Below are 144,179 nucleotides of genomic sequence, written 5' to 3' on the forward strand. Positions count from 1 at the left end.
GTGATGGTAGAGTTCGCCCAATACTAAGCCCTATACGGCGTGTGAAAATTCACACATCAGGGTAGGGGGGCCAGTTCCTTTCCCTGTGCTGGTTATGGTTTCCCAGGAAGACCTGGTACCCGAAAAATCACTTTAGCTTGGGTGGAGCTGCAGGTGCCCAGAGTGCCTTGCCCGGGAATCGAACCCGGGACCCTCCGGTCAGCAGTCCAACGCTCTACCCACTGGACTACCGCGACCCACCTTTAGACAACATAATCTAAAATTGCAAATGTTGTTTTTCTTCCCCGCAGAAATTTCTCCACATATAAGAAATCTCAGATTCGCCATTTTATCTAATTTCACTGGGTATCAGTGCAGTTATGGCCTACTCACACTGTAACTCACTTGTACAACCTAACTTAACAGCATGCCTGTACTCAGAGTTGCATAGTTACTTCCAGTCATCTCTCAAAATTACTTTGCTGGGGTAAAATAATTCCATTTTTGACCTCTTTTATTCTCCCAGAGTGGACACCAGAACTTAATGAGACTTGGAGGTACTGAGTTCAGGGTGAGTTCTATCCAACTATCAAACCCAACCTATAGGTTAATCAGTAATGATGGGGGAGATGGAAGGTATTAGCAAGTAGAAGCGATCAAGGAGAAGTATTCACTCCAGGTGAGACAAGTCATAAGTCAGCTCGTATGAATGAATGATAAGTATGAAGTGTGTACTCAATGATATATAATAAGTGAATTCTAATGAAGGAGCCAGGTTTTATTTTACTTCCAAAGTAAAATTTTTGGGGAATAGTAGAATATGGGTCAAGTCCAGAATCCATGCCTAGAATAGATGTGTTAAATAATAATAATAAAAGCTGAGATGAGAGACCATGAAGATGTGGAAATTAAGAAATTGGTGCCAAGAAAAATTACAGGAATGTAGAATAAAATGATTAATTACCCAGCAAATTATTCCTATACATGAAGTAATCATGACCCTAACCGCATTAATTTTAATGAAATTGACCGACACAAGAACTGATATTTTCATCTCCGAATCCATGTCAGGCTACTCTTAAGTGAACCCTCAGGGGCATTCCTCCCAAAATTAGAACAAGTTTGACTTTTTTATATAAAAAACTAAAAATGAAAAAAAATTAGAGAGCATTCCCCTGAATGAATTCTTCAACAGATCGAAAAAGTTTTTCAGTGACAAAAACATTAAGATGGAATAGCAATTTACTTTACTACCAAGTTGGTAGGTATTACAAATCCTTGCCCAATCTAAATACTGAAAGTCCACCTTGTACCTAAAACATGAAGCCAAACCAAGAATTTTGAAAAAATACAATATTTTATTAAGCAAAATTTAATTATATGCAGAATGGTGAAGACAAAATGCAACATAAAGATGCTAATAAGTTTTACCAATTTTTTACATTAGAGGTTTTTTTAAGATTTCCGGATTGCTGACTCGTTATTAAGATACCATGGTAAACAGTATACTTTATGACAAACTGTAACTAGCAGATACTGATATTCACAGAGGTAGACACCCTAAAAAATCACAGTTGAGGGGCTGTTACCATTTATTTCAATTATATATATACATGCAAAAATTGCAGCTGCTTTATTTGTTTTCAGAGTACTACCAAATGCTTGCCAATAGTAGTTCATATATTTATGGTGAATTAAAAATGAATAAATTCACTGAAAGGTTTTCAGATGCTTTCCAGTAAGCTTACTATCATAACTTTAAAAAAATGTTCATTGTTGTAGGCAAGTTAATGACAGGGATGTGGACTACGGATGTTAAGAAAAGTACAGTGAAAACGTTGTTGAAACAAGATGATACGTTTGACTTTTGTGATGTGGGCATGGAGAAGGATGGAGAAGGTAAACCTGATGGGAAGGACAGCCAAGGAAGAAGTACTAGACATGGTGGAGAATGGGAGGGTATTGTTGGGAGAACAAAAGAGGTACGAGGGTCATCCGGAAAGTAGTACCCGTTCGTGAAATAAAGACACAAAAGTAAATATTAACAAACATAAAAAAATTTATTTGAAAGAGGATACTTTAAACTACTTCTCAACATAATCTCCAAGCAAATTAAGGCATTTGTCATAACGTGTGACAAGTTTCTGTATTCCTGCTGCATAGTCCTTCGCCGCCAGCTCATTGAGATACGCGAGGGACCCATCTTGCACAAATTTTTGCATAATGCAGATGGTGTTTAACAATTTCATGAACAATTGTTCGAGAAACATTGGGAAAATGCTCACAGATGTCATCAATTGTGACGCGCCGATCGTTCCTCACGAATTCGTCAACTGAGCTCACCAGTTGGTCTGTAATGACAGACGGTCTCCCCGAACGCTCATCGTCGTGTGTGTTCCCCCTCCCCATGTTGAAGTTGCGACACCACCGCCGAACAGACGACTCGTCCATTACATTGTCTCCATACACCTCCTTTAATTGGCGATGAATATCACATGGGCGAACGTTTCTTGCATTGAGGAATTTAATCACTGCCCTCACTTCACAACTGGCGGCGTTCTCAATTTTTTTAAACATTGTAAACAATCACAGAAACAACACAGGCAATGCTAGCGTCACGCAACTTGGCTCAGAGAAGGCAGACAAGCCACTGAAGCTATCTGACCTCGTCCAGCGGCTACTCACATCGTCAGCACTTCATGCGGCACGAACGGGTACTACTTTCCGGATGACCCTCGTATAAAGGTAGATACCGAGCATTTGGATTGGCGATGGAATGCTGTAGTGTATGCGAAGGAGAGGGTATTAGGCAGGCAAAGAGGAGATACGAAAAGGATAGTAATGCTGAATAGAATGAAGGGAGGTAGTATGCAAAATGGAAGAACAGTTTACTGCACTGTAAGGTATCAGGTTGTCTTGTTAGGCACGGCTAATAAATGTAGCTGTTGCCTGTGTCACTTACAAACTTACCTTAAATGATAGACTAACAAATAAAAAAACAATCTTATAGATAAATGTATCAATGGTTTTTCAAGTAATAGCATTTATCGTTAGAAATTATTTTAAAAAGTGCTACTAAATCACTATCTATCTACGATACATTTTTCAGTTGTGAATAACTTTTGCATTAGGCTAAGTAATTTGGGCATGAAGAAAAGAGTGGTGTGATATTTTTTCGGTAATTTTAGTTGAGGAATTCATTGATCTAACAACTAAAATCAGTTTCAATCTATGCTTTCAAAAAAAAACAATTAGTATCAATCAACATGATGCATGCAGAGATTTCCCCTAACTATGCCATGATTCATTTTAATTTATTAAATATTTTAAAGGAGTAAGGTAGTCCAGTGGGTAGAATACTGGAATGCTAACAAAAGGGCCCTGATTTGATTCTGGGTGGTGCCTCTGGACTTTACCCAAGGTGTGCTATATTTTGGGCACCAGATATCCCTGGCGAACAACAGGCGGCAGGGCCAAAACAACAGGCCTTCCTGCCCTCATGCATAAATTTTACATTCCACTAAGTTTAGAATTAGCTCTGACCTAAACTAAGAATCAAACAAACCTTTGGGTTTGTTATTCCAGTTGCTTGCATTTAAAATTAAATAGGAAAAATGAAAAAAATTAGGTTAAAAAAATTAAAATGAATAATAGTCATTAATGGAAGCAGTTAACAAGCATAAGAAATCGACCTGCGACTAATTGTGAGTAAAAAAATGTGGACAATAGAGGGAAAGGTAAGCAACACAATCAATATGTGGCTTTGAAAAATCCTCTTGAATAAGGATGGTGATGGGTAGGAATGAATTAACATAGGTCCGAGGAAAGCTTCAAAGAGTTGCAAAAAGCACATTAGAAGGGGAGAATTGATACATATTGTGAGGAGGAATCATACCTATCGTGATACATGATTAAAGGATGCAAGAGAATAAAGAGCATTATGCAATTGAGGAAAATAAATTTCTTTTTCAATATTAGTAGAAGATAGGAAGATTCGAGTTATGTTCATTTTGGTTTCTGCAGTTCATACCAGATTTTTTCCCTTTTTCTGAAGGCACTGGCAAAGTAAGCAGCTTGAAATCTAACGCAATTTTTTTCAAGAAGAAATAAGTTCCTGAGGAATGAACTGAGAGGTATGAGAAATGAAATAATTAAGCCGAACAGCTTCACCTGGCAAAACTCATTTTTTCTTCACTACATAACAAGCTTTCAAACCAGTTAGGTTTGATCAGAACTATATGAGGATATCAAGTGGAAATTCAAGTATACATTGAATGGCTACCCGTACCTTGGCAAGGATAGCAGGCATCCTAAGACAATGAGAGCATTTCTGACAAAGTAGTTATGCTTCTCATTGAGCTGTACCTGAAGAAATGTAGAAGCATCAACATGAGTACCTAGTTTACAAGTGTAATCATAGCCAAGAAACTGAGAAATATGGTTACAACCACAATGAATAAGGGATGACAATAATTTTCTTCTTCCACGCAAAATGCAAACAAGGAGAAAGAGCTTACTTAACTTTTCATTGGATTAAAATATGACTTTTAGAATGCGCCTTCAAAATGAGGCATTGATTGCTTGGCTCCATATACAAATTTTTTCACTGAATATGGTGAAAAGATCTCAGGGAAATGAGATCCTTTGTAACAACAAAAAGTATGGAGTGGCATAATTGATCAATTGTCCTGGCAGAATTTAGCTATCAGAGGTTATGATGATGGCCAGTGAATTCCTTTATACATTCTTCACTTGGTTGGAACAAATTCCCAAAAAATATATACGGATATGACACGGAACAAATTTTAATAAGATTATTGACAGTTCTTGGTAAACATGATAAATATAAATTTTGTTTCCAGCCTGTACATACTAATCCTGTAAGCCATTGGCAAGTCATTGCTTGCCATAAGGAGATTCCTTTCCAGGGTTCAACAGGCATCACCAAGGTCAAAGTAAACCATATAAATTTTAAAATATTGGTTGGTATAGTTCATTTAAGATTTGCAAAAATACATTTATTCATGATCAAATACAACTTCAGTTTAACAAATTGTAATTGTACTAAATATGTATCATATAAAACCCAGATACCATCATGTTAAAACATTTTTTTTCAAGGATTTAAATCCTCATAATTTATTAACTGTTTTGGATAAAATACAAGCATTAGGTACTATTTAGGAACTTCATATGTTTGAACCTGTTCCAAAATTTGCAGAGAGCAGAGCAACAATGTGATGAACAAGGTAATTTAAAGTATTGGCTCAGCAAAGATATACTATTGCCAATACCAGCTGTTTTTCTGATTCATATCAAGGTTTATCAAAGTTACAAGTACAAAGACTCACGGTAAGAGTAAGTCTGTTTAATTTTGCCAGTACTTCAAAACTTCATTTTAAGTACGCTTTTAAATAAAATAAAAATATCATATCATTAGTAAGTACTACAATACCAATTTTCACTTTGGGATGAAGTTGTACTGAAAAATATTTAACATAATGAATGAAGTACAACAGCCAAACAAAATTACACTAAATGTGCTTCAGAAATACATAACTGATAATGAAAATGAATAAATAAATATCCAATATGAACATGGATATGAGAATGAAATTCATGGGCACTGCAATGAATGACCCAAGTGATGATAATATACTCTGTAAGTACAGGAAACAGAAGGGCAGTATCTCAAACACCACTGGGTAGTTAAGTGTTTGAGCATGAATTGGCTAAGTAACTGGTTCGTTTATGCACAACTTTGTCAGCATGACTTTCTAAATAATAATGATATATACATGAACTAAAACAGGCAAGCTGCATAATTCAATTACTTGATGTATAAAATATTCTTTGAGGTGACTAAAGAGTCACCACATTTTTAGAACAATGATTAATGAATAGTGAGTATTAAAACTAAAAGCTTGTTAACCTTATAATTTATATACTTAATAAAGATTCTTTCTGGTGTGCAAACTCAACATACAGTCTATTTTACTCCAAAAATATACAAGATTTACTTTCACAAAACTTAACAGTCTTATTCAAAATTAAAATACACTGCACTAAGTAATCCATCACTTCACTGTTGTAACTCAATAGAATATGTAAATAACACTAAAATAGAGTCCAACACTTTGGATTTAAATGATCACCTTCTCTAATGAGCGGATATAAATGAGACAAATCTAAGTACTTGGCTGACAATTAAAAATGGTTGTCATAATGTTAATTTGATAATCAAATAATTATTTCTTATATCATGTCGCCATTTTGTTTAGTTCAAGCACCACTGGCTTAAGCATATCAGTAAAAAATATCAAAATGAAGTACAGGAAAGATATTTATCTCAGTCAAAACAAAGTAACCAATCATTTTTGTGGCAGTGAGAGCAGATTATTTTGTAAAAATGCCAAAAATTGCACAACCTTACATTGATGAAAAATTTACATACTGATTTTTATTAAGTAATATGCACTTTAGCAGAGTTTAAGTACCAAAAAAATTGGCCCACTCTCACTTCAAGGCAATAAAGTCAGTGGCACAGACCCTTTTTTTCAAGAATGCTATTTCAATACATATGTAGTACCCTTAGAACACAGGAAGGACCACGTGAGGCCATGGTAGCATAGTTATAAAATGGAAGGTATGAAATTTTCAAACAAGTCCAGCGTCTTTTGCCATTCCATAGAATACTGATGATCTGGTTTCCAGTAACTTTGATGGAGAATCAAATTCAACTATTTTCCCTTTGTCAAGAACAATGACCCTGAAAAACAATAGACAAATCTTGTAAAGTTTATAGTTCCAATAAAAGATGCAAAAAATTCTATAAGATCTCTAGTGAGAATTTTATGAGAAATTGGAGTGATCAATTTATTTAATTCAAATCTTTTGTCAGAGGGGATAAGCGTACGCCAGATGAGCCTGAGCCCATAGCTAACCAAAACATTTTATTCTGCTCGGGCCTGAATGTACACGGGCACTTGAGGTTTCTCATGTTGAAAATATGATATTGCAATTAGGTAGAGTTTCTTTGACAAAGATTGCATAAGAGGTTTTAGCTCTCGATACTAACCAATATATTCCAAATACTCTACTGCAACTACTAATAATAGAGTTAAAATTAAGTAAGCAAAGATAATCCATGAAGAATACCTGTCACTATCCATTATAGTGTTCAGTCTATGAGCAATTGTAAGAATGGTGCATTCTTTGAACTCAGTCCGGATGGTCGTCTAAAAAAGAATATTGCATTAATTTATTGAGTTTACAAATTAATACAACTTCTATTTAAAATAGAAAGAAAAACATTATAATATTCAGATATCAATACTTAAAAAAATAAATGAATTACATTTCACGTATCATTACCTGAATTAACTCATCAGTTTCTAAATCCACAGCAGCTGTTGCTTCATCGAGAATCAGAACTTTGGTTTTCCTTAAGAGTGCCCTCGCAAGGCATATTAACTGCCTTTGACCAACACTGTAAATATAAAATTACACTAGCATGAAAACCCACCAATGTAATGGCAAAGAGAAAAACCTGAACACATTAATGAAAGGCACAATTTATGTCCTGTTTTACATTAAATTCAAGTTGTCAAAAACAAAAATGTAACTGCATATGATATCATTTCCGGATGAATGACTCAGGGTTTTATCTTAATTATGCAACTTAAGAATTTGTGCTACACAATACAGGGCATAAATAACCTTCATTGTATAAATATTTAAATAATTTCAAGAAGGGAGAAGGCTACATCAAATGGTTAAAATATGAGGGTAAAAACTAGAGCACATGGATCAGTTTATATAGTATACCTTGGAAGTGCTTTGGACCCAGATGGTTAAGGTAGTAGGGACACCAGGAGATTTCTGTTAGGCAAAGAAACTGGGAGGGAGTTGATGACTGGGACACTAAGTTAGAATATTAGGAAGAGATTGATGAAAAATTTTACATTGAGCTTAATTTTATACAGTGCAGCCACTTTTTTATTTCAATCAAAACAAAAACAAAAGAAAACAAACAAAGTGAGCTAGGCATAGTAGGGGAGGAGAGAAAATTGTTGGGAGGAATCACAAGAAGGCAAAGCAGGTGGATGTAAACCATTTGGATAGGCAATTGAATGTTGAGAACTACATGGTCCATTGTGCAAATAATGCGCATGATTTTATTGTGATACATCTAATCATGGCAGCATGGTAAAACCAGTCGGGATATGTGGTGGGGGAACCAAAACCTACCTCAAACACATTAGACTACTAAATAATAGCATTACATAATATTTCCTCATCAAACAATATTTAATCTAAAAATCACTTCACCACAGCACTTACTTTTTAACTAACAATTGCATGAACACAAAAAGTAAATGAAAAATACTTACATAGTACATATTCAACTTGTTGAAATATAGCCTGTATGCCTTTTCTATAATACCAGATAAACTAGAATGGTACATAAAATTTTTAACAGCACATGCACTTATAACTCTTGTGAATTCAACCTCGTGCTTTACGGTATGTTTCTTTGAGTTTAAAAAATATTTCTTAAATGCCAATGTTAGTTGTCAAATTAAATATTTCACCTATATACATCTTTAACCTGACAAATAAAAACTATGGATGGAGCTTTTAAGGTAAATGATAGATTAATGACATGAAGGGTTAGTGAATACACCACTCTTTGGCAGGCATCCAAAACTTAACATTCCATTATATGTTAATTTGTCAAGGAAAAGAGAATTTACAGTGATAATAACACCCAAAAGGATCATGATATAACTCAATGTAAACATTCCTAAGCAATGTTTCAAAATTCACAAGTAAGAGCTTTTACATCTATTCCAGTTCATGTCATTCCTTTCATTAATTTTTGTTCATATTTTAATGAGAGAGAGTAAACATTCAGTAACTGTGACATGGAGTGTGAAAGATGCAGCATGGTTTCAGGACTTTCAATCTTAGTTGTATTAAGAATATGAGAGTATACATGTGCAATATGATACAGACATTGAATTTTCATTCATGACACACAAATATCAACATGATAAGAACTTTCATATTATGCGCTATTTGCCGAGTAATCCAAAATTACATATCATGGCATACATTGTGCTTTTAAATATGGTGCCCATTAAATCTTCAGCTATTGAGGATTTAGAAAAAAATCAGCATTTACAAAATAACTACATAATTAAAAAATATTTTGAATTGACTGAAAACAAGGGACTCATTAGCCAAAATGTGCCCTCTTGTTGATACTGTTTGTACATTTCATGCATACAAATGTGCCCAGTTATATGAAAAATAAAGCCTTTTTATTGGGTGAAGAGATACCTTATGCATAAAACGTAACTATGCAAATGATACAGGAGCAAGTTAATGGGAATTTCTGCTGTATAAAACACAGCCTAAGAGAATTACATGATAACAGCAATCATTATGTCCATTAGCTATAGTATAATATACATTTATTTATTAGTAAGTTTTTACTCAACCTTAGATTTTCTCCTCCTTCTGAAACCTCATGCTGGAGTCCAGCTGACAGAGATTTGACAAAATGACTCAGATGGGCATGCTGCAGGGCTCTCCATATGTCAGCATCTGAATGCTTTTCAAAGGGATCCAGATTCATTCGTAGGGTGCCAGAAAACAAGACTGGGTCCTGTGTTTTTTGAGATAAAACAGACCTAATCAACAGATGTTTTTCCATGAAAATCAATTAGCTACCTATATGAACAAAATCAAGCTATTGTAAGCGCAATCAGTTTTCAAGACACCATTTCCCACATCAGTGATTAAGTGGACAAGGCAAAGGAGGAAATTTGCACGATGGAATTTTATGGCCCAGTCACATATTTAAAGGTCACTGTGATAGTATCCATTCAAATTTAATTTTAAAAAAGGTATATATGGGAACCTCAATAATCCTGATGATCAAGGCTGAGGAGATTGTAAAATATGCATATGAATAGCCTTGCTTCAGTGACCACATTTCCGTGCCATACATAGCTACGCTCCATATCAAAGATTTGATGAGTTTTTTCTTAACATGCTTACTCAACGTCTCTATTATTAACTCCCTCCTCCTCGTGAAAGCATCATTGCCTAGCGCAATTCTTCTCCTTACGTCCCTACTACTTTGACCGTGTTGCTCCAAAACACTACCGAGATACGTAAACTGTTCTACCTACTCTATTTTTGCCCTCCTATTTTATGTTAAGCTTAGCCTTTTTCTTTCTAGAAAATCGCATAACCTTTGTTTTATTAATATTGATTTTCATCCCATACCTGTCGCACTGAATTTCCAATTCACTCAGCAATGCTTGCAAACCCTTGGCTGACTGACAAACTAAAGCTTGGTCATCAGCAAACCTAACTGATTTTATGAGTTCCCCGCCCACTTTCATTCCTACCTCGAGTTCTTCCCATGCCTCTTTAATCATTTCCTCTGCATACAGGTTGAACAGCAACGGTGATAATGGGCAACCCTGCCTTACACCCCTTCCTAACACTGCCCATCCTGACTCCCCGTTCCCCACTCGCACCTGAGCAGTCTGAGACATGTACAGGTTGCGGATTAGCCTCCTTTCCCTCCAATCTATTCCTATTTTCTGCAATATACTCATTAGTTTTTCCCAATTCACTCTATCAAACGCTTTTTCGAAATCTACGAAACAGGCAAATACCTCCTGGTTGTGTTCTATATTCCTCTCGATTAATAATCTCATTACTGCAATGGCATCACGCGTACCTCTCCCCTTCCTAAACCCAAACTGATCATCCCCCAAGTAATCATTTGCCCTACTCTCTATCCTTTTGTTTATGATCCTTAGAACAACTTAAGCTGCGTGGGATATCAAACTTATTGTCCTGTAGTCCTCACATGATGTAGCCTTTACCTTTTTCGGAATAGAAACTAAAACTGATCTCACCAAGTCTTCTGGTCAGATTCCTTCCTCATAGATACAATGAATCAGCCCATATAGCCTCTTCCTCCCACCTTTTTCTAAACATTTCAATAGTTCCGGAGGAATGTTATCCATCTCTATGGTCTTATTTATTTTTATATCCCTTAATGCCCTCTCTATCTCATATTTGAGTATACCTGGACCTAAGCTATCTTCCGCTACGTCATGTTCCTTTTCTACGTCTAACTTTGTTGGTCTAAGTTCTTCACTATACAGATCTTCTATATATTCCTTCCATCTCTCTTGGATCTTTCCTGAGTCAACTATTATCTTACCCACCTTATCTCTACCTTTAAGCATAGATCTTCCTTTCTTACTTCCCGATAAAGATTTAATTTTGCTGTACAGCGCACCAATTTCACCCTTCCTCAGCAAACTTTCCATATCCTCGCAGTGCATTTTCCACCATGCTTCTTTGGCTTTCTTCGTTACCCGTCTCAATTTATTATTTAACTCTTTGTACTCCCTTTTGCCTAACTCTGTGTTAACACTCTTCCATTTTCTTCTCCATCTATCTTTTTAATCATCTCATCTGTGATCCATGGTTTCCTCGTCCTTTCCCCATTAACAGTTTCTCTAAGTTTCTTTTGCAGCTTTTGATATCCCTTTCTTGATACATTCCCATTTTCCTTTGATGGTACTCAGCTCTTTACTGTCATCCATGATTTTCTCTACAGCCTGCTGGTACTTTTTCCTTGTCAATCCATCTAATGACATTCCATTTCCTAACCCCCCGCCCCATCTTTTTGAAATGGACACTACCCTTCATAGCAACAAATTGTAGTCAGAGACCACATCCGTTCCCAGGCAGCTGTATGGATTGATCACACTGTTCCTGAATCTGTGCCTAATATAATAATATAATCTAACTGATACCTTTCTGAGTCACCTGGCATTTTCCATGTATACCTACACCTTTTGCGGTGTCTAAACCAAGTATTGGTGATAACTAACCCCAGTCTGATGATAGTTGGAACACCAGTAATTCCTGCTATGCTTCCATCTCACCTCGCATAAACCTAAAATATCTATATTTCCTCTTTCCATCTCTCACTTAATATTCTCTATTTTTCTGTCCCCAACATTGTCCTAACATTCCAAGTTCCTATTCTAACTAAATTGGTCTTCTTCTTCTGCATCTTCTGTCCTGCTGCTGTCAGTCACCTTTTGCAAGGGTTTCGTGAGATGATGACCGCGGAAGCCTCGCCTCTCCCGCTGCCGGGCAGGACACATGGCCAATTGGGCTGAGTCCCGTAGTTGCCATGACTCATATTCATTATATTGTCAATCAGTTTGTTCTTGGGAAAATAATTGAGGTGGTTTCCCATAACCTTACTCAATAGTGTTTTTGATGAGAAACCATCACTCAACCTGCCCCACTGGGGTCAGATGCCTTTGCAGCTGCCTCACTGAGGAACAGACGCTGCATGGACTACCTTTCGTCAGGCTCCTAACCTTCGATCTATCTGACGTGGGTGACCGTACCTTGAGCAATTATCATTGCTCCTGCCAGCACAGTTCTACGAGTCATCAGAATGCCCAAGCCCTTCCACCATGTCAAGGTTGTAGCCCATGGGAGGGACAAACATGTTTCATAAATGATTTATTAAACTGTCAATATCATACCTGGGGAATGATTGTTAGACGCCCTCTTAGTGCATGAAGACCCATCTTTGATATGTCCAAGTCATCAATGAGAATATTACCCCCAGCGGACTCAATTATACGGAAAAGAGCCAGAGTTAATGATGACTTTCCTGCTCCTGTCCGACCAACGATGCCCACCTGTCAAAATTTAAGTGATTACATAACAATATCATAATAGTATAGACAAGTATCACATACACATAGACATTCAATTGCAAGTGCTTATTGTTTATATCTTAAGTCCAAAGATGCAAGATTCGTAATGAGCTGATTTGTTTTGACATAAAATGAAAGATGGCAACAAAAAATTCATTAAATATTATCATGATGAGAATTTTTAATCATTTCCTTTATGGAGGTTGCAGGAACTAATACATTGGTATCATCAGCATATAGCATTGGTTTTATTATTTGTTATATTTGAATTATTTATTATATCAAGAAAGTTCATTAGTTTGCCCAGTAGATCTTTCACTATCTGAAGAACTTTGTTTTGTTTACACTCCATATTTTAATGGCATCACATGGGGCAAACCAACACTTTTCCCATTGATAGAATAAATGTGAGCTATTAGCTATGGTATTCACCACTGATTTCGTTAAACCAACACAACCATGATGGTAAAATGACTTACAGCCAAAATCACATTCCAACACTATCTGGTTTTCAGCTATATTTATGGAGCAAATATTATCAGTAGTTGCCATCATGACTTGATTTAAAGATGACGAACACTGGGTATGAATGCATAATTTCCTTTCAATTGATACTAATGACCATACATACATATTTGGATACTCAATAATCATATATATTCAGACTGAGAATACTCAAGGCACAAATTCAAATATGAATCATTGACTTTCCAGTCAGTGGCTGAGTGCTTTGCTGATTGCACAGTCATGCCATTCCCTTACACTATTATTACCTCTTCAAAATACAGCAATGCTATTACCTAAAATGACAAATACATTCATGAATGCGGGGATGAAGTTGTAAAAGGCAATTTCATAAGATGATAATCATGCCTTTTAAAGAGAAAAATGGTAAATGAGAATATAAGAGTGTAAAATCTCTTCAACAGACTCTCGGTAAATGATGATGCTACATGGTATTTTTTGCAATGATTTGCCATCATAACCAACAATTCCATCAAAGCTCTAAATGATGTAAATATTTAAATTTTAAAGATAACATTAATAATTACCTTTTCACCTCCATTCACAGTGCAGTTAATGCCCTTGAGTACCAAATCAAGACCTTCTCTATACCGTACTTGGAAGTTTCTGAACTCCACCTTTCCCTCTGAAGGCCATTCTGGGGGAGGTTCAGTGGATTGGATCTCCCATGGTGCTTCCTGTTCCCAAGAGTAACATTATAGCAATTTAGAATCACAAAATTTACTTAAAACCAGGACAAAGAATGATATAAACCAGTGAGATGAACATCATGCCATTTTAAAATATCCTTTTCCATGTGTATTGAATCAAAACTCTACACATACTATATGAAGGTACGAAGTATCAAGGCACCTTCCAAGTATGTGAACACCTATTTGGACCCTTTCTAAATAAAACAGCAAGAAGAGGAGAGGACAAAGTAGTCATCTCCCTGATTATACCAAGGAGCATAGGCCCAATGTCAACAAACAAGTAGTTGTGGAATGGGTAAGTGGTTCAGGGTATAAATTACATTCAAACTTGCAGATGGCAGGCCAATTTGGCACTAATAATACTTATAGATGTGGAACAAAAGAAATTTTGGGTTCTTCAGAGACCATACTGACAAGAATCCCAATATCTCAACCTTGATTGGCCATTTACATAAATATCACATGGATAGACTATGGTTCTGTTGCATGAAGTTGCATAGACTCGCTATAGTGAAGATGAAGAAAATTTGTCGTCTCAGGCATAACTTTATGGAATTTGCATAACATATTGAAATGAAATAATTTTTTTTCATTTCAATATGATGAAAATTGTGTCAGAGAGCACATAGGGGCAGGACTGGTGGGTCAGTACTGCACCTCTGAGGCATTAGTTTGGGTGAAAAGGGGCCTTTTACCATTTCCGGTCATTGTTTCGACTAGAAAGTATGTCATCTAACGTGTTAAAAATGAAAAAACATTAAAAATAACCAAGATAATTTGACTTGTACCCATAGATTATAAAGTAAGGGAAATAAATATTTTGGTAGAACGAAGAAACGGAATAAAAACAAATCCACAATAAATAATAAATGAAAGAAAAAAATGAGGAAAGTGGAAATTGATGAACACAGTAGGTGTAATATACATTGCTGCATGAAAAAGTAAAGTCCAGATGTCGAGTACATATTGCCAAGTGCAGTAAATACTGACTTTTTTTTAGTACAGACAGCTGAAGATATTTATAACGTTATGGTTTTCTTAAGTATGATTACCATATGATTAAAATGTGAAAGATGTAATAATAATGAAGGCGGCTTTTTCATTTTCAATAAATATACTAAATATAAAAAACTGACACCTATAAGAGAGGGACAAACCAAAAAAATTGTCTTCAACAGGTTTGAAAGTTTTTGTTCAATATAGAAGAAGAGCTCTCATTAAACATCATGTTTTTGAAAAATTTATCACTCCATAATGAAACAGATTTACAAGTGGAGACAAGACAAAAATAAGAACAAATGAAACCAACTCAAAAGATGAGCAAGATTGGAATCACTACATTTTCAGAGTCACAAACAATGTTAGAATAAGTAATTTTACAATAAAATGAACTAACCTTCTCTGTTTCTCCATACTCTTTTATTCTTTCAACAGCCACAATATTTGTTTCCACATCAGATGTCATTCTCACCAACCAGTTTAGGGTCTGAGTGATCTTGAATAAATATACACTTTGATGTAATATCTCACAGTATGATTTATCATGAGGCAAATCCAAATATACAATTGACTATGAAGTTAATGCTCAAATTAAGCAAAATTATAACACAAATTTATCCTTTGCTCAAAAAAGTTGGTGGAGTTTGTAGGCATTGAAAAATAGACACCCCATATAAATGACTAAAATTTGATTTACAGCATCTAGGACATGAAATTTCGTGCAACATACCTGGAGAGCATAACTGACTGAAAGCCCAACTATACCAGCATTTACAGTTTCACGACCAATTACAGCAAAGAGAGAAGCAAACAAGATGATCAAATTTCCAACCATCTCCAACCGAACAGCCAACCACCTATGAAAAAAATCTAGTATTATCACACGTTCAAGATACAACCTACGAAGGGAAACTTTCACCTTAGTTCTCTATGTTAACCTCCAGAAAGTTCCTGGACTTAAGCTATGTACACCTGTGAGTTTGATTGGGAATTAACAGTGATATTTCTGATGCAAAAGTTCTCATTTATTTGGATTGCACAATTATTACACAATTCCATCCATGACTTACCTATTGGCAATTATACTTGGGTAATAGCATACTTGATTAAAATCAACAGTATTTTCATTTTCTTCAATGAATCTTTCCTGAACACCATATGCCCTTATTGTTGGAGCACCTAAAAATAAAATAAGTACCTCTTGTAAAAGTTAGCACAAGATAGTAGTCATGTTTGCAGATTTCAAAGGACTAAATCACTATAAATAGTTAGGGCCAAGGTAAATGCTGTATTATTCAGAAAACAATTAAAATTCATTAAACAAACTTTCACATTTTTAACCGCAAATGTCAGATGACATCTCCATTATTCCTCATATCATGCTCAGAAAATGACACCAATCAGTTGCACTTGTTTATACTAATAAAGCTACTGTTTATGATATCATACAGATTCTAAATAAACAAATATAATTGTCATCTTGAATTCTAAATATTTGTATGTAGTTTATCAAGTAAAAAAAACTTTAATCATAAACATGATTAAAAATATCCCCTAGTGTGCCACATAATTTTTGTTGTCATAGAATTAATCCTATTGTACTGAACAAATATATATATATATTACCCACCAGTAACACTTTCCCCGAAGTGAGAGTAGATGGGTGACCGTGACACAGATTCAAGTCTTTTCAGCTGCCTTGATGTGGCAACATAAAATCTCTGCTCATGCAATGAAAAAGTACATTACATTTGGCATGAACTCTAAGGCATCAATGACTAAATTATCTTCAAGGAGGACATATTTTAAATAAAATATATTCATAATTACACTACTCAATTCTCTGTTGCATAAATACCTGAACAAAATAATATACAACTCCTATTGGAAGTATGACAGCTATAAATATTGGGGTGCTGTAACTGATCACAAATAATGTTGCCAAAACCTGAAAACGTAAATTAAGATCCATTAATATAGTGAAAAACTGGGGTAAAAATAACTTCAAAATCTAATCTACATGCAAAATTTATTGCAGCTTGGCATTTCAAGATTTTTTTATTTACCAATATAGATTACTTTTACCATACATATAATTTATAGCATAGTGATAAAAAAGCACAATATTTTATAATAAATAACAGGACCAATGCTGTAACTCACATGATACAGATACTCATCCACACAAAAGCAAATAACACACAAAAGGCAACGATATCAGTACATGTGACAAATAATTTTTAGTATTAAGTGATCACAACAACAAAGTCTGGGCACAAAAATAAATAATTTTCCTGGACAAACACAAAATTTTTGTAAAGCTCCTGTAGCGTAACAAAGGCAACAATTAATTCTCTAAAATTTGAAAATGCTCAGCCGGTCAGTTTCAATCAGTCTGAATTATTCTTCTCTTAAAATCATGGGGAGAAATGGATTGCCAAAATCTTATGCAGTAAAGGAAATTGATGGTAATAATGCATAACACACTAGTTTGATAATGTTCTTGGAACAGAAAAAGTACCATTGCATGACTTAGTGATAACAAGGCCAAGATAAGGTTGAAGATAAAATATAATTTACATGCATACCAAAGTCATCAAATATGGCATGAGAGGGATAGCAAACACTAATGGAAAAAGGTTTATTGAGAGTGGGGATCATTTGCTACTCATGACAAGCTCTTGAAACCAATAATTGATGGGGAAAAAGGAGTCCACACACCTGCAAATTAAATTTCACAATTATATGTTGAATACCAGTTGGGGATGTAAATTGATGGCATTTATGGAATAATATGCCTAATCTTTTTATTCAATGATTTCTATTAGGCATATCTTTTTAAACCTAATTGTTTAGATTCCAAGTGTGAAAGCATTAGAGTAATTATGAACATTTTTAAGAGAGAGTTATCACGAACATTTTTAATTAACTAGGCTATGGCGATGAACTTCCTAGATTTTACAAATAAAACTTTTCTCAGTACGTTCCCATATCATGGTGGTGCTCAATATGGAATCTGACAATAGCAAAATATTGTTCCCTAACCTTAAAATTACTTCTAGCAAAAATAACTCCATTGAATTTTTAACAATAATTACCGTAAGACTCCATCAAATCAATTGCTTCGACTAGAAAACCTTCATAATAGAGAAATTATTTAAATTCAATCATAGCAATCACTCCTGACAATATTTCAAGATATTATTAAAATCCTTGGGCAATGTGACATGTTATTCTCAACAAATTATTTGATTCTGCATCCCTGAATCCCATTCATCTATGAAAATCAACTTCCGTAGTTTTTGAAATAATTCAAGTTGTTTACCTGCACTAAAAATTAGAGTTCTAATGGCTCTTCCATGAGATACATCCCGATAACACACAAATATCATAATACATGATAGCATGGAGAAGTATTTTCTTCTCTTTTCCCAAAATTTAAGATAAGAAATTCCAAATTAATCAAGAAATTGAGATCATACATAAGAGTTTGAAGTCTCTGTAAAACATTAATGAAAATTTGTTTCTTTAAACATATGTAGAGACCTTCCAGTCTCTGGGATCCTGATTGGTTTTTCTTAAGGTTTATCGAAGGTCAAAAACACCCAAGTTTACGTAATAATTATGTATTCTTTCTTGCTATAACCCAAACTAAAATATGTTGTGCATCTCAATATTAATGCCCCAAAAGAAGGTCACACAAAGCAAAATCAGTTCATGGTAATCATCAGGATTAACATAAAGGGATTATTTTGGGAGGCATGAAATGGCCGAGGTTATTTTGAAATCTTGTTTATCAATCAATGAGATATGTCATACGTAAGACACATTTTTTTACCTTCAAAACACATGAAACTAAAATGGCAATCAGTATGGTTAACAAAGGAATAAAAGTAAATTCAAAGCACTTAAGAGGTGAATAATGCTACATGTGATCGCCTTAAGATAAGCCATAGATGCTTAAGTAATTCACAAATTTTTTTATTTGAAAGTTTGCACCCTGTGATGTAAAGAGAAACAAATATATTCAGTAGCCTGAAGAAGGAGCGGACATACTTATGGCAACATGAAAATATTGTCAGCCATATCACTTTCACAGTCAATCAGAACCTCGAGTGTTCATTGATCCAAGGAAATTTTCAGAACTAATTTAAATGATCAACATCACCCAGAGAAGAAGGCCTTAGTGCTGTAAATTTAAAAATGCTTCACATAATCAACCTGAAACTGAGGTAGCCAAGGTCTGCATACCATCTTCGCAAAAATCTGACATTTAAAGTGCACTGGAGTTCATCCATGAACATGTTAAAGGTTTTGTTCAAAGCTATCAAGCAATTAATTAAACTTTGATTTAGAATAACGGAGTAAACCTCCATAATGAAATGGTAAAGGAGTAATGTATCTCAAACTGGTGCCCCAGGGATGTAACAAGCAGAATTGGGGAGTTAACTGCAGGAGGAAATTCAGTTACTTTCAAAAAGATTAAAAGTTGTTCTTTCCTCAAAGAAATAAATGTATCACTACACACATTGGCTAACTGGTGAATTTCTCTAAATACTGAAGAAGTGTGAATTCAGTTTTTCTTATAAAACACAAGACAAAAAGTTAACAAAAAACTGGTTTTAAAACACAAAGAAATTAACTTTTTGACTTAACAAATCACCATAAAATGTTACCAGCCACAACAATAAATTTCTTCTTGAAAACTTTTCTACATCATAGGAAATCTAGTGTAAATACCTGTCACTTTGACAAAAAAATATATTCTCTCAATTTGAATTTAACTATTCCAACATAATCAGTTCATGTTTAAAGCCCTTTGATGGCAATAATTTGGCACTAAATTATTTTATTTCTGTTATATGGGAGATCTAAGGATGAGCAAAAGTGGCGCAAGTTGCTAAGCACCTAAATGAGACATTGTGCAATGACAGCGTTGCCCCCTTCATATAAGTCCTAATTACCCTAAAGTAAAGATGGCCATTTGATCCAAGAAAAGGAGAGGTTGAGACAAGAATGGCCTAAGGTGAGCAACATATTAAAAAGAGAGAAGAAAGAAAGTGGAGGAGAAGAAGTTTGAGGTTTTGGAAAAACATAAAAAGAGAATAAAACTTTGGTAAATTTTCTACTGTAACAAAAAAAGATGGAATTCTCTAATCATTATAACCGATGACTTGGATGTAGTTACACATATTTTGAAAAAAAAAAGTTTTAGCTAAAAACACAATGAAGATGCTTACAATAGAAGAGATTTGCGACCGATGTGAGACCCTGAGGCTGGACAAGAAAAGAGAAAAAGTTGGATTTTGTTTTACAGCTGATGAGTATTAAGAAATACAATTTTCACTGCAGCAAGGAAACGTACCATTTCCTCTCTCTTTTCCTTAATACATATCTTACTGAGAATACAAGTTAGTCAGGAGTTATTTTTCTGGCCTCACCCAAGCAACAACCAACATAAAAAATTAATCTAAAGCCTTGAAAATAAGTGTGATTTAACCTCTATCAGAAAATACATAAGAAAGTATTAAAAATAAATCCTAAGCTACATATTCATACATCACTATAACCTTTTTCTTTATCTGTGACTTTCAAATTATGTCCAAAGACAATGAATTAATTTCATTTTACCTGCAACTGAATTTCTAAATACGAGGGTCATCCGGAAAGTAGTACCCGTTCGTGCCGCATGAAGTGCTGACGACGCGAGTAGCCGCTGGACGAGGTCAGATAGCTTCAGTGGCTTGTCTGCCTTCTCTGAGCCAAGTTGCGTGACGCTAGCATTGCCTGTGTTGTTTCTGTGATTGTTTACAATGTTTAAAAAAATTGAGAACGCCGCCAGTTGTGAAGTGAGGGCAGTGATTAAATTCCTCAATGCAAGAAACGTTCGCCCATGTGATATTCATCGCCAATTAAAGGAGGTGTATGGAGACAATGTAATGGACGAGTCGTCTGTTCGGCGGTGGTGTCGCAACTTCAACATGGGGAGGGGGAACACACACGACGATGAGCGTTCGGGGAGACCGTCTGTCATTACAGACCAACTGGTGAGCTCAGTTGACGAATTCGTGAGGAACGATCGGCGCGTCACAATTGATGACATCTGTGAGCATTTTCCCAATGTTTCTCGAACAATTGTTCATGAAATTGTTAAACACCATCTGCATTATGCAAAAATTTGTGCAAGATGGGTCCCTCGCGTATCTCAATGAGCTGGCGGCGAAGGACTATGCAGCAGGAATACAGAAACTTGTCACACGTTATGACAAATGCCTTAATTTGCTTGGAGATTATGTTGAGAAGTAGTTTAAAGTATCCTCTTTCAAATAAAATTTTTTATGTTTGTTAATATTTACTTTTGTGTCTTTATTTCACGAACGGGTACTACTTTCCGGATGACCCTCGTATGTATGTATGTATGTATGTATATATATATATATATATGTGGTGATGAGTTGTGGCTGATTTGGGGTATAAGGAAATGAAAGAATTCCAGCATTTTAAGATATTTCCAAATTAGCATTAGCACTACTTTCCACAATATGCCGCACAATGTGCACTAAGCATTAAAGAATTACATATTATTGATGGTCCTAAAAATACAAATCTTCTATAGTTAACTACTCAATATGTTTTGTGATTCCATTCATGAAATTACATTCTACTACCATTGCTAATGCACCCTTCAAACAGTCAATAACGTGCTATGTTATTTATCAACAATAACATTTGGGTAACAACATGACAGTAGAACACTAAGGCCTTCTTATCCAAGAGTTTCTAACATGATCATGCAAACTAATTGTCATTGAATCAACTAGTAATTCCATAAATTAAAATTTTGAATCCACAAAATCTTTTGAAAAACTTAGAAAGAATATTCAAGTTCTTAAATTTCCGAGTGCTATATGCACCAGTAATTAGTGTTTTGCAATTAAAAACACAAGAACATACTACAAACTCAAATGGGTATCACAACATCCTGTTGCACAAGTAGTAGTGAAATACTTGGCTGACAGTATTTTGCCTGCTGGTTATAGATAATTAATTGTAACCATATCCGAACACTGGCTGAGGCAAGATCTGTGCCCACTCTAATCGTTGTTCATTGGATTTTGAATCATTTCTTCTCAACCTTCAATACAACTACCTCATTCTAGGCTGTGTAAGAGTAAAATTAAATAATACAGGTGCTGGGAGTACATGAATAAAACAAGCAGAAATTATCTAATGCATACATTCAACAAGCTAATAACTAGCCAAATATTTATGGAATTGTGAAAATAAAATTATAGCATGATTCGAAAGGTCTAAGAAATCAAAAGTTTTCAATTTACTAAAATGCTAAGTGCCAGCTAACTTGAAAAATGAGAATAAATTAATTCATTTATTAAAACCAAATCCATTCCCATATAAAGTAAATCAATCTCAATCTGCCGTGTAAACAACACGGGTGATATTTCACTTCAAACAAAACAAAATGCAGATCAGTTTAGCCACACTAATTACCTCAAATGCACAATATATCACACCAGACAATATTTCCGGGAGTATGCTGTCCAACACATCGATATCTTTTGAAAATCTGGAAAGGATACGACCCCCTGGTGTGGTGTCAAAGAATATCATAGGTGCTTTGAGTACACCCTCGAGCAATATGACATGCAACCTTCGTCCAGCAATGCACCCGCCCAGCAGAGGAATCAGGTCACAAAAGATAGAGGATATGGCTGCAAGGATAATTATTCCAAGAGTAATATTTTACTGTGCTTGCCATGTCAAAGAGCTTTCTTTTTCACCACGCAATCCAACTGACGAACAATTTGCAACACAGATCTCAAATGTGCTTTTACAAAACCCAACATAAATTGTCAACAGATTTCATTTAAAACTTCCGATGAGACTCAACAATCAGCATATAATTCAATTAAGATAAAAATCATACATAATAGTAACTCAACAGTTAAACTAACAACAAGCAAGAATGCGTTGAGAATTTTTTACTGAATCTGTTTCAATACTGTAGATTCTTAAAGAGAAGCAAAAAAACGCTAGAGGGAAGTACAGAAGAATCACAACATATCACGCAATGCAAGCCACAGATTGTTTAGGTTTGGGGGATAACATGCATCATGCATAATAATTCTGTTTTCTATATACATGGATGGATTGGGACTCTGGCAGGATTGAATCAAACATTCACTGATGAGAATGGGAGTAAAGCCAACAACATGAATCTCTAATATAAAATGAGGAAAAGGGTATGCATTCAAAGACACACACACTCCAAGTTTGAATGGAAATCATTCATTGGAATACAATTCTTGTTTGACACAAAGAAAATTAGCTGAATAATAAAGTAACACCCAGAAGTCATAAATAATAACGATATCTTTAAATGAATGGAGACTGATGGAAGCAAAAAGCAAAACCTGAAGAAAGAATGGTCAATAAGAGAGAAGAAGACATTAGACGTTACTACTAATGTCAAGGAGAAATTACAATGGTAAGTGATAGCTCACAGAATCTGCCAACTCTACTTCATCTACCGCCCTTCCAGCACACTTAATAACAGCTAGCTATTTATGGTAAAGATAAAGCTGAGGGGGATTGGAATGGATTAAAAAAGGGAAATAAGCAATACACAAGGAGGCTCATATTTATAAAACTAAAAGACTAAACTGATGAACAATGCCTAGGGTTTTGTGATAAATTTAGTTGCTAAACATGACGGATGATGAACAACAAAATGTGAAAATGCAATAACTATCAAGATTTGAGAGCCTGATGTAATAAGGTGAGCCTTCAACAGTTAATCCTGCTTAGCATATGAACCATAGCCCCTGCTATTCCCATAATTTCTTCTGCATGCATATCTGTCCTAGCATATGGCTAGAAGTCTGTCACTTGAAGGGATGTTTTTCCTTGTTATTTTTTGAAAGTAACCTAACACCAGAGTTTTCAATTGCAAGCTGATTACAATTTCTAAAACTCAACAGGTACTGCCATGAATTGATTCTAATTGGACCTGAGTGGATTTGTCTACAAATATTAGCAAATGGCAATCAATCAACGAAGAGAAATAGAACCTTTCAGCTACCAGGGATTAAAGAAAGCTCTCAGCAGAGAAATATTACTTGGAGCACAAGAAAAAACATAAAGAATAAATGGCAGCTTTTCGAGAATGCACAGACAGGGGAAACCAACTAGTGAATGATTTTGAAGGGAGAGTGCTTAGGATAGAGGGTTTGCGAGTTGAAATGATTGTGTGGACATATTTTGTAGGGATTGCTCAGTTTTGTACTTCCTTTAGCTAAGCTAACTTAATTTTTACACTATTTTTAGTGCCATCATTAATGGTTTTAGGAATTTATTTTTTTGGTATGAAAAGTTAGTTTTCACTTCATTTCATTATTTTGAATAGCAGCAAATTGTAGCTTTTTGTGTTTATTACTTTCAGAATTCATTTATATATTATTTTTAGCTTGGTATTTTATAGCTTCACCAATTTTTACATTCTATCAAGTTGAAATATTGTCCCCAAAACTTATCCAAATATTTGAATCGCTAAGACCGCACTGTGTTCAATTGGCTACAATTTGTGATACCTCCTTTACCCTTGATGCATTGGCCATTACAAAAATGCCAGGGTCGCCTTTAGTAATTAGAGCCTCCAATAGCAAGATTGGAGGCTCTGGAGAGATGTTATAATCTATTTTATACATTTAATTTTATCATAAAATATATTACTGATTAGTGTTCCTTCACAGTGAAATATTACATTTACGCTTGTGAGACATTAGTGCAAGAACATGTTAAAACACAAAAAATTTAAAAATGAGACAAAAAATATGTGCTGCAGCCACCCTGAATGACATTTTTACATTAACACATTGATGTAATAGACAGAATAACATAGAATTATGTCAATCATAGAGCAATTAGAGAAAAAACAAAAGCAGCTAACAGAATAAGTGAGCTAGACATAAAGAAGACAAGATATAGCTTGAATTATTAGAAAAAAGTCACCATGAATATATTCATGACACACAAAACATCAATGGAAAAGAAAAACAAAAGTATACACGCTAAGTGATACCACATATCAGTGCCAAAACTGAAGACATTGCAACAGAAAATTGCAGGTTTAGAAGGACTAATATTGAAACAAAGTACCAATATATACAAAATGAAAGGCAAAAGAGGAATTCAATTAAATGAAAGAGAAATTACTAATTAACTATAGTAATATTTTATATAGATTACTATTTTGATATACTGCTTTTCGCAGCGGTCATAAGGCACTAAAAATGTGTGTCAAAGTAATAATTCATCAATTATATTACAAATCTTCACTCAATTTTAATCAGTCCACTACATACAAGCACAATGCAAGTAATGAAAAATCAGTATCTACTGCCAGCAAGATGGTGTTAAATGATTCACAAAAAAGATGACCATTCAGGTATGTGACAAAAAACTGACTAAGTTGACATAATTATATTTCATAATATGCAACCAAATTAATTAGTCTTCAAAAATAGGTTTTTGGGCCATTAGGTGAGTATTTGGTCAGAAGCTTTCCCAAATATTTTCAGATTTTTTGCACTATTATTAAGAGTTGACTATGTTCACTCAAAGTTTTTAAACAAAACTAAAGATTTTTCATCAGGCTGAGCTTAAAAATCAATAGCAATTTAAGAAATAATGAAAAACTATGTTTCTTCTACCCAGTTTTCTAAACTGGATTTCTTAAAGTAGTAATTTTGCTTCAGCTAATTATAATTACATTTGTAGTACGGTCATATACAGAGAATATCCACAGAGGTGTAGAGATAATTTTGCTTCATACATACTTGTCATATGTAGGAGTAATTCACTCTATGGGTTCACTATCTCTGTTTGTGGCCTTCTTTTCTTTTCCCAGTCCCCCAATCCAAAAGACAATGAACTTTCGCACACTCCCTTCAATTCATTCACAACACTCAACCATGGCAGGTTTTCATAGATAGGGGTTGGGCACACCCTAAAATAAACTTCCAGGCTCATGCACTTCAGGCATTTAGGGCGATGAGGGGGAACAGGACTTTCCTTTATGCCACCATTCAGTTTTCCACAAGACTCTAGTAACAGAAAAACCACTCCTCTTGGATATATGAGGTTGAATAAAGTCAACACCTAGGATTTTAACTTGGGGCCCATGCACAAGTTATCAGACCTAACAAGCTATTACATTGCCCCATTCTCCATTAAATGCTAATTCATTAAAATGATTTTATCATGACTGTTGGTCGGGAGTTCATCTTCTAAAAGATTATAACATTAAAGAAGCTCAAGTCTACCATAGCTATGTGTATGCAATTTCAACTGATAGTTGACCTACAAAATGCTAGATAATTTCCGATGGTGATATACATAATGGGATATCACACACCCATTTACACACTTCCCTTTGAGGGCAGAGCTTTCATCAACTTTGATCTTTGAATCTCCCACTGAAAGGCAATTATCATGCCCGATGCAGCCCCTTCACTTAACTTCCCAATGACTGTCAGTTTGATCTGATTCTCTAATCAATATGAAGGTATATTGTGACACAAAAATAACATCGTGATGATGACTGATGAGTTAGTCACTTACATTAATCAGTGATGTTTTCCAATTTCTACATAGATTTTCACCCATACATTATTTTAGAGTTGATGCACTTTTACCTATTAGCTCGCATGAGGTATTTGGTTTTGCCATGGTGGAAACAAGAACAAAGAATGATATTTGATATTGGTTAAAATCAGAGTTTTTAAATGCCCAGAAATCCTGATGCAACAAAGTTTTTTCACGTCTAAAAGCACTTTGAATCACTACGCCAAATGCCGAGTTTTTACAATTGAATCCTGACAAATCAGAAGAGTAACACTGTAGGCTAAGGAAGATACAATGCTTTCGAACTTAACATAAAAAACAAAATTGCATGGATGATTGTGAGGTTGATTCAATTACTCAATGAGTGGATTACCAAGGACACAAAACAAAGAGCTATGTTGAGTGGTTGATAGTCAATGGAAAAAGTACCTAAACTTTATAAATAAAATTCCATGTAATGATTAAAATTTAATATTATGCAGCAAATGAGAACTTTACCACTAATCAATCATTAAAATGAGAATTAAGGAGTAACGGCCATCTGTACTGCAAAGCAACTGATCAATATTTAAACCTTAATTACAGCTTTTGAACTTCAGTTCAGATAACCATGTGGAAGATTCATATCTTTTTATGATTTATTAAATTAAGTCTTTTTATACTAATATTTAAACTGGAAATATTGAGGGAAGCACTCCACAAAATTCAATCTTTCAGCATCAAACTACAAATTGCTAGTGTAACATGTAGCGGTAGTTAATGAAACACCTGTAGACCGTAATAATGAAAAGCTGACTATTTTTTTATCCAAAATGGTAAAATGCACTGGTGAAAATATGAGTAATAAATAAATATATGCAGTGAATAACTTAGTAACCTCTATGGCAATGTATGATGCTAAGTGTGAGAAATAAGATAAAGAAATTAAGAAAAACTTACAGCAATGGGAATGAATTACTAGTTGTAGAGTAGAGGAGTTACAATGATGGGTAGGGTGTAAAACAATAAAATAAGGGAACAAAGGGTATTAATACTGGTGTAATAGATAACATAGAAGTAAATAAGCTACACTGTAAAGGAAACATATGGATAATGGAGCAGAATTGATGGTTATCTAAATTCTGTCACTGAATGAATAAATTGAAATATTGCTCCACAATGAAGGAGGAGAGAAAGACCGAGTAACTTGTGTTGGTGATGATGAGAAACAGGCTATGTGCCAAAGATAATTTGCTGAGAATGAATGGCAATAGAGACAAAGGCGGATGATAATATACAAGAAACACAACTTGTGGTAATTTCACTAGCCATTAAAAAAAAACATATTCATTGTCTTATATGCCTTGGACAACAAGTGTGATGAGAGGAATTCATAAAATTACATAGCGTATTGCACAAAATAACATTATTTAAATCAGAGCTGGGCAATCAGCCATTTGTTTTCCACCAGCATTACATCCATGACCCAAATGACATGAAAAGGTTTTCTATTCTGTATTCCATACATGCACATATGGCCATATTTAATTCACCTACTTGTACACTGACAAACTATTTTTTTGCATTAGTATTAAATATTCATTTAAGTTATTGGATAGGCTTAGTCAGATTTCATTGAAATTTCAGGTTAAGCATACCAGGTTAGACAGCACTTCATTCCCAAAGGTGAACAAACATAGTTCAGAAAACGATTGGTTTTTGTCCTCCATTACCGTATATAGCTAAACTTCAGGATGGGAATGTTAATATTTACAATTTCCACAAATGATATTGGAAATTTGTGATACTGCTGAACTTAAGACTAAATTTATAAACAATGAATAAAGAAAAACATTTCAACTGAACAATTTTGATGACCACTGCTAAAGAAACACAAAGGACTCCAAAGACAACTGAGGAAGTCACCCAAATGCAGATGGACAATAACATAGAGAGTGAAGTAGACCTATAGGTTAAGCATGTGGCATGACTGTCATTTTATGACTCCATGGTTGTGAAAGACTCTAAACAAACAATCATTTTACAATAGCCTATTTGGAGCCATTCCATGTCACCAACACGTAAGCCAGTCAATACTCCCAGCAACCCTAAAGAGCAAATTTGGGAGGCCAGAATTCCCAGAATAATACTACTACAGTAACATCAGATATTTCAACTCTCTCTTCCTCTAGACTCTCAACTCAAGAGCTCTTGGAGGTTCTAAAACTGGAATCCATGCATCAGATACATAAGATTAAGGTTTCCAAACAATTTTGGGGGTAAGGTGAAAGTAGGAAAGGATAACTATTGTACAGCTTTTTCCTGCCATTTCATGTCTAAATGTTTCACATTCCTCATTACTCTCAGTGGCTAGATAAACCCACTTAAATAAGCAGACATGCATAAATACAAGAGCAAAGTATCAGCTTTCATTAACACTAATGAGCAGTTGTACAGTAGCCAAGGAATAAACTTCCTCAAAGAAATATCATTATTAAAAGCATCCAATATTTTAAGATTTAGTTACCTACCCGAAAAAAGCTTGTAATGCAAGACCGAATAAGGTGAGACATGGTATTATCCAGAACATTGACATCCTTGGAAAAACGATTTAATACACGACCAACTGGGGTTGTGTCAAAGAATGACATAGGACATTTAAGAATATTTGCTGTCATTTTGTTATGCATTAAAGCAGCTGCATTGAGTAGCCCTATATTGATCATCAATACTGCAATGACACAAGACAGAGCTGAAAAAAAGAGCACAACTTCAGGAGATGCACAAATGCCTAATAAAGACTGAAAAAGTGATACTTTCATTATTACACACAGATGCATTCAATTAAGTTCCACAAACACTAAATTAAGTCAATTTCAATTTATTCATGAAATTATCACACCCACAGATAAATGAGAAATGGAAATGATATAACCATGAGCCCAATTGTGTTAAGTATCAGAGTTATATTGGTTGAAATAGAGGCATCAATGACCCTACACTCATCGATATTCCTAAGATACTCTCAAGCTAAACAGTGAATGTCAAACTATTGGCAGACTTTTACTGACCAATATTTTAAAAAACTGTGTAAATCTTTGCTACTTTAGTGGCCGCATAAAAATAAATGTAAATGATAAATAATGCAACAAAATAAATTTAGGATCAAAATTTTAAGGCTACGACAAAAAGAGGTGATGCACAGCCATGCCACTTAAACAGCATGAAAACTATTGAGCTTAATTATCACATGCAAAATTGCAAAATTTTGTATAGCCAGAGCAATGAATACTTTGAGATATCTTTGTTTTGGGAACTAACATTCTATAACTAGCACAATTAATAGTATCATGAGCTTTGGCAGACATTGGTCCCAGTTATTTTTAAAGCCAGCCATTACATACCCCGAAAAAACACCCTGTCCATCCTCTCAAAATCTGAGGCAAGCCAGTATCCATAACGTCTATATCTTTAGAAAAACGATTTAGAATTCTACCAACAGGAGTCACATCAAAAAATGACGCAGGTGTCTTCAGGACATTAGATAACATATGATGGTGAAGGCTTTGTGCTGCCCTGAGTGTTCCAATGAACAATGTTAGAGATGAAAGCAGCACTGACGTTACTGTAAAGACAACATACAAGCTTAGCTACAAATTCATTGTGAACATTCACCAAAAAAAATGGGAAGCAATAATGACATATGCAATCCCACAATATAGATTCAACCTCCCAAAATGCATACAATGCAATGGTATCTACAATAACCAATAACTACATACATGTCAGAGGATTAATTTATGAAGTGATACACACAGGCATGCCCTATTATAACTATTGCATATTGTATCGATAAGGTTTTTGTTTTGAAATCTGTAACGATGCCTCCACCAATTCCCAAGGGTTTATGTTTTCCTACTTAATTTATCAAGAACACTTGTGCATAAATCAATGTTGAATATGCATAAATATCTTTCAAATTATGTGTTAGTCATCCTGAGGAAACCTTGTGTAACATTAATAACCAATTACAACCGGTATCATGAATAGTGAATCGATATGTACTAACTAATAGAGAATATGCATTCAATGAGTAGTACTTGTAACTCGACAATAACCATCTCCTGCAATGCATACACATAAAATTACTTTACTTATTGCTTCAGCTCTACAGATTGTTAATAAAATTACATTATGCCTTCACTTAGATTTTTCTTGAAATTGCATGGTGAATACATGGAAAGTGACACCATAAATCACAGAAGCCTAATGTGAAGGCAAATAGATACCATGGGCTTTGAATGAACATAACTTATCATAAATGCCAGCTTTCCCAGTTCCTTTTAACCTGATCACTGATATGATACTGATAATAACTGATATGTTGACACAATTCAAGGGCAGCAGATACTTCTGGAGCAGGATACAGAATGTTATGAATGTAAAATTAATCAAAATTAGCAATTATTGCAGAGAATCAATTTTGACTCAAAAGGAACAGTACTATTTAAAAATTAATTTAAGTCTTTCTTGCTCTACAATTAATGTACAGAATTCAAAGTACGCCGAAGTATTTACTGTAATCAACCATCAAAAGATAGTTTCGTTAAGATAAACAATTTTGATTTGCAGGAGTTCTGGTACAGTTAAAACCAACAACAACCACCAAGCTGAATAATACCAATGCATAAACATGAAGCAATTTAACAATTGATTTTTGGCAGATACAGACATTAATTCCATGTGAGGAATGAGTTTACATTTGTTGACACCCATAGCAGCAATTTGCAAGGACTTACACCAAAAGCAGTCACACCATTACTAGAACGAACACAACATTGCTTCCATTTCTATGAGAAAGGAATGCCATACCGAGTAAACCGTTGATAGAGCACTGCGAATCAGCATGGGTAGAATGTTATCTATTACGTCAACATCTTTCCCAAAGCGGTTGATGATTCGCCCAATAGGAGTGGTGTCAAAAAACTGCATAGGATTCTTCATTATATTGGATAGCATGTACTTTTGTAGATTATCAGCAGCAACTATTGTACCCAATGCAAGACTAAGAGATCCAAAAAATATCGATACCGCTGTAATATGCAAAGCATTTATATTTCATGCAGTGTTTGTCATGGATGTCAAAACTACTTACTCATTCACTTTATAAGATATTTTATACATACATTTTTACATGACATAATCATTGTCAATTCGTTAAAAATAAAATTGAAATGATAAATTATCACACAAACAAAAATTAAAAAAAATTAAAAGGCAAAAATGGTGAATTTCATCAAAAAGTCATTTTTGATAGATTACATTGCAAAAAACCAAAACATGCCAAGATTCCTTAAAGTTTGAAATATCACACATTTTATTGATGAACAATTCCCATAGTAGTAGGCTATTATGCCATGATTTAATCAATCATTCCAAAGAGTGATCAATTAAAGCAATGGAAATAAGAAATATAATGTTCCGAAATGAGATTTACCAATTGGCAATGAGTGCCTTGAATAGGTAATCATGTAAATGTAAGACAATTGATCAACCTAAAAAATGCATGTTTTTATCATTACTACTCTGAATGACAAGCATGCTCAATGTTCATACGAGGGTTGCTATTTATATCTTGATCCTTGACTTTAGGCAATATCTGATGTTACCATCTGAAAGTTTGACCCTTTTAACACTAACTTTCTTCTGAACATTTTTTGTTGGATCATAACTTGTGTTGTTTACAGTGACTCGAGTACTTTGTCTAAGCAAAAAATGGAGCTAACTCGTGAGCACTTTCGTGCGATGATTTTTACGACTTTCAACGTGGATTATTAAGACAGGAGAGCATCAACTCAACTTATTCCCACTTTTGGCAATGAAGCCCCATCCTTTGCCACTGTGAAATGCTAGTATAACGAATTTCATCAAAGCCACCATTCTCTCAGCGGCCAAAGTCAAGAAGGTCATTCAAAATCAGTTGTTGTGCCAGAAAACATTGATACTGTGCAAGAACTAGTTACGGAAGATCGTCATGTGACTTATCGCGAGATTGAGGCAAACTTTGGGATTAGTATGATGAGCATCAATAAGATATTGCATGAACATTTAGCTGTGAAAAACATTTGATCACATTGGATCCTGCATATTATGACAAAAGCTCGAAAAGATGCTCACATTGATTGGTGCAAAGAAATGCTCAAGAAATACAATTGCAGTGTATCAAAGGCTGTGTATAACATTTACACAGGTGACAATTCTTGGATCTATGCGTATGGGCTAGAAAAAAAAACAGCAATCTACTGCATGAGTCTTCCAAGACGAGCCAAATCCAACAAAAGTGATTTGAGCACGAAGCATATCAAAGCAAGTGATTTCCTGTTTCTTCGAAATAACTGTACATGTGACAACCATACCATTAGAGCACCGTAGAACCGTGGATTTTGAATGGTACACAAACATTTGTTTGCCAGAAGTGCTGGGTGAAATATGGAAAAAAGATGCCGCAACAAAGGATCATTCCTCACCATGACAATGCAAGCTCTCACAGATTGGCAGATACAACTACCTATTTGACTGGCCAAAATGTCAAATTGATGGGTCATCTTCCATACAGCCCTGACTTAGCACCAAATGAATTCTTTCTATTCCCATTTATCAAGGAAAAATTTTGTGGCCAACGCTTTTCCGTGCTTGAAGAAGCCATTGATGCATTCAAATGCCATGTTTTGGAGTTATGCTAAACTGAGTGGAAAAAGTGTTACGAAAATTGGTACAAGCGCAAGCAAAAGTTTATTGATAATCATGGCTTGTACATCGAAATATAAGAAAGCCATTTTCAACAACAAATTACTGTTTTTTCATTATTAGGCTGAAAATATAAATAGCAACCCTTGTACGGATATGAATTTAATATGCATTCATCACAATTTTATGCTCTGGGGGATATTAATATGAGTGTTGATAAGAGTTAAGTTAAAACCAATAGCCATCATATCACTTACCAATGGTATTTTAATAACCAAATTTAGCATATTAACAACATAATCTAAGTTTACGGTCTCGGCTTTTTCGTTATCCAACCTAATCTTAATAAATCATATTTTTTCTATTGCAATGTATTGTACTTAAACAGAAATAAGTGGATGGATGGAATATAAATTTTTTGTCTCCATTGGCTCAACACCTGCTACCAGTTCATTTGCCTGTGGTGTCTAATTATAATGGAAAATACATGACATGAGAACACATTGAATCTTCATTCTGTGTCCTTTTTCTTAGAGTTAATCAAGCAAAAATGGCACTATAAAATCTAATTGGATGGGAAATTGAAGGGTGGCAGAGGGAAAAAATACTTGAAATAAGGAATGTAATTTTATTTTAAAAAAGAAGTAGTGGTTGTAGTATTTTGGATAGGTTGAACTAAGACCAGAAAGCCCTAGTTGGGCATAATATAAGAGATGAAATGAGTTCAAGACTCCCATGTTCTTTGGATCAAAACTGTGCCACACCTTAAATTAACACAGGGAAATTCAACAATTTCAAAGTGTAAACACCATTTGTCTCAAATGGGATCCCAGTCAAGGCGAATGATTATTGCAAATTGAAATAGTTGTATTCTATAGCACATTATCAGATGACTCCATAAAAAGTTACTGTAATGGCATTTTCTGCAGTTTCTTGGAATCTAACAGAGGGAGTTTACTATTAATTATGAACTAACTCTTCACCAGGTCTCATATTTCAATGAAAATCAACAATTAGATAAATGAACTTGATAAATCGACAATGAATAACCTCATCTAAGGGTTTATACAAGGGATCATTTATGAAAGGAGTCAAACAAGGAATTAAAAAGAATTAAAATTCAGCCTCAGTAACTGCCACTGAAATGGGCTCAAATTGCAAGGAGAGGTGTGTAGTAGTTGGGCTCATAATTACGTGTTCAACTGATTTCCTGGAGCATATTTTATTCTTCATTTTTCCTTTTCATATATTTTCCAAAATATTTCATTACACTATGGATATCAATTAAATTAATTCAAAAAATGTCTTGGTGATCAAATTAAATAGCTTCAGGCATGATGTGGTGGAAATTGAATATAATGAATAACTGATAGTAGCACTTTTCCACTAGATAAAATTTATTTTCCAAATATATGCAAAATAAATTTTTTCCATTGGAAAAGTACTACTATCAGTTATTCATTATGTCTTCATGAATACTATATTTTTGATCTTTCATTTTGTTATTCTCCACAGACACAAGAATCTTCCCTTCTGCTACCTTATCCCTTCAATTCATATGAACATTGTTAATCAATATTGATAAATATGAATAAAAAACTGCCGAAGGAGAACAAAAATGATATATATGCATTAGAGTGAGAGAATAGTTGGGGAAATGTGTTGTTAAGATCAATACCACAAAACCATTTTTTATCAAGGTATTCTAATTCCATTTCTAGCCCCGGCAATTAAGTTTTTCCTTCTTAAGGCCCAGGAACAGGACTTTTAGAAAACCACCAACAAATATACACATACAATTGCTCATAGCAAGGGTTCAACATTCTTCATCTGGATTTTTATGTACTCATGAAGAAATTTGAGATCTAGTACCAAATTGAAATTACTGAAAAATCTATAAATGGAAAAGTTCATGACCATTTCAAACAGTTATTTGTGGCTCAGCTAAGTACCTGTTCATGAGCCAATGAGGAAAAAATTTATAAAGCTTGCAGATGCCAGAATCAATTGATTCAAAAAAGTATTTTTCCATTACACAGCATGTGACAACAACAGATTGTGGACCCCACTCTCATTGAGGGTGCATAATTCCTATACCACATTCTTCCTTTAGATGATATGTCCCTCCCTTACTCTGGTGACTGACTGGAAAGTTACATTTGTAAATATAATTAGCAGCATACCCTTTTTTACAACAAGACTTGGCAAGTTGGAAATATGCCTTAAGTGAATATCGCTAAATAAGTTGGAAAATTCCTCAAATAGAGCTACAAATTTTCGTAAATTTCTCAATCTCTAGTACCATTGCTTATGATTCAATCCTTTTACTGCCAGGTCATTTCAGGTAACCTGTGCAAAGACTGCCACGGTTATTTTCAGGAAGTTTGCAAGACTGTAGATTATTTCTAGCACTTAATTTTATTTAATTCATCTAGTTTTTTATCCAATGCTGAAGATATATTTGGGGCTTAGAGTCACGGAAGAATTATAGAGGTTGACTTTAATTTTTAGAAAGGAAAAAAATAACAAATTAATTGCAACATGTATGAAAAAAATCAATCTTTTATCTTTACTTTGCATTATTACTGGAAAAATGTTATTTCCACGCAATGAAATAGCATATTTCCTGCAGATAAAATTTAGTTCTCTCTTTGGTGTTGCATTTTCATGATGATTCATTAATTTTTGCAAAAGATATTAATATTTTACATGACTTTAACACACACACTCTCATCAGATGATACACAAATGCTTATGGATCCATCAGCTGTGAAGGCCTTTAATGCATTTAACACAGAGTTTTTGACAAAACCAAAAGTGGCAGGATATTAAGCCCTTCTGTCAAAATAATTAACCAATTGAAAATAAAGGAGGAAGGCAAGTTATTCATAAAAAATAAGGAAAAGTTAAAAGTTAGTCGCTGGCAATGGGATTTCCTCATAAACCTAAGGAAGCACCCCCCCGTGTAAATGTCTCTTATTATTTTGAATACCTGCCTGATCACTGGCAAGGGATTAACTTTTCCCGTAAATCATCATATCATGATGATTTACGGGAAATTATTATTATTCTCATCCATTTATTATTCTCATCCGGGAAATTCAAATTATTCTCATCCATTTTTTCCATTTATAGTGGTTTAAAAAAATCTTTTAAAGCTTCAGGAAATATTATTTAATATAGCCAGCCCATAGACTTCTGTTGTTAACTTAAAAAATACGAGAACTGAAGGCCTACTGATCTGCACTGCAAGAATAAGAGCAAGCTGTTGCAAGGCGCAATGTTACTCCACAAAATGATTTAATGGGCAAAATTATTGCTCCCGTTTTTTTTACTATATCCTGATACGCACGTAATTCAAGTAAGGGTGAACTGAAGCGATCTTTTTCATTCAAAATTTTTCTCTAACATGCAAAGTAGGTAAGAATCACCAGAGCGCCAATAAAAATATATATGTTTATCAATTGAGCAGTGCATTCAACTTTGAAACAATGCAATTAAAAAATTGCTACATGCAAACCTTAATGATGACATCATAGTTGATTTGATGATAATCCTAATGTACAGCCTGCTAACAATGTCTGGCTTAAATATGCAACTTTAAACATTAAAACTAGTTTTATGATACCACATAAACTATGCATTGTTTCTGTTAGTCAAAAAATTATGAAATCCACAGGTTTGCTCCATAAAATATAATAACAGCCACTGCTATACGTGCCATAAAATGAGTTTGGAGGTGACATTGAATTATAATAATAATTAATTGGTGTTATATGGATTGCCATAATGTGAAGTGTGCCAATTATTCCATCAAAAAGCTATTTTACTGTGCCTAAAAATTGTCGCACAATATGAGAATGCAGTTCATGTTCTCTGTCATTTCATGGATTTTCCAAATCACTGGACACCTTACATTCATATCAGAATAAACTATAATGCACTACAATATCTAAGGTATTTCACTAACAACAAATTAAAAACATAACTATAGTATTCACTGGTAGAAAAAACTTAATGTATCCAATTCTAAAATTAAACTCCAGGTCTAACATTAACACTATAAATAATTATCTGTCAGATATTAGTTGGCCAGTTATCTCTGATTTAATCTAGAGCTAAGGAGAAAAACTAAAAACAATGTTCTTACCAGCCATATCAAATATCTTTTCCCATACTTACATTTTTAAAGAAGCTCAGTACACATAAACATGAATACTTTACATCTCTGAATTGATTATTTTACAATTTTCCAGTTCAGTGAACTACTAACCATCAATGAGGTGATGACTCATATTAGATGATCGTTATTTTTTAAGGTTGTACTTCATTTTTAATATGCAAAGATAGCATTTCAAAATACATTTTATAATGAAATCAATGCAACAATGGTTTTACATAGTCTCTACCACTCATGATAAATTTTCTCCCACACCAAGTCACTTTTCAAAAACCAAGTTTTTTAATTTTTAGTTAGAGGAAATTTAAAAGGATGAAACAACACTAAAAAAATGGCAATTTAAAATAGGTAGGAAGGCAATCAAAACGAGGAAATAAAAATGCACACCTAAATAAAAATCATAGAAGTACTAAATTATAATTTTTTGACTCTTGACTAAAATTATGCAGTAAACAGGAACCTGATTTTTAAATTTAGGTCTTATAATTATCTCACACAATATGTCACATATTTCTGAAAATTCATTAAATTTTCTAACTTAATTCTGCCGCCACCACCACAACTGTCATTTTCTCAGGAAACAAATACAACCCCAGGGTTAAAATATGACTAACCATTCTTACATTTATTGGAAGTTTCACATCCCTAAAAACCGTTCCCATATAGATATAAATGCCCTAACATCATGCATGCAACATTAAAAATAGTACAAATATACAGGTGACTCCTATTCATTTTCAAGAAAGGAGGTCTTTTAAAATGAAGGAAATAAAAATATTTCTCTATCGCTGCAAAGCAACCAAAAGCGTATTTACAATTTTCTCTGACAGCCAGAATATTGCTTGATCAGCATGGGGTTTTATGTAGCCACTATGTAAGCTTAAACTGATGGCTTTCATTGTAATAGTATTTTACATAAATAAGTGAAAACATATGGATCAATCACCAATACATTCTAAAACCATGAACTAAACAACTTCTATACTGCCAGAGGCAAGCAAAATTTGCATAAAAATTGTAAAAAAATTAAAATCATGCCTTTGCAGGTAACATTCAAAAGACAAAAGAATGAATGAGAAAATCTAAGTTCATACACATTAATAAGCTCATTAAATAACAGGGGATAAAAATTTTAAAGCACTTAAAACCTAATGAAAACGGAATTTTTTCCAAAGAAAAACTTCCAAGATTCCTCAACAAGCATGTTGCACAATGTTGTTGAAGTATTACTGTATTCCTTGTATTAATTGTATCCCTTGATAAAGTAGGCCTTTATATTCTTGAGCCTGATGCTAAATTGCAAGCACACCTAAACAATAATTTAACCCACGAATCTAATCCATGCCACTAATCTCCAGCATGCCATGCAATAAATTTACTAGTGCCGTCAGTGCTTTATCAAAATATGAAGAAACGTTGCCTTATTATCTTGTATCATTTAAATAAAAATTCTAAATGATGGACTGGAATTAAGATCAATATATTCTGGCAACATTTTCATTGTTCATATACATATTCATCAGTGTCAAATAATGCTGTAATTGCAATGGAAGTAATAGAAATACACTTACCTTGACCAACTCCCAAGGCACCATATACACCCAAATACATATCCCTTCTACTGCTCTGAACAGTAGTATTATCATTTGACCAAGCAGAGAGCCAGAAGTTTGAACCAATTGAAAAGCCTTGGAATATCATATTCAACACAACTGTTGCCATTGACAAAAATATCCCAATGGACATCAAGTAATGGGAGTAGACAGACCACTTAACCTATAATGGAAGAGTACTTAATTTTAAATAACCCGTACATATCAAATTTAGCCAATAAATACATACAAATGTATACATTAGAGATTTGTTTACGGAAATCACCCTAAAGCTTATTGATTGATCCCTGCCACAGGGATATGAAAAAGAATTCACACAACATTTCCAGTAAACTTATACTACCAATTCAACGTGATGTTGCCCTCATCTATTTCTCTTTTAGCTCTTACATGGGAAATTCATCGTTAATTTCATTTAGACTAGTTGGAGTTGGAAACCATTTGTAGAGTGATAAATATTTTGGAAGATGCAAAAGAACATGAAGTATCAGTATATTTTAAAAACAGTAACTTTCCTCACAAGATGCAACAATACGCAACTTATAGGACAAATTTTGCAAAAGCTCAATTTTTTCAAATTGTTAGGGTATATTTTAACTTCTCTGCACAAATAAATTTGAATGTAGTTAGCTACCTACTTTACTGGCCTGATCCTCTCATCAATGCACTTCCAAGCTATCATGATGCATCCCTGAAGCCTGAGATGCACACAACCCTGCATTTATCTACAGCTAATGCTATTAATCATTATTCCTTAACACTTGAGATTGGTGATGCGGATGGAAATGAAACAATAGCCACATGAACTGGCACAACTAAGCAATTAAACAAAGTAGCATACTATTTGCTTAATCAACGTGGCATCTTTTTCCTATTTTTGCCTCTGTATGTTTTTATCTGACCAGAGACTTCTAATGAATCATCCCTGCCTGCAGTGGAGGCACTGGTATCACTTAAATCAGTTCAATTCTCTTAAAGACTTTTCTATCTCATAATCAAGTATGCCTGGACATAAGCTATTCCAATCTATGCCATCCTCCTGAGGTCCTAACTTGTTGGCCTTATATCTTTACCATATAGTCTCTGTTAGTATTCTTTTCATCTCTCTTGAATCTTTCCTTCTTCATTTAATAATTTTCCTGATGTATCTTCGATAATGTGCATGGAATTTCTCTTTCTACGTCCTGATGGTGCTTTCACCTTCCTGTACAGTGCTCACCCTTTCACTCCTTGTCACTGTGTCTTCCACCATGCTCCTTCCTCCCTATTAGTTTCCCACCTCAGTTTACTATCTGTCTTTTTGCACTTTCTCTTACCTAATTCCATGTTTACATTATTCCATCTCCTTTTCTCATCTATCTTTTTAATCATTTTGGCTGTAATCCATGTTTTCCTTTTCCCATAATTCCCATTTTTTTCTTCTACTACACCTGTCAAATAAATAAACAAGTCCCTGGCAGTTGATGCAATTGGATAACATGCGGTAATAATAATACTGTATTTTGAAAGAGTAATATATTTCTCACTGCTGACCTGCCTTCTTTAACGAATGAAATTTGTTTTGATTTTTCATTTCCCATTCTGCAATAAGCTTTTTTAAATGATGATATTGTGAAATTTATTTATAATAATTCCAGTAGGTTCCACTCTACTTTGTCATGCAGTCAGTCATCTTGAAAGACTGAAATAATATTTTTGCATCAAGCATACAAATTTTATAATTATTTAAGTCAAGCGCAAATTACCTTAGAGAGGATTGAAATGAATTAGCATCCTTGTTTTTCTCTAACATATGTGAACAAGAAAACAGCAAAATTATGCAATTTAGATAATTAACTAGGTCAACATCAGCCCATTTTGCTGGTAATTTGTACAAAATTGGAGCAAAAAATCTTTTGATTACTAACTGGTGTAATACATATTTCTGTATTATCCCCTCTTCATTTGGCCATTATATATTCACTAATATTATTACTCAATAAGTTAAAACTTTTACACAACTTAAAACAATCAAAATAAAAAACAAACTTTTGTACATCAAAGAAAATAAAAAAATGCACAAGTATAAAACAACTTTTTCGTTCCTAAACAAAATCTAATTTTTCTGAAATATGGTGCTATAAGATGCCAATTTTTTTCTCCAATCAGCTATTTAATAACGAATTTACACAGTTAAAATGAACAAAAACTGAACTTACCCTGCCAGTTTCTGCTTTCTCTGCTTCAATTAATTTCTCCCCCAGGTTTGGCTTTTTCTTTTCACCTTCCATTGCCAACACCTGTAAACTACCCGAGCTACTTGTATCAACTGATTTCTTCCTGCTAACAAAGTCCAAAAATTAGTTCATGAGGAAGCAATGACCCAAATAATGATGAAAAATTGGGAAATAATAACTTCATGGGTTCAACACACACCTGCTTAAAGACCCAGTTGGAGACCTTTGTCTTGAATCAGAAGATTCACTTTCTGATATCCTTGACTTTTGTGTTGAAAACTGCCTCTTGAATTCCTCCGATCCCATTGTGCTCTCTAGTTGCTGCTTGATCTCATCCAGTCCTGAATAAAAAAATGAAACAAGCATTTTTACTAAAGAATACTGTTCATGATACACAGTAATGTATAGAATTCCTTCCATTTACTGCAACATTTATAAATAAACCATACAATTATCAATTTCTCTGATCCTAATCCAGCAGAGTGGTACATAGCTATCAGTGTAAGTCGCGATCATTGAATAAATGAACCAACCACATTCTACCACCTAAATAAAAGCAGATACAGGGCCCACTTTCAAGGGATAGGGATCAGACTGGAGACACTAAGAATTTAAATCTTATAATTTAGCCATTTGCATCAAAGATGAATCCATTAAATCAATGCTCAACAGAAAGCCTGAAAATTGCTCAAAGGTGCAAGAAAATCACTATTGGGGGCTGAGTAACAAAATTATAAACTTCCTCAAAATAACAGAATAATGATTGAGTTATCTTTTCAGTAATGTGAATGACTGACACTCAAACAGCATTTGAACACTATTTAAACTAGAATTTTACTTATGAACATATTACCCATCTGCAAATGAAAGTTCGGAAATACTTCTTAAAATGTGCCAGAAACTATTTTTCAAACACGTATTCTAAGTTTCTTGTGTATTGTGGTCTTTTCCAAGAAGGTGAATATCCTGAAAATAGGGAGGGCAAATGAATAACAATGCATTTATCTCTCTCACCAGAGCCGATGCTTAGAAACTTTCAGGTTTGACTTAGTGCTTGAGAACAGCATTTCATCACTAGACTTTAGATGAGAAAAAAAATACAGAGAAGCAAGAGTAAAAATACATTGCTATTTCTCAAAGGTATAACAAAACTTGGAAAGATATTAGTACATGAGATGAACTGGAAAAAAATGTAATTCGGAGAAATAACTCTTTTTTATTTCTGAAAATTCAGTAGGCATCTTCCACTTAAGGGAACATACATAAATTGAGACATCCAACAAATTATGAAGTTAGACTTAAGGTGACCAAATTGCAACAAAAATCATTCTGACCAATAGATGCCTCCATAACAGGTGGAAAAACTGTATTAAAGCCAACTTATCCATTGAAACCACTGGAGGTACTACTGGAAGAGGTAGAAGTTGGCCTTCAAAGAAAGCCTGACACTCATCTTCCTTCTAGTTTTGCGGATTGCTCAGAATAACGGTCATACCTTCTTCAGCAATGCCTTCATCTTCTTCCACCTCCTGAAGATGATGCAGAAGGAATTCTGCAAATGCTCCCTTCTTCTGAAGTAGCTCCTTATATGTGCCATGCTCACTGATTTCACCACCTTTCATGACAATTATTTGATCCACATCTTGCAAGTATGTGATTCCATGGGTGACCAAAATACGAGTCTAAAAAGTATGGTAATTCCAATAAGTTTTTCAAAATTGCAAGAGTAAAATAATTAAAACAATTGAAGGATTCAGGTTGGATGAACCCTCTATGCATGCAAATAATGTAAACTCATCCCAACCTTTTTATTTAGGACTCCTTGAGGACCAATCACATTTTCGAAAATGTGCTTTCCCACATGACTATCCACTGCACTTAAAGGATCATCTAAGAAGTACATATCAGCATCATTATAAACTGCTCTTGCCAAGCTTACTCTCTGCTTTTGACCTCCACTAAGGTTAATCCCCTGAAAGATAAGTCAAGAGGATAGTTAAAGAGAATAAAAACTTGTAAAATTCAGCATTCAATTATATTTTGTGGAATGAAGGTCATCTGAAAAGAGTATCAAAATTGTTCTAAACACAATAATGAGGAAAATTACAGGATTATGATAAATTTCTTCAAGTTTTCAAACCACTAATTTCCGTTGTGATAATGATGATAGTGATAATCAATTTATTATACTAAGTATTCCATTTACAAAATGTGTCAGTGTGACATTTTATTTCTGCTATATAATTTTAATATTGTATTCAATACAATACACCTGGCAATATTGAGAAAGCATATAATAGTGAAAAACTGAGGAAATTGAAACGTGCAGCGCATTTTTTTATGCTGACATTAATAAATCAGAGCGTTTAAAAATAATCTGCCATTTTTCATTGGGCCATTCATTTTAAGACTAATCCCCAAACCCAACCTTTTCCTCATTTTCCTACCAAACACATCACCCTTTTTCCTAATTTTTCTCCAATGACTTTGCGATTTGATCAAGCATATTTCACCTGGATCATATTTCACTGCTTCACATGCGACTTGTATTAATGAAGTCAGCCCAAAACTATAGTTTCAGTTTTAAAAAGAGCCAGAAGACACCAGGGCCTTTGGCCAATATGAACTGATCTTGAGACTAAAGTGAAAAATCAAATGACAGAGAAAACATACTTTTTCACCAAATTTATTTGGTTTGATTCAACAGATTTCACTGGGATATATTGTAAAGACTACAATCACAACAGCGACTTTGTTCCACAAGTGTTTCGTAGGGTGCCCTAAGATTTGGAATTGGATATCCTCGAACAGTTATTGATTGTAATATGTTCATTCAACTCAAGTTCAACACTCAGCAACAAATTTTTTTTCCCCACTACTCTGCACATTTGCTCCAATAAAGGACCACATTTTTCACCCTTACCTTCCGTCACCCCTCCTCTACAAATGTCTCACTATTCCACCACCTCTCATTGACCTCAACCCCCTTCTCCCCATTTTACCACCCCCCTGATTTCTAATCGTCCCCTCATCACCCGTCCCTCTGTCAGAATTACTATAGTTTTACTTCCCACTAGTCACTGGTTCCCACAAAATAACCACTTACGTTTGAGCTCCAACTCACTCCCACCCATCAAGCTGTTTATAAAGCCAATGAGATCGTGGAAAAATTTAGAGCTATCTTTCGCAAGAGAAAACCATTAAAAATACAAACCGATAAGGAAAGTGATTTCCAATTTCAGTTGAGTGCAAAACATTCTGTCGTGAGAATGTATCTTATTACAAATTTGTAACTCATGATGCTGTATCATGGTGAAATGCTCGAACCAAACCAAATAAATTCTGTGGAAAACTATGTTCTCTCCCTCATTTGATGGTTTTACAAAACTTCCAGGGTGAAGCTTCACTCATTAAGGGTTATTAAATGCAAAATTTCAACTTTGAGCCAATCAAGTATACGGTCTCGGCTATCCCGTTTTTATTGCTTCAAGACCGTAGGTACGTTAATTTTATATTTACTTCAATCAGGATTCCTGATTTTAATATCATATTCCTAATTACCAGACAAAAATATAAAGAAATTATGGACCTCTACGAGAAAAAACACATAAATACCACCCTAAACTTCAAAAAAACAGTAGTTCAAGCAAATACAAGACCAAATTCCCAAAATTACCATTCAAATTCATGATTGTGGACCGCATATTATTAACTATTTCAGGATTACAGAATTGGGTTGAGTATTAATGATAAAAATGCTGTAAAAATCAAAAAGTCATTTCATGCTATTAAATACCATAAATCCAAGTTTTAAAAATTCCTTTTTAAAGGACTAAAATTCTATTTTAGGGAAGCTAGAGTTGGTAATATTTATTTCCAAGAGCCTCCAAAGATGCTGGATTGCTTAAGATACATGTATCCAGCATAATCTTTTCATGTCATACATTGGTAAAAATTATCAGCTTTGACTGTTGCATAAACAGATATCTGATGCAGTTATTACTGTGGTAGCATATATAGTAATTAGTATTACAGATATTATTATTATAAACATGTTTTTAATTATATCTAACCTTTTCACCAATCTCTGTTTGGTCTCCAGCAGGCAGCATGTCAAAGTCTGGCTTTAAGGCACATGCACTTATAATATGCTTGTATGTTGAACTGTTAAATTCTTTGCCAAATGTTATGTTATTACGCAATGTAGCATTTTGAATCCAGGCCTGCTGAGGAACATATGCTACTGATCCCTGAAAAAGAAACACATTATTACGATTGCAAATACTAATGTAATTGGTTGACACCTTCAAGTCCATGAAATAAATATATACCTTAGTGTTTATTTTCCCTGAAACTTTTTCCATTTCACCGAGTATTGCTGATATTAATGATGATTTTCCTGACCCAACACTGCCAACAACAGCAAGTAATCCACCTTTCTTCACGCGTAGATTAATACCTTTCAAGACATGATCTTCTTCAGGGTTCCAGGTAAAAGTGCCATTTTCAACTACAATTGGATCACCTACAAGATTAAACATTTACTCTGTTACTTTTTGAGTTATAATACACCACAATCCATCATTCAATGTAAAAATAAGAATCAGAATCTTAAATAACCTCAACAAAATGTGACTTTCCAATTGACTGTTACTGTTATCATTTATGTGATAATAATAAAACCAGACAGGCAGTTTAACATAGTGTATACACTTACTAATCAATAACAAACATTACATTGGAAAAAAACACCTACCTTCAGAATTGTCATGACTAACTGAAGTTAGGTCAAGTTCCTCAGAATTCATAAATTTGTTCATTCTTTTTACTGAAACACTGGCCTGAAAAGTACACATAAAGGAACTTGAAAGCATAAGTGTCAAAAGATAACTAATTTTAACATGAACCAACGTGCAAATACACATCACCTAATTAACAGGATCTTCCACAACCATTGAATAATTAAGAAACTAACGACAATTATAAAGACTACAAAAACATATCATAAAAAGGCTTTTTCCAAAAAAGAACTGTTACCACAGAATAAGAGATTTCTGGAAATAGAAAATTACTATTAGGAGAATTATTAAACTTTAAAAAAATATGCATTTTATGCAATAGTTAACAATTTTGATGAAACTCATTTTGATAATTTAAGGGAAAATTCAAAAAGTAATGAAGATTTTAAAAATCTGGACAATATTTCCCACAAAATTGGATGAATTTTATGATTCAATTCTACCCGTGCATGGCTGGATTTTATTTTGGTTGTGAAATAAAAATCTAATAAAATGAGGTACATAAAATGTTACATATAACTAACTACTCACTATATATACATGAAAAAATCTAAGTGATTAAACAAAAGGGGTTAAAAATCCATACCAAATTGTGCAAAACCGTTACGGATGTGAAAATGGGCAGTGTCATCCCTGGCAAAGGAAAGAGAAAATCTACAACAAATGAAGGCAAGAAAGGTCTGGCAGCCTCTTTGAATCAAAATTCATGCAGTCAAGTTGAAACCAAAGCTTATGAATGGTTGACTTCGAGGTTCTGATAAACTATAAAAATTAATGCATAATATATTCTGCAATCCTTGTAAACCCTGAACGAGTGAGTACTTGTGAATTGCAAAGGTCCCTGTTTTCGAACACACCCGAGTTATTGAGTGAATTAGCAAAAGTGCACGTACATCTGCTTTACAATTTTGTATTCATCTGAGTGATTGGTGGGTCACTGACATAGGAGGAATCCTTGTAAACCCTGAATGAGTGAGTCAGTGTGATTCACAAAGGTCTAACACACCCGAGTGATGGTGAACATGAACTTGGGCCTGTTCTTTTTGATTATTTCAATTGCTTTTCATTCCTGCATGAGTACAACGGGTCCCTGGCATAGGCGATATCCTGGCAAACCCTGACTGTGTGTGTGAATACGATTCACTAGAGTGACTGTTATTCCTCAACAAACCGTAGTGATTAAAGTGATTGTAAGTTTGCTTTTTTTAATTAATTTTGCTTCTTTTTTGTGTGTGATTGAGGTATACGTGGGTCACTGTTTCCCAAACACACCCAAGTGACCTAGTGTGTATTCCCTTGCTTGTAACTTTGTTTTTGCCTCCCCCTTTACAAACCTAGTGCCAGTCAAGTTTATGGTCTCAGCTATCTCGTTTTCTTTGCTTAATGACCTTAGGTACGTTAATTGTACATTTTCCCTGAAGATAGGGGTATTCATCCTTCTCTCTCCACTCCCCTGCCTATCAATCCTGGAGGCATGACCCTAGGGACCAATGACAGTTGAATCCCGGATTTCATAATGTTGTTTTATTCGAAGAGTTTGATATGAAGTATCATTGTGCGTCAATGTTAAAAAGATTGTTAGAGGGTAAACCGTTTATGGCTTCTGTGAAATGTGGATTAGCTAGAAGAATTGATTTTAAAGGTCTTGTAATTTTTGTTTCCAATTATGACAGTTTTACTGACGAGGCTCTCCGCAACCGCGTGAAATATGTGGAGGCGACGAGTCCGTACTGGTTTGCGGAGAAGGCCATACTACCGAAGGAGGAGCGGTTACCGGAAGTATGTACCGAGGAAGTTGAAGTCATTACGCTCTCGTCGCCATCCTCGGAAACGGCTCTTTCGTCGCCCACGAAAGTTTCCCAAAATTTGTAGTATTTATTCAGCTCCTGTGATAAGGTTACGTAATAACCTGTGTACATATTTGGAAGAAGATTTTGTGTTTTACAAGAAGGATGATCATTGGGACGATTATTATTATTTGTTGAATCCTAGTACTTACTTTGCCAAGGAAGCTTGGGGTTCAGTTAAGTCTCTAGTTACCGTAAGGTGATGATAAGTAGGGTAGATCTTTATGTGAAACAGTTATATTCAGAAATTAGACAATTTACTTTTAAGGGAGTTAAAGCACAAGAAATTGCTAAAGACTTTGGTGAAACTGGTGTAATGCCTTCCGATTTAAAAGGATGTACAGTTGATTCTGTTTTAGAACCATATAAACCAAAGTTTTCCCTGTATAGGGCTAGGCATACTGTTGATGATTTAAAGGCAGGCTCGGTGTTACCTCAGTTTAAGAGAAAGGAGGACGGTTCTTTACATGCAACTCTTTTGAATAGGCTTAATACAAAATTGACTTGGTTACCGGGATGCAAAAACACCGTTGATTCTTCAAATTTGGGTTTGCAAGGCTTTCAGGATTTACCTTATATATTGAAAGCAATGGGTTCAAATAGATCGTTACCTTTGTGTTATTACTCTTGTGAAGCTCCACCGACAGCTGATACGTTGAATCCCTTTACTGTACATGTGGTTACTATGAAAGTTCAAGTTAGAATGTTCTTAACATATGTAATGTCGGGTCGTGAAATAAATGATTATTTTTGATTGCAGACTCTGTTGTGTCATTTTTGTTGGGGCGTGAGGTTGGAAGATCAGGTATTCAGGGATGGATCCAAATCCGACTGTCGGCAACCTTCCCTGGGGAGACATTAGACGAAGAGGTAACGCTCGCTTGGTCCGGCTGCTCTCTCTCCCTGAGAATGTACTCCGGCTTCTATCTACAATCCCCAATTTTAACATGGAACGATTGGTGGGATTTATGCGTTCGGAACCTGGAGCTTGTATCAGGGCAGTTTCCCGTATATCATCGGTGCCGTGTGAGCGATGCTTTAATGATTGCACCTATTGCTCATTTCATGGTTTAGTTTTTTTTAAACTTCCAAAAGCACCTTAATGCAAGTGCTTGTGATTAACCTCATTTTCCTCATTCCTTGTTGAAAGGCAATGAAACAAATTTTGACAAACCTTTTGTCTAATGGTTTGTTATCAAGAATATTATGACTTTTCTTTGTCAAAAGAAGGAAGATTTGAACACTGAATATAACATATTGATGATTTTCAAGATGACCTAATTGGATACAGCATTAGGAAGTGTAGCATGTATGATGCAGGGACAGCTGACATCAACAAATCTCGAGATTGTTTATTTATAATAATGATGCAGGATACATGCAGTACATTTGCACTATACCATCAGAACATTAAATGATTCCATGCACAGGATCCTTTTACATTTTCTAATAGTGACATTTCTCTCTCACATTTCATAAAATTAATTTCCCTTGTAATGCAACTAGACTGCATTGAGATGACTGCATATTAGATTGCATAGGAAACCTTAATGCAACAAAAGAAGAATTGAGACTTCTTTTTTCAAATTATTTAAACATTATAGCCTATGAAATTTTCTGCCAATTAGGATGATAAACTAAGATGAAAGTTGATTGTAATTCTGGATTGTACGAACAATGTTGGACTGCAAGTATTAAAGGAGCTGGATGGTGTGTTTGATTGATATGGTTGTGGAACAGGATAGTGGAAGGTGTGGAAGACTAACACTTTGTGTATGCCCTATTTTAGTAGGATTCCAATTCTGTCACCTGGATACTCTGGATGAAGGAATATAATAAACTGTATTCACTGCTTTTGTAAAGCAAAGCATTATAATAGCAAATTTTAAAGGTTTCTACGAGAGAACACCTAAGCAATGATGATCCACTGGTGCATTACAAATTAGTATTATGCAATACAGGCTTTAGGTTGAAATGCCATTGATAAAAATTCAAGGAGGAGATTAATGATTATGGAATTCAAGGAATTATGCTCCGAGGTATATTATTTTGGAGGGAACAAATACAGTTTCTTCACAATTCACTGAGGTAAGGGATAAGTTTTAATCAAACCATAAGCAAGATTCTATTACATCTTCTTCAGTTTTCCACAAGGTGAAATGTTGTGCTGTCAAGATTTTCTAGACCAACTTTGCTCTTATCCTCAGGAAATCATTTTGTATTTGGGTCATGCTTTGCCCAGCTCATATACACTCATGCTTGGGTCTTGAGCCTCATGATTGGTTGGATTGATTCAGCTCCTATATTTATTTCTCCATGAGTCACAAATAGTGTCTGCAACAACTGGCTCAAGACATCTGACATTGAAGTTTACTACATTTTTTTAACTATATTTTGATGGCTTCTTGATCAATTCCAGAATCCTTTGCAGCAACACAGTAATTATACCTTGTCAAGAGGAAAGATTACACTCATGATTGAGACTGTGTTCCATGATCATTGATTTTTCTGTCTGTCAGTTGCAAAATCTGTACTTTTTAAAACAAGCCTTAGGCTTTGGCAGTTTAGCCAATTTCCCCAATTCATACATATGCACTTTACTGCATTTGCAGGAAAATTAATAAGCTCCGGAAATCTTCAACCAAGGTTATCTTTTACTTTCATAAGGTCTATAGCTATTTCTCAGGCAGTTGTTGAATTATCTGGATATTGTGCCTGCCTAGCAATCTTGTGATTTTACCTGAGGTCATCATCACATTTGGCTAGTAAGCTTTTGCGATCAGTTTTTCCCATCCAATTACAGTCCTTTCTGGACCAAAAAGAGCGTCTCCAGAATTCTTTCTCAGGTTCAATGGTGGTGGCCGATGATCAATTAATTCTAGGACTAATTTCACAATGGTAACATTCCACATTCTAAATAGGAAGTCTGTTCAAAAAATATCACAAATTTTGGATTTTTGCGGGTTATGTATATTAGATTTTTTCGTGGCATTATGTTGGTACTTATGTTTCTCACTTATGCCAAAAAGTTGGGCCATTTTGAGTATTCAGTTAATTGTTGACAGCTGTTTTGCTTGGACGTGTTTTGGCTTGTCTATGATTTTTTCCTGTTCGAAAAAATGGATCAAAGAATCTGAATCAAATTTTGGGTGAAAAATGAAATTAAGTGTATGGATGCATTCCGAATGTTTACTGTGGCATATGAAGACGCTACCTTGGACCCAAGCAACGTTTATGGATGGTACAAAATGTTCTCAGAGGGTCGAGAAGATGTGAATAACAAAGAGCGTGCCAAACGCCCGAGCACATCAACAGACGAAAACATTGATGAAGTGAAGAAAATAGTATTGGCAAATCGTCAAATCACCGTTAGAAAAGTTGCCGAGGATCTAAACATATCGATTGGCTCGTGACATTCGATGTTTACCAATAATATATACCATGACACGGGTGGCCGCGAAATTCGTACCAAAATTACTCAATTTTGACCAAAAACAGCAACGCATTAACATTGCTAATGACTCTGTCCGCAATGACCCAGATTTGCTCCAGAGGGTCATAACTGGTGACGAATCAAGGGTTTATGGTTATGACATGGAAACTAAAGCTCAATCATCCCATTGGAAGCTGCAGCACGAGCCAAGACCGAAAAAAGTGTCCGTCGAATGTGAAAGTTTTGCTTACAGCGTCTTTGATTGCGGGGGCATGATGCACAAGAGTTCTTGCCACAGGGGGGAACGGTAAATAAGGAATACTAGTACCAGCAAGTTATGCGCAATTTGCACAAAGGAATCTGCCACAAACGCCCAGATTTGTGGAAGAAAAAAATTGGACTTTGTACCATGACAACACCCCTGCTTAAGGAATGAGCAGACAATAAACCTTGTATAATTCCAGCTCATTATACCAATTCCGATGGAATAACTTCCGGTGATGTTTGAGATCAGTCAGAAGGCTTTAATCAGCTACTACTCTCATGTAAGCATGGTAATTGTACTAGGCTGAACACTAAGAAAAATTGGCAATTGTGGAACACAGCCTCAATCATGACCATGCAATATCTTTCAACAAGACATTTACTGCGTTACCCCAATAGATGCTGGAATTGATTGATCAAGGCCATAGAAATTCAGCCAGAAGAATGTAACAACTGTTATTATGGATATGTTCAGAGCCATGGAGAACCAATAAAGGAGAAACCAAAGCTCTAATTCATAAAGAATGCAAGAAATGAACATAGAATATTTATGTAATCAGGAGACTACTGACCCAAAAGGAATTTATTTAAATGTGACAAAACTTACTCAAATGCTCAGTTTCCTGAGAAAAAAACCAGACTTGACCTTAGAAATGATAGTGAAACATCTGATTTCATGGAAAACCAATAAAGACTTCACATGCAATGTACACCAAAAAAACCCAAAAATCCTTTACAAGCAGTAATAAGTTTAAAATACATTCAATCCATTAGTAATTCTACATGAATACATTATAACTATGGGATAAATATATGTTATGTCTTTATATATGCCTATACATGTATGTACATAAATTAATTTATCATTTAAGCCTACAAAATGAATTTTAATCTGCTTTGCAAGCAAGCATAAAAAGGAATATATATACAGATTATTTTAAAATAGCTACAAGGTATGCAAACAGTGAGATAAGTTAATCTAGGCATCAATATTTACAGTGTGAGAAGTACTGATAACTAGAGTGCAATTCTTTGGGTGCAAACAGCAACTGGAAAAGGAGGCACCAAACAAAATGCTGGTTACTACATTTCTGCATGCAAGCCAGGAATCACAGCAGTCAAACAGTCCAATCATCAAATAATCACTTACCTGAACCATGTTTGAAATCATCATTGGAAGCATTGACAGTGGGAATCGCAAGATATTGAACAGGGAGAGGGACACAAACGCAGTCTGAGAATCCAACACATTTTCTTCACTGACCAACACATAAGTGGCAAATGTGACAAGAGATACCTGGAGTGTGGTAGAAACAGACATTTCCAATTATTAAAACTTATTCACTAGTCTCCGTAACTTACCTGAACGATCATGACTATTAGCTGTGGAAGGATGCTAAGTGGCATGCGGATAGCATTGAACAAAGTGAGAGAGACAAATGCCTTTGAGGCATCCAGCACATGGCTTTCATCTATTAGTAAATAAGTCGTGAAAGTCACAATTGATACCTATAAAAATAAGGCAAAATAATTTAGCATAATAAAGCATAAAAAAAAGTCCTTAGTGCAGATTTAGGGAAAATAAAAAAAAAACTCTTGATCACTTCATGAAAATTAAAGAAATAAAAAATACATAATACAGACTGAAGTAAAACATACAATGCACCTTTCCAACAATTTTTAATTGGTACTAATAGTTTTGACTTATCAGGGTCATCATTGATGGGTCAAAACTAGTAGTACCAAATAACTTGAATCCATACATTTGAGATTTTAGTTGAATTCTGATTGTGCAGGCTGCCTTGTGCTGCAACTTTGTAACAGTAATGTGATATGATGTTGGAATTTCATGTACATGAGTGAAAGGCATCACAATGCATATCATTGATAATTCATCATCCAGCCGGTTGAGAAAATAAAGTATATTAATAAACTCAGTTATGCATCATACAAGAATAATCACCTAAAATGCAGCCAACAAAAGAGAAAGTGAATGCAAATCTGTCTTATTTCAAAATTAAAAATAATGATTTAGTCTTGAAATCAACGCATTACTTACTAATTTTGAAGTAACGGGGAAAACAAATGTCTCTAGACAGCTTTGTAGTACTAATTAATTAGGTACATATCACAAATAATTAACAATTTATTTCGATCCTCTTTTTGTTTTTGTAAACCAAATTCCAATTCCAGGTTACTTCATTTTGTGATAGAAGAAAAGGTGAACATGATTCACAGTACTAAACAATTTATACATATTTTTCTTTGAATAAACCTTGTACATAATTTCTTTTTTTTTGCATGGAATGCATCATCGTATTTTACATTAATTTATATGCAAAAAGTTGTTTCACTAAACAAGTGTTTTACTTCACAAGAAAGATTGCGGAATGGATTATCCTCGTACTATGAGATTCCACTGTATTAGCTGAGTTAGAATACCAAATTTAGATATCTGAACCAGAACTTATATAAACTCTAACTCTACCTTGGAAGAGATGTCTTTTTAAATAACTCTTAAGTTTCCGCATATAATATGCTTAATTTAAATTATTTTTGCCTATTATACAATACAAAATTCTTGGTAAAACAAAAAAACTATCAATCAACTTGGAAACTCAATGCTTATCTAGGTAATTTAAAGGAAATACATGTTGCCAGCATCTAGGAGATGAGCGCAAACAGACAGCAAAGGCTCAATTGACTCTTTCTCCATTGAGGAGACTTTCAATTAGAGGCATACATTTTAGAATGGACTCACTTGTGGAAGAGCATTGTATTAAAATAGTGATAACTACTATGGAAGAATTCGGTTACGCATTACATTTATATAATTACCAGAGGAAATTTCTCTTTCCCTCTGACTTCAGGATGTGCTTTGATATAAGTTTTGCTATTTATAAGAGGAACCATCCATTTACAAAAAGGAGATTGAAAACTTATTCCATAAGTACACTCCATATTACATAATTCATTAGTTTTTTTAATTACTTCATTAAAATTTAACGGTAAACATTGAAAACGTCTGAATAACTACAAATGGATTAGGTTATAACTAATGACTTTTAATTTTTTATAATCAACTCACTTAGCTCAATGAATAAGTAGCGAATACCAATGAACAAGTAATTATTTTACTGGAACAATATCCTATAAAGTCAAATAATGATCCTGATGCTTTGGTTTTTACACTAAAACCAAATAAAATATATAACCATGCACATGGTCTCTATTTTAAGGCAATTTTAGGTAAAGTCATTAAGCACCAAGAACAAATAATTTTCAAACCTTTTCTCTAGATTGGCAACTAATATGAAATCTGCTTAATTCTCAACAAGATAGTTTGTTACAATCAAACCCTAGCTAGGCACTACATATTAGGATTTATTATTGTATATTATGTGAAATCAATTGTGGGCCATATTGGTCTTCCCAACTGTTAGGTACTGCAGGTCCAATTTACACCGTATTATTATTATTAATAAATTATGCTATCTATCACATTACAGTGATCCCATGAATTTGGGTACACTGAACTTACTCTGTACTAATTTTTATATGGTCTGTACTGTTTCTTCCATATATCTCAATTCAGAAAATACATTAAAATTATTTTAATGAACCCGGATTAGAAATATTAATGTAGTCGTATATAGAGTCATTGATTTCAATAAGGTTTTACACTAACAATATGTACATGGTATGCATATATAAATATATACATTGAAGTAACAAACAGAATATGATAGAAGTTGGTGCATCATGTACCGAGGGGGGTGAGATTCAACATAAATCCTGGGTCCAAAAACATAAATTTGAGGAAATCAAATCTTACTCAGTCCTAGATGCTTCAGATGTTCATAGAGACAAGGACTAGAAAGGGCGAGAGGGTAAAGGGAGAGTCTACTGACCGTTCTGACTAAGCTGGCTTAGGTACTGTAAGAATGAAGCCTTAGCATGTAAAATCCTGGCATGAGGGCTAAAAGGACCTTTTTTGGAGATTAACCTCCTATATTAAGCTGGTCTGGGAGCCTTTCTTTCCAGAAGAACACCCAACACTGCTGTTTTGTCTTGGCCACTTGCTTTATTATAAGCAATTCATCTATTCAATCCCTACGTTCCAACTTGCTATCACATACTTGGAGTGTTTACTATGTGTTTTTCATTTCATTTTAACATAATAAGGGCTCAAGTTAATATATTTTCCCCCAGACCAGCTGATATTAACTGCATTGAATGAAGATGAAGACAATTTCCACAGTAAAAAATATGAAAATATAAGGATTATGCAAATTCAGTAAGTAAACTCAAGCATTTTATTTTAATTATAAACAATCAGAATTCCATTTAATGTATTCATACTCTTTAGGATGAAATTCAATAAAAAAGGACAGTAGAACCTAGAATATTTACCTTTACACAGATATATTCCTGAAAATACTTACTAAACAAAATCAATTGTAGAACAATACCTTAGTCTAGTATGTTGACCTAATATTCTTTCAACATGACGCACATACTAATAAAAAAACTGTCACTTGAGATATAAAAATAAAAGCTAGAAATACTAAATAAGTCTGTGAAAGAAATGAAATCAATAATTTGTGTTCTCACTACATACCAGGAATGGGGCACATGACCATATAAAAGCTGTCCCGGCATTAAGATATGCAGCTTGTCTCAAGGTGTGTATTTCCCTGTTTCGTATAGTAAGAATTTGCTGCTCAAAGGATGGCTCCCAAGCATATAACTTAAGGACCTGGAAGGCAAGGACACATTTGTAAAAAGAAAGAATAAACCTTGAAAATGTCACCACCTACATGAGAAAAATCTGATATAAACTCATGGCATGACATATGACATTTCGCAACATGGTATTGTCTCACATGAAGCACAGTTATTGGAGATTGAAGGTGCTTCCTTCGTTTTTAATTTTTTTAAACATGTTTGCTAAATCATACTCCAAGTAAACTTACTTGACAGTAATCATTGACCTTTTACTCAAGTATATTTTTAATAAATAGAAATTATTGGGTAAAAGTTCAAATCCACTAATAACTTACTCCATGTGTTAATGTAGGCATAGGATTAATAAATTATCATTGAAAAATACTTGCGAATCCATTTTCAAAATTATTCATCATTGTGGAAAATTCCTTTGGGCACAGAGTCAAAATGTTTGGCAACTAAAACCACAATATTCCAAATAAAAAAACCCTAAAGATAATGACAGCCTTGAAAATTAAGAAGATATCCACTTCTTACGAAAATCAATTTTTTCAATAATTTCAGGCTATAGGAACTTAGTTAGAAGCTTACGGATGTTAAAAAAAAGAAAATTTTCAAGGACCAGTGAAAGGGTCTAAGGCTAATTCCTTGCTTTCCCTACCCTAGAATATCTTCTCCGCACTTCTGGGCAATAGACATCTTGAAGATACTACAACACTATTACTTTAAAAATGAAGAACAGGCAGAAAGAAACATTAAAAGAGACACACAGGAATATCAAAAGAACAAAATGCTGACAACTGTGGAATTCTGAAGCTGATGCAGATGCATTTTACAAGGAGAGAAATTACTGAGAATAGGGAATGCATACAACCCATATACAAGTAAAAACAAATACAATAATAAATATTTACAGAAATTTTTTCTAGTTTTCCTGGTTGTACATATAAATAGACTACTTTATTTATGTAATACGGCACCATTTACTAGCATACATAACTTTTAACTTCTCATCATTTTAATGAGAGATGTGATAATCTAAAGCAAAGGTGCAACTGGCAGCCTTCTAGGACTGGACTCAACCTGTGATATCTGCCCACTTGCATGTGTGATGGGTCAGGTTAGTGCATTAAGTAGTTATAAACCCATTAACGACCTTGCAGACAATGGTGACCATTCTTGAGGTTTAGTCAGTGTCAGAAAATAAAATTGATAGCAACTTTAAAAATTGGCTTTCTTAAACTTAACTAGATACTTGTACTAAAATAAAACATTCTCCCTCATGTATTTTTGGAATGAAAAAATCCTACGTATATCTTGTTTGGATTACAATGCAATAAAGCTGAACAGAATAACACTGGGCATTTACACATTTGTACCACTATTTTTAAATACATAATCAGTAACTCCCAATGCCCAGGAATATTCCTCGAATGCAGAGTGAATTTATTAATATGTTGGGTGAGGAAATTTGAGTATTAATAATATTACCTTTATCCCACTGAGAACTTCATTCATAAGTTTCACTCTTTGATCTTTGTTTTTCATCTGCTTTATCTGTAGAGTTTTTACACGGCTGGCTATGAACCCATTAACAGGGATGAGTATTATCATAACAGCTAAACCAGCAAGAACTGAAGGACCTGCAATAAAATATTGAGATACACCAATCAATACTAAAATTCAGCAGAACTAAAAGTGAGATAAAAATTACTTTCATATCAATGGAATCAGTTTCCTGATATTACATAAAAAATGACAAAAGATAAGTTCGTTTCTTGAAATAAAATATTTTCTGCCTTCACCCATATAAAATTGGTCAAGCTAAAAAAACCAGTCTTAGATACTTATTCTATGACATCCTAATAATGTTTTATACATAAATGTATATACATACATGTACATATATGTACACTTACGTATGTATATATATACATATGGGTATATTCTCTAACCACTTGAGCTACCAAGGAAACGTGATTTACACTGAGACCTGTGGAATGCAAAATATTTTTTGAACCTTTTAACTCAAAATGTGTGCATTGGTCATAGGAGGGAAAGGAGCACAAGAATTTCAAATCAATGCACCAAAATTTAAAATTACACTTCAAATGCATCTTAACTTAACAATCTTATATTATCCTCATCTAAAACTTTCCACGAGTAGCTCCAGTGCATTCCTAATGGTCTTACCTAAAGTATTCCACAGGAAATATAATGCCAGAATGATTTGAAGGGGAGCAGACCAAATCATATTTAAGTACGTAGTTAAGTCCATGAAACGCTGGGCATCTACTGACATTAGATTCACTATTTCTCCAACAGTTGACTCCCTTCTGGCAGCATTGGACATCACCAAAGCCTAAGTGATAGATAATTAATGTAAAACACACTATCCAACACTTGAAACCCAAACAGTGGTGATCATAATTATTCACTTCCATGAGTATTGATTTAACAGAAAATACCCAACGTTGTACAATTGATTAATAAGTGTTTTACTATCTACATACTAAAAAGTGAAATGGTATTCATTGTGACAGTACTTTTATTAATAATGCCCAAAATCAGCAAGTGTTTGCTGCTAGAATTTCTCCCGACATGTCACATATACATATACATAAGTATCAATTTTTCAATAAATGGAAATAGCAAAAAAAGTTCATAAACAGTGCACATATACATTATAAAACTGTCAAAAAATATATTTTTTTGAGACATCATTGTTTAAAAACAAAAACATATTTTTTTAAAATTTTTCTGACCTTCCTGTATATTGCAGCAATCAAAGCAGTCCTGATCCTCATGCCTACTAGGAACATTCTATGAAAATACTGAGCCAAAACTACAGTCTGGATAATGGATGTAAGAAACATTAAAGCTGCAAATAAGTATCCTTTCCACATTGATTCTTCTCCCTGAACAAATTCTATCAAAGCTCTGAAAAGAAAAATAAGTCATCTTAAATGCTGATTTTCTAGTGAAAGAACATTTTTCACCCACTATTAAGGTAATTTAAAAAAAATAACTTCTGTCTGTATAACCAACTATTTTGATTAAATCATACTGTAAAAATTGTTAATCAAATGTGCAAGCATGTCTTGATGATCATATTCATAAAAAACTTCAGGGCACACATAGTATACTACCTTGATCAAAAAGTTCCCGGAATAACCACCGTGTGGCGCTCCCATCGTTCCGATTTGAGTTCTGTTTTTTTTGTTAAATTGGTACATCTGTTGTTGATATTCCCTTTAAATCTTAGTGTCATAACTTGACATTTGCAAAAGTTACGTAGCCAAGAGTACATCTATCTCTGTGTGTGTTGGCGATTTTTTACAATTGCAGAAATGGATTTAAATTTGCAACAACGAACTTGTATTAAATTTTGCGTAAAAAATGGATTTAGTGGCGCACGGACGTTGGAAATGTTGGAAAAGTGTTTCGGCAACGATTCTCTAAAAAAAACGGTCGTTTACCAGTGGCACGAGCGGTTCAGAAGTGGTCGTGAGTCAATCGAAGATGATGAACGCAGTGGCAGACCATCGACATCGAAAGTCGGTGAAAAAATTGATAAAGTAAAAGAAATGTTGGTCAATAACCGCAAATTAACCATCAGAGAAATAGCGGAGGACTTGAACATTGCCTATGGATCCGCCCAAGACATTGTGGTTAATGATTTGGGTTTCCGTCGTGTAGCAGCAAAGTTGGTGCCAAAAGACCTCAATTTCATGCAAAAAAGAGACCGTGTTGACGTCGCAAAAGACATGATTTGCGAGGCTGAATCCGATCCCACATTCATCAAAAGGATCATTACTGGAGACGAGACGTGGGTTTATGAGTACGACACGCAATCCAGACATCAGGCAAGTGAATGGCGTTCACCAAATGAGCCGAGACCAAAAAAACCACGTCGTTTTCAGTCAAAAAAGAAGGCAATGCTGACGGTTTTCATGGATTACAACGGTGTAGTGCATCATGAATTTTTGCCAGAAGGCCAGACAGTAAACAAAGAGTATTATTTGGGCGTTATGAGACGTTTGCGTGAAGCAATTCGCCGAAAGAGACCAGAAATGTGGGCAGAAAACTCGTGGATTTTGCACCATGATAACGCACCGTCGCACAGTGCTATCATTATTCGTAATTTTTTGACGAAAAATGCAACAAATACCATCCAACAGCCACCGAATTCACCTGATTTGGCTCCCTGTGACTTCTTTCTGTTCAATCGAGTTAAAAAACCATTACGGGGAACGCGTTTTAGCAGCCGAGAGGAAGTAATGGAAAAATCGCAGGAAGCACTGATGGACATACCGAAAACCGAATATAAAAAATGTTTCGAGGATTGGATCAAGCGCTGGCATAAGTGTGTTGCAGTCGATGGGGATTACTTTGAAGGGGACAATATAGATTTAGATGAATAAACTTGTATTTTTAATTTTCTGAATAAATTCCGGGAAATTTTTGATCAAGGTAGTATTTGCATATCCTAGGTAGTTTTGATTCATACAATATCGACACTGAAAATATTTTAGAAGATATTTCGGTATATCTGAATACTTTTCCTACAAGATACAGTAGTAACTAAACCTTCCTGAATTTATATTTTAGCCACAGACTGTATTTAATATGTGCATACTAGATTTTAATACTTCATTACTTGCACTGACAATGATTTGAAGGCTTTACTGAAATCACTACTCACCTTAAAAGTTGTGGATTAACAAAAGTTAACAAATCATTTACTATTTTTAAGCATGAACCAAAGAAAAATGTTGGTCCAAATGCCTTGAAAATTGCAGGAAGAATTGAGGCCTGTTGCTTCTTTTTAAGCTTAGGCGACTCAAAATCAACACTGGCTGATGTTTTCTTGAATGATGCCTTAGACACTGTGGTTCTGCAAAAAAAAATGCCCGTAATTAACACACTGAACAAGTAAAGAATTGATAAATTATTGATGAAATATAGCGGTACTCTGCCTTTATCATTTAAAGTGGATTTCATTTCAATATTTAATGCCTACTTCAAATCAGGAGTTGAAGAGCAAATTTTCACCATAGTGGAGAATGAAAAAAGAATAGGAGATTTCACATTTGGAATATTTTAAAATGTACGAGGGTCATCCGGAAAGTAGTACCCGTTCGTGAAATAAAGACACAAAAGTAAATATTAACAAACATAAAAAATTTTATTTGAAAGAGGATACTTTAAACTACTTCTCAACATAATCTCCAAGCAAATTAAGGCATTTGTCATAACGTGTGACAAGTTTCTGTATTCCTGCTGCATAGTCCTTCGCCGCCAGCTCATTGAGATACGCGAGGGACCCATCTTGCACAAATTTTTGCATAATGCAGATGGTGTTTAACAATTTCATGAACAATTGTTCGAGAAACATTGGGAAAATGCTCACAGATGTCATCAATTGTGACGCGCCGATCGTTCCTCACGAATTCGTCAACTGAGCTCACCAGTTGGTCTGTAATGACAGACGGTCTCCCCGAACGCTCATCGTCGTGTGTGTTCCCCCTCCCCATGTTGAAGTTGCGACACCACCGCCGAACAGACGACTCGTCCATTACATTGTCTCCATACACCTCCTTTAATTGGCGATGAATATCACATGGGCGAACGTTTCTTGCATTGAGGAATTTAATCACTGCCCTCACTTCACAACTGGCGGCGTTCTCAATTTTTTTAAACATTGTAAACAATCACAGAAACAACACAGGCAATGCTAGCGTCACGCAACTTGGCTCAGAGAAGGCAGACAAGCCACTGAAGCTATCTGACCTCGTCCAGCGGCTACTCGCGTCGTCAGCACTTCATGCGGCACGAACGGGTACTACTTTCCGGATGACCCTCGTAACTTACTACATCACATCATGAATACAGATAATACCCTACCATTTAAATGGCAGCCTCTCAGTGATGAGTAATCTCTGTATTCGGATAACAGGCCCAAACTACAAAGATTGCCACGCAATGAAGTTCAACTTTAAAGATACCAGTCTGATTTTGTCCAATTAACTATTTAGATAGAGTACACGGTTTTAAGTATGTGGTTATCAGAAGTATCATGCATAAATTGAAACATCCAATTCTTGAAAACAAGTATTGATTAATTATAAGCTGACTTTTTACCTAACATAAGAGATTGCTGTGCTAAGAAGGCATAATTTATTTAATTAATGCCGACAGTTCATCTTTAACATGCATAAATTTGTGCATGACACCATGTGACCATATGATGTTTTAAATTAGGACAGAACTCTTCACTTTTTCACATTCATGGGGAAAAAGTGCATTCATGTGCACACAACTCCAGTCATTGATTAATATTAAACCCCCAACTGTTAATGTGTGGAACTAACATGCTGGAATTGCAAGATTAACGGATCCACTTGATAGATGTTTTAGATAACTCTTTTTAATGGCATAATTCATACATGCCAAATGGTTGCATGCATCAATCAAATTTTTTTACTTCAAATATCAAATATATGTTTGTTTCCAATACAGCTAATGTGAATTAATTACTTCCTCAGCAAGAGTATCAAATTAATAAATGAACTAGTCCTACTTACTGCGTTGTTTTCTTCAAACTGCTTTCCCAATGTTTTAGGAAATGTGGCACCACTTCTTTGGCCATATCTTCAGCATTCATACTCCAAAGATCATTCGTTTCAAGAGGTTTGCGAAAACCTTTCCATGAGAGTGAATCATACCAGGAAAAGAGTATTCGAGACAAAAATGAAGCTGCTTTCTCTGGACAAGGATTCTAATAGAAATAATGAGCATAATTACAGTGATTTTAAAATTTCAGATACAAAATAAATAATGTGTAATATTTCAATAGACAAACCTTTTCAGGAGGATAGTGTAGAAAATTTGGGGGTGCATCAGCAAAGCAGTTAAGAAACAGCATTGCAACTAACAGGGGGTAATATATCATGAATAACACAAATGAAAATGATGATGCATATGATTCCTGAAAAGAATAAAAAAAGTCACATTAAAATTTCAACTGCTCAACTTGCAGGGCAAAATAAAATATATTAACATTTTGCATTTTTATGTATCCAATCACTACTCGTTTTCGCTTTCAATGCCACTACAGTCACAGGAAACCAATCGAATCAGAAAACTACAAGTGTATTTAAGTAATTGCCAGTTATTTTGTAGGAAATTCTCTTTCACCTGATATCTTACACTTATGCGATACGTCGCAGAAAACTTTTCACACCACGAGATAATCATAGTTTGGTCCTCAACAAATTTCCACATTACTAAGGTACAAACACACTTTTGAACTACAAATATAAGCGCCACTAACTTTCTCAACTGAATAGCAATATTTTTATCCCATAAAAAAATTATAAAATACATAAGTTATAATCATTCAATAATCAAGGATGTATAGGATGAAAAAATGAAGGATTCTAACGAGTTCAAACATGATTGACCCGAATTTTGCCTTACATGGCTAGCATATGACTAGTACTGAAGACATGATAACATTTCCATTATCCCACAATAATATTTTGGTGGTTTTATAATGTGGAACTCTCATTATATATAACAGAAAGGCCTCACCAAATTTTGAAGTATACACAGAAAATTTCCAGCAACTCTATACCTAATAATGTGAATTTCGCTTTAAGTACCTACACTCCTCGAGGTACTAGAAAGTAATATTCACACTTCTTCTCGCTTAATGCACCATAATCATGTCATAAATGAATTTAAGGGTTCGCATTCATTCGCATACAATAAGTGAGAATGATAGAAATAATCAAAATTATAAGTCTCTCCCAACACCACAATCAAATTCTGCAGAGATAATTACAGAAAACTAATTTTGTGCCCTGGAAATATTCCTATGTCATTGAAACACGAGTGAACATGGTTCATTGAAACATGAATCAAACTCATTAATCATATCATATAAATAATTACTTAAGAGCATGATTGATAAGCATTACGATCCTTCTATTCAGTAAAGGAGCATGGACAAGTAAGCAGACTTTGCCGTGGTATATACCAAGTGAACTTGAGAATAATACGTGTATTAATAGTCGTATAAAACTCACATCATAGGTTGCATCCATGATTTGTGTCCGATACTGAACTGCTTCACACAAGCAGAAAAGCAGCCAAAATAAGAAGAGCAATCCAGAAGAACGTAGACCTTTCTTGAGGTTAAAGAGTAATAACACACCAGCATAGGCCTGAAATAGTAATCAATATGGTAGCCAACCATTCAGCACAATATTAAGGGTAAACAAGACTAATAATCGTCATTTCATACAAATGATATCATCCTGAGAACGGGAGCCAAGTAGTCGACAGGATACACCTCTATTGAACTGCTGGCATTGATGGAGTGTGACCAGTCGACTATTGTTACAGTTATTAAGACAGCTTTGATGAACTGCAACAAATTTTATATAACTTCAATTCAATAACACAGTAAAATTCCATCATTTATAAAATATTTTTAGAGCGGATATATTATTTCCAAGACGCAACTACAGAGGTAAAAAATATATTGTAAATTGAGGGAAAATGAATAGTAAAAAACGAGACCGTGCTTAATTCTTAAAATAAAATTTCTTACACGGAGAAAAGGTACCGAAGCTGTTGATACTAATAATCCCATTAAAAAGTCACAATATATAACCAACCCCAAAGTGAAAATTAATTTAGCTGTTGAACTCATAGTCAGTAGAGTAATATCACTCACACAATTTTATACTTAATTGGAAGAAATATACTTACAAATTTTGATAAATTTAATATCGTCCAGGGTATATTTTTATTTTTGCTTTTCAATATATAGTAAAATTCTAGAGGTGAAAAGACCCACAAAAAAATGCAGGGAATCCAAACCAATAGAGTTTTCTTGAAACATGGAGTAAACTCGGGATAATCAGTGTACCATGTAACGTTCAAGTCCTGCAAATAAAGATTTGTTACAGCGAATATATTTTAGGAAAAATTCAAAACCATACTGCAATTTCGGCATAGGCCTAATTTTTCAAATAATGGGCAGAGGCCACCGCATTATTTTAAACAAATGGGAAAGCACATATAATTACTGAAAACTACGAGAAAAACGTACCCAAAACGGGGATCCACAGAGCTTGTCTAAATTTCCAGGTTCATAAGGGAGACTACTATTAACAGTCGAGTTTTCCATTTTTCAGGTAGTTATTCACGCCGCCCACTTCGAAAATTATCTGAAAATATTTTCAGTAATATAATTTAATTATTGTTTCAATCACGGTAACTGAGCTTCATTGAAAACACCTACTTTAAACTTAAGATCCATTCACTGTTTACAAATTAAGTACAAATCCCTGCCGCAACTACCACTAAGCCGACCACACTCGCACGGGCTACCTCAGCTGAACTGCTCGATTGTGATACCGCATTACGTTAGTCAATTCATGAGACTAGCCAGCTAGCAGACGAAGTAATTAGACTCATGGCTTGTTGGATACTAGTATTTAACGTTCGGAATATCTTCCGTTTATCCTTTAATATTAAACTATACAAGGGTAAGCGAAATTAATCTGGAACTGCTACCGAGAAACAGTTTTATTTGACAAAACTGGAAATATAAGATCGTCGAATAAAGCTTTCAAAATTGTTGATTAACAGTTCAAACGATTGAAATGACACATTTCAGAGTCTAGTTATTATTCTGGATGCCTAACGTCCAGTAGATTATCCTGCGAGAAATTAAGCATTTATTTTCTTTAGAGGGATTCAATACAGGCGATTTTTAATAGAAAGGAAGAAGAATTTGATGATAATGTGAAAAAAATAAATATCAAAGAAAAATATCGTAGTCAAGTACATAAGCTATTACATTTAAGGTCATACGGTATACAATTTCATATACATCTTATATTATTTATACATATAACATTTTAATACATATACATATATACGCGCGATAACTCTCCTTTCAACGGAGCCTCTTACATAAAGCACTCGGAAGTGCCCCAAGGACGGCGACTGATGGTGAGCGCGGCTCGAGGGGAAATGAGATGAATCCTCAACCGATCTCACACAACGGACCATGTTGAAATGCTGAATTTTCGCGACTCACGATGCGTCTACTCTTTCTGACCAATAGCGTGACGTCACGGAAACCCGAATAAATGCAAATGAGTATTAATATTTGCCACTAGGGCAAATTTTATAATGATATTAGAACCTTGAAAAATATGTCCATGAGTTGCGAGAATATTCGGGGGTCCATAATATTCCTTCTCTCGGTTCTGCTGCCTATCCTATTGGCTCCTTAACTTTCTAATGGAGTAGATTTTATCTGTTTCCCCTTTGCCATCAATTCTCTATTTCCTTGAAGCCTCCATAGATGAAATTATAAACAAAAAACTTCCTGGCCAAAGCTTCAAAGAATGTATAATGAATGCTACTCTATCGATCGAATGTTGCAATCATTGTGGACAATTATTATGGAATGTTGTGCTTCACGCTACAAGAACGCTGCAAGTAATGTTTTGCGTTACCTTACGGTGAAATGGTTCCTCCGAATTTCCTCTTGGCCACACGCCTGTGGACGTCCTCGGGACGCAAGAACAACCTGAGGCGCAAGATGTCGCTTGTCTGTTTTTAGGGCGCCGCCGACTGTTGATGTATGCATTACCCATGCCTAGTGCAACAAAACTCTGCCCTTGAAACGAAGACCATTTCCGTAAAGTATACCGAGTTCTCGTAATCTGAATAAGCGAGTCATTATGGATTCCGCCACTAAAGGCGGCAAAGTGGTTTACGGATTGAAATTTTATTGTTTTCGTACACATTTTGTACATATTAAAGGAGAAAAATGTCCATTGAATATACCAGTTTGCTACGCATGCTACTCTTGGCACTTAAACACAGTCGCACGCGATATTTTTTGGCAAAAATGTTTACCAGCTCTCCCCTATTTGATTCTCCACGACCAGTTTTATAGTTTCTCCAACCTACTCTTCTTCTCCTCTCCTTACTACGTACTCCTTGAATCACGCGACTTAAGGCACTCATCGGAATTCCAGTAAAACGTACAAAGAGACGTCAGGACTAAGCATTATAGATGATTTCTTCTCGATTTTGCGCTCACAAGGAACGTGGGAAAGCACAAGTTTGGTGCGCCATTGATTTTTTCGGCGCAAAAATGGATGATAGTATCGTAATGTGTGCTCCGAGCACTCATATGTCCCCGTATGATCCAGTGCGACCGATCTACCTCAAAGGGCCATCCAAATGGATGGAACGCGAAGGAACTGCCTTACCCTACTCCAGCCTCGGACAGATTCCATTTACGTACGTGACGTACATGATTTCCTATTTAGGCCTCTTTATATGCTCAAATCAATTCAAAACTTATATTGATATTTTTTACACTTTCCATGATAATTTTCAAGAAAAGAAGCGTTTTAAATAGTTTTAACATTCATATAAATGTTTTTGAAAAAAAATGCCATATAGTATTACATAGGTATGAAGACCCACATGAATTGGATGCGCCATGAGACGCTGTGTAATGGTAGTTAGTATGGTAGTTACAGGATAAAAAGGAAAGCAGAAGCGAAACTCCAACGAGTAATATTACGACAGGACTACAGTCACCATTCTCTCGCAAAAATTACACTCCTTCACATGATAAAATCGATGAAAGATTTCCTGACGAATGGATTGCGGAAGAATCGTCGATATTTAATGATATCGTCATCGACGCCGCTGATAAGAAGCATTTTTGAAGCTCGAAGACCGCAATATTCTTGAATTTGGTAAATAAATTCATTAGATTCGAGGTATGATTCTGCATTTCAATGCAGATATCGGATTCGTGGCTTAGTAAACCTGATGTCCATTACTGAAGGATTTTCTTATTTCTTTCCGGATTCCGTATTCCCTCTTCGCCTTTAATAGATGCGTGGAAAGCACTTCAAATGCATACTGCGTCCGTTACCAACATCTACCCTTCGTTCGGAGTAAGTGAATGCTACTGCCGGATTTCTCTCCCTTCTTTCGCTCACGATTCCCGCATCTGGTACCACCTATCTTAATTGGCAAAAAAATACCCAGCAACAATGCAACATCCTCAATTGGTGGGTTTCCTGCGTCTAAGGACTTAATGGGATTAGAATAATGTGTTGCATTACTGAAACGCAGCCATTTGACGCAAGTAAAGGAATAGAAATCATTCATTACAAGCAAGCTGAATGTTTATTTTCTAGCGAATTTAAAAAGATTATTTTCTTCGCGGGCTTCCGGCGGCCATGTTGAAGACGAGTTGGGGACCGACCATCCATTGCTAAGCATTACAATTCCGTGAGTTTCCCTGCTATGATTTTTGCAAAGGATTTTACTAGAAAATAATATTTCTTCATTTCTGAATTTTTTGGAAGAATCTTCCGATGGTAGGCAATATCATTAAGGTTTGTTTTATTTAAGGAAAATTTGTTCTATGAAATTTTCACGATGATCTTTAACGCAAATTGAATAATGTATCCGAAATAAGATTGATTGGCGATGAATCTTAGATTACGATAGACGGTAAAAGGCTAGGCAAGCGAGCTACGGGGGAGGCATGCTGGACGGAATGACGGGAGGAAGGAAGCATGCGGATTTGAAGAAGGGCTTACTGTAGTGTGAGGTGTTAGATTGTGTCTTGTTAGGAGAGGTTAAGAAATGTAGGGGGATTAATGAAGTATCTCAGGTTTTCCCGGCGTATGGTATTCAAGAAGTTCTCTCGGGTTTCCCACCGGGTCAGGTTGCAGTACACCGATGTTTCGAAGGCTGACTCTGCCATCGTCTTCACCCTGAAGACGATGGCAGAGTCAGCCTTCGAAACGTCGGTGTACTGCAACCTGACCCGGTGGGAAACCCGAGAGAACTTCTTGAATAGGGGGATTAAGTTTGTGTCCATTCGAAACCTACTAAACGTCACCCTACCATAATAATAATTCTTTTATTGTGCTGTACTAACAAAAGCAATGTCTTCTGTTTCACCACTCAATTTTAATATGCCATTGAAAAAATGCTGTTATTTTAATGATATTTGAAAGGTTCTGCTCAGCAGTCGAAACGAGTTACTGTTGATTATCTGATGAGGTCTTCTAGCAACTATAAACCATAACCTTCTAAATTTTCTCGTAATCGATACCTGTCGGGGTTTTCTTTGGGCTTGCGGGTGGCACTGCGGAGCAAAGCACTGTTATTAAGCGGAGTGTTCTTCTTCATCTGAGTGAAGACGCCTTCTCGTCTGCGCTCGTACACGATGAGACAATAGCAGCAGAAGCACAAGGGCAAAGGTGTACGCTAAGTCCTCAGGCTACTTTCCAAGGGTGGGGAATGCTTGTGTTTAATATAGACAGCCATATGGTCTTCTTTAAAATTGACAACCGATTGAGTGTAGGGTTACACGATCTTGGGCATAATTATTGCGCATTTCCATGCTCATGCATAATTATCAGGTGCAATTATTGTACCTGAGGATAATGCCTAAGCATTGAAGGGGGTTGTACGAATTATATGTGGAAAATTACAACTTTATTATTTTGCAGAAGAATATGAACTTTGAGACGATAGCCTCTTATTCATGCGCATATGGCCTTCATCTCTTTTGTTTGACTTATAATTCATTCAATCTAGTAGATAAAGAATAAATAAAAAAACGAACAATAGCAATTTTCCTCTAGATAAGATAGGGTTTCGATGCATTACATCAGGTAAGACCAAGTTTCGATGCATTACATCATCTTCAAGAACCAAAATGAAGCCAAACGAAACCCGGCCGTAAAATAAATCTTATCTAGTAAAAACTGCTGCTATCCGGTCTTAATTATGCTCGAATTCCACCACATCACGCCTGAAACTACTCAATTTGCTATTAAGTTGACATAAAATATAAGGAATACAAATCACAAGAAACTGCGGGAAATGCAGCAACAGTAACTTTTAACGGAACCATCCGCTAATACGAGGGTTGCTTTTTGTATTTTCAGCCTAATAATGAAAAGAAATTAATTTTTTGTTAAAAATGGCTTTCTTATATTTTGAAGTACAAGCCGTGATCATCAATATACTTTTGCTTGCGCTCGCACCAATTGTCGTAACACTTGTCCAGTCAGTTTAGCGCACCTCCAAAACATGGCATTCGAATGCATCAATGGCTTCTTCAAGCGCCGAAAAACGTTGGCCACGCAATTTTTTCTTGATAAACGGGAATAAAAAGAAGCCATAAGGTGCTAAGTCAGGGCTGTACGGAAGATGACTAATCAATTTGACGTTTTGGCAGTCAAAAAGGTAGTTACTTCAGGCGATCTGTGAGGGCTTGCATTGTCATGATGAAGAATGATCCTTCGTTACCACTTCTTTTCTGTATTTCACCAAGAACTTCTGGAAAACAAATGCTCGTGTACCATTCAGAATTCACGGTTCTACGTTGCTCTAATGGTATGGTTGCCATATGTCCAGTTATTTCGAAGAAACAGACGAGAATTTGCTTCGATGTACTTCGTGCACGAATCATTTTTGTCGGATTAGGTTCGTCTTGGAAGACCCATACAGTAGATTGCTGTTTTTTTTTCTAGCTCATACCCATAGATCCAAGATTCGTCACCTGTGTAAATGTTATACAAAGCCTTTGATGCACCGCAATTGTATTTCTTGAGCATTTCTATGCACCAATCGACGTGAGCATCTTTTTGAGCTTTTGTCATAATATGCAGGATCCAATGTGATCAAATGTTTTTCACAGCTAAATGTTCATGCAATATCTTATTGTTGCTCATCATACTAATCCCAAAGGTTCCCTCAATCTCGCAATAAGTCACATGACGATCTTCCGTTACTAGTTCTTGCACAGTATCAATGTTTTCTGGCACAACAACTGATTTTGAACGACCTTCTTGACTTTGGTCGCTGAGGGAATGGTGGTTTTGATGAAATTCGTTATACTGGCGTTTCACAGTGGCAAAGCATGGTTCTCCATCGGCAAAAGTGGAATTAAGTTGATCAATGCACTCCTATCTTGATAGTCCACATCAAGAGTCGTAAGAAATCGTCGTACGAAAGTGTTCACGAGTAACTTCCATTTTTTTGCTAAGGCAAAATTTTAGAGTCACTGTGAACAACCCAAGTTATGGTCAAACGACAAAATATTTTGAAGAAATTTAGAGTTAAAAGCGTCAAACCTTCAGATGGAAACGTCAGATGGCACCTGAAGCACTTAGTGTGGTCAAGGCTCAAAATATAAATAGCATCCCTCGTATGGATTTCAGTCCCTCATTTTCAGTTTAAAAATCATTCGCCTTGACCGGGATCCCGGTCAAGGCGAATGATTTTTATCCTCTGAAATTGTTGCACGGATAAGAAATACAGTTTTTCAGACACAGAAAACCAATAGCTAGTAGTTTTCATCCCGAAAGAATACTATTCACCGGATATCAGAGTTTATAAGATTATCCAAGGATTAATGGCCAGCCAAACGCAAATTATTATAATTAATTTCAACACGCGCACTGGATTATCGTTGCTTAAAAAGAACGAGGAAAGGGCATTAGGTGTAATGCACTAGTTCTAAAATAAAAAATTATCAAGTGAGTATTGTGGGGGAAAAAGGGAGGAGTGGTCATGTTTTTACGGGGGAAGCGAATGAACGGGATGCGTGTACTTAATGTTTACCTGGCAAGGACGTGAACCTTTTTTCTCAAAGGCCCTTATGGGAGGAAGTGACAGCCACCTGGCGAGAGCTTAGAAAATTGTGCACTGTACTAACTCTGTATGCGTCAGAGATGTATATTATTTGGTGTTATAAATTCATTTAGTTTAGGATACCATTGAAAACCTAGGTCTGCACAATCGGCTAACCATACCACTAGTACTGGTGCGCACTTCATTTGAGTCCACAGTCAAAACCTTCTCAGGGGATCAGTGACACTGGAGAGGCAAACAGTCGGAGACATTTGTAATTTTTTTCTAGTAAAGGCCAGGTTTAAATAAATTGAAAACATTCTCAATCTTCAGTTAAGTGGAGGGAAAGTACTGGGAATGTGTTTGATGAATCAGAGAATATGATTAAAGGCTGAAGAAAAAACTACCTCTCAGCCGCGTAGGGACCGCCTAAGCGTAAAACGGGACGGGGAAAAACGAGGCAAATTTCCAAATGATTCCCAAAAATGAATTTTCGTCTATCAGAAGAGCGACTTCAGATTTCTCACCCAAGTGACACAATTATTCCATTGACGAATTAAAAATTTTTTTAAGAAAGTCAATCAAATACCCCCTCTCCTTACGCTACAAACTAGACGTGTTGGAAATGTATTGCTTGTTCCGTAGTGTAGTGGTAGTTTTTTTATGGGAGGCGACCGACAGCTAAGGTTATTTGCGTCATTAGGGATGATTGTGAAAGGAAGAGTGGAGAGAAACCCTGCGTCGGCATGGCCTACTCTTGTCGAAAGGCGCCATCGGGTCCGCAGTTTAACAACATCCCATCCGACAGACGTTGTACTCAAAGTGCTCTCCTCAAGGAGCTGAAGTAGGGATCGGGATACCACTGAAAAATACTTGTTGCCTCCAGGATTTGAACACGGGCCCTCTCGGTGGGACACCTGTACGTTAGCCACCTTACCATGCTAACCCCTTGCTTGTACCTATAATGTTCACTCGTATATGGCGCCGCATAATATTCACCAGGTTAATAAAAATTTGTCAAATTTTTAATTTTTGGGAATCCAATTTCTATAAACCGCTATTCCAGTGGTTTGCTGACCCAGTGAAATTTCTAATCAGAGATATTAGAGATTATCGTCAATTAAAAATTAAAATGTATGGACCCATTCACGTCATGTAGTAGTGTGCCGAATTCTTATTCGAAAATGGCTGTTTCAGCAATTTGAACTGCAAGTTTTTTCTCCGATTTTTTTGATCTGGCTTTCTGACTCCCCTCCTCGTGTGGGCAATCCGGTGCCTTCTCCTGGAGGCACTCGCGAATTTTGGGACCAATTGCACTCACAGGGGAAAATGCGGGGAAAGTGGGTGTAACCATCTTTGCCACTTGATGGACATTTTCTTGCCCATCCCATCGTAACTTTTCAAAAGTCGGCGTCTGCTGCCAGCGGGAAAGTTGGCTGTCAAACATCAGAAACTTTAATGGGTGCACAGGATGTGAACAGTCTTTCAAAGATAAAAAAAACAACCGAGCTACGAGATTCGTTCAAGTTCTACGGTAACCCATTTTTTCTCGTGGGGAGTATAGAGATATATGTGGTTGGGCTTAAAATACGCGGAAACTCTTTATAAATACAATGCATGGCGATGCCATACAGTACAACAGGGCTTGTATAGATGTCGCTATAAGGAGAAGTGTTTTCAATGCATATCATGGCGTCGTCATGTACAAGAATAGCGTTTAATCATCCGTTTTCTTCACTTGCATGCTTTAAAACATATCGAGGTTCATCATAAATTGAGTTGGACATACAGTAATGGCACTATGAATGTGAGAACTGTTTGTTCGTTGGTTCGGAAGTCTAAAGAAGGCCGAACTTTACTTGGCAACGGACCCAAGAAGCCGCAGCCACGGACCAGCCGGTTTTTCCAGTGGGCAAAATGGACCCCATTCAGAAGTCTCCTTTGCGGTCATGGAATGTGGCGCCATCTTTGTGAAAAACGCGCCCCTTCATAGGGGAATCGTGTTGAGAAATAACAGAAGTTTCAACTTTCTATTGTGAGTAGTTGTTCAGAAAAATATTTGGACACCTTAGAACTTGAGGCAACCTCGTGATTTCTCTTCAGCAGGTCTTTGTTGGTTGTATGAATTCAGGAATTGGACATATATAAGGAGATAATTCCATAAGGTGGAATGCAGTTTGCATTCACAATGCTGTCCTGCTACAGCTATCCAGCCCATTTTTCCCATTGGTGGTCCATCATGTTTCTTTTTCGTTCACTATAATTTATCAACTCAGCCTTCCTCTTATTCCATGAAAATTTTCTGTCAATATTTGTTAAGCCATGGAATATGTACGATGGCTTTGGAGTCTAATTTCTTGGAGGTAGTGCCATTAACATTCTCAACATATTTCTCTCCGAACTTGCTCACCAAATGAAATATTCGCTGGTGATTCGCTCTGGCACCTTCACCTTCATTATCCCCCAGAACCGCGTTTTCATTGATCCCGGGCTTTTCTTTTCTGCTGCCTTATAATTTGCACCCTCCATGCGTATAGTAAACTTGCTACAATTGTACGCTTTAATGAAAGGTGTCTCCACTTCTAAATCTTCGCAGTATCAAGATCTTTCGTTCTCTCAATCCCAATTTTGATTTGTAAGCTGCAGAGGCTTTTTTCTGCGGTGTAATGCATTTTTATGAATCTTATTTTCCCTCGTGTTTTCACGTCAAACTTCGATTTTAGATGAAAAATGCATTAAGTTCCGGACCCAGGTTCATACAAATGCATAAAGTCACAACGAAGGGGATCTCGACAAATATTTTCTCCACTAAAATTTATTAGCAGAGTTAACTGAAGTACTTGGTCTTGTGTTTTCATGCCCGGATTCGGAAAATTCTACAACACTAAAATATTCCCAAAGATTCGCCGAGATCTCACCATGTGAAATTTGCTATAATAAAAGCACATAAAAAAACTTTCAAACTAGACAAAGTCCAAGAAACTGCGGGAGATATCGCGCCAGGAACTTACTGCATAAAGCACTCGGCTGGACATCGAGGGGTCCGGGTCAGAATCCCGGTCAAGGAGAATGGTTTTTTTCCATAATATTTAACAATGCAACAATTTCAGAGTGTAAAAATCATTCAGCTTGACCGGGATTCGAATCTGGATTCCTTGATGCTAGGCCGAGTGATTTAACCAGTTAAGCTACCGAGCCATTGCGAGATTTTGGATGGACGTGTAATAGGGCGCCTCGGTAGCATAACTAGCCAAAGCACTCGGCCGGACATTGAGGGATATGGGTTCGAATCCCGGCCAAGGCGAATGATTTTTACACTCTGAAATTGTTGCATTGTAATGCAAATTTAGCGGACGACTCTGTTAAAAGTTACCGTCTATCTTCCGCAGTTTCTTTCAATCTGCAGAACATTTTTCCGTAAACTGTAACTTTTATGCACTCAATCGCGAATTTCGAGCGGCCTTTCAGCACGATTTAAGAAACTCGGCACGTGCATGCTTCCCGTGATCTCGTCCCGCCCTGCTGTGAGTTACGCCGCCATCCATGGAGTCCTTGAAGAGTTCACCGCCTCCACCTCAGCATTTTCACGGCTCGGAATTGGGTCACCACTCGCGGCGTCAACCCATTTCCTCCCTTTCCCATGCTGCGCTTCTTACGCTGATCCCAGTGCAGCCAGCGAGTCGCTCGCGCAGAGCCAAGGAGGCGAGGTGGGAAACGGGTGAAGGCGAGGCTGATGACCCCATGCCGAACGAGTATTTACTTTTCGCCCGGCTAGGTAAACATGTCCCTGAAAGTGCTTTTAGAGTCCACCCATCCCACCTTTCTCTGTGACCGATTAATCAATAGTTCGATTTGACTCCAAAGGGCTTTATTCAAAACGGCAAGTCACTAAGTATGGTGATAATTTGTTGGGATATTTGTGGTGAAAACCTAATCCTCATCACCAACCGCGAAACCATCGCACAATCGAGACTGACTCCTTCACATATAAGAACTATTTCTTCATTCAATGGCAACCATTTTGTGCTACGATCTGTCTTGAAGTAATTCTTGTAATTTCGTAATTAATTTGCTTCGGGGGCTAATCTCACTGCGCACCGTACATCCAAATCCAAGAGTGATTACAGATTGTAAATACTTCCTTCGACATAAATGATATTCATCAACGGATTGATTTAATTCGCCCAACATTGTTTTTCACTCGATTCTCATATCTGCTGAATCTTGTCCATTTCCGCCCTCAACTTTTCCATACGTCATCCGAAATAGTCTTTGCTAACGTTTCCTACTCGTCATTTGTGGGTGCTGAATAACTACGTAATTCTTTTTGGGACCTCTCCCCCATACTATGCTCGCGACATTTTCTCCGACAATTCTCCGGGCATCACGCGACTCTTCCTTCCTCTAGTTAGTTTTGGGGAACGCGGGTATATACATGCTGTGAGCCAATTTTAAGCCTAAAGAAGTAAGGGAAATGTGGTCTAGCATGACCCTTCATCTCCCACTATACAACCCGCTGAGAGTCCCTAGGACTTCTTCCCCGCCATTAAATAGAATAACGCGATTAACGGACGCTCCCGTTCCTTCCACCGATGTTTTCAGCAAGCCGCTGTGCCTCAGAGTTCCTCGTAATAAACACGAGAGTTCACTCGTCTCAGCAGACGGGTTCCATGGAATACGGGAAGTAGCAGATTTCCCGACTTAAAGGACGCAGCCAAACTTCGGGACGCAAAATTATGAGAAAAAAGAATAATATAAAAATAAGGTCTCAGCAGTTATCCAAATATAGTATGTATAAAGATGTCTTGAGGGTAGTTGAGTAGTACGTAAATCAACTTTACCACTTATGAACTGAATTTTTCTTTTGTAAAAAACGAGACACGGTAAATGTGCTTGTAATGTAAAAAATGTAAAAAAAATGTAAAAAATGTAAAAAAAGCGACAACCTACCAACTGGGGATACAGCCGGTAGGTTGTCAGCAGACTTCAGTCTCTTCAGCAACTTTCATTCTCCGGGACGATGAGAATAAGTTCGACACATTTCTAAAAAATAACAATATCCACGTCGATTAAAAATACCATTCATGTTTTGAGAGAGACCAATAAAATTACTTTTCTCTCTGTGGACCATTTCGTGACGCGTATGACGACCAGATTGAAGTACTTGGTCATACAGGTATGCAGTCCGCGGGCCGGAGTTTCTTCACCCCCGTGTTTCACCACGAAAGATCTTGATTACGCTAGGAGAATCAATTGCTAATGCTATAGATCAGACATTCTCCAGGTCATTCTTTTAATTTATTTGGATATTTTCATTCAATTCACTTGAATATTCAATCAATATTTGGCTCACTTCGAGTTGGATGTGCTGTGAGCCTGTAACACCTTGATTGTTCCTGAAATTTCAAATGAATGACGTGAATTAAAATTATCCCTCAACTGAAAATGAAGTGATGCGAAAACTCATATGAATTACGCAAGCCATAATGAGTTTCGTGAATGAAATGGTCGAAAGAGTTGAATTACCGATGACGAATCAAGAAATAAACAAGGTAATTATGATTCTACTCTGAAAAGAAGGCGTGTTGAATTTAGAATTGGAACCTTAATTAGAACTTTACTTATTGGTGTGAACCCACTCTAAAATCGGTAGGCGCGACTAGAAATTCGGTAAGCACCTATGAATACTTAGATGAATTTTTCCATTTTTATGCATTAATGTAATTAACTAAAGCGTCGTTGTTGCTGCTGTAGCAAAGAATGTATCAAACAATGCTTTCAATTTATTTTCATTGTGACACTATAAGTTTTCCTCGCGTGAAATCCGACATTGGTATCAACTGATAACATGCATTATTTACAAATGCACGTGGATATGTTTTAAATTAATCAACTCTGTCAATCTTTGAGCGAATACATTCTGGCACTTCTAATTTTCAACGTAATAGGCCACCTCTAGGTCAGGTTAACGTCTAACCCCACTTTAAAGTCGATTCGAGCTCAAAAAGAATGTTTAAGTACTTGTATTCTGCAATAAGTTTGGAGTGAGCCATAGAGTGAGTAATATCGCGTACAAAACAATGCAACACGATAAGTTTTCATGCATACGACCCCGAATGATCACCAAAATGAAGCTACCAGATATGTGCATAGAATAGGCAAGCATGTGTGTTTATGTCTGTACTTAAACTCACAGCAAACGTTATTGAAGTGGGTTGATTGATAAACTCTCTGTCACGAAATGAATGACGAATGATTTGTTTCCTCGGTGATACAATCATTTTGAACGAATCGTTCATGAGCGACCAATTACTATCCCGTCTTATCTCAAATATCTAATATTTTTTCTTTTGCTCAAAGAAAAGTATTGCTTTTAAAAGTACATCATCTAATTTTGGGCTGAATGGTCAAGAGGAAGGACTTCTCACGCGCTTCCAACGAGAATGAAACCGGCCCTGAAACCTTACAACACTAAAACTGCTCTCTCATCCAGGTTCGTCCTGCGAGTTAACCCTTGCTCGCGATCCTCTCGAGCACACATCCGCCTCGCACGCATTCGTAAACAGGCAAGCACGCTTTGGAGCGAAATTCATGTCCTCGCCGAAGATTTTTCATTCCAATTCGTTTATTTCTATCGTCAGTACGGTGCCGTAACCAGGACGTCATTTCCGGAGAATGAAGGAGAGAGGGGGGTGGGTAAGAGAGAGAGGAAGGGCTAATTCTGGCTATTCGTTGACCACTGCATCGTACCTGAAGTAGCTAGATATCCCACTCAGAAGCTTAGGGAATTAGAGCGTCGTATCTTCATTTCGTCCTTCGGGCATTATCGGTGGTACTTGGTCGAGTGAACTTGTCTTGTAGGAGTGGTATTTCGGTTTACGGCTATCTCCTTAATCAGAATACAAATCAGATAAAAAAGTTCCCCCACCCCAATAACTACTCCACTGTGCCCGTGGTTTCAATGAGCTCCTTTTTCGTCAATGCGCTTTAGTCGTAGGGTCAAGAATTGAGGAAGAATCAAGGATTGAAGAAAACAAATGTTTCATTTCTTATGCCCAATGTAAAACGCCGATGGTATTACCGGATCTTCCAGGGAAATCGCAGGGGGAACAAGAAAAGGGACCCCACCCCTTCCCCATCTCGATTTAAGAATTTCACATGAACTCTTACGAAACGAAAAGATCTACCTTCACCTCAAACGGACCTACGGGTTGAGTTCTGGGTTTTAATTATCGAAAATGCAGTAAAAAATTGGTGCAGGGACCCACCGAGCATCTTTGCATTGAAAAATCAAGTGCTTAAAAATGGTAAACGAGAAAAAACTCATCAAGATAACGATATTGAGCGGTCGAAGAAAATTGTGATGAACGACACCGTACGGGTGGCAACAATTACTTGAAATCAGTTGGCTACCTTCAAATGTGATATTGATCAAGCTTCATAAAAGGCTCGTATGTTCCCTTAAGGGTATAACCGAAAAAACCATTTGAAGGTCTCTAAGAGGCTATTATTTTAGGCATACATGGAAAATATAGTGATCACATAAGTGAGGAAAACACGCTACTCATCGTTATTATATGCCGCGAGTATTTGGAATCCTCCTAAGAGAAATTCATGAAATAATGAACAGAATACGTTTCAGTTCATGAAAAATGCTACGGAGAGAGCACATAATCACCAAGTAACCTTGAGATTCGAAAATTCTGCCTGAAAATTGCAATAATTCTAAATCGCCATTTTGACTGGGCAGCGATGGGTATAATGGTATTGGCGGCAAACTAAAACGCCGAAATACATGGATGAGCCAGAAATTATAGTGACAGCATATGTGAGAGATCGATGGTCTGGCGTCAATATCCATGGAATAGTTTTTTGCTCCTACAAATATCGACCAATTCATAAGCTGTCGGAGTTACTAATGAATGAAAACTTGTCTCTCTTTTTGTCTATTGCTTAATGCAGAGGGCCAACCCAAACAGTGGCCTGCGGGCCGCATGAAGCCCGCGACCGCTTATATTGATTTTTAATTTTTTTAATTTAACCAAGTTTGAAAAACTCGCAATTGGTTTTGTTTTTTTCGATAGGATTAATGATTATGGGTCGTGGTAGTCCAGGGGTAGACCACTGACTGGCTTGCGATCATAAGGAAGGGAAAAATTTTCCCAGTCGGTCTCCTCCGGAGAAATGACTTTTTTTGATGAAATAAAAATTTGAATTTTGAAAAGGTTTTGAAATTTCGAAACCCGGGTTCGATTCCCGGGTAAGACTCTCTGGGCATATGTAGCTCCACCCAAGCTGTGTGATTTTTCAGGTACCAGATCTTACTGGGAAACCATAACCAGCACAGGGAAAGGAACTGGCCTCTCTACCCTGATGTGTGAATTTTACACGCCACGGGCTTAGTACTGGGTGAACTCTATCGTCACCAATCAAACAGACCTTCGGGTTAATTATTTTGTTTATGGTTAATAATTAAATTGATAAATTCAACGACTAATGACCAATTTTTGTTGATCAATGTACTTGATAATGTAATAAATAGTTCGAATGCAGGAAGTAATTACTTGTAACTTTCCTATCATCATGATTTTTTTCCAATGCTGAAAACTTAAAGAAACAATTAAAGTTCACGTCTATGACGGCGAGAATAAACTGGAAAAAAAGACTCATGTTATTTGTTTTGACTCCATAACGACTTGCCGCATGCACTCACATCTGAGCTACGGGAAATTTGCAGTCCAAAGCTGCCACATGGCTGCTATTTAAGTGTTACCTCAGGTGAATGCCAAATGAATTATGCCTCCATTAATCACTGCCAAGTGCCATCGAGATGACGAACAACGGCCATTCATTTAAAAGCCCTCATAACACCCTCAACGCCAATGGCAGTTTTACGTGCTTAACCCGAGTGATGAAATACGATTCCAGTGGTGGAACTAAATACCTTATAAAGTGGGTGGGCATTTTAAAATATGAGCTAAAATAATTGTGGAACCATTTTTCTTGAAATATTGAAAATCATGTTTACTTTGAAAATAATGGCACTAATTTAGAAACCGCAATGCACTATGCCGTGGATCATTTTATGTTTAAGGGACAACCGGTAGTTAAAAATAGTGTCGGGTATATAAGTTACATTGATTTTTAAATTCATTTAGGACAAAAGTATTCCACAAGGGGACTGGGGACTACCCCCTCCCTCCGCCCCCCCAGTTCGATTCGACCCTGCACGACACACGTGAATACTTCAAAGAAATTTCTTCGGACGAATAAAATCGAGTTTAATTTATTTTCTACTTCGTCTCTGAAATGTCAACAGTCGCGATTGACATAACATTATAAAATGGTTGAAGCGCGTAGTTTCCACCCTGAAACATGTTTACCTGAAGCAGGAAGGGATCACGCTTATACAACTTACCGTATACTGGAAGAGGGTATGCCTGTGTTCGGACAACAAGACAGTTCGGCGTCAACCACGCGGATAAACACGAAATAGTAAACTGACATCAAAACCGAGTATTTAAGGGGTGTAAAGTTCAAATGATCATTTTACGTAACCTAGACTGTTAGCATATACTTAACCCGCCAATGCCATCCGACGTAGCATTACTTCGATATCAACTTTAACATACCGTCGTCCGACTTCATATTACGTAGGCTAATTCCTTTGCATTTATATATTTTTACTTCGCTATTATTGCTTGAATCGACATTCTATCAAATGCACTTAAAAGAGAAGCCTTCTAATTAATCATCTTTATACTCCTTATTTTTTGTCAAATTAACATCTGCAATAATTTTGTTTCTTACCAGTGAAAAAACAATTCAATAACCTCATCCCCCTCTATCGTAATCACTGCTTACTATTGTCTTACGTGCTGACTGAAATCCATATGGAACTCGGAGAGTACTTACGTGATCGTAATTTCCAATGAGCACTCTCCGAGGGTAATGCAGCGAGGGAGATGCGTATTAGGCATAAAACTTGATGTGTCATTCGACTACATGCCAAATCTGCCTTTCAGGGCGTCTCAGCGGAATCTTGCGGGAGCGAATGGAGGCAATAAGAAGAAGAATCTTCTTCTTATTTACTTACGCCTCTTAAAACCGAGGCGTAAGTAAAGTCTATGTTGATTGTTGGGTCACTCAGAATGAATCTTATCCCTTATCCTTAGCCTTCTCTTTCCTGCTGGTACTGCTGGTGTTTTCGGATTTCACAGCTCTGTGGCATTTGACACGCCAACTTCATTTTCGCTCAGTTTTCTTTGGAGAAATAATCAGTATGCAGACACTAAGCTTAGGCATGCGACTTTCACCGTACTGGATGAGGAATAAAGCACAATTTACTCTCTCCATCCCATGGAAGCCACAAACGGAGAAAAGACCGTTCTCGTCCGATAAGAAAGTGATGGTAGCCTTACTAGGACACGTCGTCACTTGACAGTTGGAGCGAAAATGAGACTCAAGACTGATCGAAAATGGACACGATATATGCCGGTGGTGATGAATAAGATATATTCGTGTGGGAGAACCAGAAATAATACCCTGACCGTCGTGTGAATTTCAATTGTATTTGTAAGCATTTAATAGGAGCAGAGAATTCAAGTGGCACAAAATACTTGTGAATTGTTTTTTGGTGCTGATATTTTTACAAAACAATCGTAGGTGAAACAAATGGGTGTGCTGGACAATTCATTCAGTCAAGCGGTAGAGTGGTACTTCTAAATCTAGAAAAACATCGCGGAAATCAGTGACAGAGAAAGAAATGCACATATTTTTATATTTGTTTATGCTAATGGACGCAGAAGCCCAGTATAGCTCCAGTATCAATTTTTAGCACTAGAAGATTCACATTGACACTAGGCTTTGGCAAAATTTGTTGTCTCAGGCGTAACTTTATGGAATTTGCATAACATATTGAAATGTAATGAAATAATTGACTTTGTAATTCCACACACTTTTGTGTGTGGAATTACAAAGTCAATTATTTCATTACATTTCAATAGGCTTTGGCAATGTTACAACAAGAGATGGATCCAAAATTCTTTGTATATTTCTCCATTTTACAGATAGCGGAAATGAGGATAGGTGTCAAGGAGCTTACTGCAAGTGAGTCGATGGCCGACGTGCTAGCGGCGCATAAACTCCCATCCGTCGCGGAGTTTATTCGCTCGCAAATTGCGTCTTTTAAATCCCGCCTCGCACCGTCTGGAAATTCGCTGCTACAAACCATCTGGGACTATGATCCCGGAGAGAAACAACACTTATACACTGCCCATAGATATTACTCACCTATGAGTCTTTTCTGTGTGTTTTAACTTTAAATTTTCTTGATAACAATAAGCCGCTTCACGGCCCGACGAGTCTTTTCCTCCGTCCTATATGCTATTTTGGTATCATTTTATCCGCTTCACGGTCTTGCTATCACCCTCTTCCTCTGGCTCAAGTGTAACTTCCCACTGTGGGATATGGGTGCTCCTTGCCTCCGTTTCATTTTTGTACCGCTCTATGCTCAGAGTGCACCGGTGGGCAGTTAGTGCTATTACTGACATTCAAATTGTTCTGGTTTGTAAAAAGCCGTTCCCTGTCGTTTTTCCTTTCTTTTTAGTTTAAGAATTCATATTTTATTCCTAGTTTTAAGTTTCTTCTGCTCGCAAACCACACTTCCTCAGCCATGTTTCTTTCTTCAATGTCATGCGTTTCTTATGTACAATAACCGGTAAAGGTGGGACTTCATTCACCGGCACGGCTTATACTTGCCCGTTTGGGCAGTCAATGAACACAAAATGGTGTCAAGGAGCGCCAAAGCTGCTTAAGATTGTTCCAATATTATCTCTCCTAAACAGAAAAATTCAGGAACTGTATTTACCAAACAGAGATATTTCTATTCATGAGTCTTTGACATTATGAAGGGGTCGCTTATCTTTCAAGCAGTATCTTTTACTGTAGCTATCATAAGTAAAGGCCCTCCGGGCTATAAAGGGTTAACGCTTGGTCAAGGTCTCTTGAAAATAGTTTTACACCGCTACAGTGCACCTCACCATGACTAACTAGCGCAGTGCAGATTAGATGAATAAGCAAAAATTTGGAAGGAGATTTTATCATCGTATTAAAGCGTTGCTGGAAAGAAAACTACATTATCAGTTAAAATACATCCAACCTTACATAATTATCGATCAGAATGAACAGATTCGTATGGCTTTAAATGCTATGACTAGTCTGGCTATGGCAATCAATCAATACTCTTTCCCGGAGTCGCCATTTCCACTTGAAAATTAACTTTGTTTCAAGATCAAAAATAGTTGTAGATTAGGATAATCGAGTTCTGAGGCGTTTTCAAGAAGTAATCTTCACTTTTTAGTAGCGGTTTGTCTTCATTTGGGCTTATAACAAGTCCTTGTAAGAATTATTAGGGATAAACTATTCAGTCGAAATTACTTAAACATCTTCGTGTCATACAACCATAAAAGCAATTTTATAATATGTAAATATTCACATTTTTATTTTGCCTTTTCTTAGTTGTAACCGTTTTATTTACTTTTTTAACCCAATGATGACGCTTAAGCGTTGAAACTAGTTAACAAAAACGAGGGTACCTCAATAAAATCAAGTGGACGAATACATCGTGTTCCTTATTTCATGAACATGAACTTCCAAATGGTTGAGCCGGAAACCATCGAATTAATTAAAAAAACAACATCGATTCCCAATTGATGAAGATCGTATTCCAAATTAAAACAGCAAAATTAGTAGAAAAAAACTCACCAATCTGGTGCTGGACACAAAAAATGTCCTCCAGCAAAATAGCTCGTGAAAGTGCACAGTCAGAGTGGAAACTAGTATTATTTTCCATCGATTTTTATAGATTTCTGATACACAGAGAAACAGCTGGCTTTTAATCGCCTGAACACACTGAGTGAATCCGGAACCCACCGAAAGACTTCTGAATCATCAAATCACCTAGTGTCACCATGATTTCCGAGAAGATGTTACGGAAGTGAAAATCGACCAGTGGAAAGTCAGGAAAAAGAGAAAATAATAGATGATTTGCATTCGTTACAGAGGAATTTCGAAATTTTGGATGTTAAAGTACGTACAATACATAGGGAAGGCAATCAATGCCTTCTTCTCGCTAACCTTACTTAAATCTCTACATTTCTGTGATTGTGGCTTCATGTCAGTCCATGAAATTAATTGTTTGAACGTCATTCATTTATCGCTCGCAAGTTGTTAATAGCTTTCAAAAGCACGTACTCATTTCATTTTTCACGAGCCCATTTCTTATGAGACAGCTTTAGGGTAAACCTGCATACCACGAACCTAGAGTATTTTGCCTCATCTCTTGATAAGTTATTACCACAGTCGATGAAGGGCTCTAAATGATCACGGAATATCTCGACCATACCTGTCCTTTGGAAATAAAGTTAAAACTTTCATACAGACTGATATCCATACAACTCCTAGGAGTGTACAAATAAATGGAAACTGGTATAACTCAATGCCAAGATGCAGTTTACTTTAAAAATGACAATCGGCACACGCTCCAATAATCACCGCTGCGACCTCGGATACCATTGCACCAGTAAACGAACAACGAGCTCCCAAACAAGCCTAAAATACTTTCGCATGGTCATTAGGCAATGCAAGGCTCACCCTCGTCCATTTCTTCACTCCTAACCTCACTTGTGTTCGCAGTGGAGTATAACTACGCGAAATGTCCCGAGAAAAATTCTGTTTACCTTCGGTGGATAATTATTCCAACGGTGCACAATGCCCACTCGAAAGAGTAAAAACCTTGATATGAACGTGGCGAAATGAATACTCAAATATGCACGCGGAAGTGCCAAAGTGAAGCAGGCGGGAGGACTGTTATCTCGAAATGGGCCAACACCCACCAACATACACACACTCGGTCAAAATCAATAGAATAACAAAAGGAAAGGAAGGCGGACGAACGGAAACATTCGCCTGTCCTCTTACTTAGTCAATATTTGCTTACATATGTCCAACCCAATTCACTTCCATATATATTCCCCTACGAAGCCTCGGAATAGGGAACGTGCTGGCGTAAATTACTCACGAATCGGTGTAAAATTGAGTTCCTTCAGACTCGACCTCGTCCCGATAAATATCATTATATTTCATTTTTAATTTAAACAAGTACCCAAAATTAATTAAATACTGACAAGAATTAACTCTATATAAACTATATCATATCATAGAGAAAATATCGCTCCTATTATTTTTTCCACACTCAAATTCATTTGGAAGGGAGTCCTATTTCCCTCCCAAGTGAAGAATATGACGCTATCCTCAAATATGACTGAGAGAGTGAAGTTGTTATATGCGTGCTCTTATTCTGCTGTCGATCTTTCGACAAAGGGCACTGCTATGTTATCAACCTCAGGTGGTAGATTGAATGAATGCGCGTTTCCCCCGTTCAACATTCATGTCACTTTTCTTTCATTGAAGGCTTTCATAGCGATTGGTACTTTCGCTACATACTTTAGTCGGGATTTCCTGTCGCGCGTGGTGCATATTTTGGAAAAGGCCAACGTTTCGCTCTAACTACTGCAAACCTCATCACCTGGCGACGTCAACAGTGGATAGAACTTAAATGTTGTCTTTTTTGAAAATACGATCTATATACAACAGAAAACCACTAAAAACATAAAAGATCTTAATCTATAATTTTTGAAGACTGTGAACGAGGAGGTCGTTATGCCGGCAAGGTAGGGGGAGGAAGAGAGAAAGGCATTTGGACGGAATTGAAGGGAGACAAAGTATGCGCAATTGAAGAAGGGTTTATTACAGTGCTGGGTGTCACGATGTATCGTGTTAGTGGAGACTCGGAATTGGTAGGTCAGTGTCTCAATCCATACTGACCTCAACAGGTTGACTACCACAGCAGAGAAACCCGTCAGCTGTTTGACTAGAAAATTACTTATGGGTCTAACTAAATCATGACTGCTATTATTTAAATAATTTGCTTTTGAAAAGAAAAATATTGGGGCCTTGGGTTCGATTTCGTCATGACTTATGTATGGTGCGAGGGAAGAACGAGTAGGATCTTGGTAGGCAGGTACCTGTCAGTGACGGTGTCTATCTCCTTTATTTTACCCCGCCGGTTAAATCCACCAGTGTAATTGGAGGAAGATATTATTAATTCAATAAGGGATTGAAATAAAATAACGTTTGTCCAACCGCGCCAGGACGGAAAGGTGTTTTGGGTCAAGGGTAGTCTGGTGTCTAATCACCCCCTGCCACACACCTTAGCGGCGGCTTGCGTAGCACTAAAAATTAAAAAAATAAACTAAAACAGAGGAATTTCCTCGGTGTCATAAGCCGATATTATAAGTCATTGTATAATTGTTTAATTTAGTCTCGAGTGTATTCACCTCCTGACCCACACCCTAGCGGTGGCTTGCAGGGTACTAAAATAAAAATATTAAAATATAAAAAACAATAAACTAGAAGACAACTCGATAACCTAGCATAGTTAGTTTCTGATGAATGCCAGCTAAGCAATTCGATAAAAAGGGTAAACATACGAGTACGCATTTAGCCATCGAAGCAGCAAAGGGACGAGTTATTGATCGTGGTTGGAGAGATAGCAGGTAATAATAATTAGATGTCTCAGTCGGTATCAGTATCCGCAAACTTCCATTCGATCGTGGATTTTTGATGGCACAGTCAACGTCCAAGGTCATGGGAAACTTAGCACGCGGGAGGTCCCTACGTCGGCCCATCCTTCCGAGGTGAGAGGGAGCAACTCCGGAGCAATAATGAATGGCGCTTCGGAGGGAGAGCGACTGACTCCGTCACGGAGGTCGACGACGGTTCCGTATTCTGACGGAGGTGGGGTTTGGGAGGGCGGCGGAATCGGTGTTAATACAATGGGGTGATAATAAGTTCGAAGTCGAAACGGGGAGTGATTAAAATGTTGCCACTTCTCGTCACTCGGCCGCGTTGCCTCCGAAAACAGAAGATGGTCACTTGCGCAGACTGAAAGTATTTTCGGAGTGCGCCCTTTTCGTTCGCCATACTCGACTTAGCGGGGTCGTGAGTGATGACAGGGCAAATATGGGTAAAGACTAGTCGCGATTAGTCGGTGACCAGGAAATCGTCGCGTCCGGCATTTTAGGAACACATTCTCCCCCTTTGACCGTGAGTGGGGGATGGGACAACCTTGTAGGCGAAGCGAAGAAAGGACTTGTCTCAATTCTGTGGGAATGTGTTATTAATCTTGCTTCCGTTAGAAACTCAGCGCTGACATGAAATACTACTCAGTCAAGCATTATTCACCATGATACAATGCTGGTGTGACACTTGGCAATAAGAATTAAACTTAAAATAGTGCGAAGTGATGAATTGTTGGAAAAAGAGCAATTCCCTCTCTAAGGTCTACTGCATTGGATAACCGACGTTGGATGCGTAGACTCGATTAAATACTTAAGCGTTACCCTCACTCACGGCCTCTCCTAGGTGAAACACATACGAGGAATCTGAGGACAAGTTAACAAAAAATTAGGATTTATTAGAAGAGTACTGGACAAATGTGATTTAAGCTGAAAGAGCAATTACAATGTGACAATTTCAGAGCGTTAAAACCATTCGCCTTGATTGTGATTCGAATTCGAATCTTTCGATGTCCGGCCGAGTGTTTTAGCCAATTAAGCTACGGAGGCGTCCTTTAGCGCTCCGAAATGTTGCGGGCTTTAAAGGAACAAGATGTTGTGACGAAATACCATGCATACAATGTCGTGGCGGATGACTCCGTCAAAAGTTACAGTCGCGGAATCTCCCGCAGTGTCTTGGAATTTTTCAAAGAGAAATTTTATCTTTCTATCTATGGTTAGGCTTCATTTAGAATACACAGCAAGTATATGGAATCCTCATGAAGTTGGATTGATTGGATCGCTTGCAGCGTAAAGGAGCTACATTTATAAAACATTGTTATGATTAACTTAGTGGTGTATCCAAAATATTAGAAAGCTAGGTTGGGAATCACTAACCGAGCGAAGGTCGAAATACAGATTAAATCTCTTTCATAATTTGGAAGGTCTCTTTAGCATTGATGCTGAAAATGTATGGTGTACCCCCATGGTACTTCGGCAGGAGATATCATTTCAATAAAATTAGAGAGATCAAGTTTAAAAGAGATAGATTTAAGATGCCATTTTTCACACGAACGATAAGGGATCATTATAACCGACCGAAGTAGGGTCATTTTCGGGTAAAAAATAGCCAGGTGTGTATTCACCCCCTTCCACACACCATAGGCTTGCAGGGTACATCAATATATAAAAATAAATATTCCTCAATGCCAAAATGTATTGCAAACCAGAAAGTCGTAAATAGTAATTTGGTGAAAACAAGTTCATACGGCATTTACGGCAAACAAACTATATCTGCACAATGTGCTCCACTGTTTTGCGTTTCAGGAAATCCACTACTCCAAGGAAACACGTAATGTCATTTTATTTTCCTGAATTTTAGGTTACACTTATTTCTTTTTATCGCTATCAAGACATCTACGCCAAATATATATGTATGAAATTTCTACCCATTCACTTTATTCTACATTTAATCGATACCTACATGTATGGATATTTTGCGGTAAAATAAATGGAAAGTAAAATTTTGCATGCTCTTAGAAATATGAAAGAAAACGGTTCAGAACCGGATTAATACGTAGTCCGGTGAAGTGTACACAAACAACGCGGGGAATGAAATAGAGTTACCCTAAGAGCAAATACTTTAATTAATATTCTGATTATTCGTGAAATACGAATACAAAATACATTCTGGGCTGAAAGTAACTAGTGCCTATCAAGTCCATAATGAACTAGCGTCAGTCGAAAATATTTGTGACTTTTCTCTTTACTTGCAGTAAACTTCGCACACGAAGATCAAATACACTGGGGAACCCGAAGTGAAAAAAGTGAACTGAAGGTTAAGGAACAACGAGATTAGGTTCTAAGATATTATATGACCATGGGCACTACCATAACAGATAGGCTTTTCACCGGAGTATAGGATGGATGGATGGATGGATTGGAAATATCTCCATCCAATAAAGGCGTGTTGAGTTCGTGCCAAGAAAACGCAGGTAAACACACCAGCGATTAGACGATTTCTGATTACCCTTTTCAAAGTTTTCAAGGACAAAAATAATTATTCACACAAACACGTCCATCATACATCCCATTTAATAATAATCAATGATGAAAAATATATTTTTAAATCAATCCAGGAAACTCTATCACTCACATCTCTGCCGTATACGACAAATACCATCCTTGGATTCTACTCTTGTCTTTGTCATACTCATACATTGTTTCATATATAGTATGCTCTCTCTTTCCTAAAGCATCTGATATTCTTCGTCTTATCAGTCCCTACGACTAAGCACACATTCTTGATCTATCCCTTCCTATCAAAACCTTTCACTCTTCTCTCATACACATGTTTGATGATTCGGCACGATTCTATTCTCTTAGCATGACCTAACCGGCGCAGCACTTCGCCATGCTTGCCTACAACCGGTGCATAAAATCCACAAACGATCATAACCCGCCAACTCCTCAACTTTCCTCTCGAATCTTAACCGCAAACACATCTCGGGTAGCCCACCCGTAACCACCGAGTTTTGCCAAAATAATTATTACTCTAAGCCCTCGTACTATCTGGGCAAACCAAGGTTTCACCTCAATTGGATAAGGTAGGGAGGAGTACTCTTTTATATACTGCCATCCCTTCTGTTTTAGACCCATTTTCATTTTTAAATACGCCACGTTCTCCCAGCCTCCTTCCTGCCGGCATTCGCACCCCTATTAATAATTCATCTGTCCTATCATATTTCACAATCATTCTGACTATTACCAGTCATACAAAATCATACTTGTTCAATTTTGTCGTTGTTCACCATCACTATTTAATGCTTATACGTAGGCTCCTTCATCAAGCAAAAATGTAGTCGTTTGGATTTATTTGCTCTCAATTTCTTTCTCTCTGTCATCTCCATTGAGGTAAACGTAGAGAGCTCTCATCCAGCAATACTCTAACTGCACATGGAAGAAGGGGCACATATGTACATTTCTCATTATTAAACCTACGTTACTACTGCATCTTTTTCTCACGCATATATTCATGAAATAACGTACAGACACGGTGGCATGACGCGTCTTGTACGGTTACTGGTTTAACATCATGCTTTATGTCGAACAAATTATCACTCACGGAAAGAAAAAAACACGGCTTTGTTAATAATTTAATCTTACGTAAGATTAAAAGATTAAGATATTAAGACTAAGGTTAAATTAAGACTGGAGTAAGATTTCAACATTATGTGGAATTAACAAAGCTGCATATTTCTTTCCGTAATGGATAAGTTCCACAAAGTCAAGCCTGAAATTACCAATTTTAATCATCACTTAAATCGCTTCACTATCCCACTTGTCTTATAATTTTCATAGACATTTGATTAAATAGTAGCATTCATTAACGTTCATTAATTCTCGCGATGCCTTCTTCTAATCACTACGGTGTTCACCTTCTGCTGATCAATAAATGGTGAACAGTCTTTCTTTCGCGAATTCATACATTTATCAAGTACGCGCCGAAGAGTGAAGTCCCCAGTTCGAAAATATTCGGGATTTTCGAATGGCTTTTGGAAAGAAAAAGTAGTTTTTTGGATAAGCAATCTTTTTAAACACCACCTTGTCAGAAGTAAATAATTGCTTCACTGAAGTTTCAGCAGAGCGCGGAGGGCACTCAGTTTCGTTTCGCTTCATGAAAATATCTGAAGATTGCCTTTTAACCGAAGCGTGTAGCCTAATCACGGTGCTATTATGCAATGCAGACTTGGAAAAATTCTTTCGTACATGCCATCCAGAAGCCATGGTCTAACATTATTATGTTTAAAAATCCATGCTTTTCAATCCCTTTAATTATTATACGCGATATATTAGATATTAGACATTTAAGCACTCTGTTAGCCACCGCTGGGGTGTAAGACAGGGGGTGAATACACACCAGACTAATTTTTACCCGAACATGGCCCTACCGCCGTCGGAAAATGTTATTCTGATCCCTTATCGTTCGTGGGAAAAATGGCATCTTAAATCTATCTGTTCTACCCGTAATCTCTCTAATTTTATTGAAATGATCTCTCCTACCTTAGTGCGATGGGGGTAATAATACATATTCAACATCACTGCTAAAGAGACATCCTTCCAATTTATGCAAGAGATTTTATCTGCAACTTAAGCTTCACTCCATGATATTGCTCTAGCCAATCATACATTGCCCGCTTGGTGCGGTTGAGCGCCATTATCTGCATATTTACATCAGAGGATTCCCAGAGGATTCCCAGAGGAAAGCCATCTAGTCAATGTTTTCTCAACCTTTGTTCACGATAATATTGGTAAAAAACATTATTTCTCTGCATTAGAATTTAAAGCTTCATATTAAAATTCAACCATTCCCAATTTTATCAAGGGCTACGATGGAACCCTTGATAAAATCTTAGGCTCTGAAACAAATTGTCTCCTCTGCAATCCTACTTGTTCTTGAACTTTTCTTACAGAGCAGGAATGTTTTATTATTATTTTTATTGGCATTGGATAAAATTGTCATTGGGAATCTTTCATTCCATATCTACGTGAACGACATTAATTGCGTGGTCAATAGCAAGATACCTTAATTTGCCGACGATGGAGTGGTTTACAGAGATATCCGTTATTCTGAGGATAAAGTAGTTTTGGCATATGACCTTAATGCTATTAAAAGTTGAAGAGACACTTGAAAATTAGAATTACAATTTAAAAATTCCGTAGAGATGAATTTTTGTAAAAAGAGCAATTCCATTCCGAACGCCTACTGCATCAGAAATACCGAAGTAGAAAGTGTAGATCGATTAAATACTTAGGCGTTACCCTCACTCATAGCCTTTCCTGGGTGAAACATATACAAAGAGGAAAGAGGAAAATGTGGACCAGCTAATAAAAAATTGGGATTTACATGAAGAGTTTTGGGGAAATGTGGCGGAAACGTTAAAGAGCAATTTTATCTTTCACTGGTTAGACCTCATTTAGAATATTCTGCTAGTACGTATATGGGATCCTTATGAACTCGGTTAGATTGCCAAATTGGATCGCGTGCAGGGTAGAGGAAATAGGTTTGTAAAACGCGGTTATGACAAATTGAGAAGCGTATGGAAATTATGAGAGGAGCTAGGCTGGGAATCATCCACCTAGCGAAAGTTAAAATACATATTAAATTTCTTGCATAAACTGGAAGGGTATCGCTTACGCGACGGAGTTGAAAATGTACTATTAGCCCCACCGTACCGCGCTGGGAGAGATCAGAGCAATACAATTTGAGAGATTAAATGTAGAACAGATATATTTCCCATTCCCACCTTCCCGTTTTTCCCTGGTGTGACAGTTTTCGACGACCTGAAAGTATATTTTCTAAGTCAGAAGATGATCTGAGAAAATTAATCCCATGGTCATACAACTAACAAAAATCAGTCTGTTCTGAATCCCATATTTTGTTTCGAAATGATGTGCTCGTAATGTTCTTCGGCGTGTATCACGTAGAATAATCTATTGACCATAAAAATCAATCTAATACGTATCCATTTACAATTTAACCCCACTCCCATCACTGCGAAAGACGTTGTATACATATCCTCAAGGATGAACACCGAAAAATGCCCAATTCCCCAGAATATTGACACGAGTGACAGCTCCTCAGATAAGACAATAGAGACTAAACTCCCTATGCAGAGATTTAAGACAAAAATCTTGCACAAGTTAGCCGAAGATATTCTCACATAAATGCCCAAATAATGTATCAGACGATTAGATAAAGAAAATATACAAGAAGAGCTCCTATCTTGTCCTAGCAGCACAATGCCATGGAATTTTATCAGAAAAAAACATTTCGTCTAACAAATATTTTAGAGGGTTTTATAAATATCGAATGTATTGGAAAGAGATCTTCATTCTGTTATAGGACTAGATATAGAATTTTACACTCTTAGACAGGCAGCCAGGGGGTGGTGCATCCAGTGGTCAGTAGTCTAAATTTTTCAACATATCAATTTATTTTTCTACCAATAATATTCAATTTTATTCATCTTCGCCCCTCGTTCTTTTTATTTCGTTCGAGTTTTCCAGAAAAAAGGGACGAGCTTGCTACATAATATTTAGAACTTAGCGCATGCATCACAATTGATAAATTAACCCCAAGTTCATCACCCTTAATATCACTCGCCCCTTAATTATAGTTCTGGGAAAACAAGCAACTATATTTTCATATTTACACGGAATAAAACAAAATCCCTATGGTTGAAGGGACGGGATAGTCCTGTCGGTCAAGTACTAAGCTACTGGCTAGAAAGCCTGGATTCGATTCCTGGGGAGCCTCTGGGCACCCACAAATTTACTCATGCTCGGTAATTTTTTGGGCTCCAGATCTTCCTGGAAAAGCGAAGACGGCAGAGAGAAAGGAACTGGTCCTGGTCATAGTGTGTGTATTTCTCAAGCCGGTGGGCTCACTACTGGGTGCAGTCATGAGCGATAGACTCATTCAGCCTACTCTTGCCTACCAAACCAAACTTTAGGTTGGTAACTGTGGTGGTGGTGGAAATAAGCATTAAAGTTGGGAGCATAAAATGGAGCAGGTGCATCACTTAGACTATTTATGAAGTGATTTGGGAGAAAGTGAGATGATTACACACCTATCTCTTCTGGCGCAAATGACCTTTGTTATCGGTCACCTCCCTTAATGGCGACCACGACTACTTAGTGAGAAAAGTAATCAGGGCATCAAAAGTACATGCGTTAGGTAAAGTATTTTTAACAAAAAAATGACGGGAGACAAAAATAAAAGTGTCGATACATGAGTAGTGAAAACTTGAACATGACATGTAATATTGTTCGACAGGTAGGTGACTACTTTTTATTGGCTGGATCGACTGCGAAGTTCTTTTCGCACCTCATCTGTCTTTACGCATTTACTTCTTCCGTCATTGCACTAACAACAAATGTTTACCAGCACTTTTTTATTCAAATATGTAACCATACCAAAGTTAAAAAAAAATTATGTGAAAACCTAGCGACCCATTTGAAAATCTGGTTGTTGAGGGGAGAGGATAATCGTATACCGAAGGCTTTTGAGAAGCGAGTGTGGGGGGGGGGGGTAAATTTAAACCGAAACAAAAATAAACAATTGAGGTGGTTCCAGGCACGGTTGTGGAGGAGCGAACGGTGTTAGGAGAAATTCGAAGAAGGTAGGGAAAGTAAATGCAGAGTAAGTTGCAGTGCCTCGAATGTTGTGCCATCGAGGTTGAGGGAGGTAAAGGATACGCATGTTGGACGGCATGAAGGGTGGGAGACGGTATGCGAACCCCGAGGATATTTTATTTTAACGCTGAATTTTAAAGTATACGTTCTGTGGCGTGCCATTTGCGGCCTAAAATTATAGTACACTCAAAACCTACCTAGATCGGTAGAGTGCTGTTAATAATGATGATTGATCGAAAAAACTTGAAACCGCTGATTTTAAATAAGTGATCAGTTGACAATTGCAAACCGTTCGAGCTTGTCTAACATTGCAAATGCGCCCACCAGCAAAACCAAACTTTTTGGCCTCAGTTTAACCGCTATTTACTTTTTCACATCCCGACAAAAATATTTATCACATTTCTTTCTGCCAATGTACATCGTCTAAATGTGTAATGGATAATATAAGGCGTACGGACCGTTTTCAATTCGAATAGTGGGAGAAATTACCCAAAGAGTGGATCAGGCCGGAAGAAGTGAAAACTAGCGCACTGGCGACCTAATAGTAAACTTGCTGTAAGCTTGCGATGCTTTGTGAAGAGGTGAGCAATTACTTTCATTCATTCATTCAAAAGGATTGATCATTATATTTAGCGATCTAAACATACCTAACTGATATTTTGAAGAATTCTGACATCATTTTCCTGAGCATGACGAGTCGAGTTTCTTTACTTCTTTATCTTTCCATCCGAATAAGGTCGTCGAGTCACTTGCTCCCAATCCAAGCGGAATCGATTCACGCCAGCGAAGCGTGATGCAGCGTTACCGACACTACCTCGAGGATGCATGAGTATTCATTCGCAGAATTGGTCACGAGAGGGGCATTGCAGGACCTTAGGCGAAGGCCTCAGAAACTCAGCACCATGGGCAAGGCCGCTAGGCCTGAAATCTGATTGGGCTGTCATTTTCCAGTGCACACCAAACTCAACTCTGAATAAGTTCAGGGCAGTTGATAAAAACTGATTATAATTGCACCCTGAAGACATATTTTCCATTGCAGTGCAGCAGATAGAGATGAAAACACAAATAAATGACTAATTATATCAATAAATGGTTTTCAGTACTTGAATGAGTCGAACTGAATCAAAACATCTTGAAAACAATCAATAAAAAGTGTGCATCAAATTAAATAATGCTGAAATGGGAAAGGCGAATTATAAGGGTATGGATATTTCTTTAAAACGGATTGTTTATGAAATGAAATGAATAAGGGTGACAAAAGTTATTAAATATTGAAGAGTTTAGCTACATGGAACGTAGAGTCATCACCAGAATTGGGATGATTGAGAGGGAAGTAATAGACGGAATAATTGCGGCAAAGACGGATTTCTAAGAGGATAAAAATAACTTCAGGACAGAAAACGCGTTTAAAAACATAGTTATCAAAGGAAATGAGTCCTATATGGTATCAAGAACAAACAAAATGAACGGTGGTAATTCTTAATGCGGCAGGAGAACAATGAAGAAAAAATGGACAAACCATCACGAAATCAAGAATTGCTCCGTAAATCGCTGCCGAAAAAAAATTAAATTTTTTTATGAAAAGGAAAAACGTAACCTCAACCTTGCTATACAATGTACTTCATCACTAATTTATAACACCAAAAAAATCAAAGGTGTGTAAAGTTACAAGTTTAAATAAGTTAGAGTCTACAATTACATTATTTCGACAGTAATCGTTTAAAAAATTTGGAACCACAATTAAATTTTACGTTACATTTATGCTGAAAACTCTTTGAAATCGCTCTTCTGTTTACTTTGATTCTTCCGACAGATGTATTGAAATAGGTAAGCCTGCATTGAAAAAAGCTTTCAAGAAAATAGGAATTTCTTAAATGGAAAAACATTCCTCCCAAAGTTTTATACACTGCACTATACATAATAAGGTATAATATGAAAGTGGCGAACGAAATTAAAGATCAGGTTACAGTAAAAATTTTAAATTTTTGAAAATTTAGCATTAATATGCTTAAACAGTAATTTCTTTTAAAAAAGTTTTAGTGTCCAGTTTAAACTTAGTAGAAAAGAACGTCTTTTTACACTGATTCTATCGGTAGATATAGGGTCATAAAATATTGGATGTATTTGAGAACTTGCATTTTGGTATATATATATATATATATATATATATATATATATATATATATATATATATATGTATATATATATACACACATATTTATAAAAAGTTCCCAAGGAACTAAGCTCGACGGCCAGTGAAATTCAAACATCAGTGTAGGGGGGCCAGTTTCTCTCCCTGTGCCAGTTGTGGTTTCCCAGGAAGATCTGATACCCAAAAAATGGCATAGCTTGGGTGGAGCTGCGGGTGTTTTAGTTTAGTCGCTCGAGATTGCGAATTCTGCTGGTGTTTGCCAGTGATATCTTGGGAATTATATATACATATACATACACACATTGAAACACGAAATCACGCCATATGGCGAACAAATATTAATTCACATGGATATATATATATATATATATATATATATATATATATATATATATAAGGAAAAGGGATAGGAACACAAATAAAGGATTAACACGGGAGAGGTGGGGAAGGCAGAATCGAGCAGATCACAAGCGCAAAAATATTTCCTTGACCGGGACTTGAACACCGGATCTTCCGACTTGCCGGGCCGATGCTCTAACGACTTGAACTAGGGGGATATTAATAAAATAGTATCGAAATATTAATTGGTAGTTGTGTCCATCCAAAATCTACCTTGACTGGTAGTTTACTTAATAATAACTCAATTATGATATGCCTTTATTATTATATATATAGCTATTTATATGGCTATGGGAAGTGCTAATTTTTATTTATATTTAAATGTATTTCTAAAAAGAAAGTGTAAATGGTGTAGTGTTGGTATGAAGAGGCAAAAACAATGTGCCTATCAAATTGTCAGTTGGCCGCGAAGGGTAAGGCATGTGGGAGTCCTTGTACCTTATTCTGACTTTATTGATACCGCCGAAACCACAGCGTCAATGTGAAATTCTACCACGAAGAATCACCGACATTTGAATGACTTTTATCAATAGAAAAAATACGCTTTCCTTCAAACAAAAGAAGTTCACGGGAAAATGTCATCATTTCTAGTCCTGGAATGTAGGATCTTATCTTTGTAAATAAAAATCAAATTTAAGATGTTAAAGTTGGGTGTGAAGAAGATCAATTTGTTGGGAAGATTTTTTTTGCGAAGTCATGAAAAAAGTGTACAGAGATTTAGGAAAATCGGCTGATAAGATAACGGCATTCGGGCTCACGGATTTGGGTTGAGGCGGGAAGCGAAAATACACCCAGTTCAAACTTATTAAGCACCCTTCCATTAATATAATCGCATCACAACTGAAATTTTCGGGGATAAAGAATAACATGTGTCGAGGCTGAGCCTGCTCACTACATCCGGCATGAGCATGGCGGTATTTCGGCCCATTCCAAGGTTCACGGAAAACTGCAGGTCATGGCGTCCTTTCACACTCAGAACAATACATCCACCTGAAATAATAGTATCCTCCGGTTTGGTAGGCACGGCAGCTTACATGAATATATTTTTGCGCACCTATAACCAGGCATAAAAATAAGGGTTTCATTATTTTTTCAGACAGTCACTAAGAGACACATACTCGTATATACGACAGAAGCTGGAAATATTTTTCAATACATATCCACAGAGAAAATTACGTCAATGATTTCAACGCATTTGAATTGTGTCATTCTCTGCGCATGTCACTTGTAGTGTATAATTTGGTGTTTAATTCGATTATTTTGGTTTTTATCCCCAGGTCTACGGAAAGCAAACTGGTTGTCTTATTAGACTAAAACGAAACATCGCCATCATCGTAAATTCCCGATTCGTGTATCAACTTACCGATAGCAAACTTTCGGTCCTTAAATCAATTTGTTGTCGAATTTATTTGAAGAACAGAGCCGACCTTCAATTTCGTGTGGCCATATGTAACTCTTTTTTTAATCCTTGCCCCCGTTGTAAGGACCCTTTAACATGAATCTTTGCCTTTCCCCATCCTCCGAACTTATCGACACTTTCATTAATTCATCAAAAAGACACCTTGTTTAAACCTTACAAAACGGCATGTAGGTTTGACGAAAGCGATCTCCCCTGCGATTAAATAATGATCACTTCCCTTATACGTTTGTACTCACTAAAAAGGATGACACTACCATAAATGACCGACCAGTCACCTTATTTATTTAAATGGCATCAGAATACATGCAGTGAAATGAAATTTTATGAAACTCTTTTTATGGTATTAATATAAAATAATTATCTTAGACTTACGTCATAATTCTTTCAATCATATAATAATGTATGCTTAAATGAATACCTACATCTACATGGTACCCTGCAAGCCACCGCTATGGTTTGTGGCAGGGGGTAATGAACACACCAGACTGCATCGGACCAAAAACACTTGTCCCCCTTGCGAGGTCAGATAATGTTATTCCGATCCCTTACTTTTCGTGGAAAAATGGCATTCTATACCTATCTTTTCTACACTAAATATCTAATTTTATTTACATGATAACTACTACCGTGGTACAATGGGGCTACAAACACATTTTTAATATCATCACTGAAGAAACCTTTAAATTTTTGCAAGATATTTAATCTGTAATTATAACTTTCACTACGATAGTCATAATCAATCAAGTTCCTCTAATAATTTAGACCCGCTACTCAGTCTATCATAAAAACGTTTTACAAATCTAGCGCCTCCACGCTCACGCGATCAAATTCGGCAACCAATCCAATGTCATAAGAGTCCCATATACTAGCAACGTATATTCTTCTATATGAGGCCTAACTAGCGAAAGATAACACTCCTCTTTAACCTTCTCGTCAAATCTTCCCAATCAATTACTCCGAAATTTCAGTTTGTAGGAGGACGCCTCGGTAGCTTAACTGGCTAAAGCATCCGGCCGGATATCGTGGGATTTGGGTTCGAATCTCGGTCAAAGCGAATGATTTTCACGCTTTGACATTTTTGTATTGAAATAGCAAATTTAATTTGGTTGTGTATACACCAACGGCGGGGAAGGAGTCTAAAGAAATTGGTATCCTCCTCAAATCCATAAATAATATTCAGATCTAGCCCATGAGCCTGAATAGTGGGACGTCACGCAACTACGTCGTGGACGTTTACAGTAAGAAATCAATTCCTATCATTTAAAAATATAATGAATAATATTAGCTTTGACAAAAATGTAGTTTGAGAATTAAAAGGTTCTTCAGCCACTTGTGAGTGTTCTCGTACATACGATCGTGTATCTACCCCAGCTCCACGGTCATTTCTTATTGCTGTACAACTTTATACACGAGTATCACTAGATAAATTAACGCGCCCAAAGCAAGCAGATGAGATAGCATAGATAAGTCTCATCATTGTGTTCGTGCTTCGTTATGCGATTGGAACACTTTTTTCAAGGTGTGTGGTGCGGACACCTTCGTGCCATCATTGACCCATTTTCTTTTTTGTTTTCTGCCCGAAAGGCGGCGTAAGTCAGTGTTACGCAATGCAGCAATGTTACACGATATTTTTCTGCCGATAAGAGGATTAAAATTATGAATGCGAAAAATATTTTGCTGCATATGACACATTTTTAGATGACGAGACTCTCACTCGGGAGTGTGGGTGCTAAATGGTGCTACACTCATAATTGCGGGGCCTGCGTCAATGATATATTACCTACCCTTCAACCTGCAAGAAAAATCTTACTAAGAAAACGGTGAACAAAAGTTCACTCTGCGCGTAGCCTACTATTTCTCATGCCAACGAAAATTGTTGAAGATACTTCTCATAAAATTAGCGATATTAGTTTACTCGAACATTATGCGATAGCAATAAATGCCCACTGATTTTTTTAGCGAACTTCCCCTTTCCAGCGAGAACGAAAGCAGCAATCTGGTTTGAAAGTTTCAATTGGCCGGACTGCCACTGCGAAATCCATCTTGCATTAATTCATAGATTCATTAATTTAAATATGTGTACATCATCATCGTTTCTTTACTTAAACGTAAATGTATTTCGCGGACGTTTGCCCCCCTTCCGCGGTTGGGTTTAAGACGGAGTATACTATTCCGTTCAGACGCACGGACGTATTGCATTTAGGCATGGTACGTATAACTGAAGGGATCGTATCGCTTCCTATTATAACCTGTTTGTGCATGGTGACCTTTTATACGTAAGAAAATATTTTTTTCCGAAAGAAAGGAAGTAGTAAAGTCAGACAGTAAGGGACGCGGGACATAAAGACCCGCCATCAACGAGACGGTGTCTCAAGCAACGATGAGCGAAGGAATTCTTAAGCACCGCCGAATTGTTATTTCAGCAGAGAGGCCCCTATGCTGATTGTTTACTTACGGTGCTGGGGGGTTCGCTCCAGCATAAGGAACCAACGGATTCACTTGCGTCCATGGAACGAAGGCGGAGGAAAGTAAAGAGGCGCGATGTTGAAATATCTGATTCTAAAACATCGACCGTAATCATTTCTGGACTTCGCGATATATGTCAGTGGCAGCTGGCCCGCTAAACACATTTTCTCGGCCTTGGAGCTGATTACTCTGTGACGATGCATAAAATAATGGTATCACTTATCACTGATATTACGAGAAGCCACTTTTAGCTCTTCATCAGGTTTCCTTGGGACTGAATGGCTAATAATAAGAGAAATAAGGCATTGATTAACTTTATTCTAATTTTTACTAATGCGGACAAACATAATTCAACATAAATATATTGTTTTAGTAGAGAGTATCCAGAGACCCTATGGCCCATAGCCGATCTAGAGAGTTTCATCGGCGTACCAACTGCATAATGGGCTGCAGCTGTTCGAATTGTTATGTAATCATGCCAATGAAAAGTCTTTTAGGTACTGAAGTTGAGAATTAAGTTCCATCTAATGAGTATCTTTGACATAATTTTTTGAGTAGGTTACAATGATCATAATAGGATAAAAATCAGGGATCTATAACTTCCGGATAGATCTCAGTGTAGGTCGTATCTATGGATCTAACAACTGGAAGTAGTCCCTTTACGATATAATATACCAATGAGCTATGGGCGTATTCAAAGAGAACGACCTCAGCCGAAGATGAGAGACAGAAATGAGAATGCGAGCGGAAGTGTTCGGTACTGAGGAGGTGAAGTTGATGGCAGTACACAAAGAGACAATACTTAGTACATAGACATGGTTACTGATAGCAATCATTCGCTTCTCGTCTTATTACATCGACTGAAAACCTACATAGGTGCGGCAGGGGTTCTAGAACAAAAATAATCAAATAAAAATCACGGCAATAAAATTATGCAGCTCAATTCAGTGGAAAGACACAGTGCAAGGAGCAGGAAATGACCACGAAAATATTCGAGAGATATGGTTTGTAGTTTCATTAGCAATTAATACGATCGTCATTAGTTAAAATTACCAAGAATCATTAGTAAAACAAAAGTATCTGATACATTTAGTATGAAACAATTCTAAATTATTTAATACACATGGAATATAATGCTGTGATACATGTACATATATAACAATTCATTGTATTTTTCAAGAATACCACGGAAAAGGGTAGATAAATAATATTCTTATCAATGAAAATGTTTAAAAATATAAGAGAGAAATATTGTTGGAAATTAGACGGAATCTGGTGCAACGCTGATGATGACTCGAGAATCCTGGTGTGTTAACTATGCATATGTTATATTATTATACAGCACAATTAGGGTGGTTTTTCTAATATAGCCCATAGCTGTAGCCACGAATCACAGACAAGTTTTATTTTCTGCATAGTGTTCTTTCAACTTCACATATAGATGGAGCTGATAAAAATTATTTGTGGCTAGTAGGGAAAACCCTGTGTGCAACCTTCGAGTATCAAGAGATTACAGCGAATTACTCGTACGTTCTAAAAATTTTGCGACTCTTTCCGTTCTTTCGCGAACATTTTGAACTAATATTACCATTTCATTACCTTGATCAAGAGATGCGGCATTGAATAGCTGATGGCGAGAACCAGCGCCTATAATATTTGACGGTTTTCGATCCACTATTGCATGTTCCTAAATGCTATTTCCGATTCTCTATCGCATGTCGCTGGGGGAATGGCCTCCCAAAAATACACACGTGCCACCGTTCTAGCTTATCGACCGTGCCACAAAGTGCACACGGCGTTCCGCTTGGTGTCAGGCGCCTCCGGCCACCCTTCTTCCCATTGCATTGTTTGCCAGCGGCAGCTGAAAATTGCTCCGAGTTGGAAGAGGCTACGACAAAAGACTGCCTCCGGACGACCTTGGGTGGAGTTCGTTGACATTGGGCCGTGAGTCGTGTAGAAAAAGTTTAGGAATATGCCTCCGAAAAGGGGCTTTCGTCACGACCACTACCTGTGGGCCTTAAAAGGGTTTTCGGCGTGTGACGCGTCGCTGAGGAGTCTAGGAAAAATTTTTCAGGTGGTTTTCCGAATGCCAACACTTCCCGAGAGCTGTTCACCATGCTTCAAGATAATTTTTGCTGACACACAGCTTTCTTTTGTCATCACCACCAGGCCTTTATGTTGCTAGTAGTCGTCCTTATATTGAGGTCATTAGAACTTTATCATGCTAATCCTATGGTCCTCTCTCTTTCCAAGCTACCAAAGTTTCTTCCTCAGTCCTCAGCTTTGCCACAATATCTACTCCATACGCTTTAACTAATGTGGTGCTATAAATAATCCATTTGAGTCATCATTGAATTTTCTTTATTGTTATTAAAAAATGAAGTTCAGGGAAACTGGCGACGCGTGAAAATATTGCATGTAAAAACTCCAACCCTTGGGATGGAGTTACATATAGAATTTGCCTCGTTATGAAGGCCTAAATACATGTGAAATTTTTCCAGTTGACTCCAAACCTTGGGCTGCAAAGACATTCTACCTTTCTTAGTGTTATTTTTTTGAAAAAAAACTCGTCCGAACTCTTTTTCACTCTTTTCCGAGACACCCATTATTACCTTTGCCGTGAATCTATGAACAAACGTGAAAGAGGCTAATTTTTGCGCTATGATATCGTGAGGGGACAACTTACAGCTGTTAGATTCATAAATATTGTACGGAAATTCTATGACTTCCGGATTGACATATATCTGGAAGTCATGGACACGTATCCCTGATATTTGTCCTATTATGGTCATTGTAACCTACTCGAAAAATGTTGACATTCGCCAGCTATTTAATCCAAGCGTTTACACGCATGCTCGATGTAATAAGGAAGTTTAAATACAGTGGTGCTATGGGTCAGTGGATAAAAAACACTCGGCTAAGGTCCCTGGGGTCGCGGGTTCAAATCTCCAATGATGTTTTTGGACCCTTATACATCATTACATGGGTTACCCATACACTTTCACAGGCCTCTTCAAATTCCTCCTGAAATCCTTGGGTGCGATTTTCACGCTTGCTTACTTGATAGGAAACATCACGGTAGCACAGGCAGTGGCTCCCCACTCAAAATACGTTTATTTCATTAGAGTTATGATAATGACCAGAGTGATCTCTATCCCTACCAATCAAATCCTAGGCTGATTATTGCGATGCATATAACCACATTGTATTTTATGTCTTATTATTAATAGTGGTAGGTACTGCAATAAGAAAGTGATTCTGGATTCCGCAAGGAACTGCAGTGAATTGTGGATAGAATATTATGTACTACGTCAAAAGGTAACACGCGGATTAATTTTTTTGGAAACGAGAAAGCATGGACTTATTCCATTTTCTAACAACGGTCCTCTTTCAATGAATGCCCTTACTATCACGCAGTATGATCGATATTATCTTATCATTATATGTTTCCTTTTTACGGTTGGTGACCTAACACCCCCCGCCACACGCCCTTGCGGCGGCTTGCGGGGTATTATGTAGATGTAGATGTAGATCATTGATGTCACGTATGCTATCTCGATATATCTAGAAGGAAACATATCGATGTTATGCACGGTATCGCGGAAGTATTGATAGCCATTCTAATGATCAAAAGATATGATATACGATAAATATTTCCCATCCGAACTACGCGGACTTCCCTTCTGCCTTTCCTAGTTGTTTTTCTGAATGGATCAGCGTTGTGATAAAATCCCATCTCGTTGTTGGGGATTCTTCTTTAACTCTTCTCCATCTACGACCATCCACGGCCCCTCACGCTCATCTTCCCTTCGTCTCTTTCCCTGAAATTCAACGCAAACCATTTCCCTCCATCTCCAAAGTTGCTGCGTCATGGTGACTCCGAGCCACCCAGATCGGCCCTCGACTTGGGATTTTCGTGGAAGCGACGACAGGGAGTGGGAGAACGCCCAAATTGCCGCCTATGGACTCGCTTATGCATTCGTGAGGTCCGTCGGTTCGTCTCCCTATCGAATATGCAATGAAAAATTCAACACGGAGCTGTCAAATGGTCGCGACTGACTGGGTTATTTCCAGCTCTCCGGCGTCATGTGAGTTAGATTGGGAGAGGGAGGGTTTCTGCAGACTCACCACTCGAGCGCATTATCGAAAAACTTAAATGGCGTTGCAATCGATGAAGTGTGTATATAGGTGTGTGTGTGTATATGTATATATATATATACACATATACACACACACACACACACATATATATATATATATATATATATATATATATATATATATATATATATATATATATATATATATATATATATATATATATATATATATATATATATATATATATATTATATATATATATAGAGTAACCACTCACACCTAAGTTCAAGAATTACAAGCAATTCTGCTCTAATGTTGTTCTACAAGTTGTAGAACAATATTAGAGCAGAAAGTGCTGCGAATCATCGAGATATTCATCTACATCTACATAATACCCCGCAAGCCGCCGCAAGGGCGTGTGGCGGGGGGTGTTAGGTCACCAACCGTAAAAAGGAACAATACCACATGCAAAACAACAACGTGGAAAATTACACCCACAGCAGCGCACACACTCATGCCAAAATCCCTTCATCCAACACTCATGCAAACACATTCACCGCAAACCAACAAAAAACTGCACCCCACGATGCAACACGAAAGCCATCCTACAACACGCAAGCCAGGACACAACAAGCAAGAATGTGAAACACCACTACCACATGAACATGTACCACAAAACACTCTACCCCCCGAGGAGACTGTAAAAGGCAGAGAATGCAACCCAACGTTGCAGGTAGCAGGAATTTCCCCCCCGCGGAGAGGGACGAGGGATTGAAAGGGAGACTTAAAAACAGATGAACAGAACACGAATGAGGTCATTCGGAAAGAATGGGTTATTATAACAAAACACATAAGGTTAGTGTAAGAGCAGGCATTTAAGTAGAACTAATTATTTTTTAGACCCTGAGGGTGGCAAATGGAATTTTTGCTATCTATAACCCTGCAGTTGCTATCCCGTATTGTCCGTGGGAAGGAGGAGTCCTTGAGGCCTCTAGTTCTGGCATTTATCTGCCGAATTTTGTATGCATGATCCAAGCGACCAATGTATGTAGGAGTACGAATAATTTGCGAGACCTCGGCGCTGAAACATGCGGATCTGAATTTATTTAATAATTTCAATCTTGCATTGAATCGTCTATCTTCTAATGATTCTCACCCCAACATTTATTTGAATGCATGGCGTGTGGTTTCAGCACGAGCTTGATTTGTCCAAACCAACGTCGATATCTCAATATCTCATCACGTAAATCTTATTCTTTTACCATAACTAATAACATTAACTGATTAAGATGCTGGAATGCCAGTACTTTTAGTTATAACGTACAACGGGAATTTGCCATTTAAGCTTCTGATGCTTGAGTTTTTAAGCATCGGTTAGGGAAAATATTTGCAATGTTTATCGCCTTTGTATTTAACATTTTCGAGACTCCAATTTTCTTAACGGAAAGTAACAAATATGAACTATCCCATTTTTCTGAATCCTTAATCATGTAGAATTCTCTATTAGAAGGAAAACAGTTTGTATATTAATATATGAGAGAAATTATTCTGCAATTATTCCTACTCCGAACCAAGATTCCTACATCGGCAGCATTTACAGCATTTTGTAGGTCCTCTAAGTCCGTGAAAAGTGGAAATTGACATCAAGGATAAAATGCTCTGCAGAATATTTTGAATTCGTTGAAATTGTATTCCAACGGAGAAAAAAGGAAATGTGGATATTGGGATCGAACCCGAAAAGCCTAGAGTATGCATCTCAATATTTTCAGGTATTGAATCAGGACCCTATGCCCTGATTAATTATTATCCTGCCTAAATGAATGTACCGAACTTACCCGGGAAAAGAATCTCTCTACAGCAGAATCTTTTTCATTTGAGATAGAGGGTATTTGACGAAATTAAGATCATCAGAAAATCGAATCAACCAAAATATGACTACGAAGTAGAACGTGTCAAATACGTGACATTTGTCTAAGACAGTTTGCATAATGGTAGGTTTCCACAGAGCTGCCTGAAACGTAATCGACTATTTGAAGGCAAAAAGTTGAGTTCGACAATTTCAGAACTCACCGGTTGACTGGAAATAGCTTTCTTTATCTTTTGCATTAAAAACATCCTATTTATTGTTTTGCCATTACTTATAGCGGAAGTTAGACAACATAAACCATAAACACAGTAATCAACCCGAAGGTCGGTTTGGTAGGTGATTGTAGAGTTCACCCAGTACTAAACCCTGTACGGCGTGTGAAATTCACACATCAGGGTAGGGGGGCCAGTTCCTTTCCCTGTGCCGGTTATGGTTTCCCAGGAAGATCTGGTACCTGAAAAATCATGCAGCGATACGATTTTCGCAATGAAAAAAGAAAAAAATCTCCAACTTACGAATATCAACCACGCGACATTATTCGAGAGGTGAAATTCTCATTCGAAGGTAGAATCAATCGGCTGGAGTAATATATGATCTGGGCCTAGGATCGTATTATTTTCGCAAATTGGAGCCATCCGTTCGTTCACTTGCAATCAGTACCTGAATCCACATTGATTTTATCCGATGCGCTAATGTTAGTAGAATGACTGTATCGACGCGGGGCCGTGGTCCAAGGTTCCCTTATTCACTCGTGGCCTGCGATGCGATGGGTGAAATAACACATTTTGGCTGTAGTATTATCTCGTTCTCAGTGATGATGACGGTTTTCACAGCGTATCTTCTACCTGGATAACTTCCAGACATACGATTAGTAGTAGTAGTTTTTAGGGGAGGCGACCGACAGCTAAGGTCATTTGCGCCATAGGGGATGGACAGGAAAGGATGAAGGTTGGAGAGAAACCCGGCATCGGCATTAGCCTACTCTTTACGAAAGGCGCCAAGGGGTCCGCAGTTTAACGTCCCATCCGACGGACGGCGTACTCACTCAAAGGGCCCTCCACAAAGCACCTCAAGCGGGGATCGAGATACCTCTGAAAAATAGTCAACACCGCCGGGATTTGAACCCGCGTACTCAGGGTGGGAAGCCAGTACGTTAGCCCCCGCACCATCTCGATCCCCCCAGATATGGGAAAAACTTTGGTACTGATGAGTGCGTTCCGAGTCGTATCCCCTTATCAGTACCCGATATTCTACTTTCACGACCATTAAATATATTCCCTTTATCCTCCGTTAGAATACTCCGGCAACTACAAACAAAATTTTCCATTGAAACAGTGACTATAAGACTGCCTTGTCACTCGTCATCCAGTCATGGATATGACATCGCAAAGCATCATGACGGAACCAAAATCAAAATGAAAACTACATGTACCCAATTCAATAGAAGTCAGCTATAATAACGGAAGTAGAATTTCGTCTTAGATGACTAAAGGTATGTGAGTGTGGAGACGAATGGGAAAAATAAAACTAACCGAAAGGGAAACAAACAACGAAGTCCAATGGATGGCAGGGGAGGAGAGAATGCTGTTGGGGAAATTCGGAGAAGGCAGGGTAAGTGCTTACAGGAATTACCGAGAGGCAGTGAGATGCTGAAGACGGAAATAGACGGGAGAATGATGGGATAGTGAGGTAGACGGAGGAAAAGAATGAGCACTGTGGATGAAATTTAGGGAGGTATAAAACCTAACATAACCTGGTTTACTAAGGTTAATAAAAAACTTTAGCAGTTACCGTAAGGCACAATGTAAATGGTTTCTAAAAGACGAAAACTCATAACGAACTGACGCTTTATATGTGACGGAACTTAGACGCCATAAATATTCAAGCGTTGCAAGATACTAACCCGGAAGCTCACTCAAATTCAAACCGGAGAACATAACGAAGAAAAACTTACGGACAATCTATAGGACTGGTCTGAATTACTTGTAAATAATGGGCGATAAGTGAAGATATATTCTTATAATGTCTTTTGGGAAATTAAATTATATTTTTATGTAATAAATTAACATTTTCTTTAGACAAAAATTTTCGATTACCACAAAAATCATAAAATATATACAAACCATAATAAATTACGAATTTAAAATGGGATGGGAAAAAATTCTAGCATAATGAGATAACAGGATTCGTATGTTTCGTGAATTACAGAGCATTCGTTTGGTTTGCATTCCCAACCCTATCACCCCTACGCCACAACTTTAACAGGTTTAATGTACATTGGATTCGTGGTAAGCACTAGGGAAACTAGGCGAAAACTGCGGTAATATGCAGCATTAGGTAGTAGGAATTTTGAGGAATGGATTTAGAGAAACTGGTCACGTCATTAGCCTGCTCTTATCAAAAGGCGTCAAGAAATAACCCACTTAAACATGTCATACGATGGATGGAGCTGCATTTGTAGAGTTCTCCATACGTTACCGAAGTTGGAATTGTAATAATACTTAAACATTCGCTAACATCGCCATTTGACTGTAAGCCACCAATCTAGAAAGTTTTATTTGAAGTCGCCGTCAAGTAGGTACTCTTCGTGAATAGATAAAAATGCAAACTTGGCTGTAAGATTAGGGAAAATAAAATTATTTCCCATGTCTTCGAGCTGAAACGAGAAATAACATACTTGTAATCACTTCGATCAATCTTTAGCTGCGCGGTCTTAATTTTGTTCTTGACGCCGCACTTTCCTATCCTGATCAATCTTCAAGACGTGCCGATGTCATGATTAAATCCTCTATTCTGGCATGTGAAATAAACGCTTATAACTCACTCAGTTAATATAAAATTGAACATTTTTTCGGTATCGCAATCATCCCATATCGCGATGAATAAATAAAACATTTCTCTAATTAGTAGGGATACCCTGTCGGGGACAGTTCATGACATCCACTCACGTTCTTCAGTCGTTCTTAAACTCGAAATTAGTTTCATTTCCTGGGGTCCACGACAAATGTGCGATTAGGTCAGAAATAAGACACTTTACACTCTTTAACAACATCTAAACGATAATTAAGAAATCCTGGAGGTAAGCTGCGCCATTAAAATTGAGGGAAAACTCCTGAAGGACAACCAAACGATCTTAGTTGTAAGTTATCGTGCAGGCGGGAACGAAATAATGGGGGCAGAGATTTAGCCTCATCAAGTAGACCACCACGGCGTCACGTGATACCAACGAAAACTGTGGCGTTCGCGATAGTAAAACATCCCACGGGAGGTTGCGTAGTTGGCAGAGAGCAACGGAACAGCTTGATAAGGCGAGAGCGAGATAAGAGGCATGGATATGATTATTCAACATTTTACCGATTCACCCGAATGCCTGATAAACAACCGAAGTACGTACAATAAGACCCAGTGCGGTGAATTTATATGATGTTATAATAAGCAGCTGTGGGCAGATGCTAGTCCGTGTATTCTTTTAGATAATTGGTACTTCTGAATGTGAAGGTGGCATTGATTGACTACATAGTTGATTTTGTACGTTATGCGACATTCTTAAGAAAAGAAAGGAATATGCCTGCCATCCAATAGACTCATAGTTGAGTTTCACGCAGAAGATAGTCAATAGGAATCCATCTCTCCGTATCCATGAGATTTCCTCGGCAGTAAATAGGCCTGTGATAACTCTTAATTGTTGATTAGAAGCACTTAGATCTTTTCTATTCAAATGCGTCACATTTTTATCTCAAACTTTAAATTTTTAAACTAGTTACTATGAAAGCTTAAGGCATCCTTCGACTAATTGTGTTCACATTTGCAGTACTAGAGGGAATTTAAAACTCTAAATCTTTCGCAAAATACTTACTTTGTTGACTTCATTCGCCGTTTTGAATTAGATGTGGCATAAGGCGGATAGGATAGTGGCTCCTGGATCGTAATATGGTGTCCCATGATTTAACTAAATACGATCTTTGCCATTCATTGAAGAAGCAGAAGTCCTTGGATTGATTGGGGTTCCAAAATAGTTGTTCCATTCCTCAAATTCCAAGGAAAGAGTTCCAAAAATACTTCAATTATTATTTCCATGAGTACTTATGAGTACCCGGAGTACTTAATTTTAACACCGCTGCAACTTGACAATGAACTTACTCCGTTAGGAACAGAGGCGATAACCTCTGGCCCTCCAGGGTTTGTGATAATTGCGAGTCTAACATTTGCGATTACTGTCCAGCAAAATACTTATCTTTTCTTTCGCACATAAGCGGCGCCATTTCCCACAGGATGTCGACAAAACAGATATCCTTCGACATACAAATTACTGACCTTTCTCATCAACATTGAAAGTGGAGAAGTTGACGCGTTCTTAAAATTAGTTTTAGCTGAGAATTTACGTTCTTAAGTTTACTGAGTTAAAATAAAAAAAACTGAATACATGGTGAAAAAATGTAGCCATTCCTGAAAAAGCTGCTGGAAATGAAATGTTTTGGAAGATTTTGAAACTTCTGATATCCATCTCTCGAGTGCCTCAGACGGCTGAAATTATTGGATCAAATTTCACAGGAAATTCAACAAGATGACATCAGTCCTCATAACAATACAACTTCATGTTCATGCCCATGGATCATTTGAAACCACGACCTTCGGATTCGCCAGGAAGCGAGCTGCACACAAAACTATCCGTACCGCCCTGGATAATCTTGGACCTTGATGAAATCAATTTCTCAAAACATTTCTACATCTACATAATACCTCGCAAACCGCCGCAAGGGCGTGTGGCGGGGGTTGTTAGGTCACCACCCGTAAAAAGGAACAATACCAAATGCAAAAACAACAACATGAAAAACTACACCCACAGCAGCGCACACACTCATGCAAAAAACCCTTCATCCAACGCTCATGCAAACACATATACCTTAAACCAACAAAAAACTGCACCCCAGGATGCAGCATTAAAGCCATCCAACAACACGCAAGCCAGGACACAACAAGCAAGAATGCGAAACTCCACCACCACATGAACATGCAACACAAAACACTCTCCCCCAACCTCCTCCCATTTTAGACTGATAATTTACGTATTTCATAGCAGTGCACGAAGATGTAAAAAAGGATTAAAGTGTAGCTAGGAATTGTGGAGGGAATAGGAGTAGCAAAAGATAAAAATCCGGCGACGAAATTTTGGAAGGTTATTCTCAAAATGAATAAACACTGCTTAGTATTTTCAAATACTTAGCAGTTTAAAGAGTTATTACATACATAAGTAGGTGTCTAAGTCTTCGGCATTCCGACACCAATCAAAATTCCCATCATCCGAATTTCCTTTTTCTTACGGATTGCTTCCAATTACCTTCTCTCCTCTTCCATCAAACTTAATACTTCATCTTTTGATTTCCTATCCGTCTATTTTAACTTTTCCGTTCTTCTCCACACTCACATCTCAAAAGCCATTCCAAATCTACGCCTATGACCTTGCTTCTACGACCAAGTTTTCGATCAGAACAAAACCACGCTTCATGCCAAAGTTTTCATTTCATACCACGAATAATAATTTAGTGAAATGTAAATTCAATAATTAGAAGTAGAGGAATAAGTTTATTCAAAGCTGTGGGGCCATAATACTCGTAGAAATAGTGTTGTAAGATTACAGCACAGTTTAAATAATTTACTCACTAATAGCTTCATCCTCGTGTATATCCGCCATTCGCGAATGAGTTCAATGCCGTGGTAGTTTTATTTAGATTAATTTCATCCCCTAACGCCATGGTCTCCATACTAGGACCCACATGCAGTGGGGATTATATGGCCGGTGAACTATTGACATCGACTGATTGATCGGATGCTGCATTTCAATCGATTCCTTCTCATCCGCTAAGTCCCTCGATGGACTGATAGGATGCGATTTCTCCTTTTAGAGATATAGAAGACGAATGTATTGAATCTCCCATGAGTGTGGGACAATGAATGTCTGATAACGATGTGTATCATACTATGTTCCCATTACACGAAAAGATAAATATTTCAAAACTTTTTATTGAATTGATATCCTCCGCTGAGGAACATAAGTCCGGTATTAACTGCGCTGGACCATTTTTGTTTGGTGTTACCGGCTCATAGTTTGCTCATAAGTAATAAAAATAAGTGACTCACGTGACACGAGACAAACTGCTCAAAACAATTAGCAGTTCAACTTTGTTTCAGTGTAAAGTACGCAATGTGTGGCGTGCTTGTTTGAGTAAACATATTTAAGCAAAAAAATTCTGAAAAGGATCAAATTAAAAAACTTTATTTTTGGATGAATAATTAATTAATTATTAACTGAAAGATATCCATTTCGTTTCAGAACCCAAAGAAAAAAAACTTACTTTATTTCCTAAGTCTTATGAATACACGCAATTAGAATAAAGATGCCGAGATTAGGCGTGAGGGAATAATTCATCCCTCTTACCGGCTACAATAGCCCTCGAGTCTTTTAACAGCACGGTGTTTGAATCTTCCGTCTTTTCTACGTATTTCATTCATGGTCTTCCTTCCTAGTTGACCCCCTCCACTTGCCCCCACGTCCTTGCCAGCAACAAGCCATTAGGGTCGTAATAATAAAATTGCGGGAGGCATCGCTTCCTACCTCCAATAAGTTACGTATTTGAGTTGAGTTATTTGAGGAAGATAACATGAAGACTCCATTATGTCTGCTGCAATAAACTTGTGCGGTCCATCGTATCGAGAGGTCTTACGGTTCCCGAGGAGAGGAGCAAGCGTTGACGACATCAAAGAAATGATTTCCCGCGGTTGATTTGATTGCACAAGGGCAAATGATGAGTTATTTGAACAATAATTCTTTCCGTCACTTCCAGGAATAAATGAGAAAACCAATAGTATTTCTCTCAAAAACAAACCAACTAAAGGAAGGCATACCGCTTACCGAAGTCAAGTCTAATGAAAGAAATAAATATGGACCGAAGAAGAAGGAAATAAAAGCCTTGCCGGTGTTACTAGGATGTAATCCGAATATGACTGGCGAACTGCATTTGCTTAACAAGAAGATGATAGCCGAGAAGACATATAACGCCTTCCTTCAGGGATCTTAACCTTCAGAAGAGGGTACACTCGTTGAATATAGAAAAAGAAGCCATGAATTTGATTTTTGAGCCGAATGACAAGGGGAGACCGATAAAGGAACCAACTGAAAGATATGCTGAGCGAAGCAGAAGACACTCAGCTCATCCAAAAAGACTTACGTATACATTTTAAAGTCATTAAAAAGGTCGAAAGTAACTGAATAAAAAACTTGGCATTACTTAATAAATGAAAAAGAAACACTTTGTTCCAATCCACCAATTTATAATAAATGAAAAAGAAACACTTTGTTCCAATCCACCAATTTATTACAGGTACGACTAGTTTCGACGCTACGGCGTCATCCTCAGGTACGTACCTGAGGATGACGCCGTAGCGTCGAAACTAGTCGTACCTGTAATAAATTGGTGGATTGGAACAAAGTGTTTCTTTTTCATTTATTATAAATTGGTGGATTGGAACAAAGTGTTTCTTTTTCATTTATTAAAATGAACTTCCACAAAGTTGAGGCTGAAACTATTGAACTAATTGGCATTACTTCGCTAAATTTATATGAACATTTGTAAATAAATTGTGACAATTTGAAGATTAGGATGCACTTTTTTATTGGTTAGAACCAATAATAACTATTTTCAAGAATCGAATATTGCATCTAAGGTTGGCTAACCGGAGGATTTTGAAAAATGCTCCTCGATTTACGGCTAGTTCCAAATAAAATAGCCCTGTCAACTTAATCATCGCGGAGAGGGTGAAGAGAGCTGCCCGATCCATTCGAGGTTATACATTGAAAGGATCATATAAAAAAAAGTATCTCTCTCTTTCAAGGTCGAAAGAATGATTTATCCCCCGTAATGCATTCGTCTGCACCCAATTTACCACTCACCCTTGATGACGAACATACCGTTAGCGGTTGGTTACTTCCACCATACATACTTGCACATACAAACCATCTTACACCTTCAGTAGACTCCCCTGGGACATTTGTCTAGGATCATTAGGAAACCTGTAATTAAAAATTATTAAACTGAGAGAATGTAACTGACGAGGTCATTAGTCAGAAAAAAAATTAATCGCATGCCTATTAAAAAAACAAATCAATTAAAGCCAACGAAAGTTGTAAGTTGCAATTTGAAATAAGACTGAAAGCACCATGAGATTTCTTTTTCATATTGAAAATAACGGGGTAGCCCAATGGGTAGGGTGTTTGGCAACTGATCGGAAGGTCGCGGGCTCAAATAACAGGTGATTTCCGTCAAGCAGCACCATCAAAAAATCAAGCATAACGATTTTCAATGGACTAGTACTTCATGGGGAATCGAATGATGCCAATGGGATAAAAACTGACTCCCATATCCTAAAAGTGTGGTTTTTATACGTCCTGAGACTTTTTTCGGGTGAACTTTAAGATCAATAATCGAAAATCATCGATAAAATTTATCAATGTGATGATGATCTTGAACACTTAAAAGTTAATACAATCATTTTCGTAGATATTTATGGGAAAATGTGCTGTTTTTTTAATTCAAAGTGTTTTATTATCAAGGTACTATCGCATCCTGCAATTACGAAAGTAGTTTCACCGTCTCACATTTTGGTGAGTCTAACGTGGCACAGTTGAAGTTATTATGTATCCAAATTATGAACAAGTTTTCGGTTATTTCCACAATTTATTCAAGTATTAGTGGACATTAATTTTCTCTTTCGCAAGGAAAATGGTTCTTACTTGAGTTTCTCAACACATGGTGAATTGCTAAAAAAAGTCATGGCATAAAAGCATCTACTCCCAAGGTTGCATATCTCCATGCGACGTGAATTGTTAACATTTATACTATTTCATATGATGACTATTTTTGGAGAAAACTAGCAATTATACTCTAAATTAAAAAATAAAAGGCATTATTATTCAACGAAACCAAAGATTAATATACAATATTAAAGGGGATGCGGTGAGGGTGTTTGAATTACATTACAGATAGTCTACTATACATATGTAGTTCATAATATCATTTCAGCCTTTCCAAAATATGTACGATACATGAACATTACTTGGAACAGGCTTTGTTGAGCGAGCTCGCAAAGTCGTTGAATATAATCATATAGCAATCACCTCGATCCCTGTCATAAACGTGCGCATAAAAAAGGCGGAAGTTTTCTTTTATTTTTCCACCGTTGACTATGACATATTTCGCGGCATAAAGTGATCAACAAATTGAAGGTAAACCAAAATAAGACATATGCTCTAATAAGCGCCACGTTTTTTTGGTGTTGTTTTTGTGCGCAAGAAAATATCATCATATGACTTCTGGTTTCTGCTCTCCCCTGAATTGGAATTTTATATATCCGAACTAAATATTTGTCCATGATAATCTCACGAAATTAATGCAGGGATTATTTTAAACTGCAAAATTTCCATCTGCGTTTGGGCCACTGAAATGTTTCAACATTACCCTCATCTGATTGGCCTCAAACGTGAAGAGCTTGGGTTTGATTCTCGGGTGGAACAGAATTATTTGCAAACGATATTGCAGTCCATAAGTAGGCGTTGCTTAAAAGTATTTCTTGCCTTCCGGACAGTGACCTTCTATGGAACAGGTTAATACCGCCGCCGGTTTTCCCAGCTCCCCCTCGCTACTCACATTTCGCGACCCGTTTGCAGTCCCAAAAGCGATAATAATCGAGCAAGAATGTCATTCATATGAAAAAGAGATTTGCTTGTCTAATACGAACGTTACAATACTCAGATATAATGGTCGCAGACTTCCTTCCCCACCGACCGGGAATCATATTCCAGGGTTGTTACTGGTTTTGAGTTGTGCTCAAGCCCATTGTAAAGTTTCGTGTACAGAGAACAACCATTATCTAAGAATTACGACAGGACAGGTGGGGGATCAGACTTTGAACCCCTATGCGCCAATATGTGTGCGGTAAATTAATTGCCGGAACCAAGTTTTTTTCCACTTTTTCTGGCTAACTTGTCTTCCCTTTATGGAGTACGTACATTTCAATTGGAATATGATGGCTGTCGCACGTATCTAATGTTGCCAATGCTACGCTACTACTCTACCATAGTTTTCTAACATATTTCCAGGAATAGCCTAACTATTTTTTCCGCTATCCGCCCGGCAAGTGGAAAGATCCGTAGTTCAAGTCCCGGTCCAGGAAATATTTTTGCGCTTGTGATCTGTCCGATTCCGCCTTCCCCACCTCACCTGTATTCGTTATTTCTATATGTTCCTATCCCTTTTCCTCCTATCTATTTCCATGTGAATGAATATTTGTTCGCTATATGGTGGGATTTCGTGTTTGAATGTGTGTGTGTCTAAATATATACATATATATGTATATATAAGCACGCATACACACGCACACACACACACACACACACACACACACACACACACACATATATATATATATATATATATATATATATATATATATATATACATATGAAGGGGGTGTTGACGGGCAGTGGGATGTTGAAGGCTGTAAGAGAGGGGGGACTGTTAGGCAAACGAGGAAAGGGAAGGAACAGGATAGGGATGTTGGACGGGATGAAGGGAGGAAGAAAGTACTCAGAGATGAAGAGGGGACTGATGTAGAGTAGGATACTGGATTTTGTATTTTGTTAGGAATCACAAAATATTTATTTAGTAGCTGTGTCCATCCAAAAACCTACCTTAACCGGTAGATTACCTAATTATATATACGAGGGTCATCCGGAAAGTAGTACCCGTTCGTGCCGCAGTGCTGACGACGCGAGTAGCCGCTGGACGAGGTCAGATAGCTTCAGTGGCTTGTCTGCCTTCTCTGAGCCAAGTTGCGTGACGCTAGCATTGCCTGTGTTGTTTCTGTGATTGTTTACAATGTTTAAAAAAATTGAGAACGCCGCCAGTTGTGAAGTGAGGGCAGTGATTAAATTCCTCAATGCAAGAAACGTTCGCCCATGTGATATTCATCGCCAATTAAAGGAGGTGTATGGAGACAATGTAATGGACGAGTCGTCTGTTCGGCGGTGGTGTCGCAACTTCAACATGGGGAGGGGGAACACACACGACGATGAGCGTTCGGAGAGACCGTCTGTCATTACAGACCAACTGGTGAGCTCAGTTGACGAATTCGTGAGGAACGATCGGCGCGTCACAATTGATGACATCTGTGAGCATTTTCCCAATGTTTCTCGAACAATTGTTCATGAAATTGTTAAACACCATCTGCATTATGCAAAAATTTGTGCAAGATGGGTCCCTCGCGTATCTCAATGAGCTGGCGGCGAAGGACTATGCAGCAGGAATACAGAAACTTGTCACACGTTATGACAAATGCCTTAATTTGCTTGGAGATTATGTTGAGAAGTAGTTTAAAGTATCCTCTTTCAAATAAAATTTTTTATGTTTGTTAATATTTACTTTTGTCTTTTTATTTCACGAACGGGTACTACTTTCCGGATGACCCTCGTATATACACATATTTTCGCATACTGTTAGATATTATTTTATGAAATATATTTTACAGCCATACTCAGTGAAACGAGATGCATTGGTCCGAAGACTATGTCTCTAAATAGCTGTTACTCGTGTATGTCCCTGGCATTCAGCGATATGTTACACGTACTTTCACTCTCTGCTTTCCCTCTCTCACTCTCATAAATATACATGGCCTGTCGACAAAGGGACCAGCCTACATTTTTTCCAGCGCACAGTAGTGATACTAGGGTTTTCCCTTTCCACTGTGCTCGGTGTAAATAGACAGCTTAATGCACATGCTTGAATTTTTTTCTCCGCCTTCGAGTGATCCAGTGACTGCCTGCTGGCCCCCAAGTGAGGTGCTGTCATACGTGTACATCGCTTTTCGATTTCTCTCAAGATGATTTCTCTCGCATACTTACGCAGCAGTGATGAAAACCACGAAGGTTAACGTACATTACCAATTTCGCTCTATCATCACCGTGAATGTAGCCTAAAATTATCTTTAAAATGGACGACAATTGCTATCGCCGGGAAGAGGCATGGAAGGAAGGCGGAGTCAGGGAGGGGGAAAGGCCATCCGTATATGGGCATTACAATAAGAGATCTTAAGTCCTTGGTACGAGTTCAGCCTCAGCTCGTTCATTTGCCAAGGCGATTTGCTCGTCGCGCCCGTAAAGCTCTACTAGGTCTGTCCAATAAATACGCGAACTGAGGCCATTTAAAAACTTTATTTTGCAGAAATTAGTCTACATCGATTTTGTCCCCTTTGAAATGCTCTCCATTTGTTGCTATGCACTTACTTCATCTTCTTTTCCACTGTTTAAAGCACCCTTGGAAGTCCTCGGCAGTTAGGCTTCTTAGTTTTCTCGTTGTTTCTTACTTTATTGTCACCACATATTCCCAGTGATGTTCCCTCATCACATTCTTGCATTTTAGGAATAGGAAAAAGTCGCAGGGGCTGGATCTGTTGAATAAGGAGGATGATCAAGGATGGTGATTGAATTTTTTGCCAGAAACTGGCGAACAATTAATGCAGCTTGGGCACGATTATTGTACAAATATTTTAAATCCAAATGTTCCGTTAAAATAGTGTACACTGTTGATTTTCCTAAATTCAGTTCATCAGCTATCATTCGGACAAGTTTTCGATTATCAGTAAGGAGAAGGGACCGCACACGGTCAATGTTGTCGTCATCACAGGTAGTTGAAGGTCGTGCCGGCCTTGCATCATCCGTGGAGTCTTGTCGGCCACCTTTAAAACGCTTAATCCATTTGAAAACGGATGTTTTCTCCAGAGCATTATCACCGTAAACAGCTGTCAACATTACAGCAATTTCTTGATGACTTTTAACGCTCTTCACCAAAAAGCATGATGCTGATTCATTTCCCTGTGATTTCGTCAATTTCCATTTTCGACAAGTGTTAAAAACCAGGACAACAGAAACTAACATAACTGGCACCATACGCACAGCTCGACGATCCGCCAAGCACAGAAGGCTCATTGGGCCTCAGGCAACTGGTGCCGCTAGTGGGCGAAGCTATAGTCCGAGTCATGGCCCCTAGATTGCACCAGTTCGCGTATTTATCGTACTGACTACGTACACTATAGTGATAGTTTAAATCGTGATAAGTTGCTCATAAAATCCATGATTTCCAGCCAACTCTATTCTTTATGCTCTCAATAGCCGTGATCTAGTAATAATAGAGCACATGAACGAGTTTAACTTCAGTTTCATGTTGAACAGTGTTGATTTTCTTTATGTAGATAAACCTCCGTCAGCATATTTTCATGCTTCTTCGGATACTTCCGATGACCCGTGAAACCCTGCAATCCCTTTTCCGATGTGGCAATCGAATCTTCAGCCTTCAGTTAGTAGGGGCCTTTGGTTAGCATGTTAACTGCTGGTAATTTCTCTTGCCCTTCTTATTCCTCTGAAAGTCAGTTATGTTTGTTTAAATTTGGAAAAGGTGTTCAAGAAAATAATATTGCAGCGAATGGAAGAAACATATTAAAATTACCTTCCTAATGATACTCTGCAAGTCTAGTATGAATGGGAATGACGATATAATTTTCAAATTTATATTTCTGTTAAATTCTGTGTGTACATTCAATGATAACTCATACTCCGGCTGTAGTTATTATTTGATCGGTCTTTATATTATTATTGTGGAATCAAAAAATATTGTAAGTTTCCAGCATCATTTCTTGTGATAAACATTGAGATGATTCCCGTTGCTTTCAGAATACATTTTTTATTAACTCGGTATCAGTTGTCGTCCATTTGGAGGGAATTTAAGGTATCTAATTATTAATTATTTAATGAAAATTTCAGAAAATAATTTTGAAGTATTAATAATCAAGCTCAATTTTTCAGCTAAAAAATATAATTATGTGTGCGGACTTTATTGTAAACTTTGATCATAATACACAATGTAATTCGGTTAAGTAAGAGTTTTATTACATACCAATTTGAATTCACATATTTGATTTGTTATCATAATAAAATGAAATAACCTTTACCAATAAAAAGTTCCAGAAGCATACTATTTACTGGCGACTTAATTGATTTCTTCTAATTACATCTATTTCCCTGAACGCGGTCGAGTAATTTAAAATTCCATCTATATTCCATTCCATCTCGTACAACTGTTATTCTCATGGTTCAGAAATGTTGGGTGAACGTCGTTCAGGGTCAATAGTGTACGTAGATACGCACTGCATGTTACATCGAATATGTACCCTGAAAGTCACCAATGGTACCTTCATTAGGGGCTGGAGAGGAACTGTAAGCCTCTGGAAACTTAAATTTAGTCATGCTTATGAGTATTTTTGCGCGCTAATGGAAAATAAGAAAAAAATACTCTATCACTACTTGTATCTCATTTTTCTAACGACTGCGAACCCTGGTCTAAATGCACTCCGGTTCCGGACTTTTCGTTCTTTCACAGAATATCGGATATTCAATCACATAGCATTCCATCAACACCTATCCTTTAATCTCGATGAAGTGAGCATATTACTTTTCCTCGTTCAGCTCTACTAGCGAAGTTCTTTTTTTCTTTAATTCAATGCCTCTGGCTGGCAATTAGCCGATCGGTAATTTCAGTAATTGCCGTTAGGTGGAATGTATTTGGCCATGAAATTCCATCATTAAGTTCAGTCTAAAGTTAGATTCTGTCATTAGAAACCAATGCACCTTGTGAGCCAAAAGAACTTCTCTCACGTTTTATTTTACGTTTGGGTTATTTTATATTTCCCCAAAGAACCAAACTCTGTTCTCTTCATTTCGCGAACTTTACTTTTTACATCCTAGACGGTGCGTTTGAGTTTTTGACAGATCAACTCCATCCTCACCGATCTCTCTACAAGCTGAAAGGTGCCTGGTTCAAATCCAATTGATTTGTTAAACAAACTTGTCTGGCGAAACCCATGCTGTGAGATTTTCTGTATGCCAGATATTTCTGTGACCACAGGGTGGATAAGGGAAGGAGCCCAGCCCCCATGAATAAAATGTTGGGATTTCAAAAGTCTTGAAGTACAGACGAGCTCTATTATAACTTAAGTTCCTCGAGTTAAATACTCTTTGTTTTTTGTTAGATTTTGTAAAGTTCACCCTAATGAGAATCATATTCTTCGAACTCACGGATGAAGTGAATAGTAATGAAAACAGTATTTTATTTATTCTACCGGAGCTTGCTCGGGTTTAAACGACAAAGACGGTATCATCATTAATAAGATTATTGATCACGGGATAATTGAACTATTTTCTCATTACCATGGATCAATCCGCAGGGTGTTTCGGAGACAAATATGACCTGCTACCCTTTAAGAAATCTAACTACCTCCTCCATGTTTTGGAAATATTCAATAGTTTCATATGATAACACAAAATCCAATTTCCTAGCGATTGCCACCATTTTCCAAAATTTTATTTCGTAATTTTTATCGCGTTGAAATGCCAAGAAAGTTTTGTGCATCGCTCGCAGGTCACCCCTTTCGTCTCCTCTGTTGGCTAGGCGCATGTTTGTGACTCCGCTCGTATTGTGAAGGGGAAACTAAACTAGACTCAGAATCACGCGGAGGATGCAGTGGGATTAACGGGTAAGTCGTCACGGATGGGAGGGGAGAACACTCAATCCCAGTCATCACATTTCCCTTCTTTCAAAAGCTTCCATCAACTCCCATGTCTTTCCCCTCATCTTCCAGATCATTAAATTGGCCCTTCGCACTCCACTCGAGCTTTCTCCTCCTCGGCCGAAACGCTTTTTCCAGCGGATATTTTACGTGACTTGATTCACAGTATGGTTCTTTATCCTACGTGTAGCTCAAGCCATCTCCCTATTCTCCTGTATATCTTCTGTGTGTATGTAAGATATTGATGGAGTCCCTGGTCCCTGTTTATGGATTCTTGGCGGCTGAAATCTATTACTATAGTAATAGTAGGGATGAAGTGTTAGGAGAGATGATGAAATAAAAAACTTAAATTTTGGTGAGCCTGAAAGGCTATATACTCCATGAAGAGTTCAGCAAAGTTGTTGTCTTTGGAAAGAGATACAAATACCCCTTTCCACGGAAAATGATATCGGGTCTTCTTTAATTTGTATTCCAAAAGATCCATAATGGCCTTTTTCAGGGAGTATCTTCGTACTTACAATAGTTAATTATAGTTATAGTTTATATTATTATCTTTTTAAAATCCATGTAAATTATTTAAATTAATGATGATTTATTTACATTCAAGTATATTTTAAGATGTATATTTTATAATTCAATATGTCGCTTGTAATAATTGGTATGTTGCAACTGATGTGGTGCCCAATCTGACAACTAAACGTCAGCAACTGACGTTTTGCTGACGATCTTAACAGGGGCTTATTTTTGACCAAGGGATTAATACAAGAGTCCTGAAATATGATGTTGGGCATATTTTCCGGTTAGGTCTTATTTTCCAGGGTGTTAGGTATTTTGCATATGTTTCACAAGGCCTTGAGGTGCGTTAGAGTTTCCAAGAGCCATTAAAAAATTGACGCGATAGATGAAACCAAAATTAATGGGGTTAGTGTAATATATCGGAATGAGGATCCCAATGACTAAAATATATTTAGGGTAGCTGGGATACAGAGCTCCTTTCCTGCCGAAGGGGTCATCTACGAGGGTCATCCGGAAAGTAGTACCCGTTCGTGAAATAAAGACACAAAAGTAAATATTAACAAACATAAAAAATTTTATTTGAAAGAGGATACTTTAAACTACTTCTCAACATAATCTCCAAGCAAATTAAGGCATTTGTCATAACGTGTGACAAGTTTCTGTATTCCTGCTGCAGAGTCCTTCGCCGCCAGCTCATTGAGATACGCGAGGGACCCATCTTGCACAAATTTTTGCATAATGCAGATGGTGTTTAACAATTTCATGAACAATTGTTCGAGAAACATTGGGAAAATGCTCACAGATGTCATCAATTGTGACGCGCCGATCGTTCCTCACGAATTCGTCAACTGAGCTCACCAGTTGGTCTGTAATGACAGACGGTCTCTCCGAACGCTCATCGTCGTGTGTGTTCCCCCTCCCCATGTTGAAGTTGCGACACCACCGCCGAACAGACGACTCGTCCATTACATTGTCTCCATACACCTCCTTTAATTGGCGATGAATATCACATGGGCGAACGTTTCTTGCATTGAGGAATTTAATCACTGCCCTCACTTCACAACTGGCGGCGTTCTCAATTTTTTTAAACATTGTAAACAATCACAGAAACAACACAGGCAATGCTAGCGTCACGCAACTTGGCTCAGAGAAGGCAGACAAGCCACTGAAGCTATCTGACCTCGTCCAGCGGCTACTCGCGTCGTCAGCACTTCATGCGGCACGAACGGGTACTTCTTTCCGGATGACCCTCGTAATTAAAGCAGTTGATAATCAGGAGTCACCTGCGAAGTATACATTCTAGTACTTGAACTTCCGGCCTTGCCTACATTTGCATGCACTGCGCCACCACATAAAATCGATCCCTTCCACCTAACTGGTTTGAGTTAACCAGACTCGTGTCAAAGTCATAGCAGCAATACTATATATCTAATAGCAAAGAAAATTCACGGGCGCTCATAAAATCACAACGGATGGCATTAACGTAGACATTAATTAACTTATATTGTGGTCCTCAGGTCTACATTGTAGGAATTTCAATTATGTAATTATATTTTTTCGAAGAGATTTATAGATTAGAGAGTATTTCTGTCATATTCCTATCGGATACCATTTTAGCCTGGCTCAAATATGGGATTTTCATTGTTAACATTGAGTGTCGAGGCCGATTGGTTAAAACTCATTATGTTTAAATAAGGCTCACCACAATGCTTTCAGCCCTTTTTTTTGGCAATATTCAGTGCAGATTTAACTTTATATATCGATTTACTATTTTAATGAGTACAAGGGTGATGATGATGTTTTCCCGTCGATTTTTCGTAGTTCAACTAACCACGAATGTAAAATTAGCGGAATTTTTCAGCCAACGCAACGGTCTGTAATACATTTCATCAGCACATTTCAAATTCCATGTAACTTCTTTGCGACCATAAATAAAATAAGATAATTATATTCTACGCACGTGCAGGTTTATATTAATTTAAATCTTATTCATTATTTTAATTATATTTGTTGAATCCCACATGTCATTTAGGCAATACGCGATGAAACTTTTGAAATTAAAAATATGAATTAGATTTTACATAATCTAAATATGCCTCTGTTCCGTTCATAATTATTTAAACATCCTCGCGAACATCCCTTGATTCCTCCAATTCTTTGAAACCGCCAAGGACCTCTTGAAACATTAAAACAAACTAAATGATAGCTTTATTAGGATGTAATTCACTTTAGTCGGTAAAATACATACCTACCTGTACAATACTTCAAATTAGGTTTAGCAGTTTTCTCAGAAAACTTCGAAATTTTGTTTGTTCATTTGAAGAGCAAGCCCAAGAAGTGATACTGATTTACCGCGTAAATTAAAACAATGCAAATAAAAAAATCATGCAGTTACTTCTGCGGAGAAGACAAAGATAATGGTTACTAATAAATTAAATTAGTTATTTAATATTTTGGCATGGAAGCAGATTCTTCTATCGTGCCTCAGATTTTGGAGCTATTTGCTCGTAACGTAGAAGTACACCTACATTATACTCCGCAAGCCGCCGCAAGGGCGTGTAGTGGGGGGTAGGGCAGTCTTAGTTAATATTTGATAACTATAGTATACCGATTTTTTCTTACCTTTCTCATAATATATCGGCTATTGGATAATGACACTTCAAGTTGTTTGGCCGTGGTTCATGTTCTATGCGGATAAATTTCACGTAGTGCATATTGGAGGGCAGGGCAAGATAGAAGGTTGTTAGGAGAAATTTGAAGGCAGGACAAGTGGATAAAGGAGATACTGGGAGGCAATGGGATGCTGCAGACTGTAACAGAGGGGACAATGCTGGGACATTTGGAGGAGATGGACGGATTTTGGATGGAATTGAGAGACGTATGCAGAGATAAAGAATTATGTATTGTATATATAGTATAGGGTGTAAGGATCTTTTTCTCATGTTATTCAGGGATCAGGGGTACAGTAGCGTGCTGTCGCAGGGGCACCATAAACTTACCCTAACCCGGTATAATACTGCTTTAAAAGTTTGCAATGAGATAGGAATGCCGTGAGGCTTAACTCATGATGCTAAGGAAGAAAACAAAACTTTATTTTCCCACAGAATAAACATAAACGCCAATTAGGCATTTTGTGAAACAACAAAGTGTTGTTTTTTACAGTATTAGAGAGCTATTTTTAATCCTTAATAACCTGAATAGGCTGCGCCATTTTAGGCAGATGAAGTTGATATGCATACATTCATTGTACTGGAAATTTTACCTGACGTAAAAATTGTCGTTGCACTTTGTGATACATGCATTAGATTATTTTTACATACTTGCATACCCGTACATACTATAATATATGCAACTTGAATGGTAGGTATCAGAAAGGGCCAAAATTAATGTGTGGTAGCATGAGAACACCGTTTACGACATATTTACGCTGTGAGAAAAAACGGTGTTAAGAAAAAGGTCGTAATTACTGCGGTGCAATCTCGATTGGAAATTCATGTCCTTTTATCAGGTTGTATTTCTCCTTTGATATTTGGTCTGTCAAAACGGGAGGAAAATTCCTATCTCGCTTCGCTGGACTTCATTCCTCGAGGCGCTTAATTTGTTTTGAGGCGGAGAGTTTGCCCCGTTTATTAACCCTTGGTGTCCTTGCGAACTATCAGTCCCTTTTATTTCTGGGGATGCCGTCGTCATTGTGTGCGCTCTCTGCCTCACCGCTTTAGTATGTCGGTACCCAGTATTTCTTCCCGAGAGTCACACACAAACTCGGTGTTCCTCTTTCAACTCAATCTTGAAACTCGTGACTCGTTCCATATGCTCTGGATGGAAAGACGCGTGTAACATAGCGCGCAAGGTTTATTCCCGGGCTCCTTGCGGTAATAATGGAGTTGCCATCATAAATTGTAGGGCACCAGCCAACTATGTTTCACCTAACTGTAGGTAGAATGAATGAGAACATTTTCACACTTAAATGTTTGGGAAACTGAGGCACGGGGGGAGAACCGGTCCCCCTTCCATGACTGTGTGAATTTTACGCGCCTTAAGGGTTCGCTTAATGAGCTCCTACTCTCATATTCAAACTAGCCATATGATCCACTACTGTGGGTGGAAGGATTTGAAAAGGGTCGATGAAAACATAGCTTGCTTGTAACTGGAACGCAGGCCGATTGCTCATTAAAGCACTGTACGTCTTGTAGTCCCGCATACTATCGGCACGATAGCTTAATGGTAATAGCGTTCTGCTCCAAACAGGCGGATCTCCGATGATACCTCTGGCCGCCCTAAAACTTCATATTAAACCAAAACTGTGTTTATTTATGTCTACAGGAATAGGTATGTCTGACGCGATATGTGAATATCAAGCAGAATTTGGCTCAGTAAGAAGTGAGCTCGTCTATTTTGGAGCTGATAGCCGTGGTTATAGCTGTGGTTTGCTATAAAAATATGGAATTCTACACCTGCGCCCTTATTTTTAAACTTTCTAATGAAGCTTCAAGATAAGGGATACCCCACAGTCTACCAAAAACTGAGAAATACTTCTGTAACCTTAAAAGTGTTATTAATTTTGTAGTCATTCCTTCATTGTCTAAGTTAATCCGATTTACCCTTACTTTTTAAAATGTTGTGTCATTTATGAGGTGAGGGACCGTGGAAACATAAAAAAACTGCAAAATTTGTCTTCTTATTGTAACAATTTGGCACAGATATGCTTCTTCTTTTTGTTAACATGAGATAATGCCATGAAGGACACCTTCCACGGCTGTTTTACAATGCTTTAGGCGTACTTTAGGCGTAAATTACCGCCAGCTCCCCGGCAATATCTTTGCTTACTGCCCATTTAATAAGCGCGAGTTTCTTTAAGACGGCTCCGCGTATTCAACATCCCGTGACTCTTCCCCCATGGGATGAAGGTTAGAGGTGAGAGTGACTCAAAGTGTACGCTAAACATGTTCCGAGATGCTTATGCTCAATCCACCCACCTTCATGCATCGTGTTTCCCCATTCCTCGTTTGCTTACCATTGCCGCGCGGTTATTGAGGTTCTCTCCTAAATCCAAATCCAGAGGAAAGACTATTTTTAACCCCATATCTATATTTAAACCCATGAATGTAGATTCGTATTAAAATTTATATTAATTATGTGCTTTATTGAGGTATTTCCTAGCGTTTGTGACATTTTATATACCGATATCAACGTCAGTTACTTTCAGTTGCTTTCTACTGTGAACCAGCGTTATGGACCTTTGCCAAAAATCGGCATGGGGAGAAGGTTGTTTGTTTTGGTTGAAAGGACACGAACTATGAGTAGGGGAAAACATGTCTTGAAAAGGGAGATATTTTTACCGTACATGTATTTTGGTCTCAATATGAGCAAAAGATAAATGATTTCTTTGAAAATGGTGGCTTACCATTCACCAGGAAATGGTGAAAATATAATTTTTTTCACAATTTCCTAAATTTTCAGATTATCGCGATTTGTACAGACCACGGTATTACGCGCTATGAATGATAATTTATACATTTGCGGCTACATATTGGGTGGCTTCATGGGAACTTCGGCCACATCTGCCTCTTCTTTTTAAAAACCTTATCCACTTCATGAGTATCCTCCCGGCAGACGGACTTACGTAATCCATGACGAGAAACTAGCCGATGACGAGTTTCTCCACAGTTGCGTCAATGCATCTTCCGTTACACATAAGCCGCGTTTTTACTCGGAGCAAAGAATAGGAGTTAACACGACGAGTTCTTTTCAAAGTATATATAACAACTATGTCCTCATAAACAACATCAAATGAATGACAGCAATACCAGTGAGTACCAGTTCACTGCAAGAATAAAAATTACAGGCACGTTCGGCCGCGGTAGTTGGAAATCAGCGACCGCGGTTTTAAAAAATAATCACATGTTGAGATCAAAAGAAGTTACGGGATATGCAGCATTGTTAACTAACCGCCGATGCCCACAAAAATGCGAGAAATGTAACAAAAGCAACCCTGGACTAGGATACGAATCCAGATTCCTCGATTTCCGGCTGAGTGCTTTGCCAATTTAAGTTACCGAGGGACTCCCTTTCACTGGGAATATTTAAGGTATTGTTTATAACGAATTGAGAATTGTTGTAACGAATTACCATACCTATGGTTTCACGAATCAATCGTAGCCGCTCGTACAACGCCATAGTCCACGAGGTTGAAGCCTAAGCTACGCCAAGCACCCCGGGCAAATTCAAAGAAAATGGGGGACACGGGACAACTTCACCGTATTCTCCCGCTCTTCTCCATACAAATGCGACAAATTTCACCGGTTCCGATGAATTAGAATTAATTTTCCTCGGTGAAATTCCCACGAGGAAAGTTGACCCTAAACGCACTTCATGATCACCGAAGAATTTCTAATTTCGTTTTTCCAACTGTCACCTGCCAACACAAAAAAACATAAAAAATTAAATTCACTCGTAGTTTAGTTTTGTAGGTGTCTGGGCGACAGAGGTCACTGTAGCTCCAATAAACACCACAATGTCCGGCAAGCTGAATCAAATATACTTAAAATATTTTAGAAAATTGTCAATCAACTCAAATTTCACTCGGCGTCATATTAATAATGTGTGAAGCAGTCAATCGTGAATCACAATTCATATACAGAGGCTCGGGCGAAAATTAAGTAAAAAAACTAAATAGACAAAACCAAAGGGCGAAAGTCACGTGTCTATTGCCCACATGATGTCAGAAAAAAAATCGCAGTATAGGTTGTCGCTTATGTTCAACTGAAGCGAATTTGTCACAGAGGTTCTATCACACCCAACGGAGGCGAATATTTACATACTTGAAAATGTACCCAATGAGAAGGTGAAGGACAAACGGGATGTCGGTATCATAACACAAGAGCAGGACCGAGGATTTTCGTCGCCACGGACCGAATCTGATTTGGATAATTTGGTGATCTAGGCACTTCAACTGTATCACTACTATGCCTCGCCAGAAATCCAAGGAATTCATGACAACCACACATTTTACGGGACTTAAATCCACGGCCTTCGACTTGCAATTAGTCGACAACATATGTACTCTACCCACCACTTGACGGAAAGATTAAAAATACAATATATATGTACCTACGCATTATTGCAGCAAATAAAGTGACTACGATTTTCATACTGGGGTTTTACCGATCGTTACCACTCGTTTATATTCCCTAGAGAGCACGCATTCCCCCTATATAAACATTGCTATTCGGGATAAGGTATAATTCAGCAACCTTGAACGGGGTGTTTAAAGGTAAACAAATGCTTTAAAAAGTGAATTGAAATACTCAGCGACTAAAACCTGGCTCCAATCACTGCTCCTATGTATTGTCTGGGGGTAAAGAGTGCTGGCCACGAATGAGAGAGCGGAGGATTTGTCGGCCTTGAAAATAAAAAGAATAGATCCCACGAGCAAACAAGGGTCAAACGAACGGAGTTGACGCGGGCCGAATGTCTGTACGGAATCGATTGATTATGTAACTCCGGACGTGAGGGAGATGTTGGTTGTCCTCGTGATGCTTGGAATAGCTTAAATTCCTAACCGGACGGCGGAAAGAACATGTTTAACGCCCTGCGCCCTACCGCAGCAACCCGAAAACATTTCTCCCGTTTAGAGAGACGAGGGTAAACAATCATGAGATGATCCAGAACTAGGGTAGAGTTTGTCCATCACAAGGCGAACGAGAACATTGGTCAGGGTAAATACGCGTTACAGGACGAAATTTATCTTGTTTCTCGAAGAAAAAATGTAATCAGCATGCTGGCCGCCGTAGTGGCGAGGTATTACTATATTGCCTCTGGTAGACTCATGGATGGTGTGGGTTGAATCCCGTCTACGTGGTCTTTTCTCCACCTAACACATGTATTTGTCATATTTTCAAGTGATAAATTCAGCTTGGCGTGGATGAGATTCTCGTCAGGTTAATAAGGATATTATTATTATAGCTTAAATACGAGCTAAATATGACATAACAGCGCACCCGTGCGCATTTCATTATTGCTTCTATTTTTGCATTGTTGTAAGGCGTTAGAAAAGGCACAAAATGTGGCAGCCAAGCGGGAATGATAGCGTTCAAAGCCTTTAAATCTATAGATGTTTCCAGGGGAGGGGAGTTAAGAGTAAAGAAAATTGAACATGTGACAACTTTTCTTGGCTCGATATAATGCAAGAATGGAAACCAAAAGGAATTCGAATATTAACCTTCAATAAATCATTGCTAAGGACAAAACTGAATATACTTATGTGATGAAGATACAGGTATTTGCCCAGATTGTAAAATATCACTTCGAATTTTCTAAGTTTGTCCATCTCTATGCAGCCTAAGCTGAAAAAAGCTTCTCTGCCCTGCATTAGATTAAAAATGCCAAGCTTTCCTCTTCTGGCCTTTCATCGCGATATTTTGTTGGATTCTAATGCACCTTTAACTCAATTTGAATTGAAGAAATTTTATTTAGACTTGATATGCTAGTTGTCTATATTTTCATTTAATTTCATAATTGATACCTAATTTAATACACCGAGAGAAATAACTTTATTTGTGTGTACATGATAGTTGTTAAATACCAAAGCAGTCCATAACCTATCTAATTTTTTTGAAATAATTTCTTTAACTAAAATGTATCAATGAATATCCTTTTAAAGAAAGAGGTCATAAAACTTTTAATTCATGAAAATAAATCAACAAAAACATTTTATAGGTCTTCTAGATTCTGCAACTGGAAATATAAAAATAAGCTCAAACGTATGCAAGGGATTTTTTTCAAATCATCATATCAAAGATAATGCTTAGATTAAATCTAGGTTATGGTTGATCACTAAAAATAATTATGTACTAAATATGGCATGACCTTCTTATTGTTTGCCCGGCATCTCTTCCTACTTTCATTCCATTAACTTTCTACCCATCTTCTATGTAAAAACCCATTTCTCATCCTTTCTGTACCCTACATATCCAACATTCTCCCTTATGTCATTTCCTTCAACCTCCCCACTACCGCTCAATATTTTCCTCCTACCAATTTATTCTCAAGACTCTAGTCTATGATCATCCTCTTGCCTAAAACCACAGATTTCACATCCACACAGCCCTACACTCCATGTTAAAATGTTTACTTATCTTTTTTAGTGTTCACCAGGGTGGCTGCCATCAATTCCCTTCTTCTTGCACCAAGTCTAAACTTATCCTAATATCCATACTTCTAACCCCATTTCTCTCAAATTACTTCACAATAAATGAACAGCTCCACCTGCTCAAGGTAATTTTCTTGTAATTCATTGTTCCACTTGGCTTTTGTACTTATGGAGATCTCATTACTTTTATTTCCATGCAGTCAATATGCAAGTCATACTTATAGCATCACACAATAAAATCAGCAATAATTGCAATCCCATGACTTCCTGATTATTGCTTGAATATTTGCAAGCCTAACTAAATCAATCATCCCACTATCTATTTTCATTCCTAACTCAAACTCTTCCCATGCCACCCTTAACATTTCCTCAGCAAATATGCTTAAAGTACTATGGATTATGGACAACCCTGCCTTACTTTCCTGCTCATATTAGTTCTCTCTCGGCTACCTTTAACTCAGCCAACTGATTCAAATACAGGCTAGGAATTATTCACCAAACCTTTACCAGTCACTCTTGTAGTCCACCATACTTCCACTCGTCAACTTTGTCCACTCAACTCTGCTGAATGTATTCTTAAAATCCATTAAGCATACAAAGATATCCTGACTCTATTCTTTACTAATTTCCACTGATTACCTCATTTCAATATGCTATCACATGCACCCCTTCCTAACTTTATTCCTTGTAGCTTTTTAAAATTTAAACTATACGATACATTTTTTCTTAAAGGGCCAAAAAAATATAATGTATTTTGAAATAATATAGGAAAGTACATTTCTGCTAACACACAAACAAAACTACCCTTAAAAACAATAACAAGCATAGTTGTTATTTAAATACTGAATTTGAATTCCTCCAATTCAATGACTACCATAGTTAAATCCTGCCTGGAAATTACAGTACATATAATGCTATAAATAAAACACCCCAACCTTTAGAATTTTTTGGGGAGAATGAGTATACTAATATTATGTCACTAATTTCAGGTCACAAAATGCGGAATTGGTTGATGGTCACAATGAATTGAGAAAGAAACAGCTGGGCAACAGGACATAGTACAGTAGAGCTAGGAATGTTCTCAAAAGTTTATCACTCAGGAGGCGAAATGCACATTCAAATTAGGTACCACCAATGTCAAGTGTCATGTATCAGCAACAATCTTTGGTGATTCATTGTTAAGGGTTCTGAGACAGTAATGGCACTTCAAAAACCACTCATTGAGATAAAGGTTGACCTGGATTAGCCATGAAAATATGTTCAGGTTTATCTTCTAAATTGGAGACCCTTCTATCAGTAGCCAAACCCTCTACCCACTATAGAGACCGTCTTGTTAATGACTCCATTGCATTTTGAGAATTTCATACAACACGATAAAAGGGGTCTACTTGAAAATAGAATATATCTACTTTTGAAAGAGCATATGCAACATCTTAGGCAATCAGCTGCCATTTCTACTCGTTGCCAAGGGGGTTTGCCTGGGTTGCTAAGAGAATGGCAAACAACAAAGGCATCTAATTCAAAGGTTGCATGATTTATTATTATCTCTTGATCTACTGGACCAATTATTACATTAATTAAGAAATTATCATTTTTTAATACCTACCCAAACAACTTATAGCGAACAGAATGTTTCATCCTGAAGAATCACAGGCCAGAAAAATATGAACTTTATTACATGCACCTTTATTAATTCATACTAAGATAAGTAAAGAAAATTACCAAAACTGAAACTCATAGTTAAAAAAACACAAGGTTAATGCACAATGCACTTTTTGAACATGCGCAACTTAGGGTATTTCTCTAATTTGAAAGTATTTATGATGGCAAATAAAATGACAGGACAGCACAGTACTGCATTATTGCATAAATCTATATTTGTTAACACTAACTTGTTGATTTATTCAGTATTTTATCAGCAAATTTTACTCACAGTCTGACAATGAGATGACTTCAAGTTTTACTCACAGTCTGACAATGAGATGACTTCAGTAAATTGATTTCCTTGGTACTAGAATGGATGGGTAACTGAACCCAAAATGAATTAGGTATTAGAAAATAAATCTGGGAGATGTTAGCTAACCATCCACGATCATTAATATCCAAGTTCTTGACCCAACGATTATTTTGGTCATGATGTTGTCTATACATTTCAGCTTTTCATTCCTTTTTCACTACATAGTTCATACATTCCAACTATATGACCTATTTATGGCGGAAGTGCAACATTAATGATTTAATACTTGTATGACTCTTAATGACAGGTCACATTAATGATGCAAATACCATGAAATCATAGCAGCATTAATAACAAGTTTTCAATGCATGTATAGCTTATGTGGATGTGGTGATCCAGGGGTAGATCAAACTACTGACTGGAGGGCCCGTTTTGATTCCCAAATTTCTCTGGGCACCCTCATCTTTACCCAAGCTGTGTTATTTTTTGGGTACCAGAAATTCTTGGGAAACAATAGGCAGCACAGGGAAGCGATCTGGTGCCATACCCTGATTAGGGAGTGAATTCCAAATTCTGTTGGGGTTAATATTGGGTGAACCATTGCCGACCAAGCCAACTTTCAGGTTAATACCTATGTTTATGGTTTTATACAGTTTGTATGAGTGAAAAACTATAGTCATTAATGTTTACCTACTCATTAATGATACATCATGCACTTGGTTCTTGGGTATAGAGGAAGGACTTATTACTTATTTCAAGTCGTATTCAACACTAATTAATTAGCAAGTTCATTTTTCCAGGAATTCATACAATCCACCAGGTATTATCATGGCATATATCAAAAAACAATATAAATAAATTAAAATACCATATGTTGAATTAAGCTGGTATACCTAGAAGTGAGGCAATATTTTTTCCAGAGATTTCTCAAAGGGATTTTGAAATGGAAGCCAAATTAATGTGCTTTAAATTTGTACATATTATACATATTGTAAAACTACTAATCTATCATTACTCTTTTTTAGCTTTTGGGGGACTTTTCCACTAAACCCACCGCAGAACTGTGATACTATTCTTCTAGCAGTGATTCCCACCAAATTAATACAAATGTTTTAATTTGAAAAGATCAATTCTCTCCATTTCACTAGAAGCAGAATAACTTTGGTCAAAATAAATAACAGAGTAATTACTGTTAAAAAAATATCACAGATCCTTTTTTTAAAACAAAAATCAACAGCCTAAATCGCCCAAACTAAAAATTGCCAACAGCCTTTAAAAATTAATGCCTAAAAAAAGTAATGCCTCACATCTAAAGCAAGGAAAGGTTGCATTGGTTCTATTAGGCTCTAAAAAATAACAGCATATTTGTGAAATAAATTGATGGTTGCTGTGTTCAAAATTAAATGATTGGGGAAAGGGAAAGTGGGACAGAGATATAGAGCATTAGACACTTACAGACTGCTAGAACTGCAAAGAGATCACAAAATGACACATTCTCACCAGATCCTACAGCTAAGTACATATTCGATAACAGCAATCTATAAGAGAAGATTGGTTTGATACTTCAAATAATAATTTACACTGTGAATTGTCCGTGAAAAATTTCTTAATAATTCATAGTTTGGATGTTCTTGTTTGGATGAACATTCTGTCAAAAAAAATGATGTCAAAGTTTGTTTTAAATCAATAAACACACCAGCAAATGGCAACAGAAAATCCTACAAAATGTATACGTGAAAAGTTGCCCAAGCATTCTAAGAATTTAAGAGATGATTAAAAGCCATATTATTAAAGGACAGATGCAGTGGTTTCTGGAATTCCTATTCCATCAGATAATTTTAGCCAAAAAAATTTAGTAAATGCACAACCACATAAAAAAAGGTACCTTAAGCTAATTCAACTAATTTAATCGAGATTAAAGAAAACTTTTATAAGTGTTGTGCATAGATTTAAAAGTACTATCACATAATTCTTTCCTTTCAAAGCTGCCTATTAATAAGACATGATTATAAATAAGCAAAACATTATATGACCATTAGGCAACCTGGGATGTCTCATAATGAATGTATAACTTTTAACTCATGAGAAAAATATTTAACTTATTTCACTATCAAGGAGTACCAATAAGCATGAAATATTAATTAATGGCAACCAGTATGCAGGAACACCTTGATGAAAATAAAGAACACCTAATTTTTTAATAAACAGTGAAACAATAGTGGTATGATAGTTTTTGTTCACAATTCTTTTTCAAAAGTGATGTCCAATTGTATTATGGGCTCAGTTAAAATATATGCTGAAATGTTTGCTTTCAATAGAATAGAGCTATTTTATGACTGTACATAGAATAGAGCTGTTTGATGTCACACTTTATAAACCAACATTATCGGAAGAGAGACTGACACTTTTTGGTGCTGGGAATAGATAAACACCGAACACTATACACTTTAATGGGAGAAACACACGTCCTTTCCAGAAACGCATAAGGAAAGAATTGAAATGGGACATATGGTGAAAACAATCAGATTGAGAACTGAGAGTAATAATTAAAACACTAAGGAAAGGGTTGGCATTAAGGAGAGACACTAAAGAGAATAAAATGTAGGAAACACTACAGAAAAGCACTAATTTATGTACTGGAACCAAATCTCACAGCCTCTTGTGACACAGGAACATGGATGAAGAAAGCTGGTGTTGAGTAGATTTTGTGTTTGTATGGAAGCCTAATGAAAACAGAAAACACTCCTGAGAGATTAGTCTCACTAATACCGACTATGCCTTAGAGTAATATTAGATTCGATGGTAATAATTTCCACTCTCTAGATAATTTATCAAGGTCCCAGGAGGAAGACAGTTAACATTAATTGCCATTGGGTAGCAATATTATAATTTTTCCATCTTCAGTCCCAACAGATCTTGGGCTGGCCAAATCTCTCACTGCATGAAGGATATTTTTCTAGTGGCTGTCAGAGATTCCATTACTAGGAACTTAGTGGACATAAGAACTTCTTGCTTTTCCATTCATCCTCTCTATCCTGATACGAGATGAAGCAAACAAATATCAGCCGCTAGAATCAGAAGTATTCTTAACCGGTCCAATTCTGTGGGCCCACAAAAGAGACAATTAGGGTTTCTTGAGTTAAAGTTTTTTGCTGAAGAAGGCAGTTGCAAGGTTTAGGCAGTCTTCACAATCAGTTTCCTTAACCCCATGAATTAAGAGGTGATTCTGGGGAGAATATTGCTCAAGAGCATCAAGCCTGATGTAAAAATCATCGAGGCATCTGCAGATGTCAATTTGGCTGGAAACATCCATGCGAAAAGTGGCAAACCTTTCCTCAATTGAAAATAGTAGCTTCTTTCTTTGGGCCTTCTGCAGCTTTAGCTGCTGCGAGTTTCACCAGGAAATTTTCCATTCTCTTAGTAATATCAACAAGTAGGACATGTTAATCCCTGTTTTCACTTCCAGGGATCTTCTTTGCAGCATTAGTGGGAGCCATAGCATATCAGCGAGCGGATGGGAGAGAAAGTGAAATGCACAGAGCGACTAGTAAACACGTCAGGAATGGACGAGCATAGGTGAGAGACTGATGATGGGGTGCTGTAAGTAGAGGTACTGTATTGGTGTTATCGTTTGAACATGTGTGCTCTGGCAACAAAGGCTGATTTTGAGGAATTCCCTAAGACACCATTACTCATCCACCCAGAACTTGGGAGCTAATATCATAGGAAATGGTATTTTGTGTATACATACTCATTTAATGCAACATTAATGACAATATACTGATTTCAATAGAAAAGGTTATTCTTGCAACATTCAAGTTAAATTATAGAGTATACATCATTATGACAGACAACATCCGTGAACAAATTCGGTACTATGTTTATGAAGGGTCTCGTAGCATATGGATCTCCACATCATTTATAGTAAAACCAGCCTATATGGGATCTTCCTTAGGCAGCAACCTTTCGCTGAAACTGAATGTGGTTTCCATGTAAACAATGTGATTTTCTTCTCTTTTCACAGACCACCTCCTATGACAGCTAGCAGCCACATTGCTTTTGGCCAGTGACACACATATGAACATCGTGAGCATCTTTTAGAAGTATATTTTGGACTATTTGGAGAATTATGCGTTCTCATCAATTCTTAAAATGAGATATTCTAGAGAATGCAGCATGAGTGCTAGAACCTCCACTACAAGCCACAGTATGCCAAGTCCACTTCCTTGAGGAACAAATGACCACTCCATTTTCTGAAAACAGTTACCTCTCTTTGGTTAACAACCAATTTTGTTTCATCCATATTGCTGACCGAAAGAACTCACATCCCTTGGGTGAAGAATAAGGGAGCCCAGGGGTGTTTCTAAGTCTCATAATAACCAATGGCCACCCAGCCCATAGGAAGGCACAATATGACAGCATGAGATACTAACCAAAATTGCCAGAAACCATACAAAATTTGGCACAAGGTAAAGCCTTATCTTAAGGAGACATAGTTACATCTTTTTCATCCAAGGATATCTTCTCAGTACCATGCTAGGGCATGATTGTGGGCTAGGATCAATTGCTCCCAAGAATTCCTCATGATTCAGTTGGTTCTCCAATAATATATTTTTTTTTGACTAAAAACTTTGGGCAAAGAGCAACTACATCATAAGCGCACAAAACTGATTAGGTTTGAATTGCATTACATCCTGGACAGTCAGAGTATTTGTCCATTCTGATTAAGGAAGAGTGGCAGCTAAAAGCATGGATGTGCTGAATCTCTAAGAGAGAAGGAACATTACCTTGGAGAGCCAGAAAATAATATCAACAAGGAAAATATTGGCAAGTTAAACTTCACCAGTGACCAGTTGTGCCAATGTGGTAGAATAAGTCATAATGATTGAAAAATATTCTGACTTTGAGAGATTGGAGGGACAATAAGAAATACGGAATGAATGGTAAGGGAGATCCAAGGCTTGGAAAATGAAAGACTTTTACTGCCATTCGTATGCTCAAGCTATAATGTTACCAATGTATGGACTGATCCAACAAGTAAAGACTTGGCAGGTGGCAGAAAAATAAACTACAGATAATGTTTTGGCAAGCATCGGATGGTTGAAGTGCTTTAGTTTGAAACGTCACAATTCATCTTTTCATTCATTTTTTTTTAAGTTTTCCAGATGATCGGTTATGATGATTGCCATCAATCTAAGGTTTCAACGCTCAAAATATATTTCATATTGATGAGTGACCTATTCAGACCTATTTAGAACAATTTTAAAAAAATTGTAAACTCTTCCTGAATGAGGTGTGTGAAGTAGGAAAGATGGCTTGGGAGAGATTTAATTTTGTTTCACTGAAATGTTCGGGGAGAATGGAGCCTCCATTGATAATCACTAATGCCATGAAATTCCAATTGTATTAAAATTATTAGGTAATCTGCTGGTTAAGGTAGATTGTGGATGGATACAACTACCAAATAAATATTTTTTTCTCCTAACAAAACACAACCCAAAATCCTACTCTACAGTAAGTCCCTCTTCATCTCTGTATACTTCCTTCCTCCCTTTATCCCATCCAACATCCTTATTTTCATTCGGTCCCTTCCTCATTTGCCTGACATTCTCCCCCTATCGTGGTCTTTCCAATGCTGATCAATATGCTTAGCATCTATTTTTTCAGCCTCCTTATGATTTCTCCCAGCAATATGCTCTCCTCCCCCACCATATCTAACACTTCCTCATTTATTTTCCTTTCTGTCCACTTCACCTTCTCCACACTCACATCTCAAAAGCTACAATCTACGTCTACCATCCTGCTTCAGTGACCATGCTTCTGCACCATACATAAATACACTCAATATCAAAGTTTAGACAAGCCTTTTCTTAACATCCTTACTCAATGTCCCTGTTATAAACTCCCTCCTCCTTGTGACACCCTTATCCTAACGTCCTTACTACTTTAACCATTTTGGTCCATAACACTCCAGAGATATATAAACTGTTCCGCCTGCTCTAGTTTTAGCCTTCCTATTTTTATGTTAAGCGTGGCCTTGGTCTTTATGGAAAACCACACAAATTTGTTCAAATTATATTCTCATCCCATATCCATCGCACAGAATCCATTTCTATCCCAAGCATATACATTTAAGCCTTCAATTGAACTCTATCGACATTAAGTGGAAAGTCAACCTGAGAGCTTGGATGAAATCGAACATTTTTCAAACTTGGCTCAAAGATTTCAAAAGAAAATGAAGGATACAAAGAGAAAGGTAATGAAGTTACTGGACCACACTCTTTGTCATTGCAACATCACACTTTCTAATTTGAAGTTCATCTTTCTGTAACCAAACATGAGCATGCAGTTACTGCATCTAGATCGAGGCATATTAGAATTTAAACAATAGTAAAAAATGAGGTCATTACATCTTTAGTCTTCAGAATGGACGAAACAGACTGTTTTGTGGCTTCTGAAGTCTGTTAGAGTAGATGCAGCAACATAGCTGAAAACATCTTGGAATACAGCATAAGAAGGGATTATCAGAAAGTACTTTCATAAATGTGGAGTGATTAATTGGAAAGAGGAGGAGGACACATCCAATGCATCTAAAATCACAGAAGAGAAAGTTCATTCTCTGTATCAAGTTGTTAGTACAACAAGAAATATGGAGAAGTTAGAGATCATCGAATGCTTTGATGACTTCAGTAGGGGTTGGGAAAAGAGACTACTATAAGATCAAGAAGGTCTTTTATTTCTTTTCAAATAATTTTTGCTTGTATCCACAATATAACCAAAACCACAGTAATCAACCAGAGGGTCAGTTAGATAAATGAGGGCAGAGCTCACCTGGTACTAAGTCCAATGGCATGTAAAATTCACACATTAATGTAAGAGGGTCAGTTCTTTTCCCTGTGCCATCCATGGTTTCCAATGAAGATCTGGTATAAAAAAAATCATACAGCTTGGATGAAGCTGACATTGCCTAGATATCAAACCCAGACCCTCCAGTCAAGGGTCCAACACTCTACCCCCAGGACTACCATTTCCCGCATCTAAAGAATGTATAGAACAACAACACAAGGTGAAGTTTTATCTGGAACATTAGCTGATACAGTATCATTCCACACATTGACACCCATCTGAGGCACTATTGCTGTTTGCTCCACAGGGAATACATTCCCTGTACTTCCAATATTCACAATAATCAATTAAAAAACACCAGGTAAGTCTTTATATATATTTGGTGTATACTCACAACAGATGATACTACACCATGGTAATCTTTACGTTGCTAATAGTTGAGTGAATTCATTTGATGGGCTGAAAATGTAAACCTTTGAAAGAAAATAATCGACCTCCTAAGTGAAGATAATGATGCATTCACTATTGAATACGAAAAATACAACCTACTTACGGCACTAGAATTGTTATTGAAATAAACTGGTTTAAAAGAAGCATAATTTGAAAATAATATTGATTTTTAAGATTTTCCAAGCAAACACACAGCACAATCGTTCCCAACTGAGAACCACCTTGCTTGCTTTCGAGCAATAGGTCAACCAGTGTGGGTTTCTAAGGGCACAATGATCACTTGTAGTTAAATATAGATGCTAAACTTGTAAACTGATCCAATGCTGTTATATCCAACAGTCACATCTAACTACATGACTTACTGTTCTTTGTTATCAGTGTATCAAAGTGTGTGTCATCACTGAATGCTGTTAACATTAATGTATAATATAAATCCTTTGCCAAGTATCCCTATGCCATATGACACATTAAGATTTCTGGAATTTTTATTTTGATAAAACGTCCAGAAAAATGACTCTTGAAATTGAAACATTTCAAATTTGATACAAACATGTAAATGTAAACAATGATGAACAACTGGAGGTTCAATGCCTTAGGGCATATGAGGTGAGAGCATGAATACTCAAAATCCAGACAATATTGATCAAAAGTGTAAATCAAGTAAAAAACATAATTATAATTTGTTTTAGACAGACTAGAAGCGTCAGGGCACCTGCTATCAAATGGCAGGGTGTCAGCTTGTAGTGTGTTACATTTGTAGATGAACTCTCAACAGGTTATGCAAATCCCTATCATCTAATCAAGGTAAAAGTACAGCTATACCTTCAGAAATTCTGGTTTACTCTTAAAAATGGGTGACAGACAAATAAGTAAATGCAGTATTTTGAAAAAGTGCCATTTAATGAAAAACCATAAATTTCAACTTTATATTTAATAATTATATACAGAATTATCTATCTTCTTTTGACCTTCATTACCATGTACAAGGGCCACTGCTGCATTGATATTTTTTAAAAATCCTTCAATTGTTGATAGGAAATATTTTATCTGACTTGTATATTCCTTTTCAAACTTTATCTCTTGCTCCTGTAAAATAAGGACACAAGTCAATAACTAAATTAGAATCGCACTTCCCAATAAAATAAATAAATTTACTTCTTTTGAATTCCATGAAGTTCCTAAGGCTGAAGTTAGTATTGAAATGAATTATGAACTTGCATAAAGTGATGCTTGATGGCTTTATCTATTTTCAAGTTAAGTTATTAAAAACTATTAAATCAAAAGCTCAATACTAATACACAAAATTAACAGATCAGAAAATATACGCACGTTCATTTTTAGGTAGGATTTCAATTTTTTTACTCCCTTTTGAGTAAATATTTTTTGTGTTTCAGCTAAAAATACTTAACCGAGTGTTAATCGATGTTGGAATACTCTTTTTTAAATACCAAATAGCTGGGTGCAATATTACTCAAAATTAAGCTCACTGGTTTCATTTGTTACACAATAAAATCGTAATTTATAAGATAAGATATAATAATCCTGGAAATGATATTTACACCAAGAAGGACCTACCTTTTTCACTTTTCACATTAATGCCATAAAAGTTATGAGAAGTGGAATAATAAACTTTAACATCTATTTTAGATATTTCCATTTAAATGAACTAAAATACTTTAAATAAGTTGCATAGCTGATAAAATAAAATCACCATTTTGCTAATTTCA

General features: G+C 36.8%; 2 protein-coding genes across 6 annotated transcripts in view; both read right to left on the reverse strand.

The window, feature by feature from the left end:
- Positions 1 to 4,993: 4,993 nt before the first annotated feature.
- Positions 4,994 to 65,823, reverse strand: MRP (Multidrug-Resistance like Protein 1). Of its 5 annotated transcripts, none has more exons than XM_071598726.1 (33): positions 65,743 to 65,823; positions 65,551 to 65,668; positions 65,208 to 65,384; positions 64,738 to 64,860; positions 64,520 to 64,657; positions 63,292 to 63,417; positions 63,014 to 63,207; positions 61,132 to 61,323; positions 59,192 to 59,366; positions 58,620 to 58,788; positions 57,918 to 58,069; positions 56,320 to 56,457; positions 52,849 to 52,995; positions 46,112 to 46,196; positions 45,687 to 45,880; positions 45,429 to 45,605; positions 43,160 to 43,327; positions 42,851 to 43,037; positions 41,555 to 41,696; positions 41,338 to 41,458; positions 39,098 to 39,302; positions 31,472 to 31,692; positions 16,836 to 16,925; positions 16,608 to 16,698; positions 16,048 to 16,156; positions 15,708 to 15,834; positions 15,375 to 15,473; positions 13,814 to 13,963; positions 12,585 to 12,743; positions 9,486 to 9,652; positions 7,354 to 7,468; positions 7,138 to 7,217; positions 4,994 to 6,748 (listed from the first exon to the last, which is right to left on the reverse strand). In XM_071598726.1, the coding sequence occupies exons 2-33, from the start codon at positions 65,626 to 65,628 to the stop codon at positions 6,637 to 6,639; spliced, it is 4,608 nt and encodes a 1,535-aa protein (XP_071454827.1). In that variant the 5' UTR covers positions 65,629 to 65,668; positions 65,743 to 65,823; the 3' UTR covers positions 4,994 to 6,636. The 5 variants fall into 5 exon arrangements, with proteins under 5 accessions (XP_071454827.1, XP_071454826.1, XP_071454825.1 ...); XM_071598725.1 differs by lacking the exon at positions 31,472 to 31,692 and adding an exon at positions 22,487 to 22,707 and having other exon boundaries at positions 41,338 to 41,461; XM_071598724.1 differs by lacking the exon at positions 31,472 to 31,692 and adding an exon at positions 29,131 to 29,351 and having other exon boundaries at positions 41,338 to 41,461.
- Positions 65,824 to 143,339: 77,516 nt separating this feature from the next.
- The window catches only part of LOC139698870 (uncharacterized), a 3,401-nt gene continuing 2,561 nt past the window's right edge, over positions 143,340 to 144,179 (reverse strand). Inside the window, exon 4 of the mRNA XM_071597818.1 lies at positions 143,340 to 143,538. Coding sequence (XP_071453919.1) covers positions 143,383 to 143,538 — 156 coding nt within the window. The 3' untranslated portion in view covers positions 143,340 to 143,382. The remainder of the gene's footprint in view (positions 143,539 to 144,179) is intronic.

This window comes from Hetaerina americana, unplaced genomic scaffold (assembly GCF_022747635.1).
Source record: "Hetaerina americana unplaced genomic scaffold, ioHetAmer1.1.p SCAF_10, whole genome shotgun sequence".
Taxonomy (NCBI): Eukaryota; Metazoa; Arthropoda; class Insecta; order Odonata; family Calopterygidae; genus Hetaerina; species Hetaerina americana.

Excerpts from the sequence above, each read along its gene's own strand:
- MRP (XM_071598725.1), bottom strand. The coding sequence starts at position 65,628 with ATGGAAAACTCGACTGTTAATAGTAGTCTCCCTTATGAACCTGGAAAT. Across the intron at positions 65,385-65,550 it reads TCTGTGGATCCCCGTTTTGG|GACTTGAACGTTACATGGTA; the intron begins GTACGTTTTTCT and ends CTTTATTTGCAG. Across the intron at positions 41,697-42,850 it reads TGAAGGCATTGCTGAAGAAG|GACTGGATGAGATCAAGCAG; the intron begins GTATGACCGTTA and ends TTTTTTATTCAG.